General features: G+C 39.8%; 7 protein-coding genes and 1 long non-coding RNA gene across 18 annotated transcripts; 4 read left to right on the top strand and 4 right to left on the bottom strand.

The window, feature by feature from the left end:
- Positions 1 to 13: 13 nt before the first annotated feature.
- Positions 14 to 8,323, bottom strand: lman2 (lectin, mannose-binding 2). 2 transcript variants are annotated; one of them, XM_018092150.2, is made up of 9 exons: positions 8,216 to 8,323; positions 7,973 to 8,129; positions 5,880 to 5,998; positions 5,675 to 5,792; positions 5,508 to 5,587; positions 2,465 to 2,626; positions 2,252 to 2,366; positions 1,994 to 2,113; positions 23 to 919 (listed from the first exon to the last, which is right to left on the bottom strand). In XM_018092150.2, the coding sequence occupies exons 2-9, from the start codon at positions 8,097 to 8,099 to the stop codon at positions 759 to 761; spliced, it is 1,002 nt and encodes a 333-aa protein (XP_017947639.1). In that variant the 5' UTR covers positions 8,100 to 8,129; positions 8,216 to 8,323; the 3' UTR covers positions 23 to 758.
- A 6,711-nt stretch (positions 8,324 to 15,034) lies between these two features.
- LOC100490488 (uncharacterized PE-PGRS family protein PE_PGRS46) lies at positions 15,035 to 25,428 on the top strand. Of its 3 annotated transcripts, none has more exons than XM_031898849.1 (11): positions 15,035 to 15,151; positions 15,355 to 15,428; positions 15,974 to 16,030; positions 16,868 to 16,915; positions 18,710 to 18,760; positions 19,098 to 19,154; positions 20,301 to 20,348; positions 21,344 to 21,376; positions 23,623 to 24,190; positions 24,221 to 24,364; positions 25,272 to 25,428. In XM_031898849.1, exons 1-10 carry the CDS (start codon positions 15,103 to 15,105, stop codon positions 24,313 to 24,315), a joined length of 1,080 nt encoding a protein of 359 aa, XP_031754709.1. In that variant the 5' UTR covers positions 15,035 to 15,102; the 3' UTR covers positions 24,316 to 24,364; positions 25,272 to 25,428. The 3 variants fall into 3 exon arrangements, with proteins under 3 accessions (XP_031754709.1, XP_031754708.1, XP_002936898.3); XM_031898848.1 differs by having other exon boundaries at positions 23,623 to 24,250; positions 24,281 to 24,364; XM_002936852.4 differs by having other exon boundaries at positions 23,623 to 24,364.
- Positions 25,429 to 28,723: 3,295 nt separating this feature from the next.
- On the top strand, positions 28,724 to 30,740 carry higd2a (HIG1 hypoxia inducible domain family member 2A). Its single transcript, NM_001171849.2, has 2 exons — positions 28,724 to 28,891; positions 30,331 to 30,740. The coding sequence occupies exons 1-2, from the start codon at positions 28,783 to 28,785 to the stop codon at positions 30,504 to 30,506; spliced, it is 285 nt and encodes a 94-aa protein (NP_001165320.1). The 5' UTR covers positions 28,724 to 28,782; the 3' UTR covers positions 30,507 to 30,740.
- A 1,591-nt stretch (positions 30,741 to 32,331) lies between these two features.
- Positions 32,332 to 42,909, bottom strand: LOC100135120 (uncharacterized). 2 transcript variants are annotated; one of them, XM_012958523.3, is made up of 7 exons: positions 42,681 to 42,909; positions 41,774 to 41,900; positions 40,227 to 40,322; positions 39,434 to 39,553; positions 39,273 to 39,341; positions 33,480 to 33,587; positions 32,332 to 32,725 (listed from the first exon to the last, which is right to left on the bottom strand). In XM_012958523.3, exons 1-7 carry the CDS (start codon positions 42,702 to 42,704, stop codon positions 32,418 to 32,420), a joined length of 852 nt encoding a protein of 283 aa, XP_012813977.2. In that variant the 5' UTR covers positions 42,705 to 42,909; the 3' UTR covers positions 32,332 to 32,417.
- Positions 42,910 to 47,262: 4,353 nt separating this feature from the next.
- On the bottom strand, positions 47,263 to 67,169 carry cltb (clathrin, light chain B). Of its 2 annotated transcripts, XM_012958902.3 has the most exons (6): positions 66,796 to 67,169; positions 52,841 to 52,890; positions 52,152 to 52,269; positions 51,695 to 51,806; positions 51,018 to 51,071; positions 47,263 to 50,572 (listed from the first exon to the last, which is right to left on the bottom strand). In XM_012958902.3, the coding sequence occupies exons 1-6, from the start codon at positions 66,959 to 66,961 to the stop codon at positions 50,401 to 50,403; spliced, it is 672 nt and encodes a 223-aa protein (XP_012814356.1). In that variant the 5' UTR covers positions 66,962 to 67,169; the 3' UTR covers positions 47,263 to 50,400.
- Positions 67,170 to 67,922: 753 nt separating this feature from the next.
- Positions 67,923 to 82,580, top strand: faf2 (Fas associated factor family member 2). The gene is given in 11 exon segments (NM_001045770.1): positions 67,923 to 68,004; positions 75,627 to 75,695; positions 75,926 to 76,060; positions 76,139 to 76,215; positions 76,303 to 76,441; positions 77,036 to 77,121; positions 77,206 to 77,297; positions 77,382 to 77,559; positions 78,954 to 79,125; positions 80,171 to 80,314; positions 81,408 to 82,580. Coding segments are annotated over 11 exon segments (1,338 nt in total). The 5' UTR covers positions 67,923 to 67,941; the 3' UTR covers positions 81,591 to 82,580.
- A 10,096-nt stretch (positions 82,581 to 92,676) lies between these two features.
- Positions 92,677 to 143,892, bottom strand: rnf44 (ring finger protein 44). Of its 6 annotated transcripts, none has more exons than XM_004912871.4 (11): positions 143,814 to 143,892; positions 106,346 to 106,524; positions 105,878 to 106,079; positions 104,414 to 104,581; positions 103,012 to 103,179; positions 99,620 to 99,781; positions 98,799 to 98,914; positions 98,600 to 98,687; positions 98,394 to 98,515; positions 97,506 to 97,605; positions 92,677 to 96,322 (listed from the first exon to the last, which is right to left on the bottom strand). In XM_004912871.4, the coding sequence occupies exons 1-11, from the start codon at positions 143,856 to 143,858 to the stop codon at positions 96,260 to 96,262; spliced, it is 1,413 nt and encodes a 470-aa protein (XP_004912928.1). In that variant the 5' UTR covers positions 143,859 to 143,892; the 3' UTR covers positions 92,677 to 96,259. The 6 variants fall into 6 exon arrangements, with proteins under 6 accessions (XP_004912928.1, XP_004912930.1, XP_002943307.1 ...); XM_004912873.3 differs by lacking the exon at positions 143,814 to 143,892 and adding an exon at positions 111,873 to 112,025 and having other exon boundaries at positions 106,320 to 106,524; XM_002943261.4 differs by lacking the exon at positions 143,814 to 143,892 and adding an exon at positions 111,873 to 111,963.
- Positions 112,134 to 118,541, top strand: LOC105946815. The gene is made up of 4 exons (XR_001170296.3): positions 112,134 to 112,212; positions 113,578 to 113,643; positions 114,630 to 114,750; positions 118,018 to 118,541. It is a non-coding gene; the product is annotated as an uncharacterized LOC105946815 (long non-coding RNA).
- Positions 143,893 to 144,179: the final 287 nt, after the last annotated feature.

Genomic DNA, 144,179 nt, shown 5'->3' with positions numbered 1-144,179 from the left:
AAAATCAGATTTGTTTTTTTCCTTTTTTCTTTATTTGGCAACAATCTCAGTAACATGTTCAACTGTCCGTACTTTTACTGGATTCACCTCCTTAAATTTTCTTAAAAATATAAAGCCCACCCCCAGAAAGCCTGCATTGCATCTAGTGGCTTCAAATCATTCCCAGGATACTGAAGGAATATGTAGTGCAGACAAAAGCTAAAAGTCTTTTTCCCCAATTCATGTCATGTAAACATTTTACAACCAGCAAGAAACCAGAAGTAGACTGAACAGCCAAGCCTTTCTTCATGAAGGTTCCAGAGATAAATTTGTGGTATCCAAAACTCACTTACTCAGAGATTCCACAAGATTCTGCGCTGGCAAGCTGAATCATATAGCAGTCAGTAAAAAGATGCTTTGCACCATTGAGGTGGTACAGGAGTTGCATATCAACAACCAAGCAACATCTATGTCATTTAATTTTTGCTTGCCCAGAAGAGAGTTTCATAGCAAATGCAAGTAAAAGATAGGTTGTTATTATTATAATAAAAAAAAAATCAAATAAAAGACAAAAACCAGACAGCTCAGCTTGAGCCTTCCCAACCACTTCTTAATATCATGATTCCTTTAACCATCAATGAACAGTTATGAAAATACATTAAATTATTTTTTAGCCTACTTAAGATAATCCTTATCTGTCCAATCCATATTTAAAGAAGGGATGGGGGAAAAAAGTTCACATTTGCATAAGGGCATTAGCTTCATTTGCCAGAGTCTAATTAGTAGAACCTTTTGTTCCTTTCTTGACGTTTTTGGAACACAACAGCTCCTACAACAGCACACACAATAATACCCAGAAGGGCAGCAAGCAGTAGCAAGAAAACCTTCCAGCCTGTCAGTGGGCCACCGCGGTAATTCCCAGTTGGGTCATCTACATTATCTAAAAAATAAAACATGGTTAAGTAATTTTAAATATATAAATGTGTAGATCAGCACATGTAACTTTCATGTACAACTTTAAACACAAAGCCTTTTTATTAGGCTTAATTTCCCCCCTGCCCATTTCCAACCCCATGTAATGTGCAACCTCCAGCACTACATGAAATATACAGTAAATACTTTTGAATACAATACGCTAAAGTGCTAGATGGCAAAAAATTTTTCCCACTTTCTCTGGATGATCATTTATTTTATTATGGTTTTCTGCCTTAACCCATGTAAAAATGGCTACAAATATACCTTATTTAAAAGCAATACTGACACACACAAATCATAATCTGCCAATTAAAATTAATTAAAAGAACAATCTGAAATCTACGCAATCTGAAAATGCAGACCTAACTACCCAAGAAACATTTTAGGCAGAGTTGCTCTACACTCCTATAGGGCAAAGACACACAGAGCTACTTAGTAGCGGCTTGTAATGGCTACTAAACACCAGAAAATACCCTGCCATAGACAATACTAAGAATTGCCTCTGCTAAAACACAGAGACAATTATTAGTAAATGATCAGCATTGTCTGTTTTTGTAGCTGCTACTAGTAGCTTTGTGTGTCTTCACTCATAACAGCAAGCAACATAAACAGTGCTTGGGAGGAAGAAAACGTTTAACTGATTTTTGCCAGTATACCTATTATATCTCCTCTGTTTATTTTTCCTTAAATAGACAATAAAACAATGTTCCTTGTACAGAATATTCCTTCCTTAAATATTTGCAGTTCTGCATGACCAGAAGCTGCCAATATGGTTTATGTCAGAAACACCGACATCAATAAAACAGGGCAATGTATTTATCACCTCTAGTAGAGCAGGTATTTTTTTACTAAAGCCTGTGGGGGAACACAGAATAGGTCATGCCTTAATACTTAGTTGACTGAACTGTTTAAAAAGTGTCTTGTATTTGATCAACTTAACTCATAACTCTTGTCTACTTTCCCAAGTAGACATCAACGTTCAATTTTCAAAGTGCCCATTATATCTAAGTCTTATTGCTATATTAAACCTTATACTCACCCTTGGGGGACCTTAGCAGGCTTACACTGGGCTCTATCTTAGTCCAGTCGATATTCTCATCATCTGATGAATGGTCAACCATCAGCTGGTAAAGCTTCATTGAAATTATATCATGATTATCTAATAAGCAACAAATATATATTTATTGAAATATGTCAACCATTGTGATAAAATGAAAAGATAAAAAAAGAGAATCACTTTGTAACTAGGTTTAATGATCATGGGACAACTGAGCTGTGGCCTCACAAGTAAACCAACCTGATAAATCTCCAGTTGCAGCAGATGCTCCAAAATAATAACCAGTTGGTAACCGGACCCCAGATATGTCTAAACAATTCTTCCATTCATTCTTATCTTCAATATCAGTCATCACCTTCAGGAAAATCATGGCAAATAAATCAAAATAAAAGTGAAGAGGAGTGAAGTCGAGATAATCATTGTCATCTGTGGCAGAAAACAGGCATTCCTTACCGTAAGACGGCCCTGAGAATAGCGAATAGCAAGAAAGGTATCATGGTTTTTATTGCGGACATCAACTGTGCAGCCTGCCAGTTCTACTGTTCGTCCATCTTTGCTGTGGTCATACTCCAGGGAGCCATTGTTCACCATTACAGAGATATAGGGGAAAACACGCTAAAAAGTTAAATATATCAGTTAGAACCAACTTGAAGTAGAATTTGAAAGGAACAAACTTTATATGTGTGATTTTTTTTATAACCTAATGTAAAATGTTATCACAAAAAGTAGGAGAGTGCAATACCCAAGTTTACCTTGATATTTTAACTGATTCTTGAATAAGGTTAAAATAGACAAAACTTTGCAAGTAAAGTCATTTCCATAAAAAAAAAAAAGAAAAGAAGGGGTGGGCACTCTAGACATCTAAAAGTAAAAAGAAAAAATTCTTTATTATACACTATGGGCCCGATTCACTAAAGTCCGAAATAAGGAGTGCTATTTATAGCATGCGTTAAAAATCTTATCACTTCTTATTTTTCGCTCGATTCACTAAAAGGACACTTGTCATAATTAAGAAGCGATGTTCTTGGCGTTATTTATCTTGCGACGACATATTTTCAAGCAATATATTACGCAGCGCACAACATATTACGCAGCACGTTGCTTGAAAATATGTCGTCGCAAGATAAATAATGCCAAGAACATCGCTTCTTAATTATGACAAGTGTCCTTTTAGTGAATCGAGCGAAAAATAAGAAGCGATAAGATTTTTAACGCATGCTATAAATAGCACTCCTTATTTCGGACTTTAGTGAATCGGGCCCTATATGTCATAAAGGCTGCTGTGTTTCATGTCTATGATTAAGTGTCAGATAGACACGAAATGCGTCAGGCTTTATGAGATGAGTGTATAACAAAGATTTTTTTCTTTTTACTTTTAAATGGCCTGTCTTTTGGATGTTCAGAGTGCCACCCCTTCTTTTCTTTTTTTGTGCCAACAGTTGGTCTGCTCCCTTGAGCTGAGGGCTTGGGGTTAAAGTACCTGGATTATCCATTCCACCTTGGCGAGTTTTTCTATGGCTTATGGATGCTAAATTGCCAGACATAAGAGTGTGTTTTAAAGTCATTTCCATACCATAAACCAGCGTTTTTCAACCGCTGTTCCGCGGCACACTGTTCCGGGCCCTATCATTGGTTGCGCCCCGTGTGTACGGGTGACGTCAGTACGCACGGGACGCAACGTTATAAAAGGGCCTGTGTTCGGTCGTGTGTAGACAGAAGTGCAGAGGCGGCGCGCGTGAGGGGTAGAAGCCGCCGAAGAGCAGAAGTAAAATGCTGCTGGGCACCAATGTATTAGGGGGGGCCACGGGGCACACTGACTTATGGGGGCACTGCTGCTGGGCACCAATGTACTAGGGGGGCTGGCTCTTGGCACCAATGTACTGGGGGGCACTGCTGCTGGGCACCAATGTACTAGGGGGGCACTGCTCTTGGCACCAATGTACTAGGGGGGCACTGCTGCTGGGCACCAGTGTACTAGGGGGGCACTGCTCTTGGAACCAATGTACTAGGGGGGCACTGCTCTTGGCACCAATGTACTAGGGGGGCACTGCTGCTGGGCACCAGTGTACTAGGGGGGCACTGCTGCTGGGCACCAGTGTACTAGGGGGGCACTGCTGCTGGGCACCAGTGTACTAGGGGGGCACTGCTCTTGGAACCAATGTACTAGGGGGGCACTGCTGCTGGGCACCAATGTACTAGGGGGACACTGCTCTTGGCACCAATGTACTAGGGGGGCACTGCTGCTGGGCACCAGTGTACTAGGGGGGTACTGCTGCTGGGCACAGAGTTAAATTTTTTAACAATTTCTAATGGTGGTGTGCCTCGTGATTTTTTTCATGAAACAAGTGTGCCTTTGCCCAAAAAAGGTTGAAAAACACTGCCATAAACCATATCACATGGACTATATCCTGGCAATTTTTATTTAGAGATAAAGTGTGAATGACTTGCAGAACTGCATAGAAGTCACAGAACAAGTGCTTAGAAAGTGAGGATAATGAAGTTTTTGGTGAACAGAATGTTATCACTGTACCTTTTCCCAGGAAAATTTACAATGCCAAAACAATGCAGATGGTCTCTCACTGGCTACTACTGGAATTGCCTTAAAGAGTGCAGAGCCTGGAACTAATGCCACAACTACACTTATTTAATTTATTCAATAATCACAGGTTTTGTCTTACTTACAGCAATTCTCATTATCGTCAAAAGACAGCAATCCACAACATTTTCACGTGCTTTCTAAAATGTGGCATTTAAAATGATCTATGACATATTACACTAAAGGAAAATCTTCCAGGTAATTATATGCACATTATTTGTATAACCTTTTCTTTTCTAAAATAAATGGATACTTAGGGGCACATTTACTAAAATTTGTTTTTTTCTGGCCTTGAAAGCCATATAAACTCAACATGGTATGAATTCAAATTAAACTTAATCATTGCTATATTTATAAGATGTTTACATTCAAAAATCCCACATTTTTTGAGTTGAAAGCATTGTTAAAACTTGAAAAATTTGAGTTGAAGCGGACGTTCGTTTCCATAAATCCTCTTCCCAAACAGGAATTGCTCCAGCAGCCATTTTAGGAGCATTGCCACTCTTAATAATAATGTGTTTAAGTTTCACTTGAAACTGGGTGAAACTGAAAACAAAGATGGGATTAATTTCCTCTTGAAAAGTATGAAACTGAAAACAATGAGGGGATTAACTTGTCCTTGAAGCTGGGTGGAACTGAAAACAATGGTGGGATTAATTTGTCCTTCAAAATGTGTCAAGGACAGGCTGTCACTGACTATTCTATTCCTCTACTATTCTAAGCCTCCACAGTACTGACAGATCAAACCTGTCGAAATTATCTAGAAGAAAAAATCCAACTTTATCTCAAATTTGCTTTGTAAATGTGTCCCTTAAATATGTAAAAAATCCTACAATGTTCTACTCTAAAATGTATATTCACCCATACAAAACCGATGCACCATATGTTCATAAAACCTACCTCTGTTGTTTCATCATTTGGATAAGTGTCCAAAAACACTGCCAGACCATGAAACTTATCATGGTTTCCAAAAACAGGCCCTTTAAAGCAAAGAGAAAAGATGAGTTTATCTAGAAAACTGCCAAAGCAGATATAATAATAAAAAACAAGACTTCCCTGTTACTTACCAGGCTGTAATCGATCCTTTGCATACCACAGGGCAAAACCATCTCCATGAAGGTTTTTCTTTCCAGATCCATGGATCCGGAATTGAACGTGCAATTCCCAGTCTTTCAAAAAGCAAGGCTAGGATACAATTAAACTTTATTAGAAAAATTCTTCCACGAGAAATGCATTTTAGCTAAGATGTTAAACTAATGAAATGCTTCTTACTAATCTATTCCAGATTGAGCCTTCTTTGCTTCTCTCATCAGTTGTGAGACGCACATACTGACTGGTTAACATTGTGCTTCCACTGAAATCCCACATTGGCATTGAGCTGGACCCCACTCCTGACAAAAAAAATATTTGGACATTTAAATCTTTACAATTTTTAGATGTAAAGAAAAAAATGAGTTGTGCTATTTCATATCATGAAGCAAAATAAACTTTTAGCAAGGGGAAGTTGTGCTCACTATTAAATTTTAATTTTAAACTAGGGGCAGTGACCACAAAATTCAAATAGACAGCAACAAGAGGTCCTCTGAACTCACCCATTATCAATATATATATATATATATATATATATATATATATATATATATATATATATATATATATATATATATATATATATATATATAAATCTACCAAGAAATGGCCTCTCTCTTTAAGCAAAACATCAAAGTCATCCCTGGTCTGGCCAGTCTTGCACTCACTTTTATCCGATTTATCAAGAATTCTACTATTTCAATACATATATATTTAACAAAGTTAAAATAGTTTGACGTAGTTAAGGGGTAGGACTTTAATGTAGTATGATAATGTCTGATAAAAATAGTTTGACGTAGTTAAGAGGTAGGATTTTAACCTAGTACAGGTATGGGATCCCTTATCCAGAAACCCGTTATCCAGAAAGCTCAGAATTACGGAAAACCTGTCTCCCATAGACACCATTTTAATCAAATAATTCAGAATTTTAAAACCGATTTCCTTTTTCTCTGTAATGATAAAATAGTACCTTGTAATTGATCCAAACTAAGATATAATTAATCCTTATTGGATGTAAAACAATCCTATTGGGTTTAATATATATTTTTTTTTTTTAGTAGACTTAAAAGTATGGAGATCCAAATTCAGGAAAGACCCCTTATCCAGAATACCCTTGGTCCCGAGTATTCTGGATAACGGGTCCCATACCTGTACGATAATGTCTTGATAATGTCTGAGTGCAGAGGATCTCTTGTTGATGTAAAATAAACTTTAACCTCATAATAATGCGAAAGATTCTTTTGACCTTTGTGGGTATCCCTGGGACGACAGCTGTTATCAAAACATCATAAGTGCCCCAAGACACAGCCTTGCCTAAGCAGCCACTGTTTAAATTATACACTTTTCACAAGCTCCTTATTCCACCAACCGCATGGCTCTTATGGTCTTTACCATTATTAGAAACAAAAAGGGGAATAGAACTTAAAACAACAAGAAAAACTGCCTATGTTTTCTCATAGCCTATAATGAGATTTATACATCTGCAAAGACTACAGTTCTGCAAGGAATGTGTATATTCACTCTGTGTATTCATGGATTTCCTCCCACACAAAACAGGCAAGCAGCTTAATTGGCTCCTGACTGGCTTTTATGAGTTGTGTAAATGCCATAAAGAACTTAGATTGCTTTACTTGGACAGGTACTGATGGAACTGATAACCAGTATTTGTAAAGAGCTGCAAGAACTTGTCAACCCTCAACAAATAATGCCTGCAAATATATTAAAATAAAGCCATCACCAGCCCAGCCCAAAAAAATGAATTTTCTTAGCTCCATGCCTACTGAGTATGTCCTAGGAAGGATTTCCCCTAGATTTCTAAATTTCTGACATAACAAGGCCTGAAACACAAACCATAAGTAAAAACTTGTTATGCTACTTTTGCACAAACTAGTTTTAGGGCTAAATCGATTTGGGAATAGGTTTACTACTCACCTGTTACTTATATTCATTACTAAAATAATTTAGCAAGGTTCACATTGTATTTCAGTGAGCGACCATTTAAACTAAACAGAGATGAAATTATAGACACAGGTCACAGCCATCTAACTCCCTGCCATCTAACTCCCTGCCATGACGGTGACTGTGATCTAGTTATGCATTTTTAAAGCCTTGTTCCTCCTCACTCTAAAAGGTAACAAGAGACACTGCCTTATAAATGCTAGCAATTAATCATTATTGCCCTAATGACATGGGTTTCGTTGGCATATTTAATGTCATAAAGAGACTGCTTCCCTACATTTGTCTCTGTGCGGAAAGTTCAGCGCAGGTTCCCTTACCCTGGTATGGTTTGATAAGCGAGTGCTCCCTCTTCAAGTATTCACTGTTTCCATCTGTCAAATCAGCGAAAACCTTGTTTCCTATCACGAACACACTTAGAAACCTTAGGTGCCACAACGCCGCCATCTTTGCCGACTCCCTGAAACGCACAACTTCCTACTTCCGCTATAGTCATTTCTGCACAGTACAATGCGCGTATAAATTCAAAAATAATTGATCGCAATAGTGCGACAGTTACTTACATCCCTGCACTAAACTCATTGCGATGCGAAGTGGGGGTCATCATATTTGTTCAGAACGGAATCTGCGCTTAAAAAGGACAAATAACATATTTCCCAAATCAAACATGGCCGTGCGCAGAGCAAACGTCAAGGAAACAAAGAGCCTGAAGTAACCAATAGCAATTAAGCGAGTAATCACTTTTACCTGGTGGGAGCTCGTTTTCATTGGCTGTTGTTTAAGTTTTGGCACTTCGAGGGGACGGGTATATAAATATGAATATTGACTTTTTTGTCAATATTCATATTTATAAATCCCTCATGCCTTAGGGTTTACGATGTGAATTATATTTTTGGGTTGGAGGGGGTGGAGGCTTTTGTCAAAATGATATCAAAATAAAGTTTGTGTTTGTGTCTGCAAATGTAAATTTTGTGTGAGTGATTTTAGAGGGATTTGTTTACATTTGCAAAAAAAAGTTACTTTTGTGACATTACCTACCATTAATTTCATATATGTCTGAGCTCAAGGTCAATGTCTAAACTTATAGCAGTAAATCACTTACATACCAAGAGGATTAGTAGTTAATCTTAAAAAAAAATCTTTAGAGTTGCCAGCTGTATCAATTGCTCCCCACAATATTTTATGTCAATGTCAACAATAGAGGAGACTATAGAATAGGTGCATGCCACAAAACGATGGCAATCAGGCCCAGACTGGTAGTCTGTAGATTCTACCAAACACCAGATTGGAGCCCAGAAACATTTTTTGCTGGGTGGCCTCACTGGCCTGAGTAATTCACATTACCCCCCATTCATAGGGCTTCTATCAGGCAATTATTAGCCTAGCCTGTAAAACACAATGTAGGCTGGGGCCAGAATTACAAATAAAGAGAATTACTAGAGTTAATATAGCAGGGCCATTCCAGGTGAAATGAGGGGTCTGTAATGTCTGTATGATACATCATACAAAAGCTATTGCAAATGAAATGGCAGATTGGCCCCTATGCCCTGGTGAGCCCTGGGCAAATGCCTCTTTTGCCCATTTATTAATTAAACCCTACGCTAGTGTACAGAGTACAGTTGCACCTACACTAAAACAGTATACAGTTTGGTTTAGAAAAAGAGAAATCTGCACTTGGCTGTCTGATGAAGTGCTGTCTGAGACAAAGCCAATCTAAAAACCTTCACATTATGCAATATAGCAGCATTAATAAGCAGAGATGTTAAAATGAGAACGCTTCTTTCTGTTGAAAAACAGCTTCATGTTGTTTTTTTAAAATATTTAATCCTATGTAAATTACATATAGAGAAAATTCCCCACCACTAATAATGCATGAAAAATGACACATGAAACCCTACTCCAGCCCCCTGTCCTATAACTTGCATTTCATTAAAACATGTCAGGGACAGAATTTGGGGTAGGCAGAAGAGGCATGTGCCTGGGAAGTCCTATGTCAGGTGGTAAAGACAGGGCTGCCTTGTGTCCACTGATGCTGCTCTCTGCACCTCACACTGGGTTTGTGCCTATTGGTACTCTTGCACTAAGCACTGCAAAAGAAAACAAAAAAAATTGCAGTGGTTGTGCACTAGGGGTCAGTGTGTTACCACTTTCAATACACTTTATATACTATCTCCCTGCAGAATATTGATGCATGGGTTAACCTGCAACCCTTAGGTCAGGTGGGTTAGGGCTGAAATCGGGGTGACCATTGCAGGTTTGGGTGTGGGGACCTGCGGGACCTGTGGGTTTACCCGCGGGTTGAACAGGTTAGGGCCGACCTTCACACAACATTTTCACGTCGTGGTCGGGTTCAGGTTGAGTAACATAGTAACATAGTAAGTTGGGTTGAAAAAAGACATACGTCCATCACGTTCAACCATAATGCCTATATCTAACCTGCCTAACTACTAGTTGATCCAGAGGAAGGCAAAAAACCCCATCTGAAGCCTCTCTAATTTGCTTGAGTGCTTCAGCTTGCTTGCCCTGCCTAAGACTTTACACTACAAGCTTCCAGGTTCCGGGTCTTTTATTTATAGGCGCCAGCCACATGTCAGGGCTTGGCAGGTGGGGTGCGGGTCTGTAAACAGAGGGGACTAGCCAGGTCGGGTTTGGAGTGGGTGGGTTAGGGACGGGCGCGGGTCGAGAAAAACTTGACCCGCACATCACTAGAACCTAAGGCTCTCACAGAAGAAGCATACAGAGTGGAAAGACGCAGGTACAGGTATGATTCAGATTCTAATCATGTTCTGAGAGTTGCCACCTAGCTAGTATTTAACCAGACTACCCGTTAAATCACCAGCTAGGCCCAGCGCTGGTATTACAAACTTACCGGCAAGTACTGCTAAGGCATAGCAACATTCACTAAACAAAAAGGGCAAATAAATATATACTGTATAATAAATATATAAAATGTTCCAATAGTACGGTGGTAGGCAGCGCCGCCACAAGGGTCCTAGCTGCCTGAGGCAGCCAAGTTGTTGCTGTCCCCTCGCTTCCACTGCAGGTGTGAGGTGGGACTGCATCGCTTTAAAAATCAGAATTTTGACACTTTAGGGTCGCGCAACAAATCTCCCTTGTCGCAGGCAACTAATCTCCCCGTAATGCCATCCCACTGGCTAGAATGTAAATCGCTGGTGGGATGGCATACGAGGCGCCGAAATCGCTGAAGTTTCCTCTAAAGGATTTTGGCAAATCGCTGCGCCACATATGCCATCCCACCAACGATTTACATTCAAGCCGGTGGGATAGCATTATGGGGAGATTAGTCATTGTGGCATGGGGACTAATCTCCCCCTCTGTCACGGCCCTTAAGTTACCAGGAGCGGCTTTTTGCAGGCTTTGCGGCTTGTTGCAGGATAAGCCCCATGTTTATTCAGTATTGTTATTTCAGTGTTCTGCTGAATCAAACTGTTAATAACAGGCCCCAAAGCATGTGAGTTGAGAAACACATGAAAGTGTCTCGTATGTTGTTTCTGGACATTGCCCTTTTTAATGTGTAAATAGCACATCAAAGAAAAGAGAGTATGTTCTGCCAAAAGAGAACTGCACTGAGAATGGCATTCTAACAACTGACATATATGCACTGAGCATCCTAATTGCAAACTAAATAAACAGTTATGTCCCATACGGCCCCCCCTCAAGTCACTGATTGGTTACTGACTGCTAACAGCTTAGAGAGTGGTAAAGAAGGAAGTAGTGTTATGGCCATTATGTTAGACATCTGCCTACTCCAGCCCTTATATATTACATTTTTGCCTAATTAACTACATTGAAAACATTTTTATTTTGCTCAGTCTATCATTATTACCCAGTTTAATTTTTAAACTGAACTATTGCTTTAAGATTTTTTGTACTATCGGTAAGTTTAAATTAGCTATTTGCTTGGGAAATATCACATGGTATATAATTCTACCCTTTAGCCGCAAACTATATTTTAAATGTTAACAAAAAAGCAGGACTGGAACTAGGGGTAGGCAGAATAGGCACATGCCTAGGGTGCCAAGGTGGGGGGGCACCAGGTGTATACCTCTTCTGCCTGCCATCTCGCCGTCGCACATATCCGCATGCTAACCTCCCACGATGTCACGCATGCACTTGTTCATGTGCGGGGGCAAAGTGGCCAGCTGGGGTGTCTAGGTCCTTAAGCTAATAGTTCTTTTTTAATTCTTAGGGTAAACTACTGTTGCAGGATAAGCCCCATGTTTATTCAGTATTTTTATTTAACAGTGTTCTGCTGAATCAAACTGTTAATAACAGGCCCCAAAGCATGTGAGGTGAGAAACACATGAAAGTGTCTCGTATGTTGTTTCTGGACATTGCCCTTTTTAATGTGTAAATAGCACATCAAAGAAAAGAGAGTATGTTCTGCCAAAAGAGAACTGCTTTGCCAGCTGACAAGGAGCATTTATTTGCTTTTGGGGAAAAAGTAAATGTCATGAAGAAACCACCATATATCAGTTATATTATAGCATATAAGAAAACATGAGGTTAAATTACCAGGGGACATCTTGTACCATCATCTGATATGGGGGGTTATTTTATAATTGTCCACCTTCTTATGCAACATCTCCCTTGCAATGGGGATGTACTAATCCCAGATGTAGTGAAGGAACGAGGACACTCTAAGAAAATTTGCCCCCCATTAAGAAACTTATAAACAGAGCAGTAACTATAAATGAAGCAGGGGAGCCTGCTTCCACTATAGCTAAAAAGAATTCTCTTGCAGGTAGGAGAGTGGCTAGAGAGGGGAGACGCAGGTGGGAGATGTGAGTGGGTGAGTGGCTTTTCGGGGCATAGGTTTCTGTGCTCCAGTCCCCTTTAAAGATTTTTTTGTGGTGGTGATTGGTGCATGCTAGTAATGCCGCTGCCTACCTCCTCCTATAGCAATAACAGAAGAGAAATGCTAATGTGGCATAAAATTATTCATAAAGGGAATCCACAGGAGAGCCTTTGTGATGCCAACAGTGCAGTTTATTAAAAGTAGTATAGCACTGCATGTTTCAGACCACACAGATCCCTTCCTCGGGTGAAAGTTACAGAAAATGCTGTATAAGGGCTTTAAAAAGCCCACAACATCCCACGTGACTGGGGACAGACATATGGGAGCATTCACGATGCCCCACGCAGTGTGTGAAGTGCAGCTAATACCATCCACCTCAGGCTGGCTTCATTGTGTTTAGCTAAGTGCAAATGTCTCCCTATTTGGGTCAAAGGCATCAACCGTTTGTGCATACCTTTCCTTATTCATACTTGGTGAGATGCTTCTGCTATGGAACCTTTCTCACAAGGACACTTTAGGCATATACAGTCCTGTCAGAGGTGCATGTAAAGTACTGTTTTACTGCAATCTGACAATATTTAAGGGGATGTGTATTATATTCCCCCTAATGACTGCATTGCAATTCTTGCAAATTAAGGCAAATGCCCCATGAAGAGATTAGTTGCCCACAATAACTACTATTACTACAACAAATTCCTCTAAAATGCCTTTCCACCGGCAACAAACCGAATCATTTGTGGAAAGTCATGCGCATCAATTATATTATTTGAAGTTGTGTGAAGTTTTTCCCTGCAGGACAGTTTGTGTTCCACCAACAATTCTTCTTGTTGCCAGTGGAATGGCTTTTCGGGGATTTTGCTCCCAGTGGCCTCCAGTGTAATTGCCAAACAGCACCTTCTGTAGGTTTCCAGTCAACATAGGGACTATCAAATAGCCAATATATATATAGCTCTCATTGAGACCTCCAGGAACTTTTTTCATGCTTGTGTTGCTCGCCAAAACATTTTTTTGAATGTGGCTCATAGGTTTAAAAGGTTGGGGATCCCTGTGTTTATTGACTTAATTGTGATTATTGCTGTGCAGGTGGCTACCCTGCACCCTGTCGATGAGTCTGGATACACTGTGATAAACGGCAGTAGATATATAGGACACTAAAGCTGACCATACACACGCCGATAATATCATTCAGAACGAGGGTTCGTATGATATTCGGTGCATGTATGGTGGATTGATGAGACAACCGATATCACAAAAGCTTTCAATATCAGTCATCTCATCGATCGGCGCCTTTAAAGGTGCCTGAGCAAAAGCTGCATTTAGGGCTGAATCATCAGATTGGTAGAATTCCTATTGTTTCTACCTCCATATCTGATGATTCATTAGTGGGTGGTAGGAAAGATAGTAATTGTTACGTTTATGGCCACCTTTAATTATAACCCTGGTTTAAATTATTCAGCTGCTGAACTCAAGTGTAAATGAGTAGCCTCTTGTTTTTTCCAGTTTGTTATAGATTGATCTTTTCAGTAATAAAATGTAATGATTGTAAGCTCTTTTGGGCAGGGCCCTCTTCACCTCTTGTATAGGTTACTGATTGCTTTATATGTTACTCTGTATGTCCAATGTATGTAACCCACATATTGTACAGCGCTGCGGAATATGTTGGCGCTTTATAAATAAATGTTAATGTAATGTGATGTAATGATTGTTATGTATAATGGATTGTGTCTGTGTGTGAGTGGACTAAAGGTGGCCATACACAGCTGCTGACAGTCTGCAGTTTATCAGGCCATATATGGGTCCCTCAGAAAATCAGACAGATTGGGCAGGCTTAAATATCCCACTGGGGGAGGAGTGCATCAACGCATTAATGTGGTCCTTGCCTTGATGGCCTGCATCACATCAACATGATCTGATTGTCCGGGCCCAAGGGCCAAACGTTGGATCAATCTGATATTTGGGAAAGATCCGCTCATTAGGTGGCCTCAACAAAAGAGTGATTCTTTCAGTGTAAGGCCAGCTTTAGCTGTGGTAGATTGGGGCATGAGCTAATTATGACTTTACAATTGTGGTAGGTACATAAGAAAATATGCTAAATATTATTCTATATTATATTTATTCTGTGGAATTATACAGATATATACAGATAGTATTATAGCAGTTTTTAATTATTTTTTATTTTGTTTAAAGTATGTATTGCATGCTATCTATATTGCTAACATTAGAAATAATAATCTAATGGGTCTGTTCTCTTGTGGCCCATGAAGAGAGGGTCTTAATGGTTACCACTAATCAGTTAATTTGTAACATAACATCTAATATTATTTTCTCATGACTTCTGATTTGTTCTGCTTCATAGTAACAGTAAATATCCTGGTTATAGTCCCCTTTGATCACGTATCACATACTGTGACTAACGAGGATTATCAATTTTAAAATGTTTTCTCTTTAAAGAAGTTCTAGTATTACAAAATAATTTTCATGCTTTGCCCGATGACGCATTTACACCCAAGCACATAGAATGATTCCCCACACCTGAAATTGTATAAATTAAGCAAAACCTTAAGGTTCCAAAGCAAATCATTTGCAGGGACATAAGAACTCAGGCAAAAGACTGACTTACTGAGCAACACAATGAGGATCGCACTTGCACTCCTGTTGGGGCTTGTTAGCTGTTGCTTTAGTAAGTAATCCTATTATCAACATTTGATTTAGAAATACCACGATAAGTAACTAAGTGTGAGTATTCTTTGGAATTTAATTCTGCTGTTCATTGTATGGGTTTCTGGATTTTTGTATAAGAAAATGATTTGCTATCATACAAATTGCAAAAGCTAGAAATTTCCTAACACACCCGTATATAATAATTCTGTCTCTGTTATCCAGCTCCTGCCATTTCAAACTGCATTAGGGATGAAAATAATGAAGAGAAAGGACTGGACTGCATAAAAAAATCTTTGGCGAGTATATAAATATATATTTCAGGGATATAAAATAAAATATTTCTGTCTGTTGGGTGTACAGGTGACCTGTTATCCAGAATGTTTGGGACCTTGGAATTTTCCAGTAATTTGTATCTCCATACTTTGTCTACTAAAAAATAATTCAAACAATAAATAAACCCAATAGGCTTGTTTTGCCACCAGTAAGAATAATTATATCTTAGTTACAAGGTACTGTTTTATTATCACAGAAAAAATTGGAATCATTTTTAAAAACATGAATTATTTTTATTAAAAGGGAGTCTATGAGAGATGGGCTTCCCATAACTTTTCTGGTTTCTGGATAAGTGATCCTATACCTGTATAGTGAAGTTTACTACACTTCTTATCACCTACAGCATCCAATCAGCAGGTAGCATGTGTTGGTCACCTGTTTAAAAGCAAGCATCTTATTGGTTGCTATAGGTTGCTGCTCCCAGGCAAACTGAGGGCCTTTTATTATATGTGGGGGTCAGATTTTAACAATAAGAACAAGAAAATGTAATTTTTTTTGTTATTTTTAGAAAGAAAATAAACAACAAACTGCAAGTGCTATTGCTGCATTCCTGTGTGCATTTATGGTAATTATAATGTTATTCATTATAAACAAAAGTAATTATATTATTATCCTTAAAGGAATACTGTCATGGAAAACGTGTTTATATTTAATTTTGGCTAGCTATATTCTTCATTTCCCAGGGTGCCACAACCATATGACTTGTGCTCTGATAAACTTCAGTCACACTTTACTGCTGAGTTGCAAGTTGGAGTGATATCATCCCCTCCCCCCCCAGCAGCCGATCAGCAGAACAATGGGAAGGGAGCAAGATAGCAGCTCCCAGTAGATATCAGAATAGCACTTAATAGTAAGAAATCCAAGTCCAGCTTGGGACTCCTCCAGTTACATGGGAGTAGGAGAAACAATAGGTTACCTGAAAGCAGTTCTAATTTGTAGCGCTGACTCTTTGTGACAACTCAGACTCAAGCACAATGCACTAAGATGGCTGCCTATACATAAAAATATATTTGTTTGTTCAAAAATAAAATTTTACATGGTAGAGTGAATTATTTGCTATGTAAACAGTGCAATTTAGAATTTAATTCATATACTAGCAGATCATTACATGGAACTTTACAGTAAATGTACAACATTTGCATCTATACATCCAACAGTGGTGCTTACAATCTAATTTTTCTGTGCCAATGACACAGACAAACCTAGAACTCATTGAGGAAGTACACAATCCCCTTGAAGATTGTTCTCCAGTCAGATTTAAACCCAGACACAAATGCCACAAAGCAGCACTGCTAAGCACTACACCACAGAGCCACACATATACATAAGGATCAGTTGGTATTCAGAATACATGATACACATAGATAGAACACCATAAATGTTTGTACTTTGTATTCAATAGGATTCAAAAGACCAAGATGAACAAACCAAAGCCTACCAAAATCTTCAGGTAAGTAAAAAATTGTGCTATACATTTGTTATATAAAGGTCCCCTTTGTTTTGCCAAAGCATCATATTAAGATGCTTGGGACACAGTACATATAGTGTGACATATAGGGGCACATTTACTTACCCACGAACGGGCCGAATGTGTCCGATTGCGTTTTTTTTGTAATGATCGGTATTTGGCGATTTTTTGGAAAATTGTCACGACTTTTTCGTTGCCATTCCGAATGTTGCGCAAAATTTGGCAATTTTTTTGTAGCGTTACTACTTGCGCAAAAAGTCGCGACTTTTTCGTAGCCTTCGCGCCGAGTACGAAAGATTCGGATTCATTCAAGCTTCAGTATGGTGACTTTTCTTGGGCCAGGTTGGAGCTGCAGGGTGCCATTGAGTCCTATGGGAGGCTTCCAAAATCATGCTAAGTCTGAAAGTTTCGCCCGCCGCTTACGAGCGCTCAATACGAAAAAGTCGCGACAAGATACGAGCGCATCATAATGGCTACGAAAAACTCGCATTTTTTCGCGCAAATCGTATTGGTAACGAAAAAGTCGCGACAATTCCCGAAAAGTCGTAAAGGCGCCTAAAAAATCGCAAAAAATACGAAAAAGTCGCAAAATGTTCGTTTTCCAATCGGAATTTTTCCAATTCGGATTGGGATTCGTGGGTTAGTAAATGTGCCCCATAGTGTGAGTAGCAGTTGGAATATATTAAATAAAAATGTATTAGATCACTTTTGAAAAAAGGGAAAAGGGGTATCTTAAGCTTTACACATACATATAAGGCATTTAAAACCAAAAGCCGACATTTCTAGCAAAGACCTAGTATGTATGGTGGTGCCTGACCCTTTCTGACGTAGATGTGTGTCAGTAAGTAACAGAAGGGGAGATTAGTCGCCGCGTGACAAATCTTCATTGTGACAGACGACTAATCTCCCCACAATGCCATCCCACCGGCTAGAATGTTAATCGCTGGTGGGATGGCATACATGGTGCCGTGATTTGCCTAAGTCGCCCGAAGTTTCCTCTCAAGGCAAGTTTGGCAAATCGTGGCATTGCGTATGCCATCCTACTGGTGATTTACATTCTAACGGTGGGATGGCATTGCGGGGAGATTAGTCACCCGCCACAACGGAGATTTGTCATGGCGCAACTAATCTCCCTGTGTACCCCTGCCCTAAGAGGCTGAGAGTGAGGAATCTGTCAGCTAAACACACACAGTGTTATTTACCACACTGATCTGTGTCCACGTTTAATGCCCGTCATACATTCAGAACGTATAAGAAAGAAAGAAGACTGTTCTGATGTTGCTCTCTTTAGAAATACCTAGAAGACCTCAGATTACATTTCTCGTGTCCTTTCTGAGCAGAGAAACATCAGAATAATTCTCTTCTGACATCTTACAGATCAGATCATTTGAAAAACTGACCAGCAGGTGGCACAGTTGTTACAGAACTCATGATATTAGTTTTCTTTAAATTTTGTAAGCTTTTAATGTAAATTGCAGAAGTGCTTAGAAAAGATCTCTAATCAATTTTGCTTTTAAATAAAGGTTTAAATTTTCTTTTATATTATATATTCTAATCGTGTGGATCTTTACTGGTTCACCTGTGCTGATGTGTCCAGGAAAGATTCATGTCTTGCAGGACAGTCTGCTAGGGAATCCCTGCAAAAGTACAGTGTTTCTGTGGGACATATTATTTTTGTAAAAACATTACAACAATGTTAACTATATTTCTTGTTAGAGAAAAATACAGTAAGAAACAGCAATTTCTATTTTTATATCGTTTTATTTTCTTTTGCAGAATGATATAGGCTGTACCTTTGCTGATCCTCGGGCATCTGACAAATCTTTGGTAAAACTCAAGATATATGTTATCTGCTGTCTTTAAAATGCTGAATATTGTGTAATATTATTATATAAATTAAGTGTAACTATCTGGAACTCTCCAGCTGGTATTGGGATAGCAGAAACACCAGATAGTCTTACCAAACAGCTAGGATATCCCCATCATATATAAAAAATATATAGTATTACACAACATAATATATTATCTGTGCTTAAACCAAGGACGTGTCCTCGGTAAATAGTCCATGCATAAGCAAGTATCCCACGTCAATAGCTCACTTTTACATTGGCTTTCACATGATATATATTTCATTAATTAACATGTTTGTTTTCTTGCTTTTTAGAAAACTGAGTTAAATGCACCTCAATACAGTTTCTTGAGGAAGATCATCAAGCTGATGGTAAAATAACTTAATTATTTACAAAAGAGAACCTGCAATAAATGTTCAATCTCTATATGAAACAGGCAGCAATATTTAGAGAATATAAAGACATAGTTTATTGTAGGTACAGAATATCTTGCTTTTGATAAATAATGAGCAAGCCTTCCACAAGAACATTCACTAAAGGCACAGAGCACTTAGTGGTACAAAGGAGTCCTGTATTTGGTTGCTGCCGGTACTTGTTCAGTTATACTTTTGTTTGCTTAAGACTGTAGGGTAAACCTATCTTTAATTTTGCAAATGAGCAAGATTGTCAAAATGGTGTCAAATATGGATGACCTTTAGGTTAGAGACCTACCAAGTGGCATTAATTCCCCCACAGTGACAATACAGCACTGAAGAGAAACTGAGAGCAGAATGAAGAAAGGTTGACTATAAAAATGATGAATACCTCTTCATTCATGAACCGACAGTTAACTGAGTAAACAGAAACTGTTATGAAAGAAAAATGTTTTTATTTGTTCAATAAATGGCCCTTATAGGGAGTTCAATCAAGTGAGTGTATCAGATGAGATCCATTTTTATATGATGTTCTTTATTACATATGCTAATTAAGAAAGCCTAAAGATGACCATTAAGCCTTTAAGCTGGCCATACACGCACCGATACTATTGTACGAAACCTCGTTTCGTACGATATTCGGTGCGTGTATGGCATGTTGGTGCATGCTGATATCGGACGACTCGTCGATCGGCCAGGTTAGAAAATTTTGATCGGGCGCCATAGAAGGCGCCTGACCAAAATCTGCCGTCAGGGCTGAATCGGCAGTAGGAGGTAGAAATCCTATTGTTTCTACCTCCTTATCTGCTGTTTCAGCCCTGACGGTGTGTGGCGGATCTGATGATGTTTCGTGCGACCGATGGTCGCACGAAACATCGTCAGATCGCCACGTGTATGGCCAGCTTTATATCTGGAAGTGCAAGTCCTTGATCTCCATTTTGGAGTGCATTGTGGGGCAGGGTGCAAAGTGCAAAAACATGGTGACCTGCATCCTGCCCTATTGTTTGGTTATGGCCATTTTTATCTTAGCACTTTTGATCTGCATAGATTTCTGGTACTGCACTTGAAATAAAGATTATTTTTATTCCCTGTTTTTCATTACAGAACACTTCTGATTCGCAGTCTGAAACTACACCCGATTGTGGACCCTGGGTAAGAATGCTATAATAAAAAAGGTTCTTTTTTGGTTTTGTTATAGTTTGCACTTTTATTGACAGATGTCTCAGTACACAGATTTTTTTACTTTTTGATAAGTTAATAATAAGCTTGTTTCAAAATCACCATCAAAAGTGGTTTCCTCCAAATGCACTGATTCCAGGGCAGAAATTACAACATGGTATCTGCTATTGCACAAAAGTAACAACACTATAATTAGGAAGAATTGTTTTTCCCTTTAAGTACTCCTGGTACTGGCAACTCTAAAGCTGGCCATACACGTGGCGATCCGACGATGTTTCGTACGACCATCGGTCGCACGAAACATCGTCAGATCCGCCACACACCATTCAGGGCTGAATCGGCAGGTAAGGAGGTAGAAACAATAGGATTTCTACCTCCTTCTGCCGATTCAGCTCTGAAGGGAGAATTTTGGTCAGGCGCCTTCTATGGCGCCCGATCAAAATTTTCTAACCTGGCCGATCGACGAGCCGACCGATTTCAGCAGCTTCCTGCGACATCGGTCGGCTCGCTGACATACCATACACGCACCGATTATCGTACGAAACGAGGTTTCGTACGATAATATCGGTGCGTGTATGGCCACCTTTACAGTCTAGCAAAAGTCATCTGTCCATCATCCAAGACTTCATTTATCACAATACTTTGCATGTTTCTTCACAGGTCTATTGTCAACTGGCTTCTTCTGTATTGTGTCAGTAGTCAGAATCACTAGTGCAGAGAACAGCAAGGGATGAGAAATAATGCTTTCAATAGAAATTACATTTACAAATAACGCCAAAAAAAACCATTGCACATAATATTCAGAATTTTAAATAAAGGGTAGATATAAATTATAGTTGTGGTTATTTTAACAAAGAGGCTAGGGGTAGGTAAATATATCTTTATCTAAATTGCAGTAAAGTCTGTATTTTCTACATTTGTAAATGTATTATACGTTTTTCATTTTTTATCTCCTTTTTGTGTCTCAGGGACTCCTTTTGTCTAATGTTGAGAAAAAACTGGTAAGTAAAGCAACCATTTCAGTATTTAATGTACTGTATAGCATTTAGGGGCTTAATCATCAAAAGGTAAAAACACAATTCTCTATAAATTTTTAAAAAATATTTGCAAACTCTGTGCTAATACTAAATTAAAACAATGTATGTATGTATAACTTTCTTTATAAAGCGCCACAAGGGTACGCAGCGCTGTACAAATGTCTTTGAATTTGCAAAATCCCATCAAAAATACCCTTAATCATCAAAAGGTGAAAAGACAATTATCCATAAATTCTCAAAATCACACCAAACATACCCAATGCTTTTTGAGTATAGGGTTAATAATCTGAACAGCCTCCTGACTAGCCATATCTGCCAATGATCAGGCAGTAAGGTAAATGCATTTACAGTGGCTATATCCAAAAATGAGAATGCAAAGGTAGTGGCTGCTGGGCAATCATGATTTTTGTTTACCTGTAATGGTCACAGTGACATTTCTGGGGCTGCTGCTGCATGAAGGCAACCTCCTTTACCCTCTGACACTTACCTTACTGAAGTGAGCTGAGGTGGGTTGCATCTTTTGTGTAATGAAACTCAGAATTGATTGACGTGCAAAATGGCCACACACATGCACAATTATCTATAGTGCACGCAGATAAGCTTTGTCCACAACAAACTGTGGCCTGCACATAACATTTAACAAGCACACACACATTTCAGAATTGGCTTGAGTTACTGGCTGCACATGTGTGTCGCCACTTTGTATGTGTGTATATGACTCACATATAATATATGAAGGGATGAAAGAGATCCATTTTTGGCACAACAAAAGTTTTGCTACTGTAGGAATTACACAATTCCCAACATTTATATAGCCTATGCATGCAAAATGTTCTTCTGTGAATTCAAATTATGCAACCACAGCAGTACTGGACTCAAGCCAAGTCTATATATATATATATGTGTGTGTACTTATAAAATGTTATGTGCAGGCCACAATTTGTTGTGGACAATGCTTACAGGACATGTTGATCAGTTGCTATGTAAAATATAATTTATCTAAGTAATCTTCAAAGCTATGAAGCAACCCGGGTTGTTTAAGGGGACCCATTACGCGAATAATTATTTCAAATCCTATTTGATTGTGTTAGTCAAGAAAAATTAACTTTACTTACACTGTATAAATTTCATTAGCTTAATTCCTTTAAATCTACAATTAGGGCATAAAGGCAGATAAACTTTAATGGAAACTATTATCAAGGCAAGCTTTGCATCATCCCAAAATATAATGCCCATGCCAGAATGGAGGACGCAAAGCACACGCACCTAATACATAATTATATACAGTGAGGAGGGAGGGCAGTGACACCTAGGAAGTGCAGAAAGGAAAAAGAAAGTTATTACAATGACATATGAGGTACAGAGGTTGGAAAAGCAATATATAATTAGCAGTTGCAATTTTAAATACATTTATAACAGGTATGGATGTTTACAAAAAAAAACAGAAAAAAACAGATTTTGGGTTTCATGATTAATTTGACAATTACTTTTATGATACAGCTTGTAATGTCTGGGCGACAGGTCCCCCTACAAAAATGCACTGCTCAGATGTTTGCATGTGGGCTGATTAGCCACTAGAACCACAGATTTTCAAACCAGTCTCATTTGTGGGGCTCACTTGCAAATCCATCAAGGTTCACGTTCTTTGCACATAATGGCATTAGCTGCTCATACTTCTTCACATAGCCTATATAATGTACCAATATATTGTACAGATGTTCTTTTGCTATTTATTTTTCTAGTTTTAAAGGTTTTTGCATATCTGGTGAGTCCTAAATTCTCACCGCATGTGGCAATTGGAGCTGCTACTTTTTTAAGAAAGATGTCATAATTTCTTCTTCATTACCAAATACACCATAGTTCTGGTTACTACGTTTCATAAAGAAATGTAAAAATGAAAAACTTTTTTGTTTATAGACACCTTTGACTATGCTTGTAATTGTGCTAGGGATCATTCATAACCTAACTAACTAGAGAATTTACAAATGTTTCACTTAATGTGAATACCTCTATGTTTTACTTCTCATCTTTTCACACTGGTCATATGGACATCTCACACTTTTATTAGGCTCAAGCCTTTGAGAGTATTTTCCTGTAGATACATTTTTAGAACCTCTGGATCTGTAAATTAGAAAATGAATAATAATATTTACATACATTTTATATTTTTTAAGTATTTACTTATGAATTCACTTTTTTAAAAAATGCAGAATTCACTGGCTACTTCTCCGGAAGACATGCAAACTGCACAAGGACTACAAGGAAATGAAAGACATGCTCGAGCAGCTGATTTGCTAGGAAGCCTAGGAGGCCTAGGAGGGGTTGCAGGTGGCCTAGGAGGGGCTGCTGGAATTGCAGGAGGAGCTTCATTACCCTTGGGAGCAATTACAGGAGGCCTAGGAGCTGCAGCAGGGATTACAGGAAGCCTTGGAGGGGCTACAGGAATGCTAGGAGGGGCTACAGGAATGCTAGGAGGGGCTACAGGAATGCTAGGAGGGGCTACATCACCATTGGGAATGCTTACAGGAGGCCAAGGGGCTACAGGAATGCTAGGGGGGGGAGGAGCTAATGGAATGTTAGGAGGGGCTACAGGAATCCTAGGATCACCGGGCTGTTCAGGGGCGGGTTCTGACCCTATTGGATCTCTGGTAGCAAGGCTTTCAATTTCAGTATCAGTTTTAGAGAAACTGTTAAATACCCTTACTAACCTTTTAGGAGGGCTAGGAGTTTTGACAAGTGGGATTGGAGGACTGGCAGGTGGGCTTGGAGGACTGGCAGGTGGGCTTGGAGGAGTGGCATCATTGGCAGGTGGGCTTGGAGGAGTGGCATCATTGGCAGGTGGGCTTGGAGGAGTGGCATCATTGGCAGGTGGGCTTGGAGGATTGGCATCATTGACAGGTTGACTGTCACCAATGACATCAGTGCTTGGCTAACATCTAGTTAACTGAACAGGTAAGCTGCATTTTGTTGCAAAAATAAATATCTTCCCACACACATTTATCTATTCTGGATTGGTGCTATATAATTTCCTGTTATTACATAATTTGCCACCCACTACTGCATTTGTAACAAAATTGCTAAATTCAGCACAGGGACAGTTCTGGAAGGATTTATTTCCAAAAAACATATAAAAAAGCGTGTTAAATATTTTTTCCAGAAAAATGGTGTCAGGCCTATAGCAGTCAACAGCAGCAGCCAAAGCATTCCTGTCTGCTTGTCACTTAATACTATTGAATGCCAAATGCCCTATTGGAGCACAAGGAGCAGTGACAGGCAGACCTCAGCGGCAAGATGTCTGCCTCTCACCCCTCCATGTGCTTTAGATGGGTGCCCTTTCCAAAGAATGAGTGAAAAGTGGTAAAAATGCGGTGTAAAAGCAATGGCAATAAAGAGCAGATTTCACAAATCTCTTTACACTAAACACTGACAGTTTGTTATGCATTTGGCTAAAAACAGTACACATCTTTTTATATATATATATATATATATATATATATATAGTGGCATAAAAAACACCAGATAATTTAGTAGATAGTGCTGAAATTATCTCATATTTTTACAGGAACGGAGAAATTCCAGTTGCATTTAAAACCGCTAAAGCCTTGGGTTTCCAATAGCATCAGATCAGGGAGTCTTTTGTGTAAATACTATATTCTTGAAAGAACACCTTTATGTTTTATAAGATTTTAAGGGTTTAAAAGATTTAAAGATGTTTTAAAAGGTTTTTAAAATTTAAATTTCCTGGTGTAAGGTTTCAAATATCTGAACTCACTATAAAGTTTTCATGTGTACCAATGCTCTGATCCTATTACCCCTGCAACATATTGATGTTACACTAAATGTATGTTCTTCTTTTCAGAGAAATTACTATTCTCTTCAATCACAGAATGAAGATAAAGAATTCAAATCAACTGCATATTATTCCATGTCATAATTACTTCTGATTTTTATATGTAGAAAATTAAAAAATGTAATCTTTAGCAAACAAAAATTAATTAAAAAAACTATTTGATGCATAAAATGTCCATGTCTCCTTAATTTTTTTGTATTGTTTAAGCAAATAATAATAAGTAACTTAGTTATGTTTGTATTCTTATCATAAGGTGATACGTTAAAGGGGTACTTTGCCTTTAAATTACTTTTAATGTGATAGTCTGAGACAATTTGCAATTGATCTTTATTTTTTTTATTATTTATGGGTTTTTAGTTATATAGCTTTTTCTTCAGCATCTCTCTAGTTTGATAATCCAACAGCTATCTTGTTGCTAGGGATTTATTGCCCCTAGCAACCAGACAATGGTTTGAATGAGAAACTGGAATAACTATAGGAGGGGGATTGAATAGGAATATGAGTAATAAAAAGTAACAATAACAATAAAAGTGTAGCCTCACAGAGCAATAGTTTTTCGCCTCCTGGGTCAGTCACCCCCATTTAAAAGCAAGAAAGAAGTAGAAGAGGAAGGCAAATAACTCAAAAACTATAAAAAATAAATAATGAAGACCAATCGCAAAGTTGAAAAGGACATTCTATAACATGCCAAAAGTGAATTTAAAGGTGAAGCAACCCTGTGTGTGCCATACTCTGCCTTTCCTATGTGGCCTGTATGTGCTATACTGTGACTACCCTATGCTGCCTGTGTGTGCCATACTGTGCCTGCCCTATGCTGCCTGTGTGTGCCATACTCTGCGGCCTGTATGTGCTAAACTGTGACTACCCTATGCTGCCTGTGTGTGCCATACTGTGCCTGACCTATGCTGCCTGTGTGTGCCATACTGTGCCTGACCTATGCTGCCTGTGTGTGCTATACTGTGCCTGCCCTATGCTGCCTGTGTGTGCCGTACTCTGCCTGTCCTATGCGGCCTGTGTGCCATACTGTGCCTGCCCTATGCTGCCTGTGTGTGCTGTACTCTGTCTGCCCTATGGTGCCTGTGTGTGCCATACTGTGCCTGCCCTATGCTGTCTGTGTGTGCCATACTCTGCCTGTCTTGTGCTGCCTGTGTGTGCCATACTCTGCCTGCCCTATGCTGCTTGTGGGAGGTGAACCTGGCAGGGGTTTGTTCTGGAAGGTTGTTAGCATTTGGAAATACTCATTATATGGTCCCTAAGGTGTGTAATTATGTGCTGGGGGTTGCTGTGATATCCACATGGAAGGAGGCATATGGATTTAAGGGTGTGTCATAATATGACATAATATAATTCTAAAACATATGAATGAAGGGTGATATCCCTACAGTGAGCATCAACCATTTGGGTTTTTGCTGCGCTACCACATTAATATGAGCATGCTCTTGTGATAACATGGGTGTGGTTTGAAGTGGGGGCAGTTTAAAAAAGGGGAGTGGTCAAAACTGGCTTTCTATTATCGGCCCTCCACTATGTAGGCCAGAAAAATTCCAGCCCTCGTTACCACAGAAGTTGGACAGCACCAGTGTCAGACATACCAGTCAGATACTGTCCATGAATACCAGTCAGATACTGTCCATGAATACCAGTCAGATACTGTCCATGAATACCAGTCCGACACTGTCCATGAATACCAGTCAGATACTGTCCATGAATACCAGTCAGATACTGTCCATGAATACCAGTCAGACACTGTCCATGAATTAAAAGACTCTTGAGATAAACTAATGTTGTGGATTTTAAGGGCCAGTCCAACACTGGACAATACTGATTTAAGGCACCAGTCTTTAGTACCCGTCAAAAGTAGAGAACATAAATGAAAAAAATGCTTGCTTGTTTTTTTAAATTTTTTTATCAGTCAGTCCCCAAAAAGAATCTCTAGTGTCTGTGAACACAAAACTTTGCAGAAAGGGCTGAGTCACAGTGACAAGCAGCAGCAATATGCATAGAGAACATACATCTCACAGGGGAGAACAGGGAGTTCATGACAGAATGTTCCAGTTTGGCTACCTGGCTAATGCGCAAATGACAGGACTCCCATGTGCAAAACATACTTTGGCATGCATTGATAAGCAAGGGTAGAATGAAGCAAGAGTAGAATGAAGGAAGGATAGAATGAAGCAAGGGTAGAATGAAGCAAAGGTAGAATGAAGGAAGGGTAGAATGAAGGAAGGGTAGAATGAAGCAAGGGTAGAATGAAGGAAGGATAGAATGAAGCAAGGGTAGAATGAAGCAAAGGTAGAATGAAGGAAGGGTAGAATGAAGGAAGGGTAGAATGAAGGAAGGGTAGAATGAAGGAAGGGTAGAATGAAGGAAGGGTAGAATGAAGCAAGGGTAGAATGAAGGAAGGGTAGAATGAAGCAAGGGTAGAATGAAGGAAGGGTAGAATGAAGCAAGGGTAGAATGAAGGAAGGATAGAATGAAGGAAGGGTAGAATGAAGCAAGGGTAGAATGAAGGAAGGGTAGAATGAAGGAAGGGTAGAATGAAGGAAGGGTAGAATGAAGCAAGGGTAGAATGAAGGAAGGATAGAATGAAGCAAGGGTAGAATGAAGCAAAGGTAGAATGAAGGAAGGGTAGAATGAAGGAAGGGTAGAATGAAGGAAGGGTAGAATGAAGGAAGGGTAGAATGAAGCAAGGGTAGAATGAAGGAAGGATAGAATGAAGCAAGGGTAGAATGAAGCAAAGGTAGAATGAAGGAAGGGTAGAATGAAGGAAGGGTAGAATGAAGGAAGGGTAGAATGAAGGAAGGGTAGAATGAAGGAAGGGTAGAATGAAGCAAGGGTAGAATGAAGGAAGGGTAGAATGAAGCAAGGGTAGAATGAAGCAAAGGTAGAATGAAGGAAGGGTAGAATGAAGGAAGGGTAGAATGAAGGAAGGGTAGAATGAAGGAAGGGTAGAATGAAGCAAGGGTAGAATGAAGGAAGGGTAGAATGTTTTTACATTGCAGGCAGCACACATTCGGGTTGGGTTTGGCGCAGGCGCTTAACATAGTAAAACTCCTCAGACGTCAGTCTTCAATACAAAGCTGTATTTTCTTCCCCGTGTAAGTGCGAAATATGGGGAACCCATTTTATCAGGGAAAAGATACATACAAATCTGAAAAGCACCGTTTTCTACATGGTGACGACAGTCACTTGGCACAGCAAGACCAAGCAGAGTATCTTTACTGAAACGCTTCTATTATATAGGCATAACTATGTATTTGGCTTTTTTGCTCCATCTTCCTCATGTTCTATCACTTGGGCACCTACCTTCTGCACTTCTCTCCACCTACCAAGGGGTTAAAAAACACCATTTACTTATTCGGGCTATGACGCCTTCCCTTGCTTGCTTTCTATTGGTTGAGTCACCTGAATACCACCTCCTCATTGGTTGAAGGAGTGGCTGAGGTCCGCCCTGCGGGAGTGTGTTTGCCCTTGACTGTGTGTATGTGAGAGGAACTGGCAGAGGCCGGGAAGTTGTAATATGGCGCACCCGGAGATTGAGGGGTTTACTCCCAGCAGTACGTACGGCGATGAGGGTTTTAAGAGCAAATTCATAAGGAAAGTAAAGGAGAACCCATTTGTACCTATTGGTGAGTGTGACATGCGGGCGTTTAGGGTGGGGGACAACTCGCATCACAGTGAGCTGCTGTCTCAATCTCAGGCGTTAATGGAGAGTTATTAGAACTTATCCAGCACTAAAATGACACTACTCATAGGGTTAGTGTTGAATTATCAGGCCCCTAGTTAATGGAACCATAGTGTTACCTTCTTCTAGTACATGGCAGCAGGCATATTGGTGCAACCCTGCTCCATGTGTATGTCATAATAATTACCGGGGTGCCTGCTGCATATACACAGTCATGCTATTGATCCTAAGCCTTACAGTACTATAGGGCATACTGGTCCTGTGTATGTCATAGTATAATAATATGTTGTATAGATGTGGCTTTATTTTACATAAAGCAAAAATTATTACTTTACCATTTTGTAATAGGCCTTTGGGTCAGATGTGGCTCTCCAAGGGATTTTATTTTTTGGTCCCAGTCTAGTTATTGGCTTCACGAGTAACTTTTATATTTAATTAATAAGTAGCAATAGCGTAGAAAGAAGTCATGGCAGGAAACCTTACTGTTTTATTGGGGAGGTTAATAACATACACTACATGTTTTGGGCTAGGCCCTTTATCAAGTATGACTGTGGGAAAAGCAAAAACAAGCTCCAATTTGCAGGCTACCGTTAACTATGTTGCTTTGAAATCATACCTTTTATAATTGCTTCATAAACGATCAGATTAGCCTGATATCGGCATATGGGGCAAAGATCCGCTCTTTTGGCAACCAAACGAGCAGATCTTATAATGTAAGGCTAGCTTTTAGCGTTATATGTTTACATAAAGCATTTGTAAGTGTCCAAGTCTTTAGGGCAATGGCACATAGGGTGCTTTGCTGCTGAAAATACCTTTACACATGGATAAATGTAAATTACATTTACAAAGTTGGGATCAAGTACAAGGTACTGTTTTATTACTATTATAGAGAAAAAGGACACAATTTTAGCAGGGAGTCTATGGGAGTTAGCCTTTCCTTAATTCGTAACTTCCTGGATAATGGGCTTCTGGATGGAGGTTGTTATACCTGTACCTGAGGTATTGGACCCCTTATCCGGAAACCCATTATCCAGAAAGTTCCGAATTACGGAAAGGCCATCTCCCATAGACTCCATTTTAATCAAATAATTCATATTTTTAAAAATGGTTTCCTTTTTTTCTGTAATAATAAAACAGTGCTTTGTACTTGATCCCAACTAAGATATAATTAATCCTAAACAATAATACTGGGTTTAATTGCTGTTAAATAATTTTTTCAGTGGACTTAAGGTAAGAGATCCAAATTACAGAAAGACCCCCTTTATCTGGAAAACCCCAGGTCCCGAGCATTCTGGATAACTGGTCCCATACCTGTACTTCTCTTGGTATGTAGTATAGTCAGGTTTTGTTATTCATGCTGATATTGCTTTCTGCTCTTCCCAGGGTGCCTTGCCACAGCTGGAGCTTTAACCTATGGCCTCATATCTTTCAAGCAAGGTAAAACCCAGCAGTCTCAGCTTCTAATGCGCACCCGTATCCTTGCCCAGGGATTTACAGTTGCTGCCATCATGTTCGGTGTGGTTATGACTGCCATGAAGCCTCGCATAACTCCCAAGTGAGAAATAAAGAGTGTACCAAGTAGCAACTGATGTAAAGCGATGCCTGAATCAGAGCAATTCTTATGCTTACAACACAAACTGTTCAGTGGTTTCAAGAAATGCAGCTTTGGCACAGGTTGGACTGTTACCTGAGACTATAGAAAGTGGTCATTTTTTTATGTTAATAATAATAAATCTCTATGTAGAATATTTCAAACACCAAGCCTCTTCATTAAAGTAGTATGTCAATAACTATTCTTGAAAGGCCCTGAATATTGGAATACGTTTCCAGCTTCTCATGAATTATCCTGAAGGGAAACACTGTTAAATAACTTTATACTGTAGTTGTACATATTGTGCATTCAAAACAAATGTTTGCCATACCCAGCTCTCTTTTTCTCTCTTTAAACACATGTACACAATAATGATATGGATTCCAAGAAAAGTCAAGTTAAAAAATGGATACTGCAGTAAGCCTTTTGTAATTCTTAAACACACATGTTTAAAAGAACACATGGATGCCATTTTAGTAGGGGTAACACGGGTTATTTTATAAGCTTTACCTTGCTGGTAAGGGTAAGTATCTACTATGCCCATAGTGCACTTTTTTTTACTCTGCAAGCAGCCACTCTCTATGATGATTTTTTTAATTAAATGTATTATTGCATGGATTTATTGCAAAATGAAATATACAGAGCCCTTTTTAATAGGCAGGGGCCACATGAGGCCCTTGGAATTTTGGATGCAACTACTGAAAATAACTAACATGAAAACCAATATACAACTTGTCATACCGGTGGAGATTTTAGCCCCTTTTCATTGGCAGTTAGGAATGTGCTGAATTTGGGAACATCGGTAACAATAGAATGTTATTAATCTGCAATTTACAAGCTACCTTGACTCTTTTTTTGCTGAAGAAATGACTGCTATTGTGTGGTTTCCCCGCCCATCCTGAGCTATCATTTACCTGATTTGCAAGCTTTGCACCAAGTTGTTTTGTATAACAAAGCCTTATACAGAAAAAAGGACCTCAGTATTCCTGTTCACAAGTCCACTGAGAAGCCTCTGTATAATGACCTGTGCATTAGCTCAAAACTTAACAGGCTGTAACTGGGGGGGGGGGGGGGTATAGACACACAGCTTTTTTTGCGCTTGTGTGCGTGAAAAAGTAGAATCAACTTTAATCTCAAATTTTGCATTATTTAGTACAAGAAGTAACAAAAACCATACATATTTATGCCCTGTTCATTAAACTAAAGATAAAAAGGAGGTATACTGCCACTTTAAACCAGAGGCCTACCCCAAACCCTGAAAAAACAGGACCAATCATTATACATCTTCATCTAGGCAGATAGTGCTGGCATCTACCAAACCCACACTTTTTCATCAGACTGCCAGATGGTGTTTCCAAAGGTGTAGACCTTTACACTATTCCAGCCCTGGGAATGGTGATGGTAGCTTTGATTGCCTCTGATCACCAATAAACAGCCCCCCCCCCCCCCCCCCCCCCCCCACCTAATTTCATGGTGTGCCCAGATGCCTGTTGTGCATTATTGGTCTGATATTGATGATACAGGAAAACAAATGGGTGTTCACCCCAAATCTCATCCATGTAACTTTCAGGGATATCCAATATAACCTTAACTGGCACGCAGTCTGAGTTTCTCTTGATTTAAAACAACTAAATAAAAGTGAGTTACATTTTAAAACCAATAATTACACCATGGATACTGGTGATACAAATAGTAACTTGGTCTAATAAAAACAAAAATAACATGTAGGTGGTCCTTTCTCAGCAGTAGGCAATTTTAACTATTTTCCCTTTACATTTACTTGTAAACACATGTTGGCAAATAAACTTGTTTTATTATAAAAGCTGCTTTAAGAGGAAGATTTGCACACAAATTCTACTTCGTTCTGAAGCTACCACTGCTACCTGTGATTCCACTGGTGAACCATTAGCTGTGCATTCGATTTGTAGGATTTGCAACACTGAGTACATTTATACGGTTTTTCGTCAAAATGGATGTTCTCATGATCTTTAAGACTGTGCGGTTTTTCAAATCTTTCATTACAGTAAGTGCACTTAAAACTTGGTTTAGTCTCATGGATGAGGTTTAGTGTTCTCTTGAAGGAAACATTGTTTTTAGTACGTCTATTCGAAATGGTAGAAGGCCGTTTAGCTGAATTTTTGGGTGCAGATTTCTCCTCTTCTCTAGTCATCTGGGAACTGGCAGGGCCTGAAAGGAAAAAAAAAAGTCACAAGATAACATAATTGGAATTTTTTGAGTGCCAGCTCATACTTTTTCATATTTGGTTTAATCAGCTAGGTATTGTCCTGTATTTAGGGGTTTAGATTGATGGAAGGAAAAGTGGGTCACTGATAAGGCCTCATCTGGAACAAGCAGTGCAGTTTTGGTCTCCAGTACTGAAGAGACATTACCGATATAAGGAAAGAGCAACTAAGCTGGCAATTGAAGGTCTTCATTATAAAGAAAAAGTTGGAATTGTTTACAAATTAAATTTGCAGTATACAAAATTTATATATATTATACACACATACATACTATGGCTAGATATGATCACAATAAATAGGCCTTGAATGTTCAGCCTTTATTCTGTAATTTTAAAAGAAATATCCATATTATGAAACTAACTGAATTTTTTTCCACTAAACGTGCTACCCCCTCCCCAATAAACAGGGTCACTTGTTTCAAGGTAGAGAGAGCACTGTACAGGTATGGGATCCATTACCACTTATCAAAAAGTTCGGTAGAGGAGATTTATCACGGGAGGCTAATCTGTTAGTGTGCCAAAGCCCTTAGGTTCATTATACAGTGGCTTGGAAGAACCATGATGTGAAACAGGTCATATCAAAGTGTAAGTGGATTTAGTTCCTTCTTTAGCATAGGAAATAAAGGTTAAAATTGGGCAAAGGGTTTATTCACCAACATAACGATGCATGCAATGTTTGTATATTGTAAAATCTCTTACTTGCATCCTTTTCTGTGAATGCCCTTCTCCATGGGCAAGCAGACACAGGGTACATTTCTTCCTCTTCTTTTTTAACAGGTAGGGGGAAAATAGATATGGCAGGATTGTCTGCTAATAAATTGGGAAAGGTGATTGATTAAATCATTACGTAGAGCAGTGCTGTCCAACTGGCGGCCCGCGACCCCCCTCTGTGTGGCCCCCCACCTGTCTGGCTGCTTTGATGGCTTACCTTTGAGTAAGCATTAAATGGTATCAGTACTGAGATTAACTGCCCCCCTGCATGGTTCTCACCTCAGATTCAGGCTGTAAGCACTCTGTATTGTTTAAAAATGTAATCCCCTGTGTTTTTAACACCTTTTAATACCTGCATTGTTCACCCCCTGCAGTGTTCACACCTCAGGCTCAGGCTGTAATCACTCCCATTGTTCACTTCTTCACACCTCAGACATAGGTACAGTAGGCAGAGTGTGGCACATACAGCCAGCATAGGGCAGGTAGAGTATGGCACACACAGGCAGCATAGGTCAGGGAGGGTATGGCACACACAGGAAGGGTAGGGCAGGCAGAGTATGGCACACACAGTCAGGGTAGGGCAGGCAGAGTATGGCACACACAGGCAGGGTAGGGCAGGCAGAGTTTGGCACACACAGTCAGGGTAGGGCAGGCAGAGTATGGCACACACAGTCAGGGTAGGGCAGGCAGAGTATGGCACACACAGGCAGGGTAGGGCAGGCAGAGTATGGCACACACAGGCAGGGTAGGGCAGGCATAGTATGGCACACACAGATAGCATAGGACAGGCAGAGTGCTGCCTGTGTGTACCATACTCTGCTTGCCCTATGCTGCCTGTGGGAGGTGAACCTGGCAGGGGTTTGTTGTGGGAGTTTGTTAGCAGTTGGAAATAGCCATTAAATGGTCCCTAAGGTGTGTAATTATGTACTGGGGGTTGCTCTGCTATCCGCAGGGGAGGAGGAGGCATATGGAATTTAAGGGTATATCTTAATATGACATAATTCTTTCACATAAGAATGACTGTTGATATCCCCACAGTAAGGACCAAGCATTTGGGATTTTGCTGTGCTACCACTATTGTGATAAAATAGGTGTGGTTTTAAGTGGGTGTGGTTTTTAAAAAGGGGAGTGGTCAAAACTGGCTTCCATTAGCGGCCCTCTACCATGTATGCTAGAGAAATTCCGGCCCTCGGCACCGTAGAAGTTGGACAGCACTGACGTAGAGTAACATGTAGGCACCTAGCTTTGCCTAAGCACTGAACTGGGAATGTTCTACACGGAGTATTGTACTTTGATTTCATAGGGTATAACTACCGTGGTGCCATTTACATCACTGGCATAATGTTTTAAACATTGTGGCAGGGCACATTACCTAATTATTATTAAAAAGTCACTGATGGTATTACACTGATGAACTTTTCTTGAAACTTATGAGCCAGCATGCTGCTTGTTTTGAGTAAACATGCAGTGTAGCATATAGTGCTTTGCTAAATTTTTCACCCCCCTTGACATTTTTCATGTATTGTTACATTCTAAACTTTAATTTAAATTAGGGATGCACCGAATCCAGGATTCGGTTTGGTGTTCTGCCTTTTTTAGCAGGGTTCAAATTTGGCTGAACTTAATCCTAATTAGCATATGTTAATTAGGATTTGGAAGGGTTAATTTTGCCACAAACACACATATGCTAATTGGGATTGGGTTCGGTTTTCGGCCAAATCTCTAAACACGGATTGTGGGTTCGGGTGAACCTGAAAAACTAGGTTCGGAGCATCGCTAATTTAAAGGTTTCTTAATTTTATTTTATGTGATGGATCTGCACAAAATAGTCTGTGAAGTGAAATGAGAAAAATATATATAAAAAACATTTAAAAAAAAACAAACTGAAAATTGGCATGTGCATATGTATTCACCCCCTTTGCCACGAAGCCCCTAAAAAGTCCTGGTGCAACCAATTACCTTCAAAATTCACATAATTAGTGAAATGAAGTCTACTTGTGTGCAATCTAAGTGTCACATGATCTGTCAGTATAAACACACCCTTTCTGAAAGGCCCCAAAGGCTTCAACACCAAGCAAGAGGCATCACACCATGAAGGCCAAGGAGCTCTCCAAAGAAGTTGTTGAGAAGTCAGGGTTGGGTTATAAAAAAAAAAAATATCCAAATCTTTGAGGATCCCCCAGAGCTCCATCAAATCCATCATCTTCAAATGTCAAGAACATGGTACCACAACAAACCTGCCAAAAATGGGCCGCCCACCAAAACTCACAGACCAGGAATTAATCAGAGGCAGCACAGAGAGAAGGTAACCCTGAAGGAGTTGTAGAGTTCCACAGCAGAGACTGGAGTACATTTCCATAGGACCACAATAAGCCGTACACTCTACAGAGCTGGGCTTTATGGAAGAGTGGCCAAAAAAAGCCATAACTTAATGTTAAAAATAAGAAGGCACATTTTGAGTTTGCCAAAAGGCATGTGGGCAACTCGCCAAATGTATGGAGGAAGGTGCTCTGGTCAGATGAGACTAAAATTTAACTTTTCGGCCACCAAGGAATATGCTATGTCTGGTGCAAACCCAATATATCCCATCACCCCAAGAACACTATCTGTGGGGATGTTTTTCAGCAGCAGGCACTAGGAAACTGGTCTGAGTTGAGGGAAAGATGGATGGTGCTAAATACAGGGATATTCTGTGTCAGTCTGCCTGTGATTTCAGACTGGGATGGAGGTTCACCTTCCAGCAGGACAATGACCTGAAGGATACTGCTAAAGCAACACTTGAGGGGTTAAAAGGGGAAACATTTAAATGTGTTGGAATGGCCTAGTTAAAGTCCAGACCTCAAACCAACTGAGAATCTGTGGTCAGACTTGAAGACTGCTGTTCACAAGCAAAAACCATCCAACATGAAGGAGCAGGAGCAGTTTTGCCTTGAGGAATGGGCAAAAATCCCAGTGGCAAGCTCATAGAGACTTATCCAAAGCGAATTGCAGCTATGATCGGGCTTCAGTGATTCTACCATTCTGGTCAAGGAGAATCTGGTTTCCAGACCTTCTCAAGCTTCCCAGGGCAATTTCTGGATTCTACTGCTGAAGAAAGATCTGTCTGTCAAGAACTATCCAGACTGAAGCTGACAGCTTGGAGGCTGATTCCTTGATGCTAGAAAGACAAAGTTTCTCCATAGGAGTTATAAAAACCTTACAATTTTTCAGGAAACCTTCTACGACTTAATCTTATGCAAGACATTGCAAGTCTTTCAGAAATGGTGTCTGACTGCTTCTAAGGATCCTAAAGTTATTGATCTTCCAGTAATTTTACAGTTCCTTCAGAATGAATTTGACAAGGATCTGTCTCCTAGCACACTGAAAGTTCAAATTTCAGCATTGTCATCCTTTTATGGAAATAATTACATTCAAATCCTCATGTGAAAAGATTTGTTAAAGCTGTTATGAATTTAAAGCCACCACAGAGAATGTTGATACCTTCCTGGGACCTTAATCTAGTGCTTAATAGACTTACAGTTTTTTCCCTTTGAACCTTTACTCGAAGTTTCTTTTAAAGTTATATTTCTAACTACAATTATATCAGCACGTAGGGTTGCTAATCCGAATTCAGAAGTCATTCTTCCATTATTTTTTCCTGGACCTAAAGGCCCCCATACACGGGCCGATTTTTTACTGTCAAACGACCTATTCCCGAGCGATCCGATACTATCGTTAAGTTATCGTATAGTTGATGGTGTGCAAACGATAGTCGGCCCACTAATCGACCCGAAATTATTGTCCCCAAATTCGATCGTCCAGGTTTAAAAATTTTAGTCGTTTAACGATAAAGTCTGCCAGTTGGTGTAAGTGTCAGACATTTGTCTTCGAAAGATTGTTCTCTGCGCATGTCATAATTGCCAGCAGCGGAAGTCAATGAACATAAATAAATACCGCTTCCGCCACGACATTGGATCGTACGTAGATGTACGATCGTACGTATTTTACGATAATGATACGATGAAATCTTTTGCAAATTATCGTTGCCGTGGATGGCATATCGTATGGAAACCGGATCGCCATACGATCATTTGTCGATATAATCGTTCGTCGCACAACGAGTGAAATCGCCTCGTGTATGGGGACCTTAAGAATGAGGAAGAGAGGAAATTCCATACCCTGGATCTTTGCAGATGTCTTCGTATTTATATTGACAGAACGAAAGACTTTAGGAAGTCAGAGCATCTCTTTTTTTCTCTTCTGGGGTAAGAAGAAAAGAGAGAAAGCTTCTATAGTTTCTATTTCAAGATGGATTAAATAATCTATTGTCAATCTTATAGACTGGAGAAAAGAGAACCTCCTTCAGGTATCGGAGCTCATTCTACGAGAGCTATCTCTACTTCATGGGCGGAAAAAGCAGAAGTGTCACCAGCTGAAATCTGTAGAGCTCCTACATGGAGCAACCTCCATACTTTTGCCAAGCATTATCGGTTGGCACTAAAGTCCTTGAAGCAGTCTTCCAGTAATTGACTCTTCTCCCTCCCCTTCTGTGCTTCTAGCTATATAAATCATTTGTGCTGCCTGAGGATGTAAATGGAAAGAGAAAATTTAATTCTTACCTGTAGGTAATTTTCTTTTCCTTTAGTCCGAAGGCAGCACAGGTTTCCCTCCCTAATAAAGATTGTTGCATTGGGGTGGTGTTTTTATTGCTAGTCATTACGCAACTTGCTGGCAAGGGGGCGGGGACTTATAGAGGAGGTTCTGGCTGTTTCCCTTCCTGTCCAAAAAGCAGGACATGTGCTATAAATCACTTGTGCTGCCTTTAGACTAAAGGAAAAGAAAATTACCTACAGGTAAGAATTACATTTTCTCTATTTGTCTGTTTCACAATAAAAAAAAAAAGAAAAAAAATACATCTTCAAAGTTGTAGGCATGCTCTGTAAACTTGAAAAATGCCAAGGGGGAGAATACTTTAGTAAGCATTGTATATCAAAGTAAAACCCAAAGCCTCAAATCTATGGTGTTGGAATAATGGTCTATTTAGTTTATTTTAGTATTTTAGTATGATGTACAGATTGATATTCTGTAATTATTTAAGTTTTTGTTCAGCAGCTCTCTAGTTTGGAATTTCAGCAGGTATCTGGTTGCTAGTTCAACTTACCCTAGCAACCAGTGGTTTGAATGGGAGACTGGAATATGAATAGGAGATGACCTGAATAGAAAGATAATAAAAAGTAGCAATAATAATACAATTGTAGCCTTACAGAGCAATACTTTATGGGCTTCAGGGGTCAGTGACCCCCATTTGAAAGTTGAAAAGAGTCAGAAGAAGAAGATATATTATTTAAAAGCTATAATAATAAAAAAAGACCAATTGAAAAGTATTGGCCATTCTAAAACATATTAAAAGTTAACGTGAAGGTGAACTAATAAATAAATGCTATACTGGAGGGACATTCATAGCCAAAATACAAAACTCCTAGACATTAAAAACTATTCATCCTTTATTCTACATTTTTTTTTTATTTTAATTTTTTTTCTTCAAATTTTTATTTGAAATTACGTATACTGTTCAATGTCAACTGATTAGGCAGCTTTACATTTGGACTAGTAACTGTTTAGAAAATTTAGAAATGCAGCCCATTCTTTCAAATTGCTCTGTATTTATTGAGGCACATTGATAGTACATGGCTAGATAATGGCTTAAACCTGTTTGTAATTTCGTTTAAAATGTTGTTTTATTCAGGCAAATCACCATTATTCTCACCTGACCAAAAGAACAATCTTACATTACACACTTACTTTCCTGGATGTTTGTGCTTTCAAGCGTACTGTGAGTAGGAGAGCCCTGCTCCTGTTCCTCTTTAGTTGCTGGAAGAAAAGAAACAGATGTGCTATGTAATACTTATAATAGACATTAATACTCGGAGTTGGTAAACCCTGACCCCCCAAACATTACTTACACAGCACCATGGACATAACATTCCCTCTTTCTTTATTCTTTTGATGATGTAGAACACCAACTGTTTTCTCATGTTCAACCAACAGCATAATATCCGGAGCCTGAATCGTACTGTCTAGCTCTAGCACATAAAGAAAAACAAATGTTCAAATCAAGCCATGCATTGCATATGCACACACACACACACCACTTTAAAAAATTAAACATTCTAATAACATTTATCCTCTTGATTTATAATGGTGTATGATGAATAATTATAACTAACATTACCGAATTGTTCTATGAGTGTTCATCCCACTCTCCTATGGGTGGCAAAGTGCACTGAAAATACCTGCCCTTCTGTATTCACTAGAATTCACTAGAAAACATTTTATGTACAGCAAAGAAAATAGCTTCTTCTGGATCTTTGCATGATTACCTGGGATTGCTGCATGAAGTGTTTTACATGTGTTGATTCAAATAAATGCAGGGGCAAGTATCTTCATGCTTTTTCACCAGTGGGAGGGGAGATTTCAAACAGGCTATAAAAGCACCCCATCTGCTAGGGCACTAAGCATGACAAAAACATGCTACATAGCCAATAACAGGGATTGTGTGTTTCACAATTAGTCTGTGATGGAAAAACTCCCACTCTCAGCATCCAATCTTTAGGCAATGTCAGAGACATTAGTTCTGCAACAAGAGGAATCCAAAAGTTGCATTCCTACCACTAGGATATAGAAGACATTTTATATAAACATATTCCCTTGAATATACAACACTTTTCCCCAAACATGCAAACAAAGTTGTCTTACTATGGATGCAGGCATTCAGCTTTTGTTTCTTTGTGGCCTGACAATTCTCTGTTTCTTCAGTAAACATTAAAATTTCAGGATTTAGAATTCTGTGACCTAAAATGAAAGCACAAGATTTTAATGTTGTCTTTATGGTCCATGGTCACTTGACTGTTATAAAAGGATATAGTATGCCGACCTCTCCACTCCTTTTGCTGCCTATCTGTGTTTTGGTTTAATGATTAGCACTGAGTGTAATGTTATCTATCTGCTCTGAGCAAACCTTTATCTGCCCCCTGCCTGCATTGTATATTGTCAATTAGACACTGCAAACATGATCCAGTTCCATGGTCGGACTGGGGGGGGGGGGGGGGGGGGAAGGGCCCACCGTGTCTCCCGCCCCAGGGGCCCTCCTGCAGGTGCCTGCGCTGTGTCCCCCCCGCAGGTGCCCCCCACCCAATGTCCTCCCCCGAGCGCGTAAATTTAACGCATCAGGGGAGAAGCGGCCTGGCGGCCCAGTCTGACCCTATACAGTCCTATTCATAAGTTACTGCATGATCCCTGTTCTAAATCAGGCTTAGACAGGGAGAAGTCCAAGTCTAATATCGTACAAATGTATTCAAGCTTTATGCCTCATTGTAAGAGATTATATAATGACCAGGCAAGTCTCTGAAATGTTAAACATTTTTATAGTTTCTGAAACATCTTTCTATAGTAGAACTTGTTTTTCAAAAAAAAAAAAAAAAGTGGTGAAAATGTTAAATCAGAGAAATCAAGCCCTAATGCATTATATCTTGGTGGAACCACCAAGGAGTTCCATGATAATATAAAGGCATAAAGGATGAGTGCTTTTATACAGGCAAATGAAACTCTGAGCTGACTTCCAATACCCTTGTTTTTTACAACTAGGGAATCTTTATGTTATAATAGCGCTGTGGAATATGTTGGCGCTTTATAAATAAATGTTAATGTAATAATGCACAAGTTTTAATCATGTGACAAAAATTATATCACCAAGCACTCATTACAACTTTAGAAATCACTAAGCATCATTTATAAGGAAATCAACATATTCATGGGTCGTGTGTCATATATATGTGATGATATTGCAAGGGCTGTCTTGAAAAAAAAAAAAAAAACTATGTAAAAATAGACTGCAAGTCATTGGCAAACAGCAGCATTTCTGAGAATGCTCAGTAGGCACACAACCAACACAGCTCTATCCTTGTAGCTGCAAGGTGACCTAGTGATTCATTTTGAGCACTTAGAAATGCAATAAAGGGGGGACCAGAAGTGTGAGTTTTGAGTAGCGCATTATGACATGGAAATTTGGACTTGGTTTAGAATTTCTTACAAATGCAACTAATTTGGGACAAAACTTGGTTTTGTTTACAGCCATGTTCAACATCACCATCAAAAGATAGTTGAGCTTGTTTAGACTTGGCCTTGTAGTTTTTAATATACAGACCATCTTATTGGCAATATCCCTTTGCTTTGGTCTGATACTGAAGCATCCAAATGATCAAGAAAATACAAATACACAAATCTTATTATATATGGATCATTACCCATAGAAAGGAGAGTCTTGTGGATTTCTTGCATGGCATCTTTGTACATGTTTATATCCCTCTCTGTTAAAGCTGCCAGGTCCTCTGTGGCAATACAGGCAGCGAGATTCCTGAATGTCACACAGACCTAAAATACAAAGCAAAGAAAGTAAAGTAATTGCTTAGCCAGTGGTCTCTCTCATTTCATTCTTTTGGCTCAAGCCAGAATAACAAGTTGGCAGGTTAATGGACTATGCAGATGGAGATCAGGCATATTTAAAAATCCTTTAGCGAGAGGACACGACCATTGATACAGTCTTCTTCTGATGGGTCTGCATCCTGCTATGGTTTGATTATCAGCCATGGGCCAGGAGATTAACTCAGCCTAATTTGGATCAACACATAGGTGGTCAGAAAAACATATGGCGGGCTATAAACTGTTCCAGGTCAGATCTTAACAAGTCAACAGAGGAAAACTGATGCAAGGTATCATAGTTTAGCTACAGGGGGCTGAACAGAATGCTGAGAGAGACGGCTTCTAACCAATATAGTCCTTTTGCATAGCTGCTTTTCAAGTCCTACCCCCTCAGAAGCCATGTTCCAAAATCTCAGCCCAATGGCTCTTATATTTTTCATATAAATGTATTGAAAATGCCAATATTTGGCAGGGGGTATAAAATAATTCTGCTTTAGGGCTCAGCAACAGCAGGGTTGCTGCCTGGCCTTTAAAAATATAATGTATACCTAATGATATTAATAGGGAAGATACATAAATAGGAAATGCTGTATTGTTCTACAAAAGTGGCAGCTCCAACTGCTGGTTACATAGCTTCATAATGTAAATAAGAAAAATTGGCCTGATGGGAACGAGCCTACAGGGAATGAGGCCCTGCTTACCTGTATAAAGCAGGAATTCCTAATTACTTACCTTAGGGAACGCATTTCCAGCCATAGCCGATCGGTAGATACTGGCTGCGGATTTCTGTCAGCAGGTTACCCAGCAAGGGATGCCAGTGAGGGATATAAGAGGGATTTCACCCGGGCATGGGGTAAATTAGTGTAGGCGCATCGGTGTACAAACACACACTATTTAATTACACAGTCTCCGACTTTCAAGCTGTTATCTGTGTGTCATGTGACTATAACCACGTGGTACTATAGACGCGAACCAATTGTGTGTGAAGAACAAGTTCCAAGTGCTTTACTGCCACCTACTGACCGTCTAATTGTAAGGCACTTATTCAATAATAATCCTGTGTTAAGGTCTCATTTAAAGGAACAGTAACACCAAAAAATAAAAGAGCTTTAAAGTAATACAAATATAATGCACTGTTGCCCTGCACTGGTAAAACTGGTGTGTTTGCTACAGTAACACTACTATAATTTATTTAATAAGCTGCTGTGTAGCCATGGGGGCAGCCATTCAAGCTGGAAAAAGGAGAAAAGGCACAGGTTACATAGCAGATAACAGATAAGTTCTGTAGAATACAATAGTGTTTTATCTGTTATCTGCTATGTGCCTGTGCCTTTTCTCCTTTGAATGGCTGCCCCCATGGCTACACAGCAGCTTATTTATATAAATTATAGTAGACTTTCTGAAGTAAACACACAACTTTTACCAGTGCAGGGCAGCAGCACATTATATTTTAGTTACTTTTATACACTTTCATTTTTTGGTGTTACTGTTCCTTTAAGGTCTCTCTAGTTACCTATATATTATCTTCAGTTATCAGGCAGAGTCCTTGGCTTCTTTTACATTCGCCATAGCAACTATATACTGGCACAAATTATGTATTTGCTGTTTCCCTTCTGGGAGGTTCTCCTGTATTTGAAGACAACAGACCCAATGCAGCCCCCTCTTAAATCTCTGCTGCACCCATCCTGATCCCTGCTTATTCTTTTGCTGCCTCTCAGTTAGACTTTTTGCATGTTAGACATTTGTATTTAATTGTTGGCTGTTTGCAGACAATATTCACTCTTTATTGGACTCTACTTTCGTCAGAGTGGGTCTAAGGGAGCCGCGTCGCTAACAGCCAACAGTGCTTTCTGCACTTGCAGAGCTGAATTTCCATTTTTAAAAAAAAGGAAATTTAGCTCTTAGGGTAAGGTCCCACCATGCAATCTTCTAATTGTGCCTGCACCCGGAAGCATTGAATTTGCCCAGGTGCAGGTACATGCAGCAAACATCCATCAATTAATGCAAGATTTGTTGGCAGATATCAGCTGTGTGTGCCTGACTCGGGGCAATGACTCCGTATGCAAGGTGCCGAATGTAAGGTGCAGGGGTGAAGTTCCGACCGGGTTGCCTAGGGCGCCCGGTCAGCTTGGCCTGCCTCTGGCTGGGGTAGAGGTTATCTCACCATCCTTTGACCAGATTGCCATGTCTCTCTCCTGGGAGAGCAGAGTCCTAGCAGGAAAGAGTGAAAATTAATAGGTGGGGTCAAGTCAGTGTCGACTGGGACCTCAGGGGCCCACCAGAAAACCTTAGACCATAGGCCCACTCTCCAAACTAGTTTACCTCCTTTCCTCACCCAACCTCTTTATTCTCCTAGTCTCTTTTATCTACATGCTGGCATATATCCTTCCATCTATTTCTCCTCTTTCTTCCCATTCAGAAATAGGGAATGACCATGAAGCAGGCCAAATGGTCAGGAGCAGGAGAGCCAACTGACACCTGGGCCCATCAGGAGTTTTTCTGGTATCCTGGTGGCCAGTCCGACACTGGGTCAAGTAAAACTTTATCAAACAATTTTGCAACACATGAAGCGTTCAGTGCGGTTGCATTCCAGGGGGGCAAATCTCTATTTGCAGACGGCTATGGCAAGACCACTCTTATTTGCTTGCAAAGCCACAAAGCCAATGAACATTCTCCAGTCACCTATAGCCTAACAACTGACTTACCATAGGTCATTTCCAGGCTGATCCTCAGGTTTAGGATTATAATATGTTAGATATGATAGAGCTCTATATATAAAAAAACAAAACAAAACAATTGTATAATCTCTAGCTACTAACAGCGAAGGTTAAGGTTTAAATGTAACACTGAATATGGAGTGACATGTGGCATTTGGGGAGGACTGATGATTTTAGTATTGTTGCGGGACAGAGTTTGCAATAAACCTTTTCATACATTTATTTATATGAAGATTTATATGTATGTCCAGTTTAAGTATTATGCTTTATAAGTATTATTCTGTTTCATATTTATATATATGTGTGAGGTGTATTATGTTATTTTATAAAATACATAGGATTAGGTCTTTTCAGTTCAATTTGCCTAACATAGACAGAAATAGACAAGGGGAAGCATTCCTTGCAGGCTACTGGTTAGATTTGCATTCTTTCGAGGAAACAATGAAGGAGCTAATTTGTTTAGTAATACCTACTTCATATAAGATGAATATTTTACCTATAACTGGCAAATAGGTAATTTATATGAAATATATGTGGTATAAAACAAGCCTTATTTGGATTACTAAATTGGGAGTGTATGGGAGGAGAGATTCCAGGAGAGAAGGCCATAAGGAACATCAAGGCCTCAGAACCCTTCAACATCAGGGTCATGTCAGATGATAAGTCAGGCAACTTAGAATATTTTCTTTAGGTGCCAAATTAAGAACTGTATTTTACTTGTTATAGTCCTTTAACAGTGTCGGACTGGGACCCCAGGGGCCCACCAGAAAACCTTAGACCATAGGCCCACTCTCCAAACTAGTTTTCTTCCTTTCCTCGCCCAAGCTCTTTATTCTCCTAATCTCTTTTATTTATATTCCAACATCTATTCTTCCCTCTATTTCTCCTCTTTGTTCCTATTCAGAAATAGGGAATGACCATGAAGCAGGCCGAATGAGCAGGAGGGCCCATTGACACCTGGGCCCACCGGGAGTTTTCCTGTTATCCTGATGGGCCAGTCCGACACTGTCCATGTGGATTTTGAGGGTTTACATAGTGTACCCCTCCTTCACCTTTTGGGTCAGTATAAAATATAAATTGAAGAATAAAAATATTTAGACAATAACAAAGCTAAATCTCTTTTGGGGGAAATCAAATCCCATACTTGCATTTTGTCTTATTCCTTTAATTTAACAGGACATTGAAAGCTATTTTACTAACATGGAATTGTGGGAAATAAGCTTTTCTCGATACAACTTTTTTTCTACTTTAAAAATATAACATTGTCCAAAATCTGGATTTTTTTTTTGTTTTTTATTAGTGTTCAAGAAAACATACAGGTAAACATGGTACACATATTGGTAAACATATTGTATCATCTTATACAATATAGAGAGATCTTCACAAAATATGGATCTTAAATAAACTAGTTCCCTGGAAAAGAATTTGAAATTTGATATTGTTACATTATTTTTTTCTTTTAGTGGCTCATCTCAGAAACAAATAGAGAAAGCTAAGCATTATCTCCAATCACTTGCCATTGTTGTCACTGTCAATCACTAGGCCTGTAGCAAATGGGCAGTCATTTGTCATATATCCCATAGGTATCACACTTACTATTATCTTGCAACAGCGCCAGCATGTGCCTCCATCCTAAGAACTCTGAAGACTAAAAGAAGCTTCAACAAGAGACGCTGCTGCCATGCTGGATTCTGTTTCCTGGGGCAGTGGGGTGATAGCATGGCCTGTCATTTTGAGTTCAGTGTTCAGTTCCGTTAAATGGCTGTGTGGGACTATTTTCACACAGTCACAGTCAGTCCCACTTACAGTACAGCTTTTTGTTTACACAGCTACAATAAAGTGCAAAACCTCTAAATAGTTCTTATGTTTAAATTTCCAATTTTTCCCATGTTACATTTTTCTCCCATTTGTGAAAGTTTTTCAAACAAATCGATTTTCCCCACAATTTGGAGCCTGGGTAGGCACACACTTCCTGGTTCAGCATGGCACACATGTCCTATGACACAGCCTGTGCTAATGTTTCTGGACCCGGAATCTTTGCTGCCTACCTCTAACCCTTGCCTGAATTCAACTTTGGTTGCAAAGCTTGTGGGAACTAATCTACTACACACTCCTGCCACTCCTCTTCAGAGCCAGCCCAGTCACAGGTTCTTTTTCGCTTGTGGGAGGTGTAGGAGAGGCTATTCTTCTTCATCGGCTACAACTTCCAATAAGGAGTGTGTGTGTGTGTGTGTGATCACAGTGCAAACTATTGAAAATTCCTGCAATTTTTTTTCCAAATCTTTCACTAATAACCTTTTTTTTTACTGATCATAAAAAGAGACATTTAGTCCATGGCCTTTTCCTTATTGTAGAGGAGGAGTTATTTATTTTAACAAGCCCAACTTCGGCGATCGCACCGCTGCGTATGCCATCCCACCGACGATTTACATTCTTGCTGGTGGGATGGCATATCGGGGAGACTAATCTCCCCGTGTGCCACAGCCCTTATTGTAGAGGACACAAATATAAGACTATTCTCGATACGTCACACACTATCAGCAATTTACCTACCAGTTAGTAGTTATAAAAGTCTTGAGAAGAATAACTAGTGCAGGCAGACTTATTGGCATTTTATTGATGTGACACAGAGTAAGCAGACAACATTAATCAATTAATAGCACATTGGGGTTGTTTACATTCCTATTACAACACATTTCTCATTATGGATTTCATAAATTAAGCGAGAGATTGAGGGAAACAAGGACAGACCTACCAAAATCTTTACACCCCCAAAAACCCAGTAAATAATATACAGATACATCATTTATGTACTGAATGGAATCATCATGAAACTACTGAAAGCAAATATCTGTGTTGGTCTCCATTTATGTGCTATTTAATAACAGGGTGCTTAATAAATGCTCACAGTTTGCATATATTTACTTGTTTACACAAATAAGCATTTTATTTTAGATTATACTGATTATAACAAGATTATATTGCCTCCCTTCGCATTTTCCTAAGACAGATCACTGTAAGTAATGTTTTACAGTAATCCCAATGTTATGCTATGGCAAGTCATTTCCTGGAGATTTGTTGCCAGAGCAGATTTAACTGCAGGCAACAAATATGTGCCATGGCCCAATTCCCTTGATTCTTTTTGGAGTATATTTAAAGTACACTTGTATTTTTCAAAATCCTTGACGGTAACTCAGTAGATTTGAAGCAAGTCTGGATTTCTTTACCAGTTTCATTGGCTTAGTCTGGTCTACAGTGTCAGGCATCTACCTCTACAATGGGGCAACACATATTTATTCACAAAGCTAAGAAAAAATTAACTTGCCGACCCCTAGATAAATAGTCCCATGACAGTGCCTGCGTCCCTGATTTTCTGGGTTCATTCCCGCATTTGTGGTCAAACATTTATTCAGGAGCCCCTCCATTCCCTTAATAACATAGGTACAGAAAAATATAAAGTGAAAAGCCATCTTGCTATACACACAGGACAAATACAAGTTCACAACAAATTTATAAAAGTACTCCATTATGATCATGAGAACAGAATGTGGCTTTAAATGAATTCTGAGAGATGCGTTGCGGTGGGCTTCCTGTGTTATTGCTCTATTGTATGGAAAAGGATGTTGTATTATATTATGAAAGACACAAAAATAATTACAACTACACTACAGCAATAAATTATTTCTATCACCAATCTTATCTTTATTTTAGAATGCAATACTTAGACATAATAAAAACATCCCACCCCCTGTCATTTAAAACACAACACTCAGGTGAATAAGCAATACAAACAGAATACGCTTACCAAACACTGATGCAAAATGCCCCATTTGTAGAGTCTTTTGAAATTATTAACAGTCCAAACTTATTTATTAACTGTTCCAGATCCCCTAAATTTGAACATGGTATCTTATGGAAGAGGCCTTATTATTTCTAGAAACTGTTTAATGACTTATTGATGATGGAATTTAAATGGTTGGTAGTGCTTGATGAGTACAGATTTTAAACAGCATGCAAACCCTAAAATTTTCCTAGCATGTATAAGTTGTGCACTTTTCTCCCACCTGAACTGCATCATTTGTACTGCATATATCCCCTCAGTTCACCAGCACCATTGCATTTTCCTTAAACAAATAGCAGCATTCAACTGGCAGCCATTTTCCCTCTGACACATCATCAGTGACATTTACTTCTGCAAACAGCACATGTGCACAAAATTCAGTGTAAATTTAATAAAAAAAATGCAGGCTTACACAGGCAGAACTTACTTTAATAAAAAGCCCTGCTTGGATTGAGCATTGTAATGCTTAAACTGAGCTCAGGACAGGAGGTTAGGAAAAAAAAATAGAAGCAGAAAGCTAGAGAAGAGTTTCTATGAAAACCAGCAACACTATTTCTTCATTGGCGGCTAGATTGGAGAGCGTGTTTAGTAATGTTTAAAACTGAGCATGCTCAGTAGCCTACAGCCAAACTAAATTCCTGAGAGAGGAGCCGAGTGGGTTACAGGGGGAAGCTGCAACCTTACTATTAACCTTTAAACAACCAGAGTAGCAGGTATTAAAAGATGTTAAAGAGACTGTTCACTGTATACATTTTTTGTGTGGGGTTTACATGTCATTTAAAGGGGATGTAAAGTCATTTTTAAAATGCGTGTATAGATTTTTAACACTAAATTAAACAATTTTGCATTATATGTCTGTTAAAACGTTCGTACCTACTTTGAGATACAAGCGATCGTTCCTGCAGCTTTCTCTACTCTCCCTTGATTGTGATCCCCCTTGAAGTTCAACACCCACTGACCGTCCTACTCCCTGGTGTTCTTAGGGGCAGCAGTTCCTCACCAAGTATATATATGTGAGGGTAAGGCCACCCTTGACCCCTATAAGTAGTTATGAGCAGTTAAGCTTCGGAGGGGCAGCCCATAAATCACTTAAGAGCTGGACAGCAAGCCGCTGCTTAACTTCAAGAGGGAACGTGATCAAGGGAGAGGAGAGAAAGCTGCAGAAACGATCACTTGTATCTCAAAACAGTACAAAGCTTTTAAACAGACATATTAACATATAACATAACAAAGTTGTTTAATTTAGTGCCAATAATCTATATATGCACTTTACACCCCCTTTAATCGTTATGGCTTACTGCCTACAACCAGTCCTTGTATTTTGACTTGCCAATCTCAGGGAAAGTTTAGTGTCTCTTGTTATTGATGATTGAAACTGTACATAACGAATCTATTGCTGGCGGTTAAGACATAATGGCTACAAAAATGATTGAACCTGTGTTGCTGGAAAAAGCTTAAAGGTGCAAGTACATATGTGTAGAATCCTCTGCTATGAAATGAACCTTCTTAACATGCAATCTCTACCTGTCAAGACACCTATGGGATGATTTACACTTTATACACTAGTTTCATCTTCATTCAGGCAACCCCTGTTGTGCTGTATACACCACTAAAAACAAGCAACCTTTTCAGGTTCTCAGGGAAAACTTAAGGTTCTCTAGGTACTCTAACCTAAGATTCTTATTCAACATATGCCTTTTTTTATATGAAAACAACCTAAAATAAGGACATTTTGGAACTAGTTTCTATTTTAGTAGATTTCTGCACTGTGGGGAAAAATAAACGGCCTGTTCAACAGTAGGTGTAATATACTGTTAATTGCCCTGGGCCTTCAAGGTATGGTTTCTTTGGTATCATGTAAAGCAGGGGAGTGAGGCGTAAAGGAGAGGCAAAGCTAGCGTGATAGAGGTGTCTGCTTTAAGGAGATTAAGACTGATCGTAGGCGAGATACATCTTTTGACTGTTTGCTGCTCTTAGGATTGAAGTCACAAAGGCGGGCAACTCTCTCCCATTCTGTGCCAGTTTCTTCTTCCTTTGTATCTGATGCCATGGCTTCATCCGATGCTCTGTTTAAAGAGAAATTTGAAGAGAAGTCAGCAAAACCATAATCACTGGAAAACATTGGGTCTGCTTTATGTTACATCTCTTGTTGCAATACTGTAAATGCACAGAACTAGCTGGTAGCATTAGCATACCCATTGTTTAAATAACCTTAAATACTAGGATCACAACACAAACTGGGCACAAGGAAACAGGTACATAAGTCATAATACAATAAAACTTTATTATCCTGTGCAATAAAGCAGACAGGAATTGGCAGGAACTTGCCAAGTGGTTTTGGGTGTGTTTAAAAGAAATATTGAAAACATGTTAAAAATTCATCATAAATTGTTATATAGAAAATACAAATTCCCTAAAATTTTGAATCTAAAATGAAATTTAAGTTCCCCTTTAATGATCATTTAACATATAATCCCATGAAAAAAAACATGCTGAAAAAAAGGAACATACACGTAACCAATAACTTCAGCGTTAGGCTGCTGGTAAAATGCTTTGTCCGCAATCCTTGGTTATCAGCATGCAAAACAGGACAAAAAGGAGAGAGAAAGAGGAAGACATTGGGTACAGGAGAGAAGAGACTGAGTTAGATGTCAAGAAGTAACGTTAGCAACAAGAAGAGGGAAAAACAGTGCAAAGTTACAGGTTCTGATGCTGTGTTATAATAGAAACAGACTGAAGGAAAGTAACAGCAACTTTGCGCAGGCCTAGTGTATCATCCCTTACCATGTTCTCCTTTCCTAAAACCCAGTCTACTGTCACTACTTGTCCCCCTTGTGGTGCATTTTAAAGGAAGCAACAATGTGGGGTAATGGATTACAAAACCTGATTTGCCATTGGATTCTATCAGCTCACATCTTTATTCAGTTTAATATGCTGTCTGACACTGTACAGTACAGGGCCTGTATTACATATAGTTGTGCCAGTACAGCCTGTAATAATACATAATCACAGATCCTCTGCTCTTATGATGTTGCATTGACAACCTACAGTATAACCACTTCTTCCACATCTCCTTCTCCAATGCCAGATATATATAATCATATACAAAGTTTATATTTAGTAAATACAGGCTGCACATTACTCCAGGCCAGGACACTTCTTTCCAGCTATAAGCACTGATACTTTACCTGTTTGATACTTTGTTTTTCTCTATCTGTTCACTTTGTCTCTGATACCACTCATCTAAATCTTTTTTGGCTTTTTCTCGCCACTCCTGCTCCGTTACTTTTGAGGCTGCATCTGTAAGGTACAAACAAGAGGTTATAATATTTCCAATACCTCTTCCAACGTTTTCTTTTACAGCTTTCTCTCTTTCATCTTGTCTATCATTCTTTGATCTTTATAAATACCATGATTAATCTGTATATGATTTTCCAGAGGCTGAAGTATAATGGCACCAGCTAGTCCACATATTTCTGTTTATTATTATTATATTATTATTATTATTATTAGTCGGAAATCGACCCTTCTTTTCCCTCTATCACAGTTGCTTGAAAGCATCAGTACAAGTGCTTGTCAGCTGACATGCAACAAACTGAGCAAGGTACTATGTGCACTGAATTCTAAACTAAATATAGCACTTACCCAGCTCCTCTAAGCGTGTTTTCTGCTCCTCTCTCCATTTCCTTAGGCTTTCTGGCTCCTGGGTCAATCGATCAGCCTGTGCTATTGCTGCATATCCATCAGAATAATCAGAAGTCTCCTGGCAATGGAAAGACATAAAAACATGTTAAAAATGTAGCTAAAGTGAGCAAACCTGGAGCCTGGACCTAGAGGTTTAAATATAGCCCCACAGGCCTGGGTGCAAAATTCCCCCAGCTGCAAACTTAGGGCCACAATTGGCTCAGTACCAAACTTTACAATGCGGCAGATGGGCTTCAAGCTACTTTGCTTTAAGTTATATAAAGTGAAGTGTGTTAAAGCTTCATCCTAGCACTGAGTGATTATTAGTGGATATGTACAGTATAACAACATAAAGAGAGAAAGTTGCTAAAGATGTCTTTACATAACACAAAGTATTTGTAGAGGGATAATTAGTAAATAATACCATATTATTAGAGTTAGGATCACACACGTACAATGTCCTGCTCACTTGTGCCACAGCAGCATTCAGTATCCGAGAAACATATATTTTATTGGAAAACCAAACTACTATTAGAATTAAAATTGCACACTATATCATTTACACACTAAGTGATGATGCTTGGGGAATCACCCAATGATATCTCTCACATTCCACTAACCTAGACATCTTCCTTTGGCGATAAACTCACCTGGTAAAGTTCTCCATTCATTGGGATGGTCCCAAAGTCATTGAAATCCACTGCAAGCACAAAAAAATGGAGTTTAATGGAATGGTAACTAAAACAAAATAAAAAGGTTTGTGCTTGCTATTAAAATAACATGGTAATATGGTAAACATTTTGGACATTTGAGGTTTCAGATGAAAATCAGAGCCTTTAACATGACACATTTATATCACATGACTGACAAATATTTTGAGGTACATTTTTTATTTGCTGTATTGTGCATATTACAAGTATCTTGCCCCAGCACTGGAAACATGCTGAGTATGCCTGACACTTGCATTGCTCAAAAAGTGTTCCTTGCAAACCTGGGCATCTGCATTGTCTAGTGATACTTTCCAACTGGCACCCGTTTCTGCTATAGGTGGCGCATTCCCTGTTCAAGTGAATGAGAAGCAGTAGCAGGGGGACAAGACCATTTTGATAGTTGATAGTTCTTCCTGACAGGACTGAAGTGATTAATTCAACCCACAAGTGATGGACTGAAAACTGTCTGAGCAGTGTGGGAAATAAAGAGAATTTTATGGAAAAAAAAATTAATGTATTAATCATTCGAGGGCACAGCTATTGAATACCATGCATCAAGCATAACATTATGCATTCATCTCTTATGATACATAAATGGCTTACTGTGCCTTTGTGATTTATGCAGTGAAGGACACACCAGGTATAAGTATAGATACTAAATATAAAATCAACACTTGCTCATTCCAAACAAATCTCACTCTACCGTAAGCTAATTTGCTGCATTACCATAAATAAAGCCTCTTTAAAAGAAAGCTATTTTTCCTACAGCTTCTGTGCCAGCTAAGTAACACATTTACACAAAAAGTGATGCTTGGTGAATTACCCACTGATATCCTTCCATGTAAACACAGTATCCCTGTATATTTTACAATTCAGTCCTGGAGAGTCGGCACTGAACAATTTATTGTCTATGGCACTAGAAGTTTAAAACCTTATACTGTATTAAAATGATTCTAAGGTAAAATTATTGTATCAAAAGGTATATCCCAAAATGGTGGTTATGTTTAATACAAATGTTTAATTGCATATCTTTTAATTTCCCTATGAGCAAACAGCCAAAAATAACTCATGAGCTTTATGGTGCACTACCTAGCCTTTAGTGAGCTGGAAATGCTTAGTGATGCTTTATAAAAAAAATGATTATCAGTCTAGACTCTCTAGGGTGTCATTATCTCCATGTTTACTTATTAACAGCTTGGTTACAAAACTCTTTGGTGACATAATATTTTTTTTTGTTTTTGTATATTGTGTATATATGTGTTAATTGTGTCCAGCACTCACTTTTGAAAGGTGGAACGCTGCAGGAGAATCTGAATGAAGCAGGTAGAGAGATCCGCACTCACAGGTCTTATGAAGAAATACCGAAATTTTACTGAGGGAGACTGATGTTTTGTCTAGCTTCTCAACGTGAAAATTACACAGCAAATGACTATTAAGCACAAAATGGCGGAAAAAGGTAAAGATGACAGCATAGCTTATCCGTAGTACGAGACCAAACCAAAAATATTGTTCAAATAAAACAAAAGTTTAGATGAATGAGCCTTCATAGAAGATAAAAAATGAAATACAACACGGTACAGATACACAGAAAAATATCCACAATCCAAACAAGCAGATATTAATCTGTGCTACCACCAAGGTGATTTGGAATACTGGAAAAGTAATACATGCAATGCCCTGAGGATCAAGATAGTAAAGTGTTAGCATATGTGCTGCAAAGATTCTTAAATGTAGTTGACAATAAACCACACAGCACTCCTGTGAATATAAGTACTAACCAGCTCTGTTGCTGTGGTGTGTTCAGGAGATGTGTCAGACCTCATACACGTAGCACAAACCACATAGTTGAGTTACATAAGGAAAATGAATGAGCACTAGATGGCGCTAGAGTGACAGTTCACAAGATACTCCGCATACACCACTGATGGGCAAAAGTAGTCACTGACCATATATGAAAAGGTGAAATTATTTTTTAATTTAAAATATTAGTTTTTATTAAACATCTGATAGTATAGAAATAAGACCACATGTGGATAGCACCAAAGGTATTGCTGGAGATAAATGTAGACTCTGCCTTGAAAGGCAGTTATGTACAGTAACATCTTTATTCCATGTAGAACAATCACAAATACACCTAGTAACATATTGATATATGGGTCAAAGGCTTACTATTTCCAGGGCGGATTAGTGGCATTGCTTATTGGACTACAAAACATACCCACTACTGGTAGCCATGAGATTAGATTATTTCATCAATCTGCTCCATCCCCTTCTATTATCTTAAGCAATGCCACTAATCAGCTTTGAGAATAGTCACCCATATATCAATATGTTACTAGGTTAGGGTCATAAAGTCGCTAAAAAATTTGGGTCATGTCTAAAATCCAGGTAGCAGCTACTTCTGTTTATATATATAGATATTAGAAGGAAACTGAAATATGTAATAAAAGGGTTTAACCCAGCGGTTCTCAACCTGTGGGTCAGGACCTCTGTAGGGGTCGAATGACACTTTCACAGGGGTCGCCTAACACCATCGGAAAACACATATTTCCAATGGTCTTAGGAATAATTTTATAGTTGGGGGTCACCCCAACATGAGGAACTGTATTAAAGGGTCACGGCATTAGGAAGGTTGAGAACCACTGGTTTAACCGCTCCTGCAGATCAAAGGGCATTTGTGTTTCCAAGACAATTTCCTTCAAGGTCTTTTCTACTCAGAGATTAATCAGTGACTAGGGGGCCTATATATAAAGAGAGACAATGTTGTTACCTATTCCTTATAATAGCAGGCAGCTGAGGTTAGCAATGCGGAATGTCACACCTTCTCTCATTCATTTTGTAGCTCCACTGTGACAACACACAGCTAATGGTGGAAAAAATGGCATCAGTGATCAGTGCAATTCCTTAGTATTTATTCTGTGTGGTAACTGCAGCTATCAGAAAGAACAATCAGAGACAATCAGGCTATAAATGTTACAAATTTGTATAGTCCTATTTGTAAATGTTAAAATATATATTCTTAAATATCAGTGGCTGGTTTTTTTTTTTTTTAATTCAAATTTTTTTAAACATGGTTTTCTTACTATAGAGGCCAATCCCCATTCTTAGAGAAAGAATATACAGTATTATGCATGGATGCTTGTAAAATTAATAACATTGTAAAATTCCAGGTTCAGTCTGCAAAATATGTCCAGCAACACGTCACTTGCTTTTTAGGAGGCTAAGGGCTCTGGCACACGGGGAGATTAGTCGCCCGCGACAAATCTCCCTGTTCGCGGGCGACTAATCTCCCCGAGTTGCCTTCACCTGCCATCCCACAGGCGACAATGTAAGTCGCCGGTGGGATGGCACACGCGGCGGCACGATTTCGCACAAATTGGCCAAAAAGCCTTGCGAGTCTTTTTCGGCGATATTGCAAAATATGGCCAGCAACACGTCACTTGCTTTTTTTTCGGCGATATTGCAAAATATGTCCAGCAACACGTCACTTGCTTTTTAGGAGGCTAAGGGCTCTGGCACACGGGGAGATTAGTTGCCCGCGACAAATCTCCCTGTTCGCGGGCGACTAATCTCCCCGAGTTGCCTTCACCTGCCATCCCACCGGCGACAATGTAAGTCGCCGGTGGGATGGCACACGCGGCGGCACGATTTCGGGAAATCGCCGAAAAAGACTCGCAAGGATTTTTGGCCAATTTGTGCGAAATCGCGCCGCCGCGTGTGCTATCCCACCGGCGACTTACATTGTCGCCGGTGGGATGGCAGGTGAAGGCAACTCGGGGAGATTAGTCGCCCGCGAACAGGGAGTTTTGTTGCGGGCGACTAGTGCTGGGCGGTATACCGGTAAAAACCGATCACCGGTTTTTTTTTTGAAACCGATATGAATTTTCTACATACCGGTGTGCTGAATACTTCCGGGTGCGCACGTGACGTCAGCGCGCACGTGACGTCAGCGCGCACGTGACGTCAGCGCGCACGTGACGTCAGCGCGCACACTCTACAAAAGCGCCATCGCTAGGACGCATTCAGAGTCGGATACCAATGTGAGCTGTCGGGGGGTGCCTGGCCAGTAATTATATTTTATGTGAAGGGGATGGGGTTGTGTTTGGGGGGGGTGGGGTGGGGGGTTATATTTATGTGAAGGGGATGGGGGGGTGTTTGGGGTGGGGGTGGGTGGGTTATACTTATGTGAAGGGGATGGGGTTGTGTTTGGGGGGGGGTGGGGGGTTATATTTATGTGAAGGGGATGGGGGGGTGTTTGGGGTGGGGTGGGGGGGGTGTGTGCGGATGGGGGGGTGTTTGGGGTGGGGGGGGTGCGTGCGGATGGGGGGGTGGGGGGGTTGCGTGCGGATGGGGGGGTGGGGGGGCTGCGTGCGGATGGGGGGGTGTTTGGGGTGGGGGGGGTGCGTGCGGATGGGGGGGTGGGGGGGTTGCGTGCGGATGGGGGGGTGCGTGCGGATGGGGGGGTGGGGGGGCTGCGTGCGGATGGGGGGGTGTTTGGGGTGGTCACCTAATCATGCATGGGGAAAAAAAAATACCGTCAAATACCGTGATACCGATATAATTTTGAAAAATACCGTGATATAAATTTTTGGTCATACCGCCCAGCACTACGGGCGACTAATCTCCCCGTGTGCCAGAGCCCTAAAGGTGGCCAAATAAGTCTATCTTTCTCTAATATGCCCACCTGGGCAATACTGGGTTGATCCAATTGTTTGGCAAAAGGGGCAATTATTCAGTTTATTCAAGCAGGGATGTCACTGATTGTATTCAGCCCAATCTGGATAAAAAGATGAATGTTAAGATGTGAGTTGTTTGCAGGGGGTGATCAGGGTGATAAACCTCTACTGGAGTCCCCTGAGCAAACAATGCAGCTGTCAAGACATTGGAGTGATGTTAAAATCAATGGCAATGTGAATTATAGTGTGGCGAAAAAAATCCACACATGAATGGCTAGCATCTATCATGGACATATGTGCATCTGGGATAACTCTAATCTTATGGGATAACAATATTCCTCAATAAAAAAACAGAAACTGCCAACCAGAGTACTAAAAAACTGGAGATGCAGGCCAAGGCGATGGTAGGCTTGAATGCAGAGGTGGAGCAGGAGATATTATTTTTAAGTAGACAAGCGTCAGCCTTAGGGATGGCATCCCATTTGTCTCTGTGTGTTTGGTATGTGGGGTAAAGGGTGTCCAAACGTTTATACAGGGTGTTCCATTACTTTTGAATGGTTTCAGTGACAGTGTCATGTACGGGGAAGCAGCTTTGCTTTTTTTGTGTTGACCCAAAGAGTTTATCTGATGTTATGAGTTCTTGTTGTTCCTCCTGTATACCCAGGGTTTGGAACATGTCAAAAAGTAGTGCATCTGATTGAGATATGTGTGAATTCTGTATTGCAGGTAAGGAGTCATTGTCCTCCCAATCGCTCTTCCCTTCTGGTAATGCACCCTCTTGTTCTGAGGATGGGTTGTTAAGTTCCTCTGGTGGTGGAGATGATAGTGCAGAGGTAGTACTAGTGGGTAGCATTGATGCCATTATCTTGGTAATGATGGAATGATTGAAAATCTGCAAGTTTGTCAATATACACAGGGATTATATATATATCTCTCTCTCCAAAAAAGACCAGCAACACCGAGTTATATTCCAAAAACAATCAATTGTGTATTAAAAACGCATGAACAGCCAACGTTACGTTTCGGTCCCCATCGGGACCTTTCTCATATATATATATGTACACAAAGGATGACACACCGTTACATAACATACCTCGTGTGCTCGGTAAGGAGTTCCAATAGTGTAAAAAAAGACCAGCAACACCAGGATTTCTTGTGAAAAGTGAGAACATGTATTTAAAGTAGCATGAACAGCCAACGTAACGGTTCGGTCCCCATCGGGAGGGACACATAAAGGGCTATTAGGTTGCGCTACAGGATATCATGACCTTGAATCTGGCAGTGAGACAGGGCTACAGTGTGTCATTTGCCAGTGTGATACGGACTCTGGGAAAGAGACCTGGCAGCACTGCAGCATGCCCCAGTCTAGTCTCCATATAAAGGCAGTGCCCACGGATGCCTTGTTAGTGAGTATCCAGTAGACCTTTTGAAAGTTGTTCAAATAAAGGAAAATTAAAGAAAACAACATGGCAAATAAAAAAGACAAGGGAGTGGGCTAATGCACGGATGAGGAGGATCAAGGAGGAGGAACCCTTTCAGTTCTTGAATAGCATTAACTCATCTGTCCCTATGCTGCCTAGGGACTTCCCAAGAAAATGAGATTTCAGTGCAGTGTGTGCCATAAAACTAGGTGTCGGTGCTGCAACCTAGAGAGTGATCTGTGGCAGTACAGAATGGTGGCAGAGCATGTCCCTTTAAGCTGTGGGTGATTGACTTGTGGTACCTCCAACCATTAGAGAATTTAGGGGCTAAACACAAACCTGTAGGTGGAACAAAATGATGCTGGATAGCTAAAAGCTAAGTGTTTGTGCAAATATTAGTAAAGAAGTACATTGTTGTTACTTGCACTTCATTGTTCAATGGAATCCTGTTTCCTTTTCAGGCCACTACATAGCAAACAACCAGGATGTTATGTCTACCAGGTCCCACACCTAACTTTTACATTGGTTTGGTCTACAGAAAAGAATAGCAAGCTGCCAAATCTATTTCACCACAAAGATATTCAGTGGTGAGATAGATATTAAACAGAAAGAAAAAAAAAACATAGCCCAAGTGCACACATGAAATAAGCTTACTTTATAAGTACCCCAAGCTTGGCTGACTAGAGAGATGCAGCAATGAGAGACAATCCCTAGGCCTATTCATAGTAATAGTGTTTCAGTGCCACTGTTACAGGCACAAACCATGAGATGCTGCTTTTACTCTGTAAAACAACACAAGCAGTGTGCAGTATTCAATTATAACAAAAGGCAGTTTGTGCATTGAAAAACTTTTTTTTTATTTGATTGTTACTTTTAAGGACTGAACAAAAGAAGAAAGGGTCACATCTGAAGAGAAAAAAAGACAGATCATAAGTAGCAATTTCTACATTTACTCCTAAAGCCACATTAGTATAGTCATTTGGAGATGGAGTATGTAATAATCATCTACTTTTCCCATTGTTGGCTCTCTGGGGCTCAGTGTCTAAGAATAAAAGAACAGTACACAAAACACAAAAAGGATAACAGCCTCTGGGAAGGGTCTGTGGGGTAGCAGGTATAGTAGGGAGAGATGATGCCTATAGTAGCAGTGGGTCTAATAGCCTCTGGGAAGGGACTGTGGCTGTGGGATAGCAGGTATAGTAGGGAGAGATAGTACCTATAGTAGCAGTGGGATAATAGCCTCTGGGAAGGGACTGTGGCTGTGGGATAGCAGGTATAGTAGGGAGGGATGGTGCCTATAGTAGCAGTGGGGGGATAATAGCCTCTGGGAAGGGACTGTGGCTGTGGGATAGCAGGTATAGTAGGGAGGGATGGTGCCTATAGTAGCAGTGGGGGGATAATAGCCTCTGGGAAGGGACTGTGGCTGTGGGATAGCAGGTATAGTAGAGAGAGATGGTTCCGATAGTAGCAGTGGGATAATAGCCTCTGGGAAGGGACTGTGGCTGCGGGATAGCTGGTATAATAGAGAGAGATGGTGCCTATAGTACAGGTATGGGACCGGTTATCCAGAATGCTTGGGACCCGGTATTCCAGATAAGGGATCTTTGTGTAATTTGGATCTCCATATCTTAAGTCTGCTAAAAATAATTTAAATACTGATTAACCCCAATAGGCTTGTTTTGCCTTCAATAAGGATTAATTACATCTTAGTTAGGATCAGGTACAAGGTACTGTTTTATAGTCACAAAGAAAAAGGAAATAATTTGTAAAAATAAGATTTGCTTATAATGGAGTCCATGGGAGATGGCCTTTCCGTTATTCGGAACTTTCTGGATAACCGGTTTCCGGATAAGGGATCTCATACCTGTAGCAGTGGGTATAATAGCCTCTAGGAAGGGACTGTGGCTGCGGGACATCTGGCATAGCAGGGCAAAATGGTTTCTGTGGCAGTAGAGATAATAGCCTACTGTACACATTGATTATATCTTAAACTTGCCACACTGCATATTTTCTGCCTCTTATAAAACATGCATACTGATCTGCAGCAATTTCACGCACAATAAACACTCTGCCACATTCTGTACTGAGCTCCTGCAGAATCAGGCACATTTTCTAGCTGGATATTTGTCTTAATTCTCTCCACTCCTCCTCTGCAGTATGTCTTTATTGTTGCGGTATTCTATTAACTTCAGCACCGGGGCTGGAAAAACATAGGAATGTAATATACATTGCTACCCCCTCTTTTGTCCAATCCTTTCACCAATGTACCACTGCTTTCCCTCCAGTATAGCTGTCAGTATCGAAAACCAGAATATATTTGGCCACACACCAGACCCATACCTTTACCCATTTACCAGGGCCACTGAGCTAGGCACAATTCATCAGTGACACCCATTCATCTCTGGCACCAATTTGACACATGCACTTTATAGAAACTATACTGCACATGTGCTAGTAGAGAAGCTTACAATTTAATCCATGCTCCCAAATAATTCCTTACATTTTCTTCTGACCGTTCCTACTTTCTTGTATAACCGTTCCTAGTTTACAAAATGTAGTTGCAATTATTACAGAGCCAATGGCATTTGCATTTGGACCACAAAAATCTGAAGACGTTTGACATAATAGTGCCAGCGACACATCAGTATAGGTAAGTGAATTCCAGTGGCATAATCTATATCAGAGCTAAGCTGACAAGATAAGGCAGGTGCCAGGCCGGGTGTTGGCAAGCTATTAGATTTTCTTTCATCAGATGATAAATATTTCACAATTACGTGACCCTACAGCAGCCAGCAGAAAGGACAGAGAACCACAAGCTAAAAGGATGAGCTGCTAATAATATAAACCACTTCTAAAGCCGCCCATAAACGCATTGATAATATTGTACAAAACCTCGTATATCAGTCGACTCGTCAATTGTCCAGGTTAATAGATTTTGATAAGCAAAATCTACATTCAGGATGGGAACGATCTTTCATGTGACCAAAAGATCGAAATAGCTACGTTTCGTGGTACATGTATGGCCACCTTAACGCTTCCTGTTATTCTCAATTTGCCATTTCAATAAAAACAGCTAGAAGTCCCCATCCCTTCGTTTCACCTGTTTAGAAGGTGTCCTTTTCCAAGTCCTGGCCATCTGACTTTCTTGTTCCCATAGTTTTGTAGTTCAGGTAACAGAACCAGGTGCCCCTGACTCCCTGATGGGGTTTGCCCTCAAGGGATTATGGGTTACAATCTAGGTAAGGGTGTTCTGGCTTTAGTTTAGGTGTTCCCCTGTTGCAGATAAATCCTGGCACTTTTCCTGAGCTGCAACAGTTCAGAAAAACTAAAGCACAATTTGTAAGAGTTTTTAACCTATTTCTTAGCCAGTTTTTCGACCCAAGATATCATTTTCATTCACCTTATTTTAATATATTGACCCGAATTTGGGTACTAAAAGAGACTCCCTGTCGTAAGACAACAAATATGTCTAAAATGTTTTCTATAGAAGAGTTACTAATAGCACCATAGCCTTTTCATACCAGCACACCAAACTTGCCAAAGCTGCAAGCTAAGTTCAACTCAATTTACTGATGCAGATATCACAAATTTCTATGCAGTCTCACAGCATGCATCCTTAATTAATAGCTAATTATACATTTTGTATGCATAATTTATAAGAATTAGCCTTTTCCATAAGAAACCTCCAAACCTATTGCAGTGAAATCCATCTAGAAAGCACAAGAAAGCATCAGGAGTTTAATCCTTCCCACACAAAGTTCCACCCTTAATTATATGCAAAGTAACATGTTGTGTGGCATTCCTGCCCACTACCTCTCCCAATTTACGCCTGTCACAACCCAAGCAGTACGTAGCCTTTTACAAACAGCATTTATCTTCCTACTCACAAAAGAAATAGCATGAAATAATGATGCATTTTAAACAATGCAGTCATTCTATATGCTTGTGCAACGCAATACTGGGCTAGTCACAGGGCAGGCTTACAAACAAGGCTGGGCAAGTGTAAAGTCTGCCATTTTATCATGAATCCCAATCAGCTATTTCATGGAATACAAGTCACAGTGAACCTGTTCAAGTGAAGTCCGCACACAGTCCACTTTCCATTTTTGGGTGCACGGTCAATTACTAATTATAGAAGAAAAAGGACCAGCACTCCATTTCTCCTGAACAGCAATTCTGCTTTTATTCCACCATCGTGCTGCAATGCAGTACAACAGTGGAACTACAACAGAATTGCTATGCACGAGACTTTTTCACAGCCTGGAAAGCAGATCCACTCATCTCTTGGTTACTCATCATTATGTGCATAAAAAAAGGTTACAGCAGGTTTCTCTTATTTAGGTGTACTTCTCCTTTACTAATTCAATTACAATAGAACCCCAATTTAAAGTTTCCCAGGGGGCAGTGTCAAAACAGTATAAATCCCAGGAAAACTTAAAATCCAGGAAAAACACTTCTGTATAGGACCAGGAAAAAACGGTGTAAATTACAGGTATGTAAAATCAGGGTTCTGCTGTCTAGAACAGGCTCTATAATCGGTCCTCAGACCTCACCACCAGTGCATGTTGTCTGGATATTCACACAGTAGAAAAGCAATTAAAATCGCAGGAGGATGGGTCAGCTAACCATGTACTTACTTCCAGGCCAAGACTGGCAAAATGAATATTATGGCAAATGCCATGGGAGTGTTTTTTTTTTTTTTGCTATAGACTTACTCTTGTTATTGCAACAATTGTGTGGGACTATTTGGCCTTACTAACTGCAAGGGCTTATAATTGAATCTCAGTCCACAAATGCTATTAAAGCAGTTCATGCAGAATTGAACTGATCCACCTGTGCAGATAATATGAGAATAAGTACTAATAGTGGGGAATGGTTCTAAAGCCAGTGCATTAGAACACAGCCAGAAACTTTTTAGTTGAATAGAGTGTGAGTGAGTGACTGCCTAACTAAACCCCCTTTGTCATTCCATATAAGTGGTACATTGGCTAGCAGGAATCTATTCTTCCTGCATGATGAATAGTGTTTAGATCACTGATCGCCAACCAGTGGTTCATGAGCAACATGTTGCTCACCAGCCCCTTGGATGTTGCTCCCAGTGACCTCAAAGCAGGTGCTTATTTTTGAATTCCTGGCTTGGAGGCAAGTTTTGGTTGCATAAAAACCAATTGTACAGCCAAACAGAGCCTCCTGTAGGCTGCCAGACCATACAGGGGCTACCAAATAGCCAATCATGGCCCTTATTTGGCACCCACATGAACATTTTTTATTCTTGGGTTGCTTTCCAAATATTTTTACATTTGAGTGTGGCTCACAGTTAAAAAAGGTTGAGGGTCCCTCGTTTAGATAATGTTGAATAAAGCACAATTGATCTGGTTTGTTCTGCCATCAGGCCACAAAAGAATGACCAGGGTACCCGGAGAGAGATGCACCCTGGCTAACAAGTGAATTCCCAGGCTTATAGCAGGAATTGGCAGACAATGACTACACATATGGCAGTCACAGCTTGCTTTTTAAAAGGATCTGCAGTTTGGTACAGACTGTTATCTGTGTTCCCTGCAAGACAAAATGATGCTTTTCAGCAGGTCTGTAGCAAAAGGAAAGGAGATTAACATTGAATGCAATAAAAACTGGTTGTGCTCAGAAATTGTGCTGGGACCATGATGCGTATGTAGCTTTAATGCAAATGCATGAAATTTCGGTAAAACCTCTTTCCGCCACACAGTTGGTTGGGCAATACAACAGACAATCTGACCGTATCTCTCAGTATAGGGGCAGCTTAAGCAACAGCTGACGATTCTTGAACACATTATTCACTTCTGGGGCTGCAATGGAATCTCCTGGGGAAAAACAAAAAGGTCTTTCCCCTGAATGATGCTTAATGAAAGAAAATGTAATTCTACACAACTTTCAAGTATTCACTGATATACATTTTTCCAGAGCATTTAATTCTTTGTAAAAGTAATTGCCTTTGAAAGCAATATTTGTCCCTGTTTATCCTCCGAAGCAGTAACTGGGTTCTTTTGGGAGAAGAGCTGGCTTCTATAACATTGCTTCAAAAATCAGAACCAGAAGTAGAGAAAGGGACAAACATTACGGCTTTCAACAGCAATTACACTTATCGATATATCTGAAAATCTTTACTTTACTGTACTGAAAAATTGCTTACAATTACATTTTCTTTCATTATGCAAAATAAATTTGTGTGGATTTACCCTTACATTCTAACAATGTAAAAATAAAACAGGAGTGTTAGCCATTAAATAAAACCAGACTAAAGATGCCATTAGACAGAGCTATAAAAGTTTAGGGTCGTTTATTACTTATTGGTGGACATGCTGGATAGGGAGGTAGGTTTCTACAGGTATGGGATTCGTTATCTGGAAACCCATTATCCAGAAAGTTCCAAATTACGGGATGGTTATCTCCCACAGACTCAATTATAAGCAAATAATTCTAATTTTTAAAAATGATTTCCTTTTTCTCTGTAATAATAAAACAGTAGCTTGTACTTGATCCCAACTAAGATACAATTAATCCTTATTGGAAGCAAAACACTACTATTGGGTTTATTTAATGTTTAAACAATCTTTTAGTAGACATAAGGTGTTGAGATCCAAATTACAGAAAGATCCCTTATCCAGAAAACCCCAGGTCCTAAGCATTTTGTTGTACAGAATATGTTGGTGCTTTATAAATAAATGTTAATAATAATTCTGGATAATGGGTCCCATACCAGTTCTATCAAATTATTTACCTCAGCGGTGTTAACCACTTATTACCTGTTCTATCCAGCAACATTTTCTGGAGGAACCTGTGTTTGCAGAAGGCCCATTCTGGCCATCACTAATATTTGATCCCCTCCCTTTCCACAAATGAGCTTGGTGCCTAAGCAGGCAGAACACCAGACTCCTTCAGCAGTGCCTGTCACTTGATCATGGTTGAGTAAATAAGAGCAGAGGCTGCATGTTAAAGTCACGTTTTCTAGGCACATATAAATAGGCTCTTTTAAAGGGAAAATAAAACTCAAGTACAAAAAAAAAAAAAAAAAAAATCTCACAAAAGTGATACAGATGATGACTAGAGAAAAGCCCCAATGAATTCTTCTGGCAATGGTACACTGCATATTTCTTAGCCAGATACATTCTGCATTGCTTTGCAGCAACCTAGGCAACTGCAAGTATTTTATATGCAAATATGTCCAGCCAAGAATACTTCTATTGTTAAATTCAGTTATGCACAGGGGAATTATAGTTCAAATTCAAATAGAAATGACCCAGAGAATACACATTTTATCAGGGAATCTGTGTAATTTTATTGAGACATCACAGCCAGAATTATAGTTCAGCAGCTGGAGGGAGGGAGAAACAGTGATTCAAAGACTGAACAAACAACTAAAATTAAATTAAATGACTAACACATGAACCATACTGGAGTCCTGATCAGTCCTTCCATGGTTTGCCATCCCTTCAGCAAATACTCATGGGTATAAGTTAGGACCCCCCCTTGGCTTTTTTTTATCATCAAGATTCCTAATTGCCCTATATAGCACCCCTGTGTTCTGCTACATGATCCAGTCCCACCATAACTTCCAGCAGGGAGAATGGCAACAAGGAACAGGATGAGAAGTGGTGCAAGGTCACACTCAGTATTAGGAACACTCCCACTCTGTATAAAGCCAGGTGTAATCACCGCCTTATCATAGGTATTGATTAACTTTATGTCTTCATTCCTGCGCCGTAAAGGGTAAGCTCTGAGGGCAAGCGGAGGGGAAAATGTTTTATTAGAAACCACTTACCCATTTCGGGCTCCTCTTCGGGGCTGTCCCCTTGCACTACCCCAAAGCCTTCGTCATTCTCTATTCCAGCAATTTCACTCTCCTGTTGGGCCAGGAAAGCAGCGGCTGGATCCTCTTCCGTCTCCCCTGCGGCTCCAGTTTCAAAGAAGCCGAAATCGTCAGACATGATTGTTTTAATTGCCCGCTGCTGATCTGTCTATAAGCCCTTAGAAAGTGTCAGTCCTGAGCAGCGAATCCAGAGATCAGGGGAAATCAGACACAAGTCATTCCCCGTGTTCAGGCGGAGGATTCTGCTCTGCGACTGCTGCTGCTGCTGCTCCCCTACAAAAGGGAGGACCGTAGTGTGTGACATCAGAGCAGCAGGGCTGCAATTCTCACTGAGTCCCAGCAGGTGCTACTCCCTTGTGCATTACGCTGCCTCGCCATCAACACACGGTGGCGCTGTGTCCTCCAAAACAAGCAATAGTAAATGTCATTGCTGGATTTAAAGCTGCACGATCATCATTTAAACCGGAACAGCCACAATACGTGTTTTTAAGCAACTTTCCCATATAAAGTCATCACATTTATGTTATTCTGAAATGTATTTCGCAGCCAGCGTCCCACCAGGCTAAAGGAGAACAAATCCCCTTAAGGGCTCATTACATTTACTACATTGCCGCTTAGTTGTAGCTGATGATATTACAATTTGTTTTGCCACCTAGCTGGTGAAAATAATGTTTTATTGCAACGTTTTCAATAGGTAAGAAATAAAAAGGGTACAATTCTGACACTAATCGATAAAGTCAGTGTAAACAGCGACACCTGGCGACAGAGCACATCTATTCAACAAACAGTGCTCATCCATCAGCTACGGGCAGCCTCTTCGGATACTGAAAAAGTATAACAAATAGGGAGCCAACGTGCCCTGCATTATGACTGAATACAGGCGATGTGTGATTAAGAAACATTTTGTAAAGACTCTAAAAATCTGTAGAGTCATGCACTAGAGGCACGTCACAAGTACGTAAACGTCAGACGTAAGTCATCAATAGTTGCTAAGCACCCAAGATGGCGACCGCGGACGAACGTTCCTTTGCTTCTGAAGGATTCCGGGACGTCACTTCCGCTAAATGGGAGTGACGGGTCAGAAGGCGGAGAGGGAAGATGGCGGCGCCGGAGGAGCGGGAGCTGAGCCAGGAGCAGACCGAAAAACTGCTGCAGTTTCAGGTATTGTTATTATGAGGAACAACGTAGGGAATATAAGCCCTAGTACCGAGCAGGTGTCAGTGGCTGAAGTTAAATGGCGAGGGCCCGGATCCAACAAAAAGTTGTCTTCATCAGCCCTGGTTTCAAAATGAAAACGAAGCTCTAGTTGCTAATAGGGAAAATGGGGCATGAGCTTCAAGGTCCCCCACCAATTGTAGGTTCATACGACACTGTGCACTTAATTTGTTATAGGATGTCACGATAGTTGGACGACAGCTGGAAAGAGGGTGAAAATCCTTGGCTTAGGAAACGTTATAAAGTTCTTGCTGAATGGTTGCTCTAGGGTTCACCTGCCGTGCTGTTAAAGGTGTGTGGGAAAGACATGGCTAATGTGTGTAGATGTTCTGTGGCCTTTCTATAAAAGGTGTAAGCTGTGCCATAGAAAGGGTTTATTATATTTCCCTGTGCTTTTCTGTAAGGGCCATGGATCCATTCCTCAAATGTCATTATATTTCCCTGTGCTTTTCTGTAAGGGCCATGGATTCATTCCTCAAATGTCATTATATTTCCCCGTGCTTCTCTGTAATGGCCATGGATTCATTCCTCAAATGTCATTATATTACCCTGTGCTTCTCTGTAATGGCCATGGATTCATTCCTCAAATGTCATTATATTTCCCTGTGCTTCTCTGTAAGGGCCATGGATTCATTCCTCAAATGTCATTATATTTCCCTGTGCTTCTCTGTAATGGCCATGGATTCATTCCTCAAATGTCATTATATTTCCCTGTGCTTCTCTGTAATGGCCATGGATTCATTCCTCAAATGTCATTATATTTCCCTGTGCTTCTCTGTAATGGCCATGGATTCATTCCTCAAATGTCATTATATTTCCCTGTGCTTCTCTGTAATGGCCATGGATCCATTCCTCAAATGTTATTATATTTCCCTGTGCTTCTCTGTAATGGCCATGGATTCTTTCCTTAAATGTCATTATATTACCCTGTGCTTCTCTGTAATGGCCATGGATTCATTCCTCAAATGTCATTATATTTCCCTGTGCTTCTCTGTAATGGCCATGGATCCATTCCTCAAATGTCATTATATTTCCCTGTGCTTCTCTGTAATGGCCATGGATTCATTCCTCAAATGTCATTATATTTCCCCGTGCTTCTCTGTAATGGCCATGGATTCATTCCTCAAGTGTCATTATATTTCCCTGTGCTGTGCTTCTCTGTAATGGCCATGGATTCATTCCTCAAATGTCATTATATTTCCCTGTGCTTCTCTGTAAGGGCCATGGATCCATTCCTCAAATGTCATATTTCCCTGTGCTTCTCTGTAAGGGCCATGGATCCATTCCTCAAATGTCATTATATTTCCCTGTGCTTCTCTGTAAGGGCCATGGATTCATTTCTTAAAATGTCATTATATTACCCTGTGCTTCTCTGTAATGGCCATGGATTCATTCCTCAAATGTCATTATATTTCCCTGTGCTTCTCTGTAATGGCCATGGATTCATTCCTCAAATGTCATTATATTTCCCTGTGCTTCTCTGTAATGGCCATGGATTCATTCCTCAAATGTCATTATATTACCCCGTGCTTCTCTGTAATGGCCATGGATTCATTCCTCAAATGTCTCTTATGGACCAGAATGTAAGACACAATATTCACTTTTCCTGACTCTTAAATCACATTCAGACAGTTACTGGTATATGCGGCACTGTATATATTTTTTGACACTATAGTAAAACTAATAAGGGAGAATAATAAGCACACATTTTCCGAGAAAGAAACTGGAGGAAACCATGTAGCTTACAGTTTGTCAGTTTTTCTGACTACAGTTTGTGATTGCAAGAACAAGTCAGCAGATGTAGATCCATACTGAGCTGTTATCACAATGTTGTTGTAGTTGACAGACATAATAACTCTCTGGTGGGCTACAAGTTGGTCAAAGCATTGCCCACTTCACATTTTATAGACAGATGCAACATTAATTTATTGTGTGATCTCCCCTCAGGGCAAGTGTATCAAATGGCTGTTATAGTGCTTTAACTTTAGGCTAATGGTATACGTTGCATGTTGTAGCTATTTTCATGAAAAAGATATGTCATTAAGCTTCAGTTTAGGACTGTTGAGAGCAGCTGTCAATTAAAAATGTAGTAGTCGGCAGTTTAAGGTGGAAGGTGTTCATTTGTGCCATAAGCGATGCAACTGCCTTTAAAACAGCCAATGAATAGGAATGTTCCAAGCTTTCGCTGCACTGTGCATATGCAGGAATCATGTCTGACAAGTGTCACACATAAGTGCCAGTGACATAGTTATATAGATTTTTAATTTCAGTAGTTATATATATGGACTGGCAAACATTCAGGTAAATGTATCTATTTTGTCATATATCCAATTTTATTGAAGGACAACTATTATAAACGTAGAAAGGTATTTTTATTTACTCCCCCCTCATTGTTTCTTGCTCATTTTTGTTGCCCACTGCTTTTAACATAAGATACACACCTCTGTGGCTTTCATAAGTGAGGGATAAGTCTTTACAAAATAAATTGTTTACAGATGTGTTAATCTTGAGCCTAAATGCCTATTAAAGTCACAGTAGTCAATAGAAGTGTATTGAATTTTCCCCAATTAGGATATAAAGATAATTGTGTCCTCTCAGTTTTGGTCATCCGTTCATAGCAGTACAAGACTGGATGGCCAGTGTATAATTAGTCTTCTTGCCAGCTGTTGAAGACCAGCATATGCCAGAATGACCCATCCCGAAACTTTGCTAGAACATACTAACAATTTTAAATTTGCTGCCAATTGCATATCACTTTTAACATCATTACATGTACATTATAGTTATGTATTTGAATCTTTTTTCACATTTTGAGAAAATAAATACTACTTTGTTTATGTTTAGGAAATACCACTTGGTACCTCATTGTTGGGGGTCACCCAGCTGTGGAGCAATGAGATTTAACTTTGAACAAAGTTCTAGCTAACAACTGCACTACATTAGGAAGTGATTCTGTCGGGTATCTAGTGAGATCAGTACTATCCCCAGGAATGAATTGCTTGTTGCAGAGGTTTCATATCCTACCTTATTAGTCATGAAACCAGTTACCCTGGGATTCATTACCTTGTTATGTAGTCCTTAATTCTTACTTAAATAACAGAGGTGTTTAATTATTTTTGAATCTTCCATGTTTAATGAAGACCTTTTGTGGGACTTAACAAGTCTTAACAAGAACTTCACCTGGTAGACTTTATGAGGCTGGTATATATGATAGCACTACCATCTGCACAGAGCTGACAGCCTTGGTGAATGTACAATATACCTTAAAGGGATGCTGTCATGATCTTTTTGGTATACTTTTTATTTCTAAATTACACTGTTTACATAGCAAATAGTTCACTCTACCATTTACAATTTTATTCTTGAACCAATAAATGTTTTTTTTTGTTTTTTTTAGTTGTAATATTGGTGTGTAGGCAGCATTTCAGTTCATTGTGCTTGAGTCTGATCTTTTTAAAGATAACCTATTGTCTGTCTTACTCCCATGTAACTGGAGTAGTCCTAAGCTGGACTTGGATTTCTTACTATTGAGTGCTATAATGATATCTACTGGGAGCTGCTTTCTTGCTCCCTTCCTGTTGTTCTGCTGATCGCCTGAACTTGCTGCTCAGCAGTAAAGTGTGACTGAAGTTTATCAAAGCAAAGGTCACATGGCTGTAGTACCCTGGGAAATGAAGAATATGGCTAGCCATGTGAAATTTCAAAGTTAAATTGAAAAAACCTGTTTTCCCATGACAGTATTCCTTTAAAGTGGACCTGTCACCAGACATAAAAAGCTGTATAATAAAAGTCCTTTTCAAATGAAACAAGATACCCAAAATCATTTTTTATTACCACATCCATATCCATTATAAAGGCATTGAAAAATCCCAGCTGACAGTCATATATTGCCTGCCCCGCCTCTATGCCTTAGGCATACAGGTGGGGCAGAGAGTTACTTTCACTTTCAATTCAGAACTTTTTAGATGTTGCTGCCCTCCTCAGACCCCCCCCTCCATCCGCACCATGTAATTATGTAACCAGTCCATGGACATGGGCATCAGGTCCCCCCATACTGGCACAGAAACAAGATTTTGGCAGGACTGCCTTAATAACCGTGTCCACAAAATGGTGCCTGGCTGCTTACTGCAATTGTGAATTCCAAGGCTGAAGAAAATAAGATTAAAATAATTTATATAGTGTAAGTAAAGTTTATTTTAGTGACAAACACAATAGAAAACAATTTGGAATTATTTCTCAAGGTGACAGGTCCCCTTTAACTAGGCAACATGCGGGAGGCAGGTTTTACACTTTTTTTTATTTCTTGCATCTCAACAGGTTGGAGTAAGCCAAAATATCTCTTCAGCCCCTGCTACTCCACTGATTCTGGCATGCTTTGCTTATTTCTTGGTACAAGAAACATATAGCCAATTAAGAAGCAGTCATAGGTGACAAAGAATATTGTTTCCTTACGATGTTCCATTTTTAAAACTTATAATGTCTCTCTAGACACTGCAAAATGGATTATATTTTTTTTAGGGATGCACCGAACCCACTCTGAAGGATTGGCCGAATCCTGAACCGAATCCTAATTAACATATGGTAATTACGATCACCTGGCACAGCGAACATTTTTTTCACCTGACCATTTAACCCTTTCTGAATGCTAATTTATGCTAATTTAGATTCGATTCGGCCAGGAACGCAGATTCGACCAAAACTGAATCCTTAAAAAAAAAGCTGGGATTCGGTGCATCCCTAATTTTTTTTTTTCTAGAATGGAATGGATTTCCATTCCCATTAGGAAATAATTGCAATAGCACTGGAAACAGTTAAAACTTGTGTAGCAGGTTTTCCTAGAAGGAATAAAATTGAATAGGACCGGCCAGCTCACTGCTTAATAAATAGCAGCAACATGAAAGTGTTTGTATGATGTACATTTGGCTCAGAGTTATTGTGCCACCAGTTAATTCACTAGCAAACACAGTTATCACTCAGAACCGGGTCTGACTGCAATTAGAGTTTGTGAAAGGTCTTTTTCTTCCTTTAAGACAGGATGCATAGGAGGCAGTATTGGATATTTTTTCTAACATCTCTGGGTCAGCTAGACATTAGGTTGGATCTAATTGAGCAAAAGGTTGGAATTGTGGAACTTGCGTATTTGCCTCATCTGCTGTGTAACTTTCTGTGGGAACAGGCTCCCTGGTCTGATAAAACCAAAACTGAACTTTTTGGACACTATGGGGCTGATTTACTAACCCACGAATCCGACCCGAATTGGAAAAGTTCCGACTTGAAAACGAACATTTTGCGACTTTTTCGTATGTTTTGCGATTTTTTCGGATTCCAATACGATTTTTGCGTAAAAACGCGAGTTTTTCGTATCCATTACGAAAGTTGCGTAAAAAGTTGCGCATTTTTCGTAGCGTTAAAACTTACGCGAAAAGTTGCGCATTTTTCGCATAAGTTTTAACGCTACGAAAAATGCGCAACTTTTTACGCAACTTTCGTAATGGATACGAAAACTCGCGTTTTTACGCAAAAATCGTATTGGTAACGAAAAATTCGTAAAGAATCCGAAAAAATCGCAAAACATACGAAAAAATCGCAAAATACCGATCATTACGAAAAAAACGCAATCGGACTCCATTCGACCCGTTCGTGGGTAAGTAAATCAGCCCCTTTGTGTGGTTAAAAGCCAACACTGCTCATCACCTTGAGAATACTGTCCATATGGTGAAGCACAGTGGTGTTACCATTATGTTGTTTGTTAGTCCCTGCCAATAATGAACATCCAAACTGGCTAGGATTGTGATCAAAGTGGATGGAGCGAAATACATGGCACTTACTTAGAAAAGCCTGCTTCACCGTTTCAGAGGCCTGACACTGGGCAGAGACAGCTGGCAGCACCTCCGTCCAGCTTAAAAATTACTTTTCACAAACACCCAATTCAACCTTACAGAACTTAGGCAAATTTGGCAAGAATGGATAGCAATTGCATGAACCAGATGTGTAAAGCAGAAACCAATTAGAAATGAGGGCCCCTGACTAAGCTGTTTAGGTGTAAAATGTTGTGCTTAGAAACTGCAAAATAGGGGCATTTTAAGAATATATTTTGGAGTGCTGTCACCTGGAACATCAATGATGGGCGCCCAAAGGTCAAATATTAAGCAGGCAAAGTGTGGATGCCAGGGTTTATGTACTGTATTTTCTCGACCCTCTGTTTCCTCAGTATATGACTTATTTCATTAATGTGGCCTATATTCATTTATCCTTTTTGTAGCGATTATCACTTTCACAGGATTGTGTGAATAGCTTAAGGCCGAAAGGCCATGGTTATTAAGATCCCGTATATTGCCTCAAGTGATCTGCTGTATTTTCCTGCCAAAAATTTAAATTTTATTTGTATACCACGTTGATGGATTCCAGCACAAAATGCCTCATTTTATGGACTTGGCATGTGCCTACCTCTAACTTCTGCCAGTGCGCTTTAATTGGAAGCAGAAGTCTGTGGATGCACACAAACCTCACTTTCCAGTTTTGTCAGAGTGCCAGTGCAGAGGAGATTTTTGTTCCAAGAATCTGGAATGGTTTATATACATTTCCCCAGGGCTGTATACTCCGTATGTTATTCCTGCAGAATTTGCTGTGCCTGTGGTATATACATTGCCTTGCATTAGAAATGTACAGCCATTGCCTTCTGTCCCATGAGCAATATATCTCTAGTCACAATATACATAGACTTTTTTAAGAAGCTGTAGAGATGTATGTTGCAGGCAAGATGACTTTTGGCTATGTATTTCCTGTACATGTGATTTAATTGCTTCTTGCTAACAGCAGCAGTCCTGTTTTACTTTATGGCAAAGAGTCTAGACAAAACACCTGCTTCAGAAGTCATGGAGCAGGATCAGTTACTTATTTATCTGATAGACTCATCTGCATTTACTGCAGTGTTGACTGTCTTTGGGGTAATGGCAACCAGTAAGATTTGCTGCCCGCCGTTAAATCTACACTACTTCAGATGACAAATCTCCCAGTATTGCCTTTCCTTTCACTAACATGAGAATTTCTGCAAGTAAATTACATTACTCTAGGTGATTCGGCTTAATCATTGGAAAATGCCTTCCTTTGTATTTTCCTGTAATTAAAAGGAGATGGAAAGGTACAATCACTGAGGGGGGTGATTGACACCTCCAAGTGATTTTAATTACTCACCCGCTACCCAGGGCATGTGCTCCTGTTAGAAGAAAACTGCACCAGCCTGGGGTACCTGGGAGCGAGTGATTCTCTTCCTTCTGTCTTCTTTCTTCATCATGCTGGGGCCAACACATGTGCAGTAAAGTGAAAAAGCCAACTTTTTTTTTTGAAGTTCGGCTTTGTACTCTACTACATGTGCACAAGCCACAAAAAGAAGCGAAGAAGTGATTATAATCACTGGGTGTTGCCTAACATTTTGGCACCCCCCATGATTGTACCTTTCCTTTTCCTTTGAGACAATAACAAATCCTCAATATTTTTTTTTTTTTTTTTTTTAATATGTGTCTGTATTTAACATTTATTTATATAGTGTATTATTATGCCTCCTACAGGACTTGACAGGTATCGAATCAATGGACCAATGTCGCCAAACTCTGCAGCAGCACAACTGGAATATAGAGGTATGTACCTGAACCAGCAGGGAAGGATCCAGATAATTATTGATTAACCAGCAGCCTGAAGAGTTTGGTTTTTGCAATATGACTAACTGTGTGTGTGTGGTCAAATCACGTACCTTTACCTTTCTCTGTTAACTAGTGCAACAGCAGGTCTGAGCATACAAATACTGCCTGATACAATGATGAAGGGCATACAGAGTACACTGTTCTCTGATGATCTCTTTTTCCTGTAGGCTGCTGTCCAAGACAGGTTAAATGAACAGGAGGGTGTCCCCAGCGTCTTTAACACCACTCCCAATCGACCTCTGCAAGTGAATACTGCGGACCATAGAGTATACAGCTATGTGGTGTCTCGGCCACAACCAAGGGTAGGTTGAGATTTGTAATAGCAGTGTTTGATAGAACTTCATTGTATGCAGCCATCTAATATTGTCTTTTTGTCACAGGGGCTTTTAGGATGGGGTTACTACCTAATTATGCTTCCATTCCGCATCACATACTATACACTACTTGATATATTTAGGTAAGCATTTAACTTTTGGTTGTGAATGTATAGTATAGGTCATTGACATCAGAATGACTTCAGCATTCCTTTTATCTCCTCTATTAGGTTTGCTGTTCGTTTTATAAGGCCCGACCCTCGCAGCCGTGTCACTGATCCAGTAGGGGATGTGGTCTCCTTTATACAACTATTTGAAGAGAAATATGGCAGAATACATCCTGTGTTTTACCAGGGTACATACAGCCAGGTAAAACTTTCACATCAAACACTTAAAGGAACAAAAGCGGTCTTTAAGAAAAAAAAAGAAAAAATCTTTCTCTATGTTTTACTTGGCATTGGGAACCTGATTTTTAATGCCAATGCCAGAATCAAGTAAAAATAAAAGATAGGATAAGAAACTTTGCAAATGCCTACAGTTTCTCTTTTATAATGCATAATGTAATATACTAGGGGTAGATAGGTAAAACCTAGGGTTATGCATGGGCAGCATGCTAGTTTTACCATGCTAGTTTACATTTGAGGTGGTTATAAATAACACACTTTGCAGCTTTAGGTATGACTCATAGTGTCACATTCAATAAGTGCAGTTAGCTATAGTGACCAACAAGCAATTTATTTTGATCAGTCCTCTACTATACAAGCTCTAAAATGAAATTGAAGATTTGATGGGATGCTTGGGCAACTGCACTGGGAGAGTTTGCAGAAGGGCAACATGCTTTGCACTCTATCTTGCAGGATCCCATCAAGAAACGTGCAAATCTCAGCCTATTGGCTACAGTGAACATCCGTTCTTGTGTAAATAACTTACGCCGTAAGATTTTGACCCATATCTTTTTGGCAGGCATTGAATGATGCAAAACAGGAGCTGCGCTTCTTGTTAGTTTATCTGCATGGGGAAGATCACCAGGACTCTGACGATTTCTGCAGGTAAGTGTTTCATCTCTTCATGTCTTGGAATAATAGTTTTTTTGAGTACAGTAGATCAGTGGTTTGTACCATTTTTTTGTTTAGGAATACCCTCTGCATTCCCGAGGTCACCAATTTCCTTAACAGCAGAATGTTGTTTTGGGCATGTTCCACAAACAAGCCAGAAGGATTCAGGGGTGAGACAACTCGCCATACTTCTATCCTACCACTTTTTGTCTGTCATATTAGCCCCTTACTATAAGTTTATTCTCTTGTGTTAGTTTCCCAGGCCCTGCGCGAGAACACCTACCCTTTCTTGGCTATGATCATGCTCAAGGATCGCAGGATGACAGTAGTGGGGAGACTGGAGGGTCTGATTCAGCCACAGGACCTTATTAACCAGCTGACATTTATTGTTGAAGCCAACCAGACCTATTTAGTATCGGAGAGACTAGAGAGGTGAGTGCACTCCATATAAAAACTATAAACGCAATTATGCATAGTAGCATAAATAGAGCTACTTTTACTTTCAAGTGAATGCTAAAGTATTTAACCTAAGGGCTGTATTAACAGACCCTTTGGTCCATTTTAGCTGCTTTCATGACAGACTTTTTCTTTCAAATATGAAATCCACTGCATGCGTAAGGGAAGAGTCGCAGCGAAGCCTTGTTTTTTCCTAGCACCTGCCTCATATAGATATGACTGCTCCATAATTTAATAATGTCTGTCCCCCCAGTTTCTGAACATTAGAAGCAGGGGGTGAGTGAAAGACAGGCCACATGTGTAATGGAAAACATATATACCCTGGGTTTGTGGAATCATATCTCTGTATTTAACCAGGGGCTTCTTTGGGGGGTTAGTGATTTGAAATGCAGTTTTTGTTGCACCTGCTATTAGACCTAAAAAAGTTTTGTGTGTGCATTTGTGTCTCCCTTTTTTTCCCCTCGTTAAAACCAAGTAAAAACAGTAGTTGACCTCAGCCTGCATACTCCAAACCCCACAACTCTTTGCACCCGTGATTTCAATAAGGAAAGGAACAGTGCAATGGATTGTGTTTTATGTAGTTCCTACATGCTATCTGTAAGCTGTGGAGAAGTTGTTACATAAAAGTTTTACTTTTGCAGCTGGATTTCAGCATATTCATTCATTCATACTTTTTGAAGGAACAGATTACAGCAATAGATATATTAGGGGTTTCTGTGTTGCTCACTATTCCCCTTGATGTTGCTCCCAGTGGCCTCAATGCAGGTGCACATTTTTACATTTCTGGTCTGGAAGACCGTTTTAGAAGCAGAACTGCCTGTAGGCTAGCAGTCCACATGGGCTACCAAATAGCCCCCAAAGAACTTTTTTCATTCTTGTGTTGCTCACAAACACTTTTTACATCTGAGTGTGGCTCACAAGTAAAAAAGGTTGGGGATCCCTGTTGTAGAGAGTGCTATTCTGAAACAATTTGCAATTGGTTTTCATTTTGATTTATTTAGCTTTTTCAGTTATTTATCTGTTTGTTCAGCAACTTTCCAGTTTAGAATTTTAGCAGCTATATGGTTGTTATGGTCCAAATTACCCTAGCAACCAGGTAGTAGTTTGAATAAGAACCTGGAATATGAATAGGACTGCAACTGAATAGAAAAGTAAGTAATAAAAGTAGCAAAACAATGAAATTGTAGCCTCACAGAGCAACAGTTTTTGGCTGCTGCGACCAGTAACTCCCATTCAAAAGCTGAAAAGAGTCAGAAGAGGAAAGCAAATAGTAAATAAAACACAGATAAAAAGTTCTATGGCCATTCTATAACATACTAAAAGTTAACTTAAAGGTGACACACCCCTTTAACTTATTGTTCTTTTTGCAGAGAGGAGCGAAACCAGACTCAGGTGCTGAGGCAGCAGCAAGATGAGGCGTATCTGGCATCTCTGCGTGCTGACCAAGAAAAAGAACGCAAGAAGAAAGAGAAACAGGAGCAGAAGAGAAGAGAAGAGGAAGAGGCACAACTCAAACAGATGTTAGAAGAGAGGAAGAAAAGGGTAAAGAATTTTACTCCCTGAGTAGCTAGCTTATACAGTTATAACAGCACTCAGGAAAATGGATCAAGGAAGGTGCTTTCAATCTATAGTTGCAGCCTGCTAGTTGTCACTACAACTTATAGAATCACCATGATTGCCGTGTTGGAAGTTAGCAACAGCTAAAGAGCCCAAGGTTAAAGATTGCTGCTTTGTTAGGATAGAACATTTTGAACCATTTGAAAACTTCCTTATCCGTTATAATTCAGACATTTTAAGCTATAGATCAGTGATCCCCAACCAGTGGCTCACAAGCAACATGTTGCTTACCGCCCCCTTTTATGTTGCTTCCAATGGCCTCAAAGTAGGTGCCCATTTTTAAGTTTTTGCTTGGAGGCAAGTTTTGGAAGCACATAGACACAGTTTTACTCAAAGCAGAGCATCTTGCAGGGTATCACTCCACATGGGGCTGCCAAATAGTCAATCACAGTCCAATCACAGAACTTTTTTCATGCTTGTGTAGCTCACCAGCACTCTTTTACATCTGCATGTGGCTCTTGGATCTTGGATATAGATCCAAGTTATATCATGCCTAAATTAACAGAACTTCCAGCTCATTTTGATTTTTTTTTTTGGCATTGCCATCCCAAGATCCAACATAAATGCACTATATTTTAAATGCAAAGCATTAAGAACCTCTTTGGACAGTCAACCTCAGGAGAACAACTGTTAAACTACTATTAAAGGAATAATATCCAATTAAGGTTTTTTTTCCTTTAGATTTGAGTTAATATTCATTTACGTACTTTTAATCCAACATGCAGAGAAATCTACTGGCTAAAATCCTTGTAAAATGGCAATGCTGCCCACTTAGTTGGGCCTGCTGTAGCCCTGACCGTGTAGAGATTTGGGGGTAAAGTTGCCGTGCCCACAGGGTTTGTATCCTGTGAATGGCACTTCTTTCAGTAATTCTTTAAAGTTTAGCTGTATTTTATTTTATATATTGCTCTGTTTTCTTTATGTATGTGATGTTCTCTATTAACTGCCAGTATTTTATCTCCTCTAATAGAATCTGGAAGAAGAAAAAGAGCGCAAGTCTGAGTGTCTCCCTGCCGAGCCAGTTCCAGATCATCCAGATAACGTGAAAATTATTTTTAAGATGCCAAATGGTACCAGGGTAGAGCGGCGGTTCCTCTTCACCCAGTCCCTGTCAGTAAGTGCCCACTTCTGCATCTATACAACATGTTTGGCTACCACCTTTTTTCCATATTATTTGGCATACCTAAGTTACTGGCTGCACTATAGCTTTGACAGTTTGGGTCAGGGGACTGACAAATTGATAAGAAGGACAGGCTATTCTATTTAAAATTGTAGTCAGAATTCACACTTGAGTACTGTAGGTCCATGCTTACAGGGATTTATCTAAAATGCCTCATCAGGACTTTCCAACTGGTTGTCACTGAGCAGCTTTCTGTATAACCCAGTAGTTAAGTTTGTATGTCCCTATCTTTTTACTATAACTAGCACAATGGGCATATACTGGATATTAGAAATAGTTAGCCAGTGCTGGCTTGTATATTACTCAAACCAAAATGTGCAAATGCATTTATCATTCTCTTGATACCTCTGTGGCTGTCAGATCTATGTGAATGTTAGACCCTTAAACTGGCAGTGCATGCCCAGATTTGGTCTGGCAGTTTGGCATAGTTCAGCCATACTGTCCAACCATCAGAGCAGGTATAGCAAGTTGACGAGTGGGGTAGTTAAGACAGAAAAACCTGCAATCCTGGTGGACTGAGGATTCTCTGCTACAGAAGTTTCCTTTACAGTTCTTCCCTTCTAGCTGTTCTGAACATTCAGTCAGTTGGCCTAAATTAGAAATCGCCAACATTTTTTACTTGTGAGCCCCCTTAGATGTAAAAAGTGTTGCTGAGCCACACAAACATAAAAAATGTTCAAATAAGGACTGTGATTGGCTATTTGGCAGCCCTATGTGGACTGCAAGAGGCTCTGCTGTGAGTAAAACTGTGTCTCTGTGCTTCCAAAACTTGCATCCAAGCCAGAAATGTAAAAATGGGCACCTACTTTAAGGCCACTGGGAGCAACATCAAAGAGGTTGGTGAGCAACATGTTGCTCACAAGCCACTTGTTGGGGACTACTGACCTAAATGAACAGTACAATAATTATTTGGAGTACTATACAGGTTCAGAAGGTGTATGACCACCTCAAGTTCAAAGCATCTCTGCTATGTGTCCACGCACAGTCATTTTAGCTTACTTAAACCTTTCCCTCTCTCTAATTTCAGGTTATCCATGACTTCTTGTTCTCTCTGAAAGAGACTCCTGAAAAGTTCCAGATAGTAACAAATTTTCCCCGCCGGGTGCTGCCGTGCCTACCCAGTGAGGAAATCCCTGTGCCTCCAACTCTGCAGGAGGCTGGACTGAGTCAATCGCAACTGCTTTTTGTACAGGATCTGACAGACGATTGAGAAAAAAAAGTATATATATTTTTCTTCCCTAAGGAATGAGGGGAACAAGAAAAAAAAATCTAAAAAAAAAAAACAAAAACAAAAAACAAAAATAAAACTAGAAAAGCAAGTAGGGATGAATGAGAGATTGCCTATTCTCATAACATAATTTTTTTCTTTTTAATAACTGCTGCTACTGACTTTGGATCCAAGCGCCCTTGCTCAAGCAAGAAAGGGGAGGCAGCGCGTAGCAGTGAATTGTTTTCCCCATTGGAAGGGGACAAAGGCCAAGAGACCATGAACATGAAGGTGTTCTAGGAGAATTTACAGAGCTCAAATTGGTATTTTTTAAAGTTACATGAATAAATGATCTGTGGGAGGCGCCTGCAGAGCATCATCGCCTTGCATTCCCTTAACCTGGGAGAAGGAAGAACCATCTCTGCGGAGGAAACATCCACGCAAGTGTCTAACCGTTGTTAGGGTGGATAGTTGGAAGTGTGTTTTTTTTTTTTTTCTGTTGAGGAACAAGAGGAAACGGCTTTCCTAACTCTGTATAAAGCATTTTTTAATTTACATTATTTTTTTTCATGCTTTATAAAATAAAAGAAAAAAAAAGACCAAAGGAGAGAGATTGGGAGCAGCCATTGCTCTGGCTTGAATGGCACTGAAGCAGATTCTGTCTGTAGAGGGGTGCACGTGTGTGTGAGATGGATCTTGCATTTGATAGGGGCACGAGTAAGGCCCCACAGTGTAATAAAGGCAATATCTAGTGACTGATCTCCCTGCTTTTTAGATGCCTTCTCTTGTCACTAGTATTCTCTATGACCAGACTGACTTATATTCCAGATAATTTATTCCAAATATAAATTAAAAACATTTTAGAATTTTGCTGTGTGTTAAATGTTAATGTTGGATGCCTGTGATAGTAGGGATGACCACACGTTACTGTGAAAACGTTTCTTTTCTTCTGCGCATGTTGCAGTTCAGTCAATTAAAAAAAACATTTCCCCCAATTTTTTTATTTAATGATGCAAAAATTATTATTTTTTTTAAAGTGACCAATGTACCTGCTAAGGCAATGTGTTTAGCATTTCCCAGCAGGAAATGTCAGCTGCAAGTGTCAGCTTAGTCTGAGCCATTAGGCCTCATTTACTATCGGAAGTATGAAGTACACTCTAATGTTACTCATTTAACATGTAAGATGTCAGCCTTAACCTGCCATTAATTCTGGGCTCCATTAGTGGTTCTTTTCAATAGCTGTAACTTGCAGTAAATCTTAAGCATTTCAGATGAGGTTCATTACAACACAAAATCTAGCTGCAATTTACAAAGATAGACACTTTTTTGCATCCATAGCATGGCACTGTGTGTAAATTGCAGTGGAGGCGGCTTAGTGTGCACCTGAAATTATGCTGGGGGGAAATGCTGCATTATGGGTAAAAAAAAATAGCAATTTGCATTTAAAAATCACACTGCAGTCATAAGTGAGGTTAATTTTCTTCATTGTGAAATCTAGTGTTCTCAATACACACAAAGAATAAGCTTTATGGCATATACTGAGAGAAAATATAAGTAGTGCAAGCAAGGAACTAGATTGTTAAAGGAGAACTAAAGAAGTAGGGCAGAAATGTTGTACATTATGTTTTGGGCTTCTGTACCAGCCCAATGCAACCTCAGCCCTTTAGCAGGGAAGATCTGTGCCCCAGCACCTCCCAATGTTGTTTTCTGCTGCTCTAAGTTACTGAGCTTAGGGGCCGACTCAAAATATACTGCATAAATAGAGTATAAATGTAACAGTAAAAAGCTGATTAGTAATTCATTCAGATTCACATTACATGACAGATCTAAAACCAGTGCACATTGCATCAGCTTATATGAAAGACGACAAGACAGATAATTTCAACGACCCCCTCAGCTTCTCTGAGCTCATATATCATACTTTAAGCCAGTGCAGTCAGTTTATAATATAAAATATGGCATTTCTAGGCATATTCATTTTTAGGGTTTAGTTCTCCTTTAAAGAAACAGCTCCCTAGAAAAAATTGTTTAGTTTACACCCACCTCCATGGCATCCTTGTAGCTGGTAGTTAATTCAAATACCGATTTAAATACAAAGTCTATGTGGTTAAAATGTTTTTCCCAGCATGATTCAGTGAGAAATTTGCAATAAATTACTTTTACGTTGAGGAAGGACACTGAAACCCATTTAAACACATAGGGAAATGTGAGTGTATGTTTATAGCTGTTATGTAATTAGTTCTGCCTGTGGGCTCCTACAGTCCCTCCCAAGCTTCTCATCACAATGGAGTTGTAAGGGATGTACAGAAATTGATCAGGCACTCCACTGAAAATGGTCAATCCCAAGGCAAGCAAGGTAGTTGTTAAACGGCAGGGGGTCCCCTTTATTAGCCATACTGTATATACTGCCATTAGTACAGAGATGAAAAATGTGTGGTTCTCAGGCTGTTGCTGGATGCTAGGACATGCATTTGTACTCAAAGCCAGAGACCCATACACTGAGGAATGATTTACAGCTTTACGCACTAGAACATTTCTCTCTGGCTAGAGAATATCTTTATAGACAGTATTACGCTATCATCAGCCTGAAGTTTGGTGCTACTTAGCCTTCTTGTAATCGACCATTCCAGGATATAAAGAATAAAAACTAACAATACTAATAAAATTGTAAGCTCAAGAGCAATAGTTTTATCCCTGCCCCATCTGAAAGCTGGGAAGATGTACAAGAGGAATAATTAAAAAACAATAAAATAATGAAGACCAACTGCAGTTGCTAGGAATAGGACATTCTGTAACATACTAACTTAAAGGTGAACCACCCCTTTAAGGCAGGTTAGAGAATTGAAAGGGGCTAAGGCTAATGCCACAATCTACCAAACTAATTGTAGGGGTATGCTATAGACCCCCTAATGTAAGCGAAGAGGAGGAGGCCCAGCTCCTGTTGCAAATAGAAAAGGCTGCTAGTTTGGGGCAAGTGATAATAATGGGGGATTTTAATTACCGTATTTTCCGGCGTATAAGACGACTTTCTAACCCAGAAAAATTAGTGCCAAAGTCGGGGGTCGTCTTATACACTGGGTACTCACCTGCACCTGGCTTCCTGGTGCGGCCGGCACAGTTGCATTTTCGTTGCCACAGCAACGGGAGACGCGCTACTGGAGACGCGGTGGGGGGCGGGAATACGCTTTGTTCTGCAGCTCAGGGTATCTCCAGACAGATTGACCTAAAAATGCCTGTTTTCGCGTTTTTCTGGTCGACCCAGGTTCTGTGTTCCCGAACTCAGGCGGAAGCTGTACTCATCAGTGCAGAAACCAGGAGCTGGGGAAGCGAGTGCATCCGCTTTTCTCCACATGCCTAAAAAATGCAGCGGAGCCAACTCTTTGTGTGCCCATGCCATAATGGGCTGGGGTGGCCTTGGGCTCGAAAAAAAGTTTAAGGTGGTATATTTCTAACCTAACTGACTTAGTTCTCCTTTAATATCTATGAGTACTACAGTTCATGCTATTTGCAGACTACAGGAGGCCAGAGAGCACCACATTTTCTTATCCCCTATAGAACAGTAATCAAACTGATATCCTACAAACTGCACAATAGGATGCAGCTACAGGAACATTATAATGGCAACTACAACACTGAAATGCGTCCCAGTAACTAATGAGGCCTTAAATTTTGTCTGTATAAAAAGCCAGCAAATTACTTGCTGGTTCCCTGCCAGTCAGGTTCCGTTTGGGTCACCTGTTGCCTCAAACTATTGAATTACAATTAGCCAGGGCGTCACTTCCGGGTACCGAGTACTGAGTTCTTCACCTGTAGTTCATACCAGCACGGAGAGGGAGAGGGGAGAATGCGCTTTACACGGTGGGCAATGATGTGGGTTCTGGTCCTACTGGCGGTGGGTGAGTATTCCACTATATGAAGGACTACTGCTACCCATATTTTCCGGCGTATAAGACAACTTTTTAACCACGAAAAATCCGTGCCAAAGTCAGGGGTCGTCTTATACACCCAGTCGTCTTATACGCCGGAAAATACGGTACCCTGATATTGACTGGGGCAATAGTACTGCCAGGACAGTAAATGGGAACAAGTTTATAAACTTGCTGCATGACAACTTTATGGCACAGGTTGTTGAGGAGCCAACCAGGAACCATGCTATACTAGATCTAGTGATCTCTAATGACCCAGAACGTATAGCAAATGTGCAAGTGGTTGAACCCCTGGGTAATAGTGACCATAATGTTATTTCATTTGATGTTTGGTGCAGGAAACAAATTTACACGGGGGCAACAAAGACAATGAATTTTAGGAAGGCAAATTTTAGCTCCTTAAGGGCAGCGCTTCAGGGCATAGATTGGGGCATTATGTTTTCTGATAAAAACACAGAGCAGAAATGGTTGTCATTTAAAATGATATTAAATCATTACTGTTCTCAATTTATTCCATTAATAAGAAAAAGTAGAAGTGTTAAGAATCACCCTATGTGGCTTAACTCTGAGGTAAAGAAGTAAATAGGGAGAAAAAGGAAAGCTTTTAAGAAATATAAGTCAGAGGGGACACGTTTAATGATTATAAACACTATAACAAGTGTTGTAAAACAGCAATCCGGAAGGCAAAGATAGAAAATGAGGAGTGCATCGCGGCCGAGGCCAAGACTAACCCCAAAAAGTTTTTTAAGTATATTAATAGTAAAAAGATGCAGGTTGAGGGTGTGGCCCCATTGAGTTATAATAACAATATGGTTACAGCGGATACAGAAAAGGCAGATGTGCTTAACCAGTTCTTTTCTTCTGTGTATACAGTAGAGGAGCCAGAGGGCCAAGTCCCACCCAATAGCTGCACTGTTGCCTCAGCTCCAACTACACAGTGGTTGGCACAGGATATGGTGCTTAAAGGGTTACACAAGATAAATGTGAACAAGGCACCTGGGCCAGATGGAATACACCCTCGGGTACTGAGAGAGCTAGGGGCAGAATTGCAGTGGCCCTTGTTTCTGATATTCTCAGACTCTCTTTCATCAGGTATGGTACCTAGGGATTGGAAGAAGGTGAATGTCATTCCTATATTTAAAAAGGGAGTAAGATCTCAGCCTGGCAATTATAGGCCTGTAAGTTTGACATCCGTGGTGGGCAAGTTATTTGAAGGCTTGTTAAGGGATCACATTCAAAATTATGTAGTGGAGAATGGCATTATGAGCAGTAATCAGCATGGCTTTATGAAGGACAGGTCATGTCAGACCAATTTAATTGCTTTTTATGATGAGGTAAGTAAGAAGCTGGACAGTGGGGATGCAGTAGATATAATCTATTTGGATTTTGCCAAAGCATTTGATACCGTTCCCCACAATCGACTGCTTTCTAAACTGTCTATTGGTCTTAGTGAAGCCGTTTGCACATGGATAAACTGGCTACAGGATCGGGTACAGAGGCTGGTTGTTAATGGCACATTCTCTACTTGGAGTAAGATTCTCAGTGGGGTCCCTCAGGGTTCTGTACTGGGTCCACTTTTGTTTAATTTGTTCATAAATGACTTAGGGGAGGGTATTATGAGTAATGTATCAGTGTTTGCAGATGATACAAAACTCTGCAGACCAGTCAATTCTATCCAGGATGTGGCATCCTTGCAGCAGGATCTTCACCAACTGGCAATCTGGGCAGCTAAGTGGCAGATGAGATTTAATGTGGATAAATGTACGGTCATGCACCTGGGATGTAAAAATATGCAAGCCACTTATACCCTTAATGGGACTGCACTAGGCAAATCCATAATGGAGAAGGACCTTGGAGTCCTTGTAGATAATAAACTTGGCTGTAGCAAGCAATGCCAGGCAGCAGCTGCAAGGGCAAACAGGGTTTTGAGCTGTATTAAAGGAGAAGGAAAGTCATTTTGGCATGTTAATGCCAATAGATTCGCCACATTAGTGCCACCTAGAACCCTATATTTATTCTGCAGAAAGCATTACTATACCTGAGTAAAGAGCCCTAGAAGCTCCCTCTGATAGCAGCTGCCATTTTAGCTTGGTCTTGGTAGCTTCCTGCTGCAGTTATAGCCGTTGGAATCTCAGATCACACATTCCTAAGGGAGGAGGAATGAGTTCTTATGCATTCTTATGGGAGGGGGAGCAGGAGAAGGGAGGGGGAGAGAGGAGAGAACTGAGCAGACTCAAGCCCCAAACCTGAAGGAGCCCTGAAAGATAGGAAGTCTGATACCAAAGAACATGTTCCCAAAAAAGGAGACAAGAAATCCTGTGTTTCTTTTGATAGAGGACTCAGTGCAGTGTTTCTGTGAGTGCTTATGGTTGTATTTACATAGACCTTTCTGATAAAGCTTACTTAGTTTATACCTTTCCTTCTCCTTTAAAAGGGGTATAGATTCACGGGAGGAGGGGGTTATTCTTCCCCTTTACAGAGCGCTGGTAAGGCCCCATCTAGAATATGCTGTTCAGTTCTGGTGTCCAGTGCTCAAACGGGACATTATTGAGTTAGAGAGGGTCCAGAGAAGGGCAACGAAGCTGGTAAAGGGTATGGAAAGTCTCAGTTATGAAGAAAGACTGGCCAAGTTGGGTCTGTTTACACTGGAGAAGAGGCGCTTAAAAGGTGACATGGTAACTATGTATAAATATATAAAGGGATCATATAATAACCGTTCTAATGTTTTATTTACCAGTAGGTCCTTCCAACGGACACGAGGGCACCCACTCCATTTAGAAGAAGGGAGGTTCCATTTAAATATTCGGAAAGGATTTTTTACAGTGAGAGCTGTGAGGTTCTGGAATTCCCTCCCCGAATCAGTCGTGCTGGCTGATACATTATATAGCTTTAAGAAGGGGCTGGATGGATTCTTAGCAAGTGAGGGAATACAGGGTTATGGGAGATAGCTCTTAGTACAAGTGAGGGAATACAGGGTTATGGGAGATAGCTCTCAGTACAAGTGAGGGAATACAGGGGTATGGGAGATAGCTCTTAGTACAAGTGAGGGAATACAGGGGTATGGGAGATAGCTCTCAGTACAAGTGAGGGAATACAGGGTTATGGGAGATAGCTCTCAGTACAAGTGAGGGAATACAGGGTTATGGGAGATAGCTCTTAGTACAAGTGAGGGAATACAGGGTTATGGGGGATAGCTCTCAGTACAAGTGAGGGAATACAGGGTTATGGGAGATAGCTCTTAGTACAAGTGAGGGAATACAGGGTTATGGGAGATAGCTCTTAGTACAAGTGAGGGAATACAGGGTTATGGGGGATAGCTCTCAGTACAAGTGAGGGAATACAGGGGTAGGGGAGATACAGTGGTGTGAAAAACTATTTGCCCCCTTCCTGGTTTCTTATTCTTTTGCATGTTTGTCACACAAAATGTTTCTGATCATCAAACACATTTAACTATTAGTCAAAGATAACCCAAGTAAACACAAAATGCAGTTTTTAAATGAGGGTTTTTATTATTTAGGGAGAAAAAAAATCCAAACCTACATGGCCCTGTGTGAAAAAGTAATTGCCCCCTGAACCTAATAACTGCTTGGGCCACCCTTAGCAGCAATAACTGCAATCAAGTGTTTGCGATAACTTGCAACGAGTCTTTTACAGTGCTCTGGAGGAATTTTGGCCCACTCATCTTTGCAGAATTGTTGTAATTCAGCTTTATTTGAGGGTTTTCTAGCATGAACCGCCTTTTTAAGGTCATGTCACAACATCTCAATAGGATTCAGGTCAGGACTTTGACTAGGCCACTCCAAAGTCTTCATTTTGTTTTTCTTCAGCCATTCAGAGGTGGATTTGCTGGTGTGTTTTGGGTCATTGTCCTGCTGCAGCACCCAAGATCGCTTCAGCTTGAGTTGACGAACAGATGGCCGGACATTCTCCTTCAGGATTTTTTGGTAGACAGTAGAATTCATGGTTCCATCTATCACAGCAAGCCTTCCAGGTCCTGAAGCAGCAAAACAACCCCAGACCATCACACTACCACCACCATATTTTACTGTTGGTATGATGTTCTTTTTCTGAAATGCTGTTACTTTTACGCCAGATGTAACGGGACACGCACCTTCCAAAAAGTTCAACTTTTGTCTCGTCGGTCCACAAGGTATTTTCCCCAAAGTCTTGGCAATCATTGAGATGTTTTTTAGCAAAACTGAGACGAGCCTTAATGTTCTTTTTGCTTAAAAGTGGTTTGCGCCTTGGAAATCTGCCATGCAGGCTGTTTTTGCCCAGTCTCTTTCTTATGGTGGAGTCGTGAACACTGACCTTAATTGAGGCAAGTGAGGCCTGCAGTTCTTTAGATGTTGTCCTGGGGTCTTTTGTGGCCTCTTGGATGAGTTGTCTCTGCGCTCTTGGGGTAATTTTGGTCGGCCGGCCACTCCTGGGAAGGTTCACCACTGTTCCATGTTTTTGCCATTTGTGGATAATGGCTCTCACTGTGGTTCGCTGGAGTCCCAAAGCTTTAGAAATGGCTTTATAACCTTTACCAGACTGATCAATCTCAATTATTTTTGTTCTCATTTGTTCCTGAATTTCTTTGGATGTTGGCATGATTTCTAGCTTTTGAGGTGCTTTTGGTCTACTTCTCTGTGTCAGGTAGCTCCTATTTAAGTGATTTCTTGATTGAAACAGGTGTGGCAGTAATCAGGCCTGGGGGTGACTACAGAAAAAAAAACTCAGGTGTGATAAACCACAGTTAAGTTATTTTTTAACAAGGGGGGCAATCACTTTTTCACACAGGGCCATGTAGATTTGGAGTTTTTTTTTCTCCCTTAATAACATAAACCTTCATTTAAAAACTGCATTTTGTGTTCAATTATGTTATCTTTGACTAATAGTTAACAGTTTTTGATGAGCAGAAACATTTAAGTGTGACAAACATGCAAAAGAATAAGAAATCAGGAAGGGGGCAAATAGTTTTTCACACCACTGTAGCTCTTAGTACAAGTGAGGGAATACAGGGGTAGGGGGGATAGCTCTCAGTACAAGTGAGGGAATACAGGGGTAGGGGGGATAGCTCTCAGTACAAGTGAGGGAATACAGGGGTATGGGAGATAGCTCTCAGTACAAGTGAGGGAATACAGGGGTAGGGGGGATAGCTCTCAGTACAAGTGAGGGAATACAGGGGTATGGGAGATAGCTCTCAGTACAAGTGAGGGAATACAGGGGTATGGGAGATAGCTCTCAGTACAAGTGAGGGAATACAGGGGTATGGGAGATAGCTCTCAGTACAAGTGAGGGAATACAGGGTTATGGGAGATAGCTCTCAGTACAAGTGAGGGAATACAGGGTTATGGGGGATAGCTCTCAGTACAAGTGAGGGAATACAGGGGTATGGGAGATAGCTCTCAGTACAAGTGAGGGAATACAGGGTTATGGGGGATAGCTCTCAGTACAATTGAAGGAATACAGGGGTAGGGGAGATAGCTCTCAGTACAAGTGAGGGAATACAGGGGTATGGGAGATAGCTCTCAGTACAAGTGAGGGAATACAGGGTTATGGGAGATAGCTCTCAGTACAAGTGATGGAATACAGGGGTATGGGAGATAGCTCTCAGTACAAGTGAGGGAATACAGGGTTATGGGAGATAGCTCTCAGTACAAGTGATGGAATACAGGGGTATGGGAGATAGCTCTCAGTACAAGTGAGGGAATACAGGGTTATGGGAGATAGCTCTCAGTACAAGTGAGGGAATACAGGGGTATGGGAGATAGCTCTCAGTACAAGTGAGGGAATACAGGGTTATGGGAGATAGCTCTCAGTACAAGTGAGGGAATACAGGGGTATGGGAGATAGCTCTCAGTACAAGTGAGGGAATACAGGGGTATGGGAGATAGCTCTCAGTACAAGTGAGGGAATACAGGGTTATGGGAGATAGCTCTCAGTACAAGTGAGGGAATACAGGGTTATGGGAGATAGCTCTCAGTACAAGTGAAGGAATACAGGGTTATGGGGGATAGCTCTCAGTACAAGTTGATCCAGGGACTGGTCCGATTGCCATCTTGGAGTCAGGAAGGAATTTTTTCCCCTCTGTGGCAAATTAGAGAGGCTTCAGATGGGGTTTTTTGCCTTCCTCTGGATCAACTAGAAGTTAGGAAGATTATATATAGGCATTATGGTTGAACGTGATGGACATGTCTTTTTTCAACCCAACTTACTATGTGGCTGAATCTTGGCCTGCAGATGAATGCAGTCTGAGAATCAGCCCCTATGCTGGCACCAGCCTTTACCTGCACCTGGAGCCATTGCATCAGCTTTGGTGCAGGCACACGAATGCAGACAAACTTTGCATTTTGCACCAAATTCTGCTCCATGTACCTGCAACTAGGCCAAAAGAAAGACGCATGTGCGTGCACCCAGGCCAAGGCAGTGGCTTCAGGTACAGGTACAGGCACAAGGAAAGGCTCAGGCCATTGTAGAGTTTGATTGAGCCCTGTCTGACATTAGCCTTAAGGAGAACTCGCCATATTAGACCCTTTATCAACTTCCATTTTGATAACCAGCAGATCCTATGCTGCTTAAGAATGCTTAAAAAATGCATGTGACCAACCAGTAATGTCCTTGCTGCTTTCCAGTCACTTTAATGGCAGGCAATTGCCTGTCCCTGTGCACACTTGGCAGAGTGTGTATTTTTCTGGGGGTCAAAATCCACCCTCTGTTGCAACTAAAGTAAATGGTAATGGCAGTACCAAGTGGTACAAAAATGTCGCAGGAAGGTGCTCATAGTGTAACATAAAGCTATCCAGAGACAAATCAGAAACAATGCAGGCATACCCAAGTAGGGATAGGAAATCAGTGGGCTGGAATTTCCACTTGAAATATCTGAAGGGCTAAAAAAAAAAAAAAAAAAAATTCTGGGCTTGGTAGCAGCTTACCAAAAGAGGTCTCTACACATTAAGAGTACAGATTCCCAAATAAATGGAAAATGTTGGATTTGGCCCAATCCAGCAGTTTAATCAGATTCCTCGCCCAACAGTAGTGAAGCTCATTCCATACAAAGATTTAAGATTGTGGGGTGCCTATATTGAAACATATGCACGTGTGCCAATGATAACACATGGTTTGGCCACTGAGAGGCACTCACATCCAGTCCTTGGGAAAGAAAACCAGGAGAAATGCACTGTTAATGTCCTTGTACATTTATTAGTGAAGAACCCTCTCAAATTCAGCCACAACATTAAAAAAAATAAATGATTGCACTACCAGGTCAAGCAAAACTAGCAACTTTCATTTTAAAAAAAGTACAAATCTGTTAAAAATTTCAATCATTATACACATATATATATAATACAATATTACTAGTTATGTTAAATGCTACAAACCAATATGATTCCAATGGAATGAAGGAAAAAAAAAAACACACTTTGATAGCTTCAAGAACCATTTTCTATATATTAGCATTTTTTCAAATACATACATGGGAAATGAGGTAACCAGTAAATGTGCAAGTACCAAAAGCCAAAAAATTTATATAGAGAGATATATCTATATATGTTTACACACACATATAGATATACAGTTCTAACACAGAAGACACCTCCGGGACCCTGAGTAAGGGAAGCCACAACTCTGGGGGGAGCAGGAATATTAGTGGGAAGGAGCAGTAACTGAGAGAAAACAGCCCAGTGTGAGTAGGGGGTCCAGGAGGTTAGGATGATACAGTAAACAATCCACTATATCCCACCATAGGGGTAAAGAAAAGAAAATACGTTGCTTAAAAAAAGTGGCATCTATGCAGCAATCACAGACATCCTAAACCAAAGGCTTGTACTTCGATTGATAATGAGGTTAGAAGCGCTTCTCTAAAGAGCAGCACTCAAGCTACGGTGTTTGGGTTCTTAGAGAGTAATCAGAACCATATGTTGGACTTTATACAACGGAGCAGAGGATGGAAGGAGGGGCAATCCTTAGTAGCTGGAGGAGACTTTTATTTGTGTAACAGGGATGCCTCCAGCAGTCCAGGACTAGCTAACGGATAGGCAGCAGATACTGCTGTTGTCGGACTTAAAACCTGTGATAGAGTTCTGAAAGTGTTGAAATATATAGATATATATATTATATATATACAGTAAGACCTTTGGTAACTTGTGTGCTGTAAAACAAGTGCTTTATTCTGTGTGTCTGCTGCAGTCCGGCAGTACCCCTCCTCTGGTATTTTCAAGCTGGAGACTTTAGACTGGGCAAGGGAGTTTTATGACATGGTGTGGGCGAAGGGAAACTTCTCAGTATTTTACTCATGCCCCAGGAAATAGGAGCGGGTATATTAAATCACTGCAATAATATGGCTTGAAACACCAGGCCTGCAATTATATGGAGAGGACATTGGCAGTAATGTTAAAAACCCAGAGTGATATGGCAGGGAAACATAGAAATCACAGTTTGTACATTTAGGATGTTGACAAGTGGCTCACCAAGGATAAGATGCACAGGGGAATGGGTGTTCCGTGTTGTGTATGTATTACCATGAATTTATTTTTTTTTATACATTTTTCTTAATGTATGATAATAACAGTTAGGATTCCAGTGCATGACAATAAGGAAACATACTATGTCGTGATTATCTGCAATACATTTGCAGGCTCTTTCGCAGTGGAGAAGCAATGAAGATGTCAATGAAAAAGGAAGACATCTTAAAGCTGGAAAAGCAGTCAACCCTCCAATGCCAACGTATAGCCAAGGGTTTCTGTGCCCACATACCTAGAATATATCAGTTATATTGAGGACTATGCCTGATGGAACCTAAACAACTAAACATCTAGTTTCCTGTCCTGTTTATGGCTGTAAAAACAAGGAACTGTATATAAACCCTGTTGCTGGCCAGCAAGAGATGTTTGAATGTGAGCCAAGGTTTGAATGGTACCCAATACTTGCTCCTACTCCCATGGTCCCAGGTTCTGACCATGGATAGCTGCATGAATGAGCCTTCTTGCCAAGGAGGGGAATGACAAGAAAAGAATGAGAATAGGGCCAGCCATATGTGTTGTGGCACTATCCATCAACACATTTAGCGTTATCTAGTCCAGCATTCATTTCTCTGCAATGTGCCTCTTTTTATCATGAAAGTAGTAAACTTTTGGTCTGAAAACACCCCATCACACAATCCCTACCCGAGTGTGACCTTTACAGGCTTAAAAAAACATTCATATCCCTACAAACAGTTCAGGTGCCTTCTGCTTGGCGAACAAGTGCACAGCAGGAATCAGCGCAGCAAGATACATACCCCTATAATAATGCTTATCCCAATCCCACCCACCCCCCTCACTTCACTCCACAGACGGCCAAGGGTTAGCGGATACCATATTCCAAGCTGCTCAGACATGCATATTGTGAAACATTAAGACAGACTTTCTGCCCGACCGTTAAACATGTACATAGATCGGAAATGGTTGGCTGGCTCTTGTTGTTTCTTGCTGTTCTATCATGCAAATTCAAACTAAAACAGATACAAATCGATTAATAAGGCAGCCGCTCGCCCAGGTTCCCCCGTGGTCCTGACTTACACGGGAGCTGTGGTGGGAAAATGCAGGTACATATAGTGCAACACACCCATGAAAACACAGCTTGGCGTGCAACAGTGTGCCCTGTGGTGTCACACCCCTGCCATTGTGTAACCTGCTGCCAAACAAAATATATTAAGGAGGCATTACCAGGGCTCTTATTAGCAGAAAATGAGATTACAGGCTTATGTTCCCAGTACCACTTATCTGGTAGCAGAGTGCATTGTCAGAGGACAAATCTAAAGCCCACATTGGATCAGTAAAGACATCACATTGGTCCTATAAAGGAGGAAAAACCGAGAATCTATATAGGAGATACCTGCAAATCAGGCGGTACAGCAATACATTAAACTGTGACATTAATTGAGAACATAACACTGAATGCACCTTTTTCTAGTTTAAATGTCCCCAGCAATGAGGCCTTGTATTTAAGTAGGAAGGACAAACTGGAAAGGATAGTGCTATAGAAGGAATATCAATATTATGTATGTGATTGGTTAAGCATGGTATTCTTTCCCAGAATGCCCCTTCCCCAAATCTCATTTTCTTCTCACAAATAAGCCACAATAGAGAACTAATCCCATGGCAAGCAATTGTCATCATCAAAAAAAAAAAAAAACCCCAAAACAAAACCTGAAGTTAATGGGTAATGGAATGCTGCTACACAACAAGAATTAAAAGAAAATAAAAAGCCCAGCTAGGGCTCAGTGCAAACATATTTAAAGAAGCAGCAGTGACTAGTCTCTCGCATGGAGAGCTTGGCAGCAGAATTACTTAAAACAGGGTGTCCCTGGTAATGCCTCGAGATTCCCATAGGGAGCTAGCACAGGCCATCATGACCCAGTCTTTTTCCTGTTAGCCTTAGCCTCAGCTACCCTCACTGGGAGGCAGAGAAGGAACCTCGTGCCCTTTCAGGCCCAACATATCTCCAGCACACCTCAGATTCCTCCCCATGCCCACAAATGAGACAAAGCAGGAGCGCTGCTGGAAAGTATTGGGGTGTAGAGGTAATAGGGTGGAGACAGTGGAATGTGCGACTTGACACCACCTCCAGATCCAAAGCTGCTATATGTCCTGGCCAAACGACAGACACAGAAGAAGAGGGCAGCTGAAGCATCCGAGTCAGGCAAGGAGGCTGGTATATTTTGTGTTCATCCCTCTGGGTTTGTGCACCAGCTGGAGGAAAGTGGGCAATATCCTTTCCTCACTCCCCATCTCTGTGAGCCTCAGAGGCATCAGCCCGACAGATGGGACATGTGCGATTTGACTAGAAGTAAAAACAAAAGAGATCTTTGTCATAAACACTTAGCCGTGCATTAGTGCAAAATACAATTGTACTTATTCAACACTCAAGGTCACTACTTATTTGCCCTTAAAATAAAACCGTCACATCAATGGACAGGATTAAATCTGAAAGAACAAGATGCCTTGTGCAGATGTATTTAGGTCCCCTAAATTTCAACACTGTAAAATGTACCTGTTTTCTCTGCTCTGTCAGTCATCTCTCAAAATCTCAAATATGAACTGATATAAAAACATATTCTGGGTGGTTCTCTGTTCTAAGTTTCTATTTTTAGCAATGGCAATTTAAACTGCTAATACCAAGCTTTTGGCTATTAACTCTCTCTGAAATCAGTCAGCAACTGGTTATACAGAAAGTACAGAGATAGTTAGGGTTATTAACGCTCTGGCCTTTAGGGCAGGGGTACACGGGGAGATTAGTCGCGCTGTGACAAATCTCCGTTGTTGTGGGAGACTAATCTCCCCGCAATACCACCCCACCGGCTAGAATGTAAATCGCCGGTAGGATGGCATACGGGCAACTTTGGCAAATCATGGCGCCGTGTATGCCATCCAACCGGTGATTTACATTCTAGCCGGTGGAATGGCATTGCAGTAGTAGTATAAATGTCCCCTACTGCATGAGTTAATATATCTTCTTTTATATGACATGCAAGTAGAAACAGTTACTTAAGAAGGATTAGCTTGTGTCTACAGACTGTGCAGGGCATTCAATAGCAGTAGCATATAGTAACAAGTTGTGTTCCAGTGTTAGTAGCTTTGTATTTCTGTACATGCTGCTCATTGGCATTAAGAAGATTTAAGAAAATCCACTGTTTCCATTAAGATAGAATGTTTCTGCATAGCCAAGCATGGAATTCACCAAAAGACAATTAAACGAATAAAGGATGATGGTACAATTTGCTCAAGCTCTGCAATACAGATTATAAATGATTCATTTATCACTAAATGTAACAGTATGAAGACATCAGAAACATTTCTCTTGCTTCATTCAACCCAAAATTTCAATTCCAGCATCCCATGAGCTTGTTTGGAAGAATGAAAGACAGTTGATCTTTTATTAGAGCATATAAATAATACTAGAACTGCACACCTTATGATACACACCTTTTGTATACTACATAAAAAAAACAAAAAAAAAAACCTACCTTGAGCCACTTGTCAACACACTTTGCGTGAAACTCATGATTACAAGGTAACACTCGGAGGAGCTGCCGGCTTTCAAAGTCACTAAAGCAAACCACGCACCTAAGAGGAAAGATCAGAAATGGTTGTAAATGCAGAACAGTCCTGTGCAAGTGTAACAATTGGGGAAATTATAAGCAAAATCAGAAGGAAAATAACTAAAATGTATAAATTTTAAAGCACAATACAAGCTAAAATCACCAGAGGCTGCTAATTTGCTAGGCAGCTCCAGGTAATTCTACCTGCTAACAAGAGTACCTGTGTTGTGGCCATTTTACTTATTCCCAGTGCTCTTTGTCATCACTCTGGGTTGGTGCATGTGCAGTAAAGAAATTCTTGCAATTTTTGTGCTGGGCATACCTTTGTTTGGTTAAAAACTTGGAAGAACAGGTATGACTACAAAGCTCTGTGCAGGGGTCTCTGCTTATTTCTCTGATTATTATTATAATCACTATGTGGTTCGCTTTTAAGAAAATTGGCACCCTTCAATGATTTTAACAATCCCTTCATACAGAGACACCTAAAACATACACACACACAATGGTACGCTGGATCTTTTGCCTATCCAAGAACATAAACAAGCCCTTCTACCCTTTAAAAAGCAGTAAGGGAATCTACCATCACAGCATCATTAGACACAGCATTCCACAGCCTCATCTTCCTCACAGTGAAGACCCACATGCACTGCCACAGATCTAAGTCTTTTTATAAACTTGCCAAAATATCCTCCCTCTCACATTTGAGTACAATGCCCTCTAGCATATCTGTACAGTGTCCAGTCGAAAGTGTATCTTGTCCAGAGAAAACAAATCTTGACACAACACAAGCCAAATACCAAAGCCATTACTCACAGCGTCTGCTCAGACTGGTGGCTTTCAGCATTGAAGCGGTAAGAGGGAAGCTGCTCAATATTGGCTTTGGTGAGTCCCCGTGGCTTTGCCTCCCCTAAACGTTCAGCCAAGTTCAGCAATGCCTGGAAGAATAGACAAAAATAGAATATCAGCTATAAGTTAAGAGAGATTAGGAAGGTGTTCGTCTGAACCAATGACAATCCTACCTCATAATTCTCCATTTCCACATCATCCACATCCAGATCAAGACTGATGGCTGGGCCAACTGAAGCAGGAGACACAGGAAGCATGGAACTGAAAAAATACAGAGGAAAGGTATGATATAGATGAAATTCTAAATGAAAGTAACTGGAATATTGCTGAACCAGTGAAAGGTAGAATAAGTAAATGGTTAGTGATACTTACAGGAAGTAGGGTAGGAAACTTGGGTAATATGACGGGGGCAGAGGAGGTGGCGGCAGTGGTTGCTGCAGGCGATAACGCTGGGCATTCAGTCGCCGTGGCATCAGATGAGCATATGGCTGCACATAAGTTAAAAAGCACAATTTAAATGCCAATATTTTGATCTATCCTTGCTATCATTTACCAGAAGTCAGTAATCTGGCCCAATATGAAAAGATAAGGTTAAGCTATTTGGCCTTCTTCAACAGAACTATCTGACTAATACAGGTGTTTTAAAGAAGGCAGTTCCAATGGGCTGTCTTAAAATATCATTAGGTCATTAACTAATATTGGCACACGTGGGAAATCAGCAATGACTCCTAAGTGACAGGGACCAATTTTGGCACTGAAATGTTTCAATTTCACACATTAGCCTCTTGCTTAGTCTATGGCCTAGACCAGGGATCATACTTGTGAGCCACACAAGCATGAAAAAGTCCATTGAGGATGCAAAATAAGGGCTGTGAATGACTATTTGGTAGCTCCATGTGGACTGTTGCTGTGCTTTCAAAACTTATCTCCAAGCCAGAGATTTAAAAATAGGCACCAATTTTAAGGGGACTGGAAGCAACGTATAAGGGGGTGGTGAGCAACATGTTGCTCATATGCCACTTTTTGGGGATCACTGGGCTAGACAAAATGAGACTGAACAGTGTGGCATGTTTTAGTTATAGAGTACACCAAGATGCCAACATAATAACAGACAACACCAGGCAAAACAAAAAGATCAATAAATACACAAAGTATATTGTATCAAATAAATGACAATGCATAATATGACATACCACTGGAAAGGATAGCTCCTGGTGCAGTGCATCGTGGGAGAGGTAATGCATGGGCATTGAAGGAGGCAGTGCAGGCATAGGGTGGGAGTGGTGAAATGGGAAGTTGCCCAGGTGATGTTGGTCCCCCCGAACATCCAGCTCATTGTCTATTCTCTGTAGAGGCTTCATAGTGAAAAGAAGAGCGGAAATCAAAAATAGTTATCATGTTATCATGTATTTACTATATAGTTTTCTTACTAAAAATACCTGGTGTGCATCTATATTTTGATTTTTGTATTGCAGAACTTTGATAGCACCCAGGTTTAATGCTTTTTTGTTTGGTGTGCTTGAACTTTCAGACTTTTTTTCTAAAATAATTATATATATATATATATATATATATATATATATATATATATATATATATATATATATATATATATATATATATATATTTTACACACACACAAAGACCAGCAACACTGGATTTGTTGCAAAAATTAATTGTGTATTAAAAAATGTAGGCTGTTCATGCACAATCAATTTTTTGCAATAAATCCGGTGTTGCTGGTCTTTTTTTCGATATTTAAACTTTTTACCTTGCACTCGGGATAAGGATTGAAGCGGTGTGCCACCCTTGGTTCGATACATACATATATACATATATCGACACACACACAATTCCTACTGTAATAATGTTCCTAAATGGCAGCTTTCCCCAAATCAATAAATATTTAAAATATCTAAAATATTTCTTGAAAAATTGCAAAACCACGAAACGCAGTGAATATCTGTCCGCACGGGTACCCATATTGTGACAGTAGGCAGATGTATGTCACACACCAAGTGAAAGATTGCAAAGAGGTAGTAGACTTTAATTAAGTTCCTGGCTGTGAAAAACTTAGCATGTAAGAAAGTATGTATTCAAGTGAATTTTAGAGTCACAGAATGTTCCAGTATACAGCAGGGAAAATAAGTATTGAACACATCAATGTTTTCCTCAGTAAATATATTTCTAATGGTGCTACTGCCACGGAATTTACACCAGATGTCGGTAACAACCCAAGTAACCCACACATGCAAAGAAATCAAAACAAGTAAGTCACAGGAAATAAGTATTGAACACGCTTACTGAAATGTATTTAATACTTAGTAGAAAAGCCTTTGCTGCTAATGACAGCCTTAGCTGTGTGTTCGGGATCACTGTCTTGCTCAAACGTCCACCCTTGTTTCATCTTCAGCATCCTGCTAGATGGCAGCAGATTCTTATCAAGAATGTCTCGATACATTTCTCCATTCATCCTTCTTTCAATTATATGAAGTCTGCCAATACCATATGCTGAAAAACAGCCCCACACCATAACGTTCCCACCTCCAGACTTCACTGTAGGTATGGTGTTTTTGGGTTAATGTGTAGTGGCATTTCTCCTCCAAACATGGTGTGTACAATTTTGGTCTCATCTGAGCAGGCAATATTCTGCCAGAATTTCATTGGCTTGTCCAAATGTTGTGCAGCAAACTTTAAATTTGCTTCAACATGCTTTTTCTTCAAAATTGGAGCAGTGCGCGTGCATAGAGGCCATGTCAGTTGAGTGCATTACTTATTGTTTTCTTTGAAACAACTGTACTTGCTAATTCAAAGTCTTTCTGAAGCTCTCCATGAGTGATCCTTGGCTCTTGGACAACTCTTTTGATTCCTCTGTCAGAAATCTTGCGAGGAGCACCTGGTCGTGGCGGTTTAGGGTGAAATGATATTTTTTCCACTTACGGATTATGGCCCCAAGGGTGCTCACTGGAACATTCAAAAACTTAGAAATATGTCTGTAACCAATGCCATCAGTATGTTTTTCAACAATAAGGTTGAGAGAGCTCTTTGCTTTTATCCATCATGAGATGCTTCTCGTGCGATACCTCGGTAACGAGAAACCTTTTTATATATTTATCAATTAGGACTAAACCAGCTGAAATTAATTTGCACTGATAAGGGGCAGAAATGCTTTCTAAATACAGACAGATTTCAGCAGGTTTCTAGGCTTTCCATGCCTTTTGGCACCTCCTCTTCTACATGTGTTTAATACTTATTCCCTATGTGATTAATCTTAACTTAATTGAAAGACTTATTTGTTTTGATTTCCATGTATATATGGGTTACCTGGGTTGTTACATACAAAGGTCTGCTTAACTTCTAACGGTCACTAATTACTGTAGCCTTTAGAAGATTTCTTCAATTGCCTCTATATATACATATGCATTAGTGGAGCTTAATAATTGTATTATATTGTGGGTCCTAATATAAAGCTGGCCAATTAATGTTTGTTGTTTAATGCACTGTGATTTTTTTAATAAAACAAGTAAAGAAAGCAGTTGCAGAAAGTAATCATCAACTTTCCTGGGTTATGGTAGCTAATTAAAATAATAAAATGGTTAAACATTTAAAGGAGGAAAATGTAAAATATGTACAAGAACCAGTTCAGGAAAGAAAGTATTATTTTAAAATTTTAAAATTTACTAGCAATGAATCCCAAGTAAAATAGTGAGAACACCAGGCAAAGCAAAAAACACTGCTGCTGAAGAACAACTCAAGCAGGGTAAATGTAATAATAGGTGCAAAGTTTGCCCAAGCCTAGTAACCCACCGCAACTGAAGAGATGTTTGCTTTCAGCCTGTAAATGCCACTTGCTGATTGGTCTAACACAAATTCTGAATCTTTAATAACACTGCTTCCTTGGAATTTATCAATACCGGTTTACGAACTTACACTCCTAGAACCTCTGAGTAACAGCCTGTTGAGAGTGAGATTCTAGAAGCTATAGTTAGAGAGCTGGAGGTTTCCAACAGTTTTTTTCTACTGTCTGAGAAGCACCCAATCGTGGCTATTAAACCTGTCCTTTATTTTAAAAGGAATCTGCTGGTCACTAGCAGGTTTCAGCAAGAAAACTATTAAATATGGTGGCGAAGACTACACTGCGTGCTGTAGGCCTTTTAATAACATGCTTGAAGCTGTAGCTTCAAAATGTGTGGTAAGTTACTCTGTACATTTCAAAAACTGTCTTCACAAGTTTGGGGTTAGGACAAACTTTAATTCTGCATTTACAATCCACTTGAAAAACAACTACAAATGATGATGCAGAGATGATACAGAGAAAGCAGTTTTGTTTCTAAAGTTCACTGGGCTAGACATGCCTACACTCTGAAATTCAGGAACCAGTCTCTGGTCCAAAAAAGCAGATGTCTGGAGGCAACCATAAGCAGCAAAATTAAAGGAATAGTGACACTTCTCATGTGTTTCATCCACAAGGATAACAATCAGTAAGGAGCAGTGACTCATTTTATTTACCACTGCTCTTTGCTTAAGAGCAGTGACAGACAAAACCCCCATGTGCCTGAGCCTGTAAAAGCCAGTCTGTGCTTACCATTCTCTGTGGCTGCACTGTAACAAATGGAGCAAGAGAAGTAAGGTGAGGTGGCTGGTGTGGGGGCAGTGGTGGCTGAGGATGTAAAATATAATGTTCGCTGGAGAGCAGCGGAGGAAATGGCTGGTACGAAACAGGAAGCTGCTGCATGGTGCATCCTGGGATCAGCTGCAATGGAATAAAAAAAAATAGACTGAAAAAACAGCTGCTTGCAAGTAACTTTTCTTTACTTTATTTTAGCCTGGACAGCCATAGCTTGTTAAGATCAGAATACAAAGCTTCTGCTTTAATGTGTGCAATCAGTGACTTATATATACACACTATAGTGACCTTTTAGCTAAAGGTACTATCGCTGTAAAATGTAAATTCTAGGCACAATTGTATACACTGCATAAAATAGAGGTTTTCTTTTTTCAAAAAATAGTAAAATAAACAATTTACTTAAAGGAGAAGGAAAGGTAAAAACTAAGTAAGCTTTATCATAAAGGTCTATGTAAATACAGCCATAAGCACTCACTGAAAGAAACAGGACTTCTTGTTTCCTCCTTGTCTCTGTAATTACTGTGCCAGAGTCTACTCAGCTCTTTCCTCTCTCCCCTCTCCTGCTCCCCCCTCCCATAAGAATGCTAAGAACCCCCCCCTTAGGAATGTTTGATCTGAGCCAATTAGCAGGAAGCTTCCTCATAGTCTTACAAACTGCATGTACACCAGTCTGGGTCTTGGTGCAAAAGCGTGGCATTATGGGAATTTTCTTTACAGAGCTCAGCGTTTTTTTATGAGGCATCTGATCATCTGAACAGGAGAAATATGGGGAGACTTTAGGGCACGATTGAGAGAACTGAAGGTATGCCTGCAGCTTGAGATTAACACATTATTAGCCTTTCCTTCTCCTTTAATAAAATACTACTCTAGTGCTTTTAAATGCAAATCCCATCATCTTCAACTGCCATGCTGGGATGAAGTTAAGGAGCTGATGAAAAAGTTCATTAAGGTTGAGAAGCTGAATTACAAAACACTTTAAATACATGGCATTAATGTGACTACTTTATCCACTGGATCCATTTTTATACAGCAGTAAATAATTGGTCAGTTTCCCAATTGGTGTCTTTACTCTGAAGAAACAGTCAAGCTGCAGGTTATGTGAAAGGGGCACTGACCTGAAGCCAGAGTCAATCTGCAGCAGAAGAAACAGTGCACAGCTATACAATTTATAATCATTTTTAAAGGGAGAAATAAAATCAGCATCTTTGAACACAATCTACTCTTCATTTACTTTGTTAATGGCAACACCACTTCAACTAACTTTTACTAGAAATATGGTACTTCAGCTGTCTGAATAATAATAATATACATTGTTACCATGCCATAATTAAGCCATTTTTTTTTTTTAAATCCCACTCACCGGAGGTGGCAGGCAGCAGAGAGGGTAATGCTGCCCACTGATCATGACAGAGCATGCTGGCAGCTGTTGGGCGCTGCACCCAGGAATGTGCTGGCCAGTGTGCAGGGGAAAGCCTTGGGTGGTTACTGTGGTAACTGTGTATGATAAAGGGACAGGTCCCTGATGCACCTGGAAAAAGTAAAAGTAAATTAAAAAAGGTCTTATTGATATCTGTTCTTTTTTATTAAACACGTGCTACTAATATATACAGGTATGGGATCTGAATTACAGAAAGGCCACCTTCCATAGACTTCATTTTAATCAAATTTTTTTTTAAAAACGATTTCCTTTTTCTCTGTTATAATAAAACAGTAGCTTGTACTTGATGCTAACAAAACAAGCCTATTGTGTTTATTTAATGTTTAAATGATTTTTTTAGTGGACAAACTATGGAAAGCCAAATTACAGAAAGATCTCTTATCTGGAAAAACTCTTTTTGGAGAATTTGCCAGAATGCAAAATTATAAATTCATTGCATCCCCTCTGCTTGAGATCTGCTTGTGTAACCCAAGGGCCAAACAGATTAATCAAATTTGCAATTTGGCCCGCCCCTGTGTTAAAAAACACAAGAATCTTTACTTCTGCCCACGCTGCAGCGAAGTCTATACTTTGTATAGCTCACTTAACATTATGCAACTACCACTGCAAATACCAAAAAAAGAAAGTTCTTGGTTGCTTTCTGCCCCTAAAGAGGAAGTAATCATGTGGTCCTTCTTAGATACATCCTAAGTAAGCTCTACTTCAAGCAGCAACTTAGGGAGTGGTGCAACTATATATATGGTGGGGGCCCAAGCACGAACAAGTTACACCGCTGAAATTAAGACTGTGGAAACACATGCTTTGCAATACATATTACATAATACCAACTTCTACCTTATTATTGTTTTTCCCTAAAGCCTTGGCATCACAGAATTAGCAATTACACAGCAAGGCATTTCACAATGGTTTCTATTTTAATCACCTCTGACATATCATTAGCTCTGTGTGATGCAGGTGACTGGCACTACACGACTCTTGACAACTGAAAAAATAATGGTATGATAAACACCACAAAATATGCATGTGTCACCCTTACTCAACATCTCCTACAAGTTTTGTGTGCAGAAGTGCGCCAAAAAACAGGCAAATATATCTTGCACATTCTTCTGAAATCCACCCTAAATAGTACATGACTTTACTTTCATTATATACATTATATATATTCATTATATACTTGTTTTCCCATAATAATCTCAAACTGTAATCTGAAAATTGTAATTCTTATAGAAACTCCGTAGTGGTAGTAAATGTCCAGACTGGGAAAGTGAATTATTTGGCACAATTAGTACTATAAATATCAGAAGACTGCAAAGAACTGTTAAGCCTATGTATGGACAAAAATAATATTCACATAAAACAGTCATTCAAATAACATTTAAAAATTACCTGTTCATGGAGGTCGACCATGAATGGTGTCTGCTGGGTGGAGTGTGACGCAGGGTGAAGCATTCGTGGTGGAGCACCGGTGAGGGCCAAGACTCTATGCTCATCTACAGGAAAAAAGGCTGGTCGCAAATTGCTATCATCCTGGCTGAGGACACTCTGCTGAGGTCTATCTCTCCGTCCCCACTGACGCCTCACTGGAGGACTAAAAAAAGGGAAAGAAAACCAAGGAATATACAGGAATGAGTTAGGAAGAGGTTTTGATAATATGGCAAGAAAATAGAAGGAGAAGAAAAAGAGAGAAAAAGAGGGACATGGAAGGTAATGGTTTCATCATTTATTGTATAGAGCAGTTCTTAATATTACTACATCTGGATAACAAAACAATATTGGTCATACAAGTAGGGAGCTGGCTTCTGATGACCACTAGGTTAGAAGGCGGTACCTTTTCTAGAGCCCCGCAGCTCCTACCTTCGTCTGAGGTGTGCAGGGGTGCTGCAGGGCCCCAAGAACCTCCGCTGGTTAATGGGGGCTGAGGGAGGCCACCTATTCACTGCCAGCTCCCATGGTCGCATTTGTGACGTCAGGAAGGCGGAGTGGCGAGAGGGGCTTCCACAACACGCCGTATCTTCACGCCTGCCGTCTGCACTCTGCCAAAAAGCAGACAACCATGAGACCATTTATGTAGGTTTGCCTCATGCCTCAGCAGTCACTCATTTCTATACAAACAGGGGCTAATATAGGATAAACAGGTACAAATATTGCGTGATAACAACAAAATGAAAATTAAAAGTGGTTTGGAATGATGGTGTAAACTGCAAGGTTTAAGTAAAGAAGCAAACATCTACAAGCAGCTTTCTTACCAGTGAAGAAACAGCAACTAAATTCTATGTATGGAGAACACTAAAATACAAAAAAAAAGAGGCAGTTTTCCTATAGCAAACAATATTACTGCATCCAAATTGTAGCAACCTTTTTTTGGAGTAATAGACTAAAGGTTTCAATATGTTTCAATAAGGTTTCAACATGTTTCAATAACAATCTTTCCTGTGACCATTGGTTACAAGAAAGATTGTTCGTCCACTCTACAAACCCTAAAGGTGGCCATACATGGGCCGACTGTAGCTGCCGATATCGGTCCCTTGGACCGATTCGGCAGCTTATCGGCCCGTGTTGGGGCAGGAACGAGAGGAATGCACGACCGATATCTGGCCTGAAATTGGCCAGATATCGATCGGGCAGGTTAAAAGCAAGTGAATCTTAATGTGTATGGCCACCTTAAGAGCTGAATTGTCAGATAGCAGGTAGAGACAATAGGAATTCTACCCCTATCTGACGATTCAGCGTTAACTTATAGGTGATGCTTGGGCACCTTTTCAGACCTGCCTGACTGACGACATGACGGATATCAAAGATTTTTGCAATATTGGTTGCCTTGTCAACACACCATACATGCACCGAATATCATACAAGATAATATTGGTGCGTGTATGGGCACTTTAATTATTTTTACCCAAGATAGACCACAAACACATTGCAGGTGCTTTACAGGTTTAAAGCAACCTCAAAAAGCATTAGCAGAACCAAGAGGGGTATTTTCTTTGGAGGAAGCAGCAAAAGATTTGAGTACTACGTTTATTGTCTACATTGAAGACTGAAAGTAATTAAACACGAGGACACCTATAGCGCTGAGTATCACTTACAAACTTTTTTCTCAAAAAGCATTAGTGATGGTGAAATCTTGCTACCCATAAAAGTGAAAATGTACCACACAATGGCTATCATGCTGCTGGGTGGGGGTGGATTGTTTTAATGTTACAAATCGAAAGTTAAAGTGTCCCAAACACCACCCTATACAATCCAGGATTCTAAACATGTAATCAATTCACAAATTATTCTTCCCAGAGGAGTGTATACTGCCTAACCATATCTATATCCTGTCTCTGCACTGCATTTTATGCCAGTGTCTGTGCACCAACATCACGTGACATTGCCGTGCCACATATCCAGGGGTGGCATAGGAATGGAAGACAAATCAGGTACAAGTGACATGGTGTTGCTTGGTGTTGGAGCTTGTTAAGTACAATGGGTTTTTTTTCTATGCCCTACTAAGAACATTAAGAAAAAACTCCAAATTTTAATAAGAATCCAATAAAAATGAACAAGTGTGAGAATGTTCATTTAAGTGACTGTATGAGATAGTGATTAAAGGAATTCTAAGTTACTAACAATGTGGGGAAAGCTTGGGATCATGAGTGGAAAAGTGAGTAATTAAGAAAATATGAATATAGCAGACATCAGGTTGTATACATTACACACAGTAGGAGACGGTAAGCATGCTACCACTGAAAGGTTAATAACACATAAGCTTACAGTTTTATCAGGAGATAAGCAACTGATACATTTAGTGGGCAATTGATAGGTTTCAACATTTCCACTGTGACAAGCCACACAGACCCATATCTGTGCACATCAACCAATGTTTTACATACAGATGTGATACCTTAAAAAGGCACTAATTTGAAAGTTGGGCCACATTCCCTCACCGTCCTCCTCTCTTTATTCAGAGATCCTTACCTACCATTGAACAAACAACCCCCTTTTCTAAAAGCAGCCACCGAGCAACTCATTACCAGGGACCTCTCAGTGGACTGGTAATCCGTTTTACCAGCTCCCCAAATGTTCTGTAGGACAGAAAGTACTAAAGTGAAACTGACATCATATTCTTGTTTAGTGCCAGAACAGAAAACAGACATTTCTTAATTAAAACAACAGACAAAAAGTATGTTGCAGAAGCCATACCGCATAATGTCCCTTTAAATTTGAAAAAAAAATCTGACTGACCGACCAATTCTGTGAATACATGGCCATCTGAATACACAGGAGTCTGTTTTCCAAGAGTTCTTTAATTTAAGCAGATGTTCAGCAATGTCCTTGATTTGATACCTACATTATTGTGTGATGCATGGTGCAACAGAATCTGAAACCCAGTATTATGGGAGTGAGCTCACTGTATAAGGGTAAAACTTTTTGTAAAGTTTTAGTAACATATAAGCACAAACTATTCTACAGCTTTGCAACAAAAGTCATTCCATTCTCGCAATAGAATAAAAGTGCATATAAAATATATATATGACTCTACCTATAGGTATTAATAAAACCTGTGTATCTCCTTTATTTTTTTGCCAAAACCTTGCCATCACAGTGAAAACCCTGCACATTCAATGTCTGCTTTTTCCCTACATCCAAAAGGTGCCAACCCTCATCTTTTGGGCATTGATGGCATCTGCATCTAGTGAATAACATCTTCTGGCAGCCAAAATCTACCTTGGGTGGGCAGTGACAAGCAAAGACTGTTGATGTCACGGACTATATGTACTGGACTCAAGGGTTAAATCAGGATGTTGGCCTCAACCAAACAAATTATTCTTTCTATTTAATACAGCAGAGACTGAACTGCACTGTAGAACTTGTTTTTTTTACAAGCAAAGAGTGGTTGTTGCACTAGATTTTCTTCAGCAAGATAAACAAGAATACACATTTGAAACATTATGTAAATACACAGTACACGTGCTGTAGCAACACAGATTATTGCAATCTGAGTGATAAAGTCTCTGCTACTAAGTTTTACTTAATGTTCCCACAAGGGTAGCAGCTTCTCTAATACAGTTTATCCATGGACCAGTTGACTTTTTTCCAACTTAGGGGCATATGTGAAGTGTAAAATGTCAGGTTTGACAAACATATGGCACTACATTGCCAATTTGCTAAATGATAATGTGAGTCACTCAATGACTTGCCTGCTGTCGTCCCCATCTCACTTCTCTGCCATTCCTAAGAACACCAGCAACAGACCATACTGACAATACTGCAAAATGCTCCAACACCTATACTGCCCATTTCCCCTTCACCATACATCACCCTAAACTAGTGCATGAATAGAAAGGCCAATTCAGTCTGGTGGAGCGATTCAAAATATATTACATATTATGACTAAATACAACGCTTACTATCTTAAAGTCATTATATAAGAGCTATAGATAACTAGTCTGTGTTGGATCCAGTGCTCCATAAATTAAAGCTACTGGCTAGGGGCCTCAGTTGAGTGCCAGTTGGGGTAAATATTTATTTTACTGTACTTGATACTCAAACTATAGTAAGCTGACTCTTACAGTTATTTTTTGTACCCTTAAAGGAACAGTAACACCAAAAAATGAAAGAGCTTTAAAGTAATAAATATATAATGCACTGTTGCCCAGCACTGGTAAAACTGGTGTGTTTGCTACAGTAACACTACTATAATTTATATAATAAGCTGCTGTGTAGCCCCGGGGGCAGCCATTCAAGCTGGAAAAAAGGCACAGGTTACATAGCAGATAACAGATAAGTTCTGTAGAACACAATAGTGTTTTATCTGTTATCTGCTATGTGCCTGTGCCTTTTCTCCTTTGAATGGCTGCCTCCATGGCTACATAGCAGCTTATTTATATAAATTATAGTAGACTTTTTTGAAGTAAACACTCAACTTTTACCAGTGCAGGGCAGCAGCACATTACTTTTTAGTTACTTTTATACACTTTCATTTTTTTGTGTTACAGTTCCTTTAAGTACTTAGGACTGAGCTCAGAAAGTCTCAGTATACTAAATGCTAAAAACTGATCTATTAAAACAAATCTGTGAAGGAAGGCATCAAAGCATACATTAGAACTTGTGTGAAAGTTTCAAAACTGGGTATTTGAAATAGTAGGTTTAGCAATGAGTGTTTTTTATGGTGCACATCAGAACCTTTTTGCTATGACATTCTAGTGAACCATATATTTAAACATTAATTTTGAAAAATATACTGTATGCCTATCTTGGAGAACAGTATAATAAAAAGACCAATAAATATAATGACAAAAAGGAATGGTTTTTACAGACTGTCTTCTACACGTCTACCCACAACTCAATAAAAGTTCATTGTAAGGTGAGCTTCCCATAACTCTCTTTAGGTCTGCTTTTCAAAATGCAACAAACCATATTACTTCCATAACAATATCCAACTGGTGTACATGAATGACCCCTTGCATTCAGTTTAGTTGGGTCCACTAATAAAAATACATGCAGAAGACTAGTGAAAGCATGTTCTTAATTGGATAATTATATATAATTTGACCAAAAATAGTCACATATTTTTATTAATAAATTTTACTCCATTTGTGTTATTAAAATATATTTCTCAGTTATATTGTTAATTCCTGTGCCAAGCTAAAATTCTAAAGCCAGCTGCTTTTATGAAGAGTTCATTTAGCAGAATAAATGCAGACCACAAACTAATAGTTCATTTATGCAGACATCAATGAAAGCCTTTTATTGTCTGAGGCTACTTGTTCTTTTATGTGCGCTTTCAAAATGGGATTTTACTTGAAGCAATACATCCGGATTATCTGCTAGACGGCAGTGTGTCTATAGGAAAATAAAAAGGTACATGGGGCGCACTGCAAAAGTCCTGTATTGAGGGTAAGATCAGGGCAACTGATAGGAGAAAGAAGAGGGACACCAGAGGAGAATGCAGCTAGTAAGGGCTACACCTAATAAAGCAACATTGCACAGCGCACAAGTACCCCAGACACAATCGCAAGGAATAAAGGAACTGCTGCTGCAACATGTACAATCATCGCTTTATTGATCTGCTGTTCTATGCCTGTTACCTACAGCCCTTCCTCCTGATGCAAGTAAATGCATTTTACTTCAGTAATAATAGCTGAGGTACAACGGGTGCTAGGTACCCTCCATGCCACCTTGCCTGCCCCTGGTGCCGGGGACATGTTCGGGTAATACAGCAAGCTATGTGGGCACAGTTGAGCCCGTCTGCATTGAACCTGTCGCTTTAAGAGCAGCTCAGACTCAGACCATGTGCTCAGCAGGAAACACAAAGCAACAACAAAGGGAACGGCTCAATCGCCGTCCCCTGCCCAAAACATAAAGGCAACGGGTCCATCAGTCTCTCGGTACTTACCAGCGCTTAGCCGTCGCCCCCGAGCATGCAGAGGAAGAACGGAGAGCCAGCACCGAGACACAAAGGCAGGGAAGGAGGGCGGAGGGAAGGGCTGGGGAAGGAAGCGGGGTGCGGAACAATAACAAGCAGCGCACTGACCCCCAACGGTAGCTGCTAGTTCCTAGTTGCGAATGGCCGCAAGTAGTGACGTCACGATCACGTGTAGGTCTCGTGTGAGAGCTCCAAACGTGACGTCGTGCAGCCACGCCTCCTCGCAATGGCGGTATAAATACATTACACGTGTGGGGCGCAACCGGGGCACTTGCTGCGGAGCTTCGATACATCTTCATGTCTTTGTAAGGTACGTGCCCTAACTAACAGAGGCTTTTTGCTGCCTGCTTATATGCGGAGTGTTTGGATTTTTTTGCAAGGTGGGGGTGTTGATGTTTTTGTGTACTCTGATATTTTCAGGTGACGTTGGCTTCATGTGCTGCAATATTTTAAGCTTGGAGTATGCTAATGCCTTTTTGCTGTATTTTTTTTTTATGATAGTGTGGGTTTGTGTAATTTGGAATTCTATTGCAATTTTTTTTTCTCCAAAATGTTGAGGGGGTATTGGTCAAGTCTATTTATTCTGCAGAAAACGTTATCATGCCTGAATAAAGAGCCCTAAAAGCTTTCTCTGATTGCAGCTGCCATTTTAGCAGGGGAGTGAGTTTTTTTTAATTCTTATGGAAGGGGGGAGTGGGAGAGAGCTGTGCAGACTCTGGCCCTAGGAACGAAGGATTTTTCTGAGAGGAAGTCAGATACCTGAACATGTTTACAAAAAAAACTCAAAACCTGTTTCTTTCAATAGAGTTCCAAAGCTTTTTCTTTCAACAGAGTGTTGCCTCAATATCAATAAAAAGATGTGGACCCCTCCTTCCTCTACCACTTTCTATAAAAAGAGGCAATCTCTACCGTGCTGCCGGGAATTTTTTTAAACTGAGCCACTTTCACGTGAAACAGACTGCGGGGAGGGAGAGGTGCAGCTGGAGGGCAGTTAAAGGAGAAGGAAAGGCTAAGTCACTTGGGGGTGCCAAAATGTTAGGCACCCCTAAGTGACTTTAATTGCTTACCTTGTACCCCGGGCTGGTGCCCGGGGTACCTGTAGCGAGCGCTTCCGGCTTTGTTTTGCAAGGACTAAACGACAGACGCATGCGCAGTAGAGTGAAAAGTTGACTTCTCTGTTAAAGTTTACTGCGCATGCGCACGCACTGAAGCAGGAAGTGCTGCAGGTACCCCGGGCTGGTGCTGTTCTCTCCAAACAGGGGCACCAGCCGGGGTAAAAGGTAGGCGATTTAAGTCACTTTGGGTTGCCTAACATTTTGGAACCCCCAAGTGACTTTGCCTTTCCTTCTCCTTTAAGGGGGGCTTTAGTTCTCCCTGAAAGAGTGCAAAATGTTCAAAAATGGCATGGCAATAAAATTATCAAATTGGCCAAATCGGCTGGCAGTGAAAGGGTTCAAAACATACATTTGTTGGTTCAACAAATTTGCTTTAAATGGTATTTGCAATGTACACCATGTAATTCAGAAATACAAAAATATAAAATTAACCATAATAAACATGTTTACATATGCAAATTAACCTTTATAATACTTTTATAATTATGCATACATTTCCAAATGGCTGTTAAATTGTCAATATCAATGAAATATTTGATCTTTCGTATATATTTTATTAGAAAAGACAGTCAGAATGAGCTTGCCCGATTATAGCGAGACAGAACAAATTCAAGGATCAAGAGATGGTAAGAAAAGATTATGGTTTGTAATGGTTTGCATAAATCTTTTACTCATTTACCTATATGCTATAAATTTCTTTTATTTAGGTATGTAGTATTGCTACTATCTATGTTCATTTTCAACACTGGAAAATAACTGTGTTGTTCTGAGAACAAGGTCTTGCATAGGCCCCATTTATTGGTATTTATCAAGTATTTATCAAGTATAAGCCTTGCTTATACTTGAGTTGGGTGCCTCCAGACTAGCACCTCTGTGTGCAATTTAGGCCACCCGCAACCAGACCTTCCAGTGCCCTAGCCCACTCCCAAAACAATCTTCACCATTCTCACCTGTCACATTCTGCACTAGACATTGCACTTTTCATTCTAAATAAACTATATATAGTTTTGAAGGATTTTAAATCTTTGTGTTTTAGCTTGGTTGCTGATTGAGCTAAGGGGATAGTACTCTTAAGGTATCATTGTTAATACCCTCTTCTCCACTTACAGAGCTAGTTTATTTTGATAATTGATTATTGAAATTTAGTAGTAGCTGGCGAATTTCCCACCCTAGGCTTTTACTCGAGTCAATAAGTTTTTAATTTTCTTGGGTAAAATTAGGAATCTTGGCTTATATTCGCATTGGCTTATACTCGAGTATATATGGTATTTTCAAAAGTTGCCCCTCTTTTGGTGTTCCCTATATATCTATTACAGTCACTGTCCATGTTTCGTATGCGGGGTGTGTGTGTCCTAACAGTCCCTGCCAGAAGCGGGGGGTGGGGGGTGGGTAGCTAGCTAATCACAGTTGTGCAGTCACACAGGCAGATAGGCTTCAGTTACCTATCAAGTCAGCCTAGCTGCTGATTGGTTCCTAAATCATTTAAAAAATCAGCCCCAAAGGCATGAGTTTTTTTTTTTTGTTTTTTTTTTAAAGCACTTTCCTTCATGGAATATCAAATGCTTGCATTCTTTGTTATACTGGAAACACTAGTGAACCTCTCTTTTACTAGGTGTGTGAAAAAAGTGAAAAGTTTGCCTCACGGGATGAAGCTATGTATGCAATAGATGTCTTTGAAGAAAGTAGCAATACAAACTTTGTTGTTATTGAGAAGAAAAACTTTGGCAATAAAGGTAAGATTTAAGTGAGGTTTCTAAACCCCTCAACTATTACAGGGGACAGTTTTTTAGATTGTTGTACAATGGTTACTACTAGTAAGCCTATGTACTGAATTCTTTGTATTCTCTTTAACATAGAGAAGTAATGAGCTATAGGACAATAGCACACAGGGTACTGGTGGCATTTTAACCATTGATGTGAACCCTGGCAACTTGCTTTGAAGCCTACATGTCTGGTGGTAAATGTGGCACTTATAAAGCCCCCACTAGCCCAGTGTGCAATGGTTTGGCTGTCTCCATAGCCTTTCTCAAAGTGAACACGCACAAAAACCCTCTGATAAACCCAAACTGGTGCCAAAATTAGGCTCATGACGTCACTAAACAAGTGGCCAGTAAGTGCCTCCAAACGTGTACATATATAAAAATAATTGTAAATAAAAACAAAAAAACCCAGAAATAATTATCAGTTATAAATAGATCAAGACTTTGTCTTATTAGAAAATAGTAGCTCACAAGAAAGTGTGCAAGCTGCCATACTGTGTACTAGCCATTCATTTATAGATTAAACCAGAGAGAAGAACTTCTGTTCCTCATTTTAACGACCATTTGTACTGGCGGCTCAGTACTATTGGAGGCAAGGGTGTCAATAGCCATGGCAGGTTAGGGGATAGCACAATGACCATAATATAGACAACGGGGACTTTGATTGCCCGTGTCCCTGTGACTTCAGTGACCGCAGCTGTCAGTCAGGATGCCACCCTCGCTCGTGGTGGTTACAAGGTGCGCCGCATTATATGCGATAATAGAGTGGCATACACACTGTTTCCTGGTATGATCTTGTAATTTTCCGCTTTATTATCCATTTTTTTGCCTATAACCCTTATGAGTTCAGCTATACAGGTTACATCGCTCCATTTCACTTTCTTTCTTGTAAGCTATTTTCTAATAAGACATGGGGTATTGACCTATTTATAAGTGATGATGATTTGTGTTCTTTTGTTATTTATTTTTATTTACAATTCTTTTGTACACGTTTGTAGGTGCTTACTGGCCACTTGTATAGTGAATCATCAGCCTAATTTGGGCGCCAGTTTGGGTTTATCAGTGGGTCTTTGTGTGTTTTCACTTTGAGAAAGGCTGCGGAAACAGCAGAACCGTTAGTAGCAAAAAATAAAGTTTTTATTTCAAACGTGCATCCGAGTCCTGTGAGTGCAGCATTTTTAATACTGCACCCAGACTCTTTTTACACTTTATATGCGAGTGCTTGCTTTCTACAAAGTGTGTGTACACAATAAAACACTTTTGTCTAATTTGTTTTAATGATTGCTTTTAGATTTTTGGCCATGCCAAAAGTCCACAGTGCATTGGGATGGTCCAGTTTTTGAGGGCATTTGTATTATGCAGTTCACTGGTGTTCCCTATTTAAATGTTGGAAGAAAAGCTTTTAATTGCCTCTCAAGGCAACTTTGGCAAATGTGGCCCGCATATGCCATCCCACCGGCGACTTACATTCTAGCCGGTGGGATGGAATTGCAGCGACTAATATGTGTCACTGCCCTTAGGTTTATGCTATAAACAAGTTTATATTTGTAATTATTTAAAGAACAAAGATTTTGAACAGGACACAAGCACAGAACTGCAATTGTAGGATGATTTTAGACATCAAGACCAGAGGTCTATTTGCTTGGGTCTTAAAATGTTCACACAGAACAAGGAATGAATCTGTTGTCTCCTGTCAAAATTATCCTTAGTGCAAGGTTCAGAAAGTCACAAATAGTCTCTAATACCATTTAGGACACTGTACTGATGTAGAAGATTTCTTTTACCAAAGAGATACCTTTTTGGGCTATTTTGCTGAGACAGTGAGACACTAATGCCTTTCCTAAAGCTGGACACAGACACCGTTATGCTAAAACAAGCATGATGATAGGATGGCATGGGATCAGCCCCATGTAGGAAGAAATGGTTAAATGGTAACATTTTTGTTCTTGAATGTGTTCCCCTCACAAGCTTTCAGGACGTACAAGCTATTGTTTAATACTCTCTTAATGTATACCTCTAATAAACGCACTGGTTAATATCCTTAGTATCCTGAGTCAGGCAATTACATAATCTTCTTTTAATATTTGTTAATTGTACTATGAAATAAGGAGAATATCATTATAAATGCAATGTGAAGGATCCACATTCAAATTTTTACAATAAAATATCACTAATCATTTTTAACACTGTTTTAAGAAAACCTTTTTTTTCTAACATTTAAAGGGCATGTCAACCCCAAAAATGTGTTGCATAATAAAAGAAAACATAATTCTAAGCAATTTTACAATATAAAATTAAAAATTTGTAGCGCTTTAAAAGTTATTTGTAAGTGTAATTGCTATTGAAAGCAGCATTTGCTAAACTCCTGGTTGTTCCTCTTTAAACATTGTTGCAACTGTCAAGTCTCCTCCAGCAAGTCAGATCTGTCAATCTGCTGCTTTGTGTTACATTGTTTCAACAGTCGGAGCCACCAGGGCAGAGAATAGAAAAGGACAGGCAAACACTGCTTCTAATAGCAATTATATTTACAAATAACTCAGAAATCATTACAAATTTGTAATAAATGTATATTGCAAAGCTGCTTAGAATTTTGTTTTCTTTTATTAGGCAAAAAATTATATTTTGTGTTGCCTTGTCCTTTAAGGGGTGGGTTCACCTTTGAGGTAACGGTTAGTATGTTATTGAATTGTGAATTCTAAGCAACTTTTCAATTTGTATTCATTTTTTCTTAGTTTTTAAATATTTTGCCATCTTCTGATTCATTTCAGCTTTTAAATGGGGATCACTGACTCCATGTAAAAAACGATGGCTTTGTAAAGCTACAAATTTGTCGTCATTACTACTTTTTATTAATCTTTCTATTTTAGGCCCCCTTCTACTCATATTTTAGTCTCTCTCATATTTTGGCTGCAGAAAAATCTTGTCCCAAAAAAACACGAATCCGTTTTTAAACATGTGCAGCTTCTCGAGTGCACTTAAGGCCTCATTTTACACTTAATGACAAAGTTATAGCTTCTTCTGGAAGACCCCATTACACTTGATCGTGGATTTGCTAAGTTTGTCCAAAGCAACATGTCACTATAGCAACAATAATATATAAAAGTCTAGTTTTAACATTCCTTTTAAAACATTCAGAATCTTTTCCCATTAATAAAATAGCCTCAAACACTATTTGGAACTGTTTGCGAAGAACTTTACATTAATATTTTTTTTTTCTTTTCTGTTTAACTTTTATCACAGATCAACAAATCTACGATGTGTTGATTTAAACAGACTGAAGTGCTGCAACAAATTGTAGATTCTACTGCCTGAGACACTTACAACTCTGAAAACAGAAAATACGCTTTTAAAGCTGCTCCTTTGTTCCCCTGGCCATAAAATATGAGCAGATTGGGGGAGGCAGTAGCTTTTGGGGTGTGTTTTCTACATACATCAGACCTTTGAAAAATGTGTCTGCTGTTGTCTCCCATTACAACGATTTACTGGCTGCCCCCTCCAGATGCTGTGGCCATCCAGCGACTTCAGCTACCTTGCCTTTGCACTTAGGTTGGTATTATTTAGACACACTAACCCTTTTTTTTCCTCTCCAAATGTTCACACCTGTTTAAATTTCTGGGGGGAGGATTTTTACATCTGTCCATATATTTTAGTGTTGGGCTAGAACTACTGCCTGTATGTTGAGGGAGCACTTCAAGTGGGGCACAAGATCTCTGAAACAAGGACACAAGCATGGTGGCAGTTTGAACTTGTTCAGTTTATTAGAAGCCTTTCAGGGTTTTTATATAGTTTCTTGCAAGGGGACCTGTCACCCAAAGAAATAATTACAAGTTGTTTTCTATTGTGTTTGTCAAGCAAAATAAACTTCAATTACACTATATAAATTATTTTGAACTAATTTCCTTCAGCACTGGAATTCACATTTGCAGAAAACAGGCAGGCTCCATTTTGTGGCCACTGTTATTAAGGCAAGCTGTGCATCCTGATAAAATCTTGTTTCTGTGCCAGTATGGGGGGACCTGATAACCATGTCCATGCACGGGTTACACAATTAGATGGTGAGGAGGGAGGGATAATGTAAGGAGTGCAATATCATCTAAGAAGTTCTGAACTGAAAGTGAAACTGTCTGCCCCACCCCTATGCCTAACGCGTAGAGGCGGGTCAGGAAATACATGATTGACAGCTGGGACTTTTAAATGCTTATTTAATGGGTATAGATGTGTTAATAAAAAATGGCTTTGGGTTTCATGTTTAATTTGAAAAGGGCTTTTATTATACAGCTTTTTATGTCTGGGGGACAGATCCACTTTAAGGAAGTTGCTAATTTGACTAAGTATCCCAGTAGAGCAAGGAGTTTTGTACGCCACTAGGAAATAGACTCCTTTAATAAAATACACTAGATCCTAGTGGATAATTGTGTGGAGCAGAACAGGGAGCCAGCTAACCGCTACCAATAATAGTAATAGTGTTTCACACTAGGAAATAGACTATTCTTACGAACACACTAGATCCTAGTGGTTGATACAAAGCACTAAATCGAGTGAAAGGGAACATTCAAAATTTCATATTCTATTATTTTTAAAATAATCTAAGTATGAGGGGAAATAAAATGTTTTTATTTATCTAACTTTATTATATAATTTTAAATAGTTTTTTTTTAACCAGCTGTACAGACAAGTTGAAGTGCTTTATTTATCTACATGCCAGCATCTTCAACCTGGATAAAAATGGCAGCCTGTTTTACTGCCATTCCTGAAATTCCTCATTGAAAATTAGCTAAATTCTACCCTACGGTCATTTCAGGTACTGAAAACAAGTAGGATCTACCCTACATGCACTACGTTGTCTAGTTTCTATTCCAACAAGAATATAGTTATTTTAAAATGTCTATTTTCTTGTATGTAAAGGTACACTGTTCCATTACCAATTTGTAACTATATGTCGGAACAGATTGTCTAGTTTCTATTACTGTTCCTTTTACCACTAAAATTTAGCCTATGTTACAAGATCTATTTCCTAATCTGTAAAAGTCCTCTGCTCAATTTTCAAGTTGCAACTAGACCAGGGGTGGGCAAACTTTTTGGCTCGGGGGCCACATTGACTTTTAAAATTTGACGGGGGGCCGGGCCAGAACCAGATGCATACATATTGCACCCCCAAGCTGTACCTGTGCCAGAAGCCATCATATTGCCCCAAGCCCCCAATCTGTACCTGTGCCAGCAGCCATCATATTGCCCCAAGCCCACAATCTGTACCTGTGCCAGCAATCATATTGCCCCTAACCCAAGCCCACAATCTGTACCTGTGCCAGCAATCATATTTCCCCAATCTGTACCTGTGCCAGCAATCAATCATATTGCCCCCAACCCAAGCCCACAATCTGTACCTGTGCCAGCAATCATATTGCCCCCAACCCAAGCCCACAATCTGTACCTGTGCCAGCAACAAGCTTCAGAACTTTCCAGGCGCCAGCTCTGTTTGAATGACGCGCGCTATCCCCTACTGCGCATGCCTCACCGCGCCAGCGTGATGAGCGCGTCAGTTTACGCCAGTTTAAGGTACGTGCTGGCCCCTGGGTGATCAACACACACGCCAGAGAGGGTTGGGGAGGGAGGAGTTCAGGCCCTGGCGCCGCGCTCTGACAAACAGCAGGGCCCACCAATCAGAGACGCCGCCGGCGTCCATGTGATGGGAGGAAGCAGCCCAGCTGCCATTTTTAATACTGGAGGTATGTTTTTCACTAGCAACTTTGGCGGCTTCGGCGGGCCGGATTGAAATCGCGAACGGGCCGGATGTGGCCCGCGGGCCGTAGTTTGCCCACCCCTGAACTAGACACAACCCTGACCCAATACGTGTAGGGATCCAGCCAGGCACTGATCACACAAAGGCAACAACTGGTGCAGCAGCATGTGTGCCTAATACCAACAATCTGCCGCTGCACAGACTCACACAGCCTCATTTCTTCGCAATACAAACTGTGGAGCCAGCCTGCTCTCCTTCCAAGTGAGGAAGTCCCAGCATCCCCTTACAGTATGGGCCAGCCTGTGCATGAAAAAAAGATTTAGGAATATCCAGTAGGCGCAAACACAATACGGTCACGTTTCTAGATTCCCAACTTGTAGAGTGGTATCACCTGCCATGTTCAGGCCTCTGTTTCCGATCCCCTTTGTACAAGAATAAGCATTAAGAAATCTCTTTGTACTCTTGCTGTAGCCCACACGCGAGTGGGTTAAGTGCAGTGTGTTTCCTAGGTGCAGTGTCGCTCACTTTAAGATGCTGGGCATGGCCCAGATAACACAACAACCAAATTTGCGCCACAGAATCGCAAGGCGCACACGGAATCTTTATAAATTGGACCTATGTTATTAAGAGGCTACGCCCAAAGGCCAATCACAAATGAGTTCCTTGAGCAGAGCCGGATACACAAAAACAGTAGCTGACGTAACACCTACGCTCACAACAGAAGCCTTGCCACCAGCAGTAAGATGTACTACCTACAATGGCTGCGAGGCCTGCGGCTGTTTTCCAGTGCAATCCCATTTCCTGCTTATAGCAAATGATGTAGCTACTAACTAACAAAGGGGAAACACGTTTGGTAATATCTTCCTGGGAAAAAGCTACACTTTGTTTTCCCTTTGTCCAACACAATATACATCAAGGATACAAATTACATACAAATACTGCTAACGTGGATCCTGCTCAGTAGAGCTTACTATCTAGATTTTTATGTGGAAGAAGTGCTTAAGTAATTGCATTAGGTCAGGGTGTCTTTAAGAACCAGCAATGCAATTAAATGCACTAGCCCTGATCACCCAAGGATGGCACTTTGTTTTTGTCAACCAGCTATATTTGGTAAAACAGCCTGTACAACAGGCCATACACAGTACAGCGCTGACAGTTCACATAGCACCAGATATTAGTATTCTTCATGGGAGCTCCTTGACTTCAGTGCTCTGTTGAGTACTGGATAAGTATTTTATTGTAGCTAGTTAAATACAGCTGTTTTGCAAGATATCCAGGGCAAACTGGGCCTGGCACTGCTTATTTTTCAGTTCTGGTGTCAGAACTGAAACCATTGTATAATGTAAATATGTTATAAGCAGCGCCACATGAGGTGGCCAACTTGACGCCAATTCCCCCATGCTCGGCTTTTTCGCTTTTTCTCTGCACTACAAATGTCAAAATTTCTACTTAAAAACAGGAATTTCTGCTTTTTGCCACCCTGGTTACTTGCTAGGCCCTGCCGCCTGAGGCAAGTTTCCAAACTTGCCTTATGGCAGCAGCAGCAGCGCCCCTGGTTATAAGATTTAAAAACCTGCACCTATAGCTTATTTTCAACCTAAATGGCTGCCCCCATAGCTTAACAGCAGCTTATAAAAATGGTAGCAGGATTCAGGCTGACATCAAACAGGCTCACTGCTTGGCTGTTAATCAGTTCAGCATGTCATTGGAAGCAGAAAAATTTTAGTTATTGGCAACCAAACCACACCAAACTAGCGGATCACTCAGTGTATGGGCAACTTAAGGCCACATAAGGCACAGCCTCAGCTTCTCTCCATCTGAGTTTTCTTTGTAGGCAGAGAGAAGCCAATGTACAAAAAAAACACGAACAATACATTTTTGCGCTGCAGGCGGAGATAAGCTGAGGCTGTGTCCAATACTTTTGCCCATGGTGTTTTTATAATGTACTTTATATACCAAAAAAGGGGACTGACAAATGCACAATTCCTGACCCTTTTATTAATTTTTCTGTGCATGTGTATATATTTTCAAAAATTTTTTTTTTATTTTATGACCATACAAATGCCAAGCCACATGCTGGGTTAACTTTAATTTGGTTATGGTGGCTTGACAATTTTATGATCATAACCTTGTAACTAAAAAACCTGTTTGTGAAAATATATTCCCATGCACAGTTCTTGCACACTTCTACAGGTGTTCAGTTGGCTTGAGGTCGGCGCTTTGTGGCAGGCCAGTCAAGTTTTTTCATTCCCATCTTAGGAAACCAGTTTTGTGTGGACATCACTTTTTGCATAGGGGTCATTGAGTTGTCAGGAATGTCATTCTGCTATAGCATTAAAGTTTTCTGTTACTGGAGCTTTGGGCCCTAGTTAAAACCTTAGAAAAAAAATAACTAGACCATTATTCTCCCTCTAAAGGGTAGTCAGCATGTCTCTGCCTAACCCAAATTAACTTCTAATAGTAATTGTGTTGACATTGCCTTGAGTTGGATTGCAACTGGGGTCATGTGATTGTCAGAAAAGGGAGGGGGTATCTATACACTTTTATCCAAAAATGCAGTCCGCTATTTTGAGCCATATAATGTAAGTTGTAAAAATAAATCTCTATCCCCAGAATGAGCTGGGGCATTGTTGATCATGGCAACAGCTGCAGGTTAGAGGGTGGTACAACAGATATTGATATTTTTTTTCACTTTAATAATACAGGTATGGGATCCTTTATCCAAAATGCTTTGGACCTGGGGTTTTCTGGATAAGGGGTCTCCGTAATTCACATCTCCTACATTAAAGGAGACATATCCTATAAAAATGGCGAATGTGCCAGGGAATTATACTCCTCTAGATATAGAAGGATTGTGCTTAATAAGTTGTGTTTCTGATTGATTTTTTGAGAAATTCCTCCAAAACCCCACTAGTCCCGCCCATCTGTTCCACTTCCTGCTGGCTGAATTCTCTGGATGAGCTGGGGAGCCGGCGGCCCTCAGTACCCTGCACTGTAGGATAGGAACCAATAAGCAGCTAGGCTGTCCTGATAGGGAACTGAAGCCTGTCTGTGCTTGTGTGAGTGCAGGGCTGTGATTGGCTCTCCCCCTCCTACTGTGCTTCTGGCAGGGACCGTTAGGTCACGCCCACTCTTCATTTCAAACTCGGACAGAGAAGTGAAAGGATCTATAGGGAGCTCCAATAAAGGGGCCATTGTTACAGATAGGGTTAATGTTTAGCCCAAAGGGAAACCAGCACCGTATATTATTCATAATTGCCTACAAAATTAGGGTTTTCCCATTTATCCAATATGTCTCCTTTAAGTCTGCTAAAAAAAAATATTTAAACAGTAATTAAACCCAATAGGGTTCCAATAAGGATTAATTATATCTTAGTTGGGATCAAGTACAAGGTACTGTCTTATTATTACAGACAAAAAGGAAACCATTTGAAAAAATGTGAATTATTTGATTAAAATGGAGTCTATGGGAGATTGCCTTTCCGTCATTCAGAACTTTTTGGATAATGGGTTTCCAGATAAGGGGTCCAATGCCTTTACATGGAATGGTTTTAATATATCCATGGAAAATGGCACTGCTCCAGACAACAATGAAACCAGCTTTCTCAGCATTCATATCACGGCAACAATATCATGGAGAAGATTTTCTCAGTGTGGCCTGAAGGTGTCTACGGCTGGAGAAGGCAGATAAGAGAGACATAGCTGCAATGTTTACAAAAATTATGGTTACTACTTAAGCAAGCAGATCCTCTTTAATGCCAAAAATATAGAGCTATTTAGTCAAAATAAATGTTTGTAAAAAAGTTATATACTTTTTGTATACACTAATGATAAAACTTACATTATGTTTAAATTCATGATAGCCACCCTTTATTTCTAAGATGAACTTACACTTTAAAATACAGTAATTGCCAAATACAGTGGTGTGAAAAACTATTTGCCCCCTTCCTGATTTCTTATTCTTTTGTATGTTTGTCACACAAAATGTTTCTGCTCATCGAACACATTTAACTATTAGTCAAAGATAACACAAGTAAACACAAAATGCAGTTTTTAAATGACTCCAAAGTCTTCATTTTGTTTTTCTTCAGCCATTCAGAGGTGGATTTGCTGGTGTGTTTTGGGTCATTGTCCTGCTGCAGCACCCAAGATCGCTTCAGCTTGAGTTGACGAACAGATGGCCGGACATTCTCCTTTAGGATTTTTTGGTAGACAGTAGAATTCATGGTTCCATCTATAACAGCAAGCCTTCCAGGTCCTGAAGCAGCAAAACAACCCCAGACCATCACACTACCACCACCATATTTTACTGTTGGCATGATGTTCTTTTTCTGAAATGCTGTGTTACTTTTACGCCAGATGTAACGGGACACGCACCTTCCAAAAAGTTCAACTTTAGTCTCGTCGGTCCACAAAGTATTTTCCCAAAAGTCTTGGCAATCATGGAGATGTTTTTTAGCAAAATTGAGACGAGCCTTAATGTTCTTTTTGCTTAAAAGTGGTTTGCGCCTTGGAAATCTGCCATGCAGGCCGTTTTTGCCCAGTCTTTCTTATGGTGGAGTCGTGAACACTGACCTTAATTGAGGCAAGTGAGGCCTGCAGTTCTTTAGATGTTGTCCTGGGGTCTTTTGTGGCCTCTCGGATGAGTTGTCTCTGCGCTCTTGGGGTAATTTTGGTCGGCCGGCCACTCCTGGGAAGGTTCACCACTGTTCCATGTTTTTGCCATTTGTGGATAATGGCTCTCACTGTGGTTCGCTGGAGTCCCAAAGCTTTAGAAATGGCTTTATAACCTTTACCAGACTGATAGATCTCAATTACTTTTGTTCTCATTTGTTCCTCAATTTCTTTGGATCTTGGCATGATGTCTAGCTTTTGAGGTGCTTTTGGTCTACTTCTCTGTGTCAGGTACCTCCTATTTAAGTGATTTCTTGATTGAAACAGGTGTGGCAGTAATCAGGCCTGGGGGTGACTAAAGAAATTGACCTCAGGTGTGATAAACCACAGTTAAGTAATTTTTTAACAAGGGGGGCAATCACTTTTTCACACAGGGCCATGTAGATTTGGAGTTTTTTTTCTCCCTTAATAACGTAAACCTTCATTTAAAAAATGCATTTTGTGTTCAATTATGTTATCTTTGACTAATAGTTAACGGTTTTTGATGAGCAGAAACATTTAAGTGTGACAAACATGCAAAAGAATAAGAAATCAGGAAGGGGGCAAATAGTTTTTCACACCACTGTATATTAGATTTGCACCTTGGATCCCCCAGCACTCCTGAATGTCACCTGTTTTTTGTTCCCTTCCAATTTTTTAAATTAGGCTATTTATGTAGTTTTTTGCCTGAATTTGTGTGTAATTTCACATCTGTCATAAAATTTTTTTTTTTTTTTTTTATAGAGACCCCAGACTTGTATAGGTCATAAACCTTACAGTACCAAATACTTTGATTTTAAAAGCACAATTCAGTAAATAAACATAACCTAGAATGCAAGTTTACACTTGTAGATATCAAATGATGGCTCCACAATCTATATTTTGTAAATGCATATATCCCACTGAATTTAAAGTGCCACAACAAAACCTTTTGCCAAATAATGCATTTTTCTACTAAAATCAACACAAAAATTATTTAAACACTTGGGTGTAAAAAAAAGTTTTTTTTTTTGTTTTTTTTTTACATTTCTGGAAATTGAGAATTGCCATGGAATATTTTCAAAACCATAACCACAAAAATCATTTTCATAATGTATAGTTTCTGCAGAATGCAAATTGGATATCCCAAAAATAGCAAAGGTAATCAATGGTAACTATAAGCAAAATTAGTTAACAACATTATTGCCTAAACATAATGGATTTTATGAATCTGCCTTTTTTATGTTCACAACTGGTCCATATTACAGCCTCGTGTGTCACAGTTTTTTTCGATATTGATTTATAGGATATTGAAAATGTCTGGAAACAGTAGAAAATACACAACTCTAGTCCAGGGGTCCACAACCTTTCCTACTCGTGAGCCACAGTCAAATGTAAAAAGTCTTGGAGAGCAACATAAGCATCATAAAAATCATGGAGGTGCCAAAGGGCTAATATTGGCTATTAGGCAGCCTCTATGCACACTCACAGCTTACAGGAGGCTTTATTTGGTAGGAAATCTTGTTTTTATTCAACCTAAACCTGCCACTGGTTGGGAACCACTGTAGTAGTCATTACAATACATGGAAAGGCCAAGTGGCATAATTTTTTTGCTTGGGGACAATATCTGTAGTTAGAAGAAAAATAAAATTCAATTTTGCACCTCTAATACGATGGCTAGGCCATGGACACATCAAGTCAAAGCCATTTGTTGCATGATGTGCCCAAATGTATTTAACATAACTGTAATGCACATAGCATCTGTCACCAAAACAAAAAGATCCCTATTGGATTCATGATCAAGGTGTGCCCAAACATTACTCACCTTAAACACTCAAGCACAGAAAACCACCAGGTTTTTGGTGTTTTTCCTTTCCCCTTATATATGAAATAGTATAAGCACCAATGGAACACATGCTCCATAGAAGGGCCACTCTATGGCAACTATAGGAAATACAAGCAGTTCCCCTTAAAAGCCATAAATCTTTTAACTTTTAAAGGGCCAGTGTCACAGAAGATGGACTATGTTGCAGAGATGTTTTGTGGCTATGTTCTGTGGCTCTTAAAGGAGAACTAAACCCTAAAGATGAATATAACTAGAAATGCCATATTTTATGTGCTACACTGACTGCACTAGCCTAGAGTTTCAGCATCACTATAGTAGTAATGATATAGGTCTTTACAGTTGTCACAGGAGCTTTACATCTTGGATTCTGTTAGAACCAGTGCACATGCTCAGTGAGCTCTGAGCAGCTGTTGAAAGCTATGTCACAAATTATCAAGCAAAAAATGAAGTTGGCCTGTCAACTGATGCTACAGGTCTGATGCTAATTGCACTGGTTTCAGAGCTGCCATATGTGAATCTTAATGAATTACTAATCAGCTGTTACATTTATATTCCACCTATGCAGTATATTGTGTGTTGGCCCCTTAGACCAATAACTGAAAGTAGCACAGACCATTTGCTGTGAATCGGCAGAAAAGAAGATGGGGAGCTACTGGGGGCATCTCTGGGGACACAGATCTTCCCTGCTAAAAGGCTGTGGTTGCCTTGAACTGGTAAAGAATCTCAATTTTACATCTCAGAATATGACTGTACAACCAAAATTAACACACATTTACTTAACCTCCCCACCTCTTAAAGGAGAAGGAAAGGCTAAGTCACTTGGGGGTGCCAAAATGTTAGGCACCCCCAAGTGACTTAGATCGCTTACCTTTTACCCTGGGCTGGTGCCCCTGTACGGAGAGAACAGCACCAGCCCAGGGTAGCAGCGATCGCTTCCTCCTTCCTGTAGCGCAGCGTGTGCATGCGCAGTAGAGTGAAAACCCGAACTTAAACAAGAAAGTCGGCTTTTCACTCTACTGCTCATGCGCCGGCCCACGGATTTCGCTGGCAGAAGAAAAAGGAAGGAGGAAGCGCTTCCTACAAGTACCCTGGGCTGGTGCTGTTTTCTCCTAACAGGGGCACCAGCCCAGGGTACAAGGTAAGCGATTTAAGTCACTTGGGGGGGCCTAACATTTGGCACCCCCAAGTGACTTAGCCCTTCCTCTTTTAAGGAGTGGTGCATAAACAACTTTATATTTGCACCTCTGAGACTTAAAGGAAAAGTAACACTAAAAATGTTTTACTAAAAAATCTATTCTACCCTCCCCCAATAATTGCCCTATCCTGAAAACCATTTGTTATTTTGAATGCTTTAGAACCGCGACCCCCCTCTGTGTGGCCCCCCACCTGTCTGGCTGCTTTGATGGCTTACTCTTGTGTAAGCTTTAAATGGCATCAGTACTGTGATTAACTGGCCCCCTGCATGGTTCTCACCTCAGATTCAGGCTGTAATCCCTCTGTATTGTTTAAAAATGTAATCCCCTGTGTTTTTCACACCTTTTAATACCTGCATTGTTCACCCCCTGCAGTGTTCACACCTCAGGCTCAGACTGTAATCACTCCCATTGTTCACTTCTTCACACCTCAGGTACTGTAGGCAGAGTATGGCACATACAGCCAGCATAGGGCAGGTAGAGTATGGCACACACAGGCAGCATAGGTCAGGGAGGGTATGGCACACACAGGAAGGGTAGGGCAGGCAGAGTATGGCACACACAGGCAGGGTAGGGCAGGCAGAGTATGGCACACAGAGGCAGCATAGGGAAGGCAGAGTATGGCACACACAGGCAGGGTAGGACAGGCAGAGTGCTGCCTGTGTGTGCCATACTCTGCTTGCCCTATGCTGCTTGTGGGAGGTGAACCTAGCAGGGGTTTGTTGTGGGAGTTTGTTAGCAGTTGGAAATAGCCATTAAATGGTCCCTAAGGTGTGTAATTATGTACTGGGGGTTGTTCTGCTATCCACAGGGGAGGAGGAGCCATATGGAATTTAAGGGTATATCTTAATATGACATAATTCTTTCACATATGAATGATGGTTGATATCCCCACAGTAAGGACTAAGCATTTGGGATTTTGCTGTGCTACCACCATTGTGATAAAATAGGTGTGGTTTGAAGTGGGTGTGGTTTCAAAAAGGGGAGTGGTCAAAACTGGCTTCCATTAGCGGCCCTCCACCATGTATGCTAGAGAAATTCCGGCCCTCGGCACCGTAGAAGTTGGACAGCACTGCTTTAGAAGACAATACCTGTTAAACTTGGCCTAGCCTTCCTTCTGTATAGGAAGGAGTCAGGCTAGGCTCAATCGATCGCTGCATAGTTGACGCTTCCCCTGATACTTTCCCCTGCATCACTGTATCGCCTTTGTTCAAATGCCAAGTTTAACAGGTATTTTCTTCTAAAGCATTCAAAATAACCTGCAATAATAATTGCAGGATAGGGCAATTATTGGGGGAAGGTAGAATAGATTTTTTAGTTAAACATTTTTAGTGTTACTTTTCCTTTAAAACATTCACATGCAAGTTGCTGATAATAAAGTGTTAAATCTGACCTTTGAATCAACCATTGCATGGTTTCTGAAATGCCAAGTGGCACTTCTCAGCCAGACAGCAGGAGATGCAACTCCATGCAGACTTATGCTATTAAATACAGTCAGAAACGTAAAAATCAAGGGAGTGGGGGGTGGAAGATGTACCACAGTGATTAGGGTAGGAAAATACTAAAAGAAGTGTGGTCTTAACAGCTCCTTGCTATTATCACTCTAGTACACTGTATTTATCTCACAGTCTTGCAGCTGAGATTTATATGGTGTTCTAAAGCTACTTCAAAACACCTATAATTTCAATGTCCATTCTAGTTTTAAGTACTATAAAAACAGTGCTTTGTTTAACAGCCTGAAGCAAACAACATTCCAGATAACAAGACAAGGAAATCTAGTTATGTCTCAGAAATGATGGAGAACAAACCCCATAAAATAAATTGTAGTTGCTTAAAAATACATTTTAATGTTCTACTTAAAACACATATTTGGTACTTAAACCTATAATATTTATGGTTTTATTGCCATGGTGACTATCTTAATACAATTCTAGGATTTGTAAAATGCAGAAACACTGTCTTTTAAACCATAATCTAGGCAGATAATGTCATGGCCTTATATATATCTAAAGGCAAATAGAGTGATTGGCTAAAAAAACGTGTGGCGTCATTTTGTTTCCCACTTTGAGACATATTGAGGCCCACTGAATATAGCTTTTGTTTGTTTCTTATTCCTTTAGATGAGCTAGAAATTTGGAATTGTATAACATAAAGCCCTTTCAGCCTAAACCTGGCCATACACACCAATAATCATATCGGTATATAGTTTTTATAAAGTGCAAATTACCCTTTGCAGTACTGTGTACAAAAATAACAATTTCTGCCAGATATAGCAAGCAGTTGTTCTTTGATAACCTTAAAATGACATACTTATTAATATTACACATACATTAATTTTTAATGATATCTGAGTTTTAAGGCTCTAGCCTGCAGTGTCATTCTGAAGAACCAGCAGACCTTGTTGCCAAAACTTACAAACTTAGCATACTACCCGGTGCTCTACAATACATAAAGTTAGCCACAGAAGAGCAGGCGTTGGAGAGCCATGCTCTTTGGTATGTGTGTTTCATTTGGCATAAGGCTGCTAGCCATGAGATACACAAAAGTTCTGTGGGGTTTTCTGAATTATATGCCTTTCTTTTGGAGATGGCCTTCCTGTAAATTGGAGATCCCAAGCCTGTTCACCCATAGCAGCCAAAGCAAAACACAGTGCCTCACTCAACAGGTTCAAATGTGTTTATTTAAAAAATACAGTGATCAAAAGTTTGACCCGCTGCTTGTGACATTCCTCAGGGAACCAACCAAACACATGTACCAGCATGCAACATTGCAGGAAGACAACTTGAAATTTTAACTCAAAATCCACTGAGAGCCTTAGCAGCAACAAAAAGGCCTTTCAGTTGTTTTTCTGCAGTAATGCTTTCTAGAACATGTAGTCCTGGTTATAAAACTCCAGCTTACTCCTAGTTTTTCCCTCATATTACTGTTTGTCATTATACTAAGCAGTAATCTCTAGTAGTATTTCAGCCAGCTCTATTCACCTAGGAATAAACATCATGTATTTGCAATGTAAATGTGTTCTAAAAACAGGCTGCACAGTTGCTGCAGGCTGTATCTGTGTCCTGTAGCAACAGTCTCCTCCTTTCGCCTCTGGTTGAACTCTGCTTTTAAATTATAAATGCAATGCATGCCTTGCTCTCTGTGCTTAAAAATACGTGAAGGGCATGTATTAAGAAATGTGTGATAAAACCTAAAGGAGATCCTGCATAAACCAGTAGTTCCCTGTAAGCAAAAAAAATGGATGATGGGAGACCAAAACTGGATAGATATATACCCATGCATACAGTGTAGCCAGAGTTTAGTCTGCTTTAAGAAGTAAAGAGTAGTTCCAGACCTCCAAAGAACTCAATAAAAAGACCAGCACTCAAAGGTTCACTTGCCTTATCCAGTGAAGAAAAGGAATAAAATACAGGTATCGGACCCCTTATCCGGAAACCCGTTATCCAGAAAGCTCCGAATTACGGAAAGCCTGTCTCCCATAGACTCCATTTTAATCAAATAATTCAGAATTTTAAAACTCATTTCCTTTTTCTATGTAGAAATAAAACAATACCTTGTAATTGATCCCAACTAAGATATAATAATCCTTATTAGATGCAGAACAATCCTATTGGGTTTAATTAATGTTTTATTGATTTTTTAGTAGACTTAAGGTATGGAGATCCAAATTACGGAAAGACCCCTTATCCGGAATACCCTTGGTCCCGAGCATTCTGGATAATGGATCCTATACCTGTATAAATGAAGATCTATAGTGTAGTATTTAATGTAATACTAGTGTATCAATCTGTACAGCAATACAGTGTATTCTCCAGTTGTTTTCTGCCAGGCAAACCCCCCACCAATTTTCGTTGGCTGCCTGGCTCTGATTTGGCCAGGGATAGTGTCATGGTTTTTTGTAATACTTTTTATTTTTAAATTACACTGTTTACATAGCAAATAATTCACTCTACCATTAAAAAAGTTATTCTTGAACCAACAAATGCATTTTTTTTTAGTTGTAATATTGGTGTGTGCAGCCATCTCAGTGCATTGTACTTGGAGTCTGAGCTTTCATAAAGAGCCAGCGCTACACATTAGAACTGCTTTCAGGTAAGCTATTGTTTCTCCTACTCCCATGTAACTGGAGGACTCCCAAGCCGGATTTGGATTTCTTACTATTGAGTGCTATTCTGATATCTACTGGGAGCTGCTATCTTGTTCACTTCCCATTGTTCTGCTGATCGGCTGGGCCGGGGGTGATACCACTCCAACTTGCAGCTCATCAGTAAAGTGTGACTGAAGTTTATCAGAGCACATGATTGTGGCACCCTGTGAAATTAAGAATATGGCTAGCCCCATGTGCAATTTCAAGAATTTATCACACAATCCCCAATATGTCATAGGCACTAAAGCTTGCCCAGGAGAAGTAACCCATGGCAATCAATAAGATGTTTATTTTTAAACAGGTGGCCGGTAAATTCTACATTCTGATTGGTTGCTGTGGGTTACTGCTCCTGGGTAAATGCTGTGCCTTTTATTACACAACCCCCCTTGTGGCTTAACACCTTATCCTTTTAGATTGTAAGTTCTATTGAGGAAGGCCCTTTTACCTTTTATATTAACCAGTATATGTACGTTTAGTTTATACATATGCTGTGTGATATCTTGGTGTTTTTTTATAAATTCATGTTAATGAACAAGGAAACTTTAAAGATGGTGCTGTGGTGCTCAGCAGAGAGCACCCCCTTAAAAAAAAAAAAAAAAAAAAAAAAGGAGCACCATCCCAGGGTAGGAGGTGAGTGATTAGAATCACTTAGGGCAATGACACGGGGAGATTAGTCACTCAACGGGAAATCTGTACTATCCATGGTCCGGAAATCTCCTGAAAATGCTTTTTACTGTATTTATTGTACTTTAGTGTATTTATTGTATTTTACTGTATTTGAATTGCCACATGAAAAACACTTTGGCTTCATTACTTTAAATGTGGTGATCTAACTGTAAGGAAAGGCAAAGGCATTTTTGAGTGATCTGTCGCCTGCAGTAGAGCAGATTTACTGAGGTCAACAAATCAAGGGCTTTAGCAAGTTAGTGACTCCTAGAGATTTAAGGTTTTCTTCTCTTTCAGTAATAATAATATACAAGGGTAGGAATTCTGGCATTCTGTCTAGATAGCAATAGAAAATGTGAATGACTGCTAGACATGCTATTAATATTGAGAACGACAAATGTAAGCAACATAGAATAGTTCACTATTATAAAACTAAAAGTAACACAGGGATGGGATACACTCAAACTATAACAATTCAAGGAAATCACAATATCCAGTATATTGTAAATGGCAAAATGCATTTCTAAAAACATTCCTAAGAACTAATGGTCTGGAAGTCCATTAAAAAGATTCACATTTTCAAAAAGCAGAGTCCTCTCGCCCTGTTGGACAGAGCAATTGAAGGAACAGACATCATGCCTGCAACTGCACTCAAAAGTAGGTCATTTCTTCTGCAGGGATTACTGTAGGAAGAGTGGCCATGCTTTGTTTTCCTCTTCCACCTCTGATGCATCACAAGATTCTAACCTCTAAACACAATTATCACTACAGTCGTTGAGGCAAAATCAACCATATAAGATTCCTTTAAGTACTAAACAGAAAAAGGGCATTATAAGACAATTTAGCCCCAAGGGTGTAATATTAAATATAATTAATTTTTTCAGCAAAGCATTCAGATTCCACTGCAGTCAATAACCTTGGACACCTTCAGCTGGTACAAATCATCTAGTCATTTACAAAAAAAAACAGGGCACCCAGGGGCTACATTGTGTACTTAATTTATTGCCACATGCAGTGAAAGGGCCTCCTTCCTCTTTTCATGACCCCTATGATTTTAAAAATTGGTATGATTTTAAAAATTGGTATGATTTTTAATATTTGTATTGAATAAATGTAATAGTATATTTAAAAGCACTTGGTGAAGTTTGCAGTGTCTAAGAAAACAGCCTGATATTCTCTTTTTCTCAAGACGTTATATTTATCTTCATTATCATTATTATTCACATATATTTATAAAGCACCGCACCAACATATTCTGCAGCACTGTACAATAAATGGGTCTATATAATGCACATACTGACAACATACACAAATACAACCAATTGAAGGGTAAAGGGGTTCCTGCCCATAGTAATTACCTATTTTTCCAAGGTACTCAAGTTCATCTGTAACATATTTTCTGCATACACTGCCCTAAAAGCTTTACATAAGTGCAAATTTGCTTTCTAAGCCTACTTCCATACCAGGCTGAAAAGAGTAAGGACAGCACTGATCCATATAGCACAGGTACATCATTTATCATCCGTTGCCCAATGCAGGTAGAAAGAAAATTCAGTCATTTTCAGAGTATGTTTTAGAGCACAACCAATGCAAGACTATACTCCAATGAGAATCCGGACTACAGTATACCCTTGTTCTTGTTTTCTTGCAGACTTAGGGTATATTTATCATGCTGTGTAAAAAGTGGAGTGAAGCATTACCGGTGATGTTGCCCAGGGCAACCAATCAACAATTAGATTTCAACAGTTAGAAAACCAAAGCAAAGCATCTGATTGGCTGCTATGAGCAACATCACCGGTGATGTTTTACTCCACTTTTTACACAGCATGATAAATATACCCCTCTACCCAAAGGCATGAAATCATTTTTGCACAGTTATCCTAACATGTTAGATAACAATGAAATCACTGATCTAAAGCTGGTAGGAATGATTCTAGCTAAAGGATTCTCTAGCATCAGTAACAGAAACTATTGAGAAAATGGAAATTAAATATCTAATTCATCTCATGGAAATAAGGAACTTCTAAATACAATCAACCAAAAATTGTGTACTGTTTTTTAAATAATCAAGTTATTCTTCAGTATTCCACTCTCAGCACTCTCTCTTTCTTCATTCGGAGTCAGATTTGCATTAACAGTTACACTAAATACATTGCTGTTTGCTGCTCCCTTTGTCTGCACAATGCATTAGGGTTATTTTATGTTTGGCATTCATAGCTGCACATCAAAATGCTGCTATGGCTGTGCTGAAATAGTAGCTCCAATAGCAGTGCTAACAGCCTTTTAAATTATATTAGGGTCTTCTTATGTTATACACAGACATCATCAGCATCATGTACAGATGCTGCTATGTTAAAAAGAGCACATTTTGATGTAGATACACACAGATATAATCTATGACTGACCCACAACTTGGATTTTTACCAGTTGGAGCCAACATCCGATAAATCTGCAACTACTTTATTTACAAACCTACTTGCTGGCCACCATAAAACTGGAAGCACCATCATCTGCAGCTAGAGGCGACATCATCAAAAACCCAAAAGTGATTTCATTTAAGGGCGGTGGCAATGGAGGCAGATAAGCGCGACTCAATTCGCAACTATTATTTTTGTCAAGAAACAGCAGGTATACACCCAAAGCAAGACTCTTTAATATTGATATAAACACTGTGCAAAACACTGCTTATATTGACTTTACAAGCCATTATAAACTTGACTGTCTTTTGGACTATGAATACAACAATGAAAAAGATAGATGAGTCCTGTCCAGTTAAAGGCCTCTTGACAGAATGCAATCCTCCAATGCATTGGAAGCACTGTACCCAAGTCCACCCAAGGGCTCCATAAATATCTATGGAATTTTTACAGTTATATTTGCATTTAAAGAATGTTCTATATTCTCTTGACTGGCTGTATACATTTATTGACACTATAATGCTTATTAACTGCATTAAGATTCCCTAGCATATAGTCAAGACTTGACACTGCTTCCTACTCAAACATTTGTGTCTGCTTTTACTGCTTTCAAGAATTTATGTATATCTATCCATATGTATTAGCAGAGGTATCTATTGCCCTTTAATCAAACAGGCTGATGGCACACATGGATCCATTTATGGCACCCAGTAAAAACTGGAAAAGCGCAAAGAGCCAGTGTTGGCGCTTTTTACAGCTTTCTTTTCAGGCAGCCGAAAAAAAACATAAAACACTGCCCTATGACTACCAAACAAGCCAAACTCAGGTATTCACAAGCAGTCTTACTTTAGCCACTGTATGAATCTAGCCTGTACAAAGCATGTACATGGCAAAGGAAAGCATTACTCTATCTAAGAAAAGATAAGGTTAGGAGATGTTTTAGTGCAATGGTACTTGGGGCTATTCCCAGTGTTTTGCCAAGTGTGAGATTTCCAGCTCAGTGGGCGGCAAAAGCTCATAATGGGCCTTCCTTTCACTTAAATGGTCATCGCCTGGATCCTGCCAGTGAACTCACGGTTCAGGAGATTAATGTTCAGAAACATGGCAGTTTGTGTTTAAAACAGTAATTGGTGACCTGCAAGTACACCAGCAGGGTCCAAGCAATTACTATTAACCTCAGTAGAGGAGCAATTATGGGCATTTTGCTGCCTAGCCTTAGCTGGAAATTGCCAAAGCAACAAAACTCTTGGAATAGCCTGTGTGTTATGTATTCAACTGAAAGCAAATATTTAGTAACCCTTTGCCAAATTACATATATGGTTAATTTTGTAGGTAAAAAGTAGTACAACAAAACAACAACATTATGAATCAGTATGTTAAAAAACATTTATTTGCAAATATTAATGCACAAATACATTTTATTTCACAAACATTAAACACAGGAACAAAGAAAACAATAACTGAAGCATGTGAAAAAGTTAACCTAGTAAGTCATTACTTAATAACACCCTGTTTTGCACAGATCACAGCTTGCAAACCCCTTTTTTATCCAGCTAAAAGTCTTTTAATTTTGTGTTTTAGGGATTTTTGCCTTCTTTTCCTTGCAAGTCACTTCAAATTCTGAGATCTTCTTGGGCAGTCTTAAGATCTACTGACAGTGGAATTGTGAACTGGAAGCATTTTAGAATCTTTGTATAGCCTCTCTTGCTTTGTAGGCATCAATTAGCTTCATGTTTAAATACCCACAAAGTTGCTTAGAAGAACCCATGCTTGTTGAGTGACAGCCAAACTGTTTCTGTTTATGTCTATTAAAGGGGTGATTTACCTTCAGGTTAACTTTTAGTATGTTATAGAATGGCCTATTCCTAGAAAGTTTTCAATTGTTTTTCATTTTTTATTTATTATAGTTTTTGAATTATTTGCTGTCCTCTTCTGACTATTTTCAGCTTCCAGATGGGAGTCACTGACCTTAGCAGCCAAAAAACTTTTCCTTTGAGAGACTATAGTTTTATTGTTATTACTTTTTATTACTTATCCTTCTCTTTTGGACCTCCTTGATTCATATTTCTATCTCTCCTTCAAACCACTGCCTGGTTGCCAGGCTAAACCGGGACCCTAGCAACCAAATAGCTGCTGAAATTCCAAACTGAAAAACTGCTGAACAAAAAGCCAAATAATTCCCAAACTGCAAATAATAAATGAAGACAAACTGCTAATTGTCTCATACTAAAAGTTAATTTGAATGCGTACAACCCCTTTAACGCCTAATGTGGTAATTACAACTAGGAATCAATGTGTAACACAGCATGCAGAAGTGACAGAAAACATATTTACAAAATTATAGCAAAATAAGTTAAAAACAAAAAAACTTTATTAAAGCAACATTTCTACCACCTTTACTCATTTTGTGCTTCATAAGCATTTAGTCATAGGCCTATGTGTATTGTTAATTACAACAAGGACAAAAACAGTGTATCACTGGACAAGTGGAAAGGTAAACAAACTTTTGCACATGCCGCAATTAAACACTTTGTTCCTGTTTTTATTTGTACTGATTTCTGCAAATATGTATTTTAGCACAAATATTAGCATTCAACTGTATAGGCATGTAGTTAGCAGAGGTAAAAAAAAAAAAAGTCCATAAATTACTGTAACTATGTTGCAATTTAAAGCTACAATTTAAGATATCTGCAGCTCTAGGAAGTGGTTTGGAAAATATCTGGATTAAGCTTTCCCCAAAAGCTAAGGTGCGCAATCTTAAATACACCCCTGACATTAACCCACTGGTCACAGAGGTTGGTGGCCTGGACTAGTCCTGGGCCCATGATGCCAGAGTGTGTTGTATGGTATTGTAAAGTATGCCACATTTTGCTAGTTTACATACGGTTTACATATTGGATGTGATTTCCCCATACAGTGTTTTATATAATAGGGCCCAATATAAACAAGTGTTTTTCAAAAAAAGAAAAAAAAGAGTAATTGGTGCCCTGTAAAGTAATATTTTATTTAAGCTATTATTTAGGATTTCTTTTTTTTTTCATTTGGTTATTAGTATGCAAATAAAATGACAATAATTTGGTTTTATGCCTGAAAATCTCCCAGTCCTTGATATGTACATAAAATGCTTAGATGCAAATAATCTTGATTTTTATTCCTCATGCAATTTCATGCAGACACCAGACCTTTGCTAACAACCTTAAATCGCCAGTAAATGGAAATTTCATAAAGGAAGGCTTTAGAAGAAAATTCTTATTACATCTTTTAATGACAGTTATCTTTAAAAACATGTCCTTCTAGGGCAAGGCTAATGTTGCTGCCAAAAGGTATCATTACAAATGTTTGTAGAAAGAATCTGGAAAGAATTTGACCTTTAAAAAGAAATTTGGACTGTAAAATAAGGGTCAAAATAAAATCTTGATGTCCATAAAATTAAGGTTTGCGTGACATGTCAAATAGATAGATTGTAAGCTCTATGGGGCAGGGACCTCCTTCCTGCTGTGTCTCATACCACATGGCACTTATTCCCATGTATTGTATTTATTTATTATAACACTTGTCCTCCCTGTGTGTAATTTTGTAAGATTGTACAGCACTGCGTACCCTTGTGGCGATTTATAAATAAAGTTATACATACATACATATACTTGAAAGGCCTTTCAGACACACCTCATTGAGTAAGTTAGCCCCATACCGTGCTTTAGAATTGGATACAGCCTTACTTATACACACTCACATGTAGTTGGTTCAAATGTAACATTGCCCTCCAAAAACCATATAACAACAAGTAACAAAATAACCATCTTTCAGAAGTAAAAGTACCTTTGTATTTACAAAACATACAATTTAGGGGGAATTTACTAAACTGCTTTTTTTCACCCTAAAAAGTTGCATAAACTAATTTATTTATTTATTAAGTGACAAACTGAATGCACTCCAAAAATACTCCATCTAAAACCCGTCAAGATCACATAGAAGTCAATGGCAGAAGTCCCTTTTAGAATTGGAAGATCTTTCTTTGCTTGTAGGTTTTTGGGTTTCTTGATGCTAGCTTTTGTGCAACAGTATGAAAAAGACGCAGTTATCATGCGACAATTCGAAAAAGTTGCAGTTTTCATAAATTTTCCTCGATTTTCTTTAGTTCTGATCTTTTGATAAATGAATGGAAATTCGTTTTTTATGGTTTTAAACAAGGGGCAGCATACCCCCTTTTCAACATGGGTTCAGTTAATAGTGCTTGGGCGGAAAATATGGATTTTTCTATTTCTTGAACTAAATAAGGTAAACAGGGAAACAGAAGTTACTCCATGTTTGGCCCTTGTTGTTTGCTTCTTTTAATTTCTTTGTTTACTATGTGACAATGACAATAAAGATATATTCTATTCTATATATTCTATTCTAAAAATTAGATTACAAGTGCACAGACAAACAGAGGTCCCTTAGGGCAGTGGCAGACGGGGAGATTACTCGCATGGCGACAAATCTTCGTTGCCACGGGCGACTAACCTTCCCGAAATTCCATCCCACTGGTAAGAATGTAAATCACTGGTGGGATGCCATAAGCGTTGCTATGATTTGCCAAAGTTGCCCGAAGTTTCCTCTCAAGGCAACTTCGGGCAACTAGCCAATTGCAGCGATGCGTATGTAAATTGCCGGAGGGATGGCGAATTCGGGCAACTTTGGCAAATCGCAGCCATGCGTATGTAAATCACCGGTGGGATGGCATATGCGTCGCTTCGATTTGCCGAAGTCGCCCAAAGTTTCCTCTCAAGGCAACTTTGGCAAATCGCAGCCATGCGTATGCTATCCCACTGGCGATTTACATTCTTGCCAGTGAGATGGCATTGTGGGGAGATTAGTTGCCTGCGGCAACAAAGATTTGTCATGGGACAGGTAATCTCCCCATCTGCCACCGCCCTTAAGTGGGAGGATTATTTTAGTTCCTGGTAATCTATTTATCTACCTCACAAAGACTAAACATGGAGTAGCTTCGGAATCCCTGTCAAGTGGAAAAATAAAAAATAAAAAAAAAAAAAAAACAGATTTTTTTTTTTTTTTTGTATTTAAAGCAATATGTTCAGCACAAGCCCTATTCACTGAACTCATGAGCCACAGGCCAGCGCAAAAGATTGGCTACAAGCATTATGCATTAGAAGATAGACTTTAATATAATACTGTATCACTGTGCAGTGTATTGTACAGAATCTAACAGGAGTAATCTGCCACATCCCATGGGCTTGACTCAACTCTGCCTTGCCCCCTACTGTTAAAACACTAAGCTCTCTATTTTGCATAGCCAGCTCCTTGCTATAGCCAACTATACCAAATAGACCCACGCCAAGCATCATTAACCACCTGGGCTTTACAGAAGGCAGAGCATAGATAAACACTTTGAGGCATATAATTATAACCAATTAGTCAAACATTTTTATTACAAATGTAGGAAAGAGGTGATGTTAAAGGTGAATGAATGGCACACACAATTTCCTTCCTGGGTCAGAAGGAATCTGATTTGGGGATGCTAACCATCAGCTAATTAAACCAAGTAATGTGCCAAGTGTAAGTGAAATAAAAATATCTGGTACAATTTACCATGTTTTTCTTTGCCCTTCATATAGTGTTTACAAAATAAAATAACATGGACCTCCTGCAAGTCATGAGAGAGTATTCCCTTGCACCCCTTGCCTTCCAATTTGCTACGGAGTCATAATTAGTATGTGTTAGGTACAGATGCATTACATGCAACAATACTGGTGGTAAACATTAGAGCCTTCTATATAGCATTTGTAAATATGTACCTGTTTTGTGCCTAGCACGTTACCCACTGTTTGTACACAATGTCTATTTTTTTAGTTTTACTTTTATTAAAAATCTTTTAACTTCCATTTACAAGAGCAACACAGTTGATGTAACAAAGACCTTGCTTCCACTGGAATGGAAGCACTGTTCAAAATCAGTGATGCAACACTATTAAAATGGGGTGCATATTTTAATCCATCTTATATTGTTGCCTGAAAGATACAGGGAATTACTACAAAACTTCCAACTGGTGATAATATTAAAAAAAAACAAACCCAAAAATTAAATTTTTACAAATAAGCCAGAGAGAAGTCATTCTACACAACAGCTTTTACATTAGGAAGACAAAAATGCAACAGTAATGGTTTATAAAGAGGAATAGGAAACACAAGGATGCCCAAGCCTTAAAGAAAATGCATATGGTACTGCAAACTTAACAAACATATAAAAATGACGTTTTAGAAATAATATCAGTTAAAGATTCCAGTGCAGGTTTTCTAATACACAGCAAACTTTTTTTGATAATTTGTGTCATCGGGATAGATGATATGCATTGCAGCTTTTACTAAGATTAAACAGAACATCCGATAAAGTGCAATTATTTTATTACAATAACTATACAAGAACATGTGGTTACGTGATAAAAGACACTACATTTGCCTAGGTGCAGTAACCCATAGCAACTAATCAGCAGGTAGCATTTACTGTAATCAAATGAATTTTCTTATTTGTTCCTATGCTTTACTGCACCTGGGCAAACTTAGTGCCTTTTATTACATAAGGGTAATGTTAAAGTGACATCCACACAATAAGGGGATGTCACTTGTGATTCCAGACTGCCTGTACTATAAAGCTGGCCATACACGCACCGATACTATCGTACGAAACCTCGTTTCGTATGATATTTGGTGTGTGTATGGCATGTCGGCGAATCGACCGATATCGCAGGAAGCTGCTGATATCGGACGACTCGCCGATCGGCCAGGTTAGAAAATTTTGATCGGGCGCCATAGAAGGCGCCTGACCAAAATCTGCCGTCAGGGCTGAATCGCCAGAAGGAGGTAGAAATCCTATTGTTTCTACCTCCTTATCTGCTGTTTCAGCCCTGACCGGGTGTGGCGGATCTGACGATGTTTCGTGCGACCAGAAACATCGTCAGATCGCCACGTGTATGGTCAGCTTAAGATTAAATTGCTTTCCTTGAACCATTAAATGTAGAAACAAAGTTATAGTTAGTTATAAAATGTATTTTGCTCTATTCAACAAAGTCAGCGCCATTGTTAAATTTCTATATGTAGTAAAAATATTGGAACTCAAAATATCCATTTGACAGGTAAGATATTTATTTACCTTATTACCCAAACATACAGGATGTGTGCATCTCACTTGTCATGTGCCCTAGCTCAAGGTTCATTTAAGGGCAACTTACTGGATATTTACATGTACTATTAATACTGGTTATTTGTAAGCAGCTTATCTGTTTTTCTTTATTTCCATTTACATGCATGACTGCTGCTATGTCTAGATCAGGTCAGGTATGAGAGTTCTGCAGCAATATAACCCTACTATAAATTCCAGCACTAATGCCATGTGTAAATGAAACATTGTTAGGCTGGGATGCATTGGGCCCATCACAACATTTTAGACTACAGGTCCACTCTTTTTTTTTTTTTCTTCTCTCCTCACAACTTCTTTATCCTCTGTCTTTACACACTATTATATTCCCACCACTTCTCCTCTCTTTTCATACCCAGATATGGGGAATGACCATGGCCTTGACATACAAGGTAAAATGGTTGGGTGACAGGAGGGTGCAAGCAGTAGTTCCCCTAGTGGGCCAGTCAGACACTGCACCCACATACAGACACTTAGCAAGCTTGCCATTTGTTGTCTGAAAAGTGCTACAATTCCTTTGCATACTCTTTTTTAGGGTTGCCACAACATTACTTGAAAAGGAGCCACATAAAGAGCACAAATTGCATTTCTGATCAAACAGTAAGGCGATGCTGCAGACTGCACAGACCATCATGTGACAGAACTTCTAAACAAAGTTCTAACCTGCTTTACAAGTTTCCAAATGCATCGGTCGAAGCTTCCCCAGCACCCAGTCCACCTGACACATACTGTTCCCTCAGGGCAGCCTCCGGCTCTTTAGCTGTTTCATAAACACAAGTCCCAGTATTCCCACTAGTTTAGCTTGTTTAGGAACATGGAAGTTGTATTTGTGAAATCTATATTTTGCAAGCTGTTGGTCCGGCCAGGGCTGCCATCAGTGGGTACAGCGGAGGGTGTTAAGGGGGGCCCGGCTGTGCTGCACTTACTTGGATTAGCGGGCCCCCTGCTGTCAGTAAGATGCAGAGTTCGGAAGGGAGCTAGGAAGTCTGCATGTTCTTTCAAGCTCTACCCTCTTGCCTATCCAATCCCTGTACAGCTCTACCAGGGCTAAAACTTCTGTGACAAAACAGGACATGCAGGCATCCTAGCTCCGTTCCGAAGTCTGCAGCTCAATGACAGCAGGGCGCCCGATAAACAAACCAAGTGCATACCGTCCAACAGACCCGCTTTTCCTAACATCCCGCAGTCCCGGATCGCTACTTACACCTCTCGCAAAGCTGTTAACTGCAAGCTCCTTGCCTCCTGTCATACAGAAAATCCCGACGCCACAAGTCTCATCACGCGAGATTGTGGCGTCACGACTAACGTAAGCGCAGTGACGCGTCACGCAGCCCTCTTGTGGGAGTGTCTAGCGCGCTTAGGCTATTAGTAGGTGCAAGGGAGGGGAGGTAGCCCGTTTATAGGGTTTTCTGTGGTTGAATATCCTGCTTTTGGTAGAGAACAAAAAAATAGAAAAAGGAACCTTTCATCTTTCATAGATTGTAAGCTCTATGGGGCAGGGACCTCCATCCTCTTGTGTCTTTGACTCTTAACTTATTGCAACTGTATCTGTATCTTGTATTTATTGTTA

Source organism: Xenopus tropicalis, chromosome 3 (assembly GCF_000004195.4).
Source record: "Xenopus tropicalis strain Nigerian chromosome 3, UCB_Xtro_10.0, whole genome shotgun sequence".
Lineage (NCBI taxonomy): Eukaryota > Metazoa > Chordata > Amphibia > Anura > Pipidae > Xenopus > Xenopus tropicalis.
The sequence above is the reverse complement of the archived record's forward strand: the minus strand, read 5'-3'. Positions and strand labels throughout refer to the sequence as shown.

Coding starts and splice junctions, on each gene's coding strand:
- lman2 (XM_018092150.2), bottom strand. CDS start 8,099: ATGGCGGCGTTGTGGCACCTAAGGTTTCTAAGTGTGTTCGTGATAGGA. Junction 2,627..5,507: donor CAAATGATGAAACAACAGAG/GTAGGTTTTATG, acceptor TTAACTTTTTAG/CGTGTTTTCCCCTATATCTC. Junction 920..1,993: donor CCTGCTAAGGTCCCCCAAGG/GTGAGTATAAGG, acceptor TTTATTTTTTAG/ATAATGTAGATGACCCAACT.
- LOC100490488 (XM_002936852.4), top strand. CDS start 15,103: ATGAGGATCGCACTTGCACTCCTGTTGGGGCTTGTTAGCTGTTGCTTT. Junction 16,916..18,709: donor AAGCCTACCAAAATCTTCAG/GTAAGTAAAAAA, acceptor TTTCTTTTGCAG/AATGATATAGGCTGTACCTT. Junction 21,377..23,622: donor CTAATGTTGAGAAAAAACTG/GTAAGTAAAGCA, acceptor TAAAAAATGCAG/AATTCACTGGCTACTTCTCC.
- higd2a (NM_001171849.2), top strand. CDS start 28,783: ATGGCGCACCCGGAGATTGAGGGGTTTACTCCCAGCAGTACGTACGGC. Junction 28,892..30,330: donor GAACCCATTTGTACCTATTG/GTGAGTGTGACA, acceptor TGCTCTTCCCAG/GGTGCCTTGCCACAGCTGGA.
- LOC100135120 (XM_012958523.3), bottom strand. CDS start 42,704: ATGGCTGGAAATGCGTTCCCTAAG. Junction 41,901..42,680: donor CTGGAAATGCGTTCCCTAAG/GTAAGTAATTAG, acceptor TTTGTATTTTAG/GTCTGTGTGACATTCAGGAA. Junction 39,554..40,226: donor GCTGAATGCCTGCATCCATA/GTAAGACAACTT, acceptor TTTATGTGCTAG/AGCTAGACAGTACGATTCAG.
- cltb (XM_012958902.3), bottom strand. CDS start 66,961: ATGTCTGACGATTTCGGCTTCTTTGAAACTGGAGCCGCAGGGGAGACG. Junction 52,270..52,840: donor TGAATGGAGAACTTTACCAG/GTGAGTTTATCG, acceptor TTCCATTGCCAG/GAGACTTCTGATTATTCTGA. Junction 50,573..51,017: donor GCTGAAGTTATTGGTTACGT/GTATGTTCCTTT, acceptor CTCTTTAAACAG/AGCATCGGATGAAGCCATGG.
- rnf44 (XM_004912870.4), bottom strand. CDS start 112,201: ATGAAGATGTATCGAAGCTCCGCAGCAAGTGCCCCGGTTGCGCCCCAC. Junction 103,180..104,413: donor TCTGCTGCCTGCCACCTCCG/GTGAGTGGGATT, acceptor ATTCCATTGCAG/CTGATCCCAGGATGCACCAT. Junction 97,606..98,393: donor CACCAGTCTGAGCAGACGCT/GTGAGTAATGGC, acceptor CTTTCCTCTTAG/GTGCGTGGTTTGCTTTAGTG.